Consider the following 119911-nt stretch of genomic DNA (forward strand, 5'->3'; position numbering starts at 1 on the left):
ATTTGAGTGCAGGATGGAAATTAGTGGTGAAGTTGATGAAGTCAGTGAGTTCTGCACAGATGCTTGAGGTAGCACCGATGCAGTCGTCAATGTAGCGGAGGTAGAGTTCGGGGATAGGGCCAGTGTACACCTGGAACAGGCATTGTTCAACGTAACCTACTAAGAGGCAGGCAATAGCTATGGCCCATGCGAGTGCCCATAGCTACGCCTTGGATTTGGAGAAAGTGGGAGGAGTCGAAGGAGAAGTTGTTGAGGGTAAGGACCAGCCCTGCTAGGCGGAGGAGAATTGTCGGGCTGGGAATCAGCTTGCACCCAATGGGCAAAATAGCCTTCTTTTCTGTGCCATAACCATGTACCTCTCTGACCAGTGTATTATCTGCACAACCCATTCCAATTATCCCCTGCCTTCAGAACTTTCTACGTGAAGGTGGAGATTGTCCTTGAATCATTCTATGTGGAATACAATCAGAAGTGGACCAGTATTCTCTGATATTGAGGAGGGTTAGATCGATTGTATTTCTGTGTGTAGTTGATAGTGCTGAAAAAAGGCAAATTCATATAAGATCATGTTTTCACGAGAGAAATTTAGCTCTTAGGGCTAAGGGAATCAAGGGATATAAAAGCCAGAACGGTGTACTGATTTTGGATGATCAGCCATGATCATATTGAAAGGCGGTGCTGGCTCGGGGCTGAATGGCCTACTCCTGCACCTATTTTCTATGTTTCTATCATAAGATCATGTGATAGGAGCAGAATTGGGCCATTCGGCCCATCGTCCACTCCGCCATTCACTCATAGCTGATCTATCTCTCCCTCCTAACCTCATTCTCCTGCCTTCTCCCCATAAGCTCTGACATCCATACTAATCAAGAATCTATCTATCTCTGCCTTAAATATATCCACTGACTTGGCCTCCACAGCCGTCTGTGGCAAAGTATCCTCCGCATCTCCTTCCTAAAAGTATGTCCTTTAATTCTGAAGCTATGACCTCTAATCTTAGACTCGCCCACTAGTGAAAAAATCCTCTCCACATCCATGCTATCCAAGCATTTCACTATTCTGTACGTTTCTTCGGATCGGGGGAGGAGAGAGTTAGCAGATTCAAATTCCTGTGCATTAACACCGCATATGCCCTGTCCTGGGCCCAGCATATAGATATAAACATGAAGAAGGTGAACCAGTGCCTCTGCTTTCTTAGAATATTAAACAGATTGGTATGTCTTTGAATAACAAACATACAGATGTATTGTAGAAAGTATCATGGCTTGGTTGCATCATAGAAACATAAAAAATAGGTGCAGGAGGTGGCCATTCGGCCCTTCGAGCCAGCATCGCCATTCATTGTGATCATGGCTGATCGTCCCCTATCAATAACCCGTGCCTGCGTTCTCCCCATATCCCTTGACTCCATTAGCCCCTAGAGCTCTATCTAGCTGTCTCTTAAATCCATCCAGTGACTTGGCCTCCACTGCCGTCTGTGGCAGGGAATTCCATAAATTCACAACTCTCTGGGTGAAAATGTTTTTTCTCACCTCAGTCTTAAATGACCTCCCCATTATTCTAACACTGTGGCCCCTGGTTCTGGACTCACCCAACATTGGGAACATTTTTCCTGCATCTAGCTTGTCCAGTCCTTTTATAAGTTTATATGTTTCTATAAGATCCCCCCTGATCCTTCTAAACGCCGGTGAATACAAGCCTGGTCTCTTCAATCTTTCCTCATATGACAGTCCCGCCATCCCAGGGATCAATCTCGTGAACCTACGCTGCACTGCCTCAATCACTAGGATGTCCTTCCTCAAATTAGGAGACCAAAACTGTACACAATACTCCAGATGTGGTCTCACCAGAGCCCTATACAACTGCAGAAGAACCTCTTTACTCCTATACTGAAATCCTCTTGTTATGGAGGCCAACATTCCATTAGCTTTCTTCACTGCCTGCTGTACCTGTAAGCCAACTTTCAGTGACCGGTGTACGCCCAGGTCTCGCTGCACCCCCCCCTTACCTAACCTAACCCCATTGAGATAATAATGGGCTGATATAGCCCATCTATCATGGGCTGGTATAGCAATTCCACTGCACTGGAAAGCAAGAGGCTGCAGTGACTGGTGGCATCAGCCTCCCTTGGCATCAAAATCATCTACATGAGGAACCACCTCAAGAAGGCAACATCTATCATCATGTATCTTCACTATCCAGGCCATGTTTTCTTCTCGCTGAGACCATGTGTCAGAAGGTACAGAAGTCCCTTACCACCAGGTTCAGGAACAGTTACTTTCCTATAACTATCAGGTTCTTGAGAACATGGACAGACAACATTTCTATTTGGGACTCTTTTTCCGACTGATTGTGGTAGTGTGGATAAAGATAGAAGTGAGGTGGGGGTAGGACAAAGCCAGGCAAATGATAGGTGAGGGGAGCTGTTTGGCAGTAGGGTGGATAAAGACCAGAGATGAAACGAGGACAAAAGGGTGTGAAATAATGATGGGAGGAGTGAGAAGTGAGGCCAGAGAGAGGGATGGGGGTTGAATAGGAGTGGGGAAGGTAATAGGGAGCGGTCTAGTGGAAGAAATGAGTGTGCATCCAAATGGGGCACAGGGAGGAGAGGGGTGGGGGAGAGAAAAAATGTGCAGGGGGATTGTTAGCTAGTTTGTCAGAAAATGGAAATTTCAATGTTCAGACTGTTGGGTTGTAAGCTACCCAAGCGGAATATGAGACGCTGATCCAGTTACTCAGCGAGACAGGCAGCATCTCTCGATAGAAGGAATGGGTGATGTTTTGGGTCAAGACTCTTCTTCAGACTTAACCCGAAACGTCACCCATTCCTTCTCTCCAGAGATGCTGCCTGTCCCGCTGAGTTATTCCAGCATTTTGTGTCTATCTTCCGTGTAAACCAGCATCTGCAGTTCCTTCCTACACATTTTGTCTGTCAATCCAAATTACTTGTGTCTATCAGGTTCTTGAACCAACCTGCACCACTTACTCCAACAACATGGTCCACCTCTTGTGCTACCATGGACTTTTTTTCTAATTATGTTTTTGCAGCAATGCCTCTTTTGTTTGCACAGTCTTCTTTCTTTTAGAAATTGTATGTGTAATGTATGTATTAATTGTGTGTGTGTGTGTGTTTTGTGAGAGTCCAGGTGCCTGTGATGCTACTGCAAGCAAGAATTTAATTGTACCTGTACCTCGTTGTATCTGTTCATAGACAATAAACTTGACTTGTGACCAGAAAGGAGTAAGGAGTCTGACTCACAGCACATGATGTGATACCCGCTTTAAATGTGCTGGAAAGATTCGGTGGAACAAAGGTAGGGACTGTACCTGTCCGTCCTATCCACAGATGCAGACTGATCTAGCAAGTCAAGTGTTTCCTCTCCCAGAACTTTGTTTCCTGATTTTTCCGGTACTTCAGTTAAAGCGACTGCATTAATGTACATCTGTCCCATTGGATCCACTGGGCGTGTGTTGAGCGTTCTTCAAAGGCTGTAATTATCGGGTGGTCAGTCTGTCACAGAGTGTGCACGTCCTAATTTTGTAACGCTGCGTCGGGTCACGGAGAGACAGGGTTCGTCAAATGACCTTGGTAGCATTTCACTTGCTATTTGCAGCGCACCCTGTGACATGTTGATCGTGGCTGTGATTCCGGGCTTGGAAGAGCCAATATCTAGTTTCAGCAGCCTGGCGTCACCAAGGCGCTAGTCTCTTTTAACACTGGGGGAGTTTTTAATTTATTCATTTAACAGTACACATACTCTGATAATATGTTTTATTTTATTAGCTGCCCTTCTTCTGTGGTTTAATTTATTTTTTGAATTGTATGAGTGCTTTCTAAAATAGGGCATTTTACTCTATTTAATGATGCATAAATAGAAATCACAAAATGAAAACATTTCCATAATCAGTTTCCCGAGAGCTACACTAGACCTACACCAGATACAATACACATAATTATGTATGTATTTATTTGTTTAAGTTTAACGCCCTACGTGATGTGATTTCAGCGTGTGTGTGTGTGTATCAGTGCAGGTATAGATGCGAGTCTGCAGCGTTGCAATGCCAGCCAGAAACTCGCACGAAATAGCTTCTTTTTATTCAATCGCCAACATTTGAGCTGGCAGCCCAGCATCCCACGCAGGCCCCAGAGTGAATGCAACGTGAACGAGTTGTGATCACAACAGTTGCCAGGGGTTATGTGAGCGGCTGCAGCAGAGTGGGGAATATGATGATGTCACCGGGCGACAACTTTCTCGTTGAGTTATGGCGGAGGTTAACTTTTAGAAAGTTTCTCGGTCTGTTGCGGGATCTGTTGGTGGTCGGGCACTGACAACACTGTCCGGCTCTGTCCTCGTCTGAAGGATCAGCGGACGCAGCGCAGTGACCCAGCTCTAGGGTGAGTGCCATTAGTGGATTGGCAAAGGGTTAAAGAGTCCCAGCTTGTTGTGGTTCTGGGTCTGTGTGTGTGTGTGTCTCTCTCTTCCTTGGGGGTTTTGACTGCTGCAGGAGGGCCCGAAGCGCTCAGCTCTCAACCTCTCATGCTGCCTTTTCATACGCGTACACGTTTTGTTTGTCCTTTTGCTTCTTCTGCACACCCCGGACCCCCGAATCCCCGTAGAAAGGATTGTTGGCCTGAAGCCACGTCTCCCCTGGCGGAGCTCGCAGCGACCATTGCATTGTAAATGGAGCTGATGTAAAAATAGTGCGAGCATCAGAGAGGCTGTGGTGTTGGATGGCAGGGGGAGAGAGTTGCTTCTTTATGCTGCTTTCTTTCTCTCCTCAATTCTCACCCCTAACCCGTGTTCGAAACCCTCACCTCCCTTGAACAGACATTCTTTGGGGATGGAAAGAGACTGAAATTAAGATTTTTTTTTTCAAGTTGGAGTGAGTTGGTTCCAGTTAATCGCAGGAATACTGCCAACGAACACAAGTTTTTTTTTTCTCTCTCACCCGATCTTCGTCCGTCTAAAAATAAAACCGGCAGCGACTCTGCTCGATGGTCGACGCTGTGTGGGGAGCCGGTAACTCCGGCCACCATGCGAGGTTTGTTGTTTTAGTGGCTAATGCGTAGGGGAGCTGAGGATTTCTCTCCCAATGTTTAGGCAAGATCTTTCTAAAAGTAGGAGCTAAGCATTAAATTCCAGCAGTGCAGTATTATTCTTAATTGCTAATTTAAACTCGGGTTCTTCCAATGCAAACTTGAATGTGTAGAGGCAGGGGATGTGTAATATTAGATGCTGTCACTGTGGGATTCATATCTCCAAATAATAATTGTATGTCCAAGTTTAAAAAAAAAAAGTACAGCCTGGTAGCCTGGCCCAAACCCTAGTGCCATCACATTACCTTACTTTTCCATTTCCAAGTCCTGTAATTTTGAATAATTACTCTTTGAAGCTAGGGCCATTTTAGTAGATTTGCTTTTTTTAAGGAAGTTTTAAAATGGTGTGTTAATGGTACGTTATTAACAGTTCTTTGTGGCCGAGCAGCTGTTTGCAATCACTTGTATAAATACTTTTTTTACTGTACAATGTGAAGTGACTGCAGCTGTAAAGATAGCACAGCATTGTAAACCCTACAAGTTATCAAGAGTAAACAGAAATATAAGTGGTTTATCTGATGGCCTTGGATGGGGGGGGGCGGGGGAATTATACAAGTTTTAAATAGTGGGTGTGCTAAATATAGATCACACAGCATTGACCTTATAGTGCCCTTGGAATTATTCAGGCTATCCATACCGATATGTCTGTCTGTTTCATGGTTCATCCCTGGGGTATCAGTGGAAAACTATGGTGCCATGTGATTGCCACATCTGAAGATTCCCGAATTTGCCTGTAATGATCCCCTGAGGGAACATTTCTAAATGAGGTGGGAATATTGTGTGCAAATTAACCCTTTGCTCTTCCCTCTTCCAACACGCTTGTGTGTGGAGTTGCACAAAGGAGCATTTTGTAAGTGGGACACTGTGCATCTGATCAGCCATTCTGTACAAAGGCCAAGCTATACTTGAGCTTCACAAAGAACAGTTTATCTGGGCAAAGACGCTGTGATACATCTTCTATGCAACAGGCTAAAATACAAAACTAATCCAGATGCTGTGTATACTTAAGTATGTGCAAAATAAAACTACAGAAACTAGTATTTCTTTGTATAACCTTATGAATAGGAGTTACATAAATTTGTAACAACTACGTGTTTTGTGAAAAATGACAATACCAGTCACTGTTTGAGTTGGTGTAGCCTTATGTACATGAAAATGAAATCATATTGCATGGGACCGTTATCCAGAACTGATGCATAGGTCAACAATGCTGGATTTTTAGTACAAGTTTCTTAGATTGAAGACAATTTTTTTGGTTAATTTCAAAATCTGGTCTAATGCTCAAATTAAGTTTTCAGTCCGGTAACATTCACAGTTGAAGTTGCCCGACTTATTTGTCATCAAATTGTATTATACAAATAGATCGGCGTGGTAGTGTGGAGAAAGACTATGCAATGCACTATTCTGATAGCTCAGTTATTGATTGCATTCAAAACTGAGATCAACAGGTTTTTCTGCAAATTAAAGGAATCGAAGGATGTGGAGGTGGGGCAGTAAAAAATAAGTTTGCAGTTGAAGATAGGTCATGATCATGCTGAATGTCAGAACATACTGAGAGATGGAACTGCCTATTCCTGCTTGTTGTGTTGAAGGAATTAAGGATTTTGAGAGAGCAAAAAAAGGCAATGCATAGTGGTTGATGTTACTGAGGTCAACAATCTCGGTCATTGAGGGCCAGCATGCTGGTGTTGATGGAATATCTGTCTGTCTTTCACATAATTAAATATTGGTGATATATTTCCAGTGTCATTATGTGCCTGCTGTGGGTAGTCCAGGTTTCCAAAACCTAAAAGGGTGGAATAATCACTGCTCCTTGATGCATCATTATTTTTAGCCAGGTCAGAGTTCTTGATCTTCAGATACCCTTTTATTCAATTGACCAAAGGGTGTGCGGGCAACTGAAAACTTTAATGCCACAGAGCAGCAGGGGAGGGGGAGTTTGGTAGAGCATTGTGTCTTGTGGATGTTGAGTGTGATGGCCATCATCATCTGTGCGTCGGTGAATGAGTCAATGATGACCTGGAGTTAGGTTTGTGAGAGTTTGTGTCTTATCTTTGGTGTAAACCTGCATCTGCAGTTCCTTCCTACACATTTCGTCTGCATATTGCAGTTGGACTACTGAGGGTAGGGTAACTAATTCTGGAGTGTAGTCTCCATAGGATAAACCATTTCCCATTAATTCAGTCCTTGATCTGCATGTATGAAAAGGGAAATGGGGATAACATTTAAGGATAGAAGTCCATCAGCAGAATAAAGCCCCTCTGATGACATTTTATTAATTTTTAAGGTGTGTTTTTTGAATTCCCATAGAATTTCAATCTACTCTGACTTGCAATGTTACTGGATCTTCACCCTCCCTGAGATGTGTCCCCCAGTTTTGATCACTTGAGCATCTTATGATTTAATCATTGCAAAATTAGCTGCCATACCTTCATTGTGGAGGCAGTTCCTACCCTCAAGCTCTTCTTCCCCTTAAATAACTTTTTAAAGACATAAAAATCCACCTACTACAGCCAATTTTCTGGCCATTTATCCAAATATTCTCCATGTGGCTTTGTTTCCAATTCTGTGAAGTGCCACGCGATGCCTTACTGCATTAAAGCTACTCATAAATTGTATGTCATTGGCTGGTATCATGGTGGAGAATGTATGCAGGGAATGTGCCATCCACATGAGAGGCACAACTTGAGAAGGATGCAGCCACCAATGACACCAGTGGAATTTGGCAAGGATGATAAAAATCTTGTGGTTTAGTGCAGATTAGACCTCCTGGTTGTTGAATATTTGATTGTGAGTACATAACTTGTATGGATCTGCAATAAATAATTTAGTAAATAATGTGCCATTATTTCCAGACTTTGTTGACAACTAGTAATAACCTTTTGACATGTCATAAAATACGATTTCAGAGCTGACCATCATAATCTTTACAGGAGTACTTTGGAAAATATGGCAAGTCATTTTGATTGCCACCAAATTTCAGTAGACCAATAAAGCCTTTGTATGACCATTTAAACTGACTGTAATAGTAATGTTTTGGATTTTGCTTTGTTCTTTAAGACATGATATAGTATAGTTTTCATATTGTATAGTATATGATGTTGTTTGGTTGAAAGAATACTATATATTATACAGTAAAGGGCCTGTCCCACTGCGGGGACCTAATTTGCGAGTTTAGAAGAGTTTGCGCTCGACTCAAACTCGCAGCGTGGTCGACACGTGGTCCTCGGAGGTCACTGTAACTCTGCTTCATGCTTGGGGGAAGTTCCCGCACACTCGCGACCTCAGTTTGGTCGAGGACCATTTTTCAGCATGCTAAAATATTTTCCGCGACCGGGCATTTTAATTGGCTCATTGGAGTTTTCAGAACCAAGGAAAACCGACCGGTAATGTTAAATGACCGCTAAACTTTATTAAAAGTTGTCTGGCTTCTTAAAAGTTTCTCTCCCCCTTCAGTCAGCAATCCCCCGCTTTCCCTGGCCCCCGCCTTTGCTGTGTGTGCGTGCGCGTGCACGCTGATGGTTGATCCAGCTCGCGGTTTCATCGCTGACGGTCGATTCAGGCGAGTGCCCTCGAGCATGAAGGTCAAATACAGTTGCTGAAAAGTCGCGTTAGTGGGACAGGCCTTTAACACTCGACCACCACTGCCATAAAATTATATTTTTGGAAATAAGTTTATTTTTGGTATGTAATTATCAAGAGTGTTTTCAGGAGATTGCATTTGTCCTTCAGTATTGTGAGCAATTTTGTGCCCCATATCTGAGGAAGGATGTGCTGGCTCTGGAGAGGGTCCAGAGGAGGTTTACAAGAATGATCCCAGGAAGGAGTGGGTTAACATATAATGAGCTTTTGCCGGCACTCGGTCTGTACTTGTTGGAGTTTAGAAGAATGAGGGGGGACCTTATTGAAACGTACCAAATCATGAAAGGCTTAGATAGAGTGGATGTGGAGAGGATGTCACTGGTAGTGGGAGAGTCTAGGACTGGAGGTCATAGCCTCAGAATTAAAGGACGTTACTTTAGGAAGATGAGGAGGCATTTCTTTAGTCAGAGGGTGGTGAATCAGTGGAAGTCTTTGCCACAGAAGGCTGTGGAGGCCAAGTCAATGGTTATATTTAGGAGGGAGAGATAGATCAGCCATGGTTGAACGGCAGAGTAGAATTGATGGGCTGAATGAGCTAATTCCGCTCCTATCACTCATGACCTTAAATTTATCTAAAATGCTACTACAGGTGCACAACCTTTTATCCGAAAGCCTTGGGACCAGACACTTTTCGTAATTCAGAATTTGTCGGTCTTCGGAATGGAAATTTTTTAGCGTAGATTTTAATGGCTGGCTCAGTGGTAGAGTGCTCGGCTAATATCCGCAAGGTCGCGAGTTTGCGCCTTGATCCTGGCAGTTACTCGATCGCGAGTTTGAGTCTTCAATGTCGTTTTTTCTTGCAGAATAAATGTTTGTATGAAATGCAGTGTAGGAGAGGTGTACTGACTGTGTGGGCAGAACTTTGGAAGTGATTGCCCACCAGTCTAAAAAGCCGCTGTGTCTCCCTGTCCCTGGGATAGCAGGGGGCGATCAAACAGCACAATACCCCCCTCCCCCTCCAACTCCAGAGAAATCCGCTCCCCGATGGGCCGCTACGGCGACAAGTGGCAGTTTGCCCACAGCCCGAGCTGCGCCCCCTCATCCGCCACCCCAAGAACAAGACGTACCTTGCACACCATCAGCTTCTGCCCCTACGTGTTCCTCTGGAGTTGGAGCGGGGCTGGGCTGGAGTTGCTGCTGGCTGTGGGTCTCTGGGAACTCCGTGCTTGCAGTGGGCCTGGGGGTCGGTGGGAGCTGTGGACCTACGGACCTACCTCCGTGGAGCTAGCCAGCTTCGGAGCGTGGAGAGCTGCGGGGGCGAGCTGCTGCGACCCGACTCTGGTGGATGGTGACACCGGGAGCTCGCGGGTCCACGGTGGGAGACTGCTTTGCGGGGCACCGGCAGCGGCGACTTCTCCCGCCCGAATTACGGGGTTGAGAGTGACCTGGAGGGGGGCCTTACAACGCCCGGCGCGGCTGTAAATTGCCGCGGACTTGCTAGCGCCCGCTGGGGGCTTTGACCTCGACTTCGGGAGAGGAATGGAGAGCAGGGGAGAGACAAGTCTTTGCCTTCCATCACAGTGAGGAGGAGACTCACTGTGATGGATGTTTATGTGAATTGCCCCCTCCCTCTGCAACTGCAAACAACCCCACTCTCCTGCAAGGGCGGTACAGTTCCCGGAGGATGGCAGGTGGCCGGAGACGTCAGGACCAACAGGAACCCGTTCCCCGATGGGCCCCTACGACGCCCCGAGCTGCGCCCCGTCATCCGCAACCCAGGTTCCTCTGTAGTTGGAGTGGGGCTGGGCTGGGCTGCTGTTGGCTGTGGGTCTCTGGGTTCTCCGTGCTTGCGGTGGGCCTGGTGGTCGGTGTCCAATTGGTCCTGACGTCTCCGGTGACTGGCACGGTCCTGCTGCAATCTCCGACGTGAAGACAGTGCAAAGCCCCCGCGCCGGTGCAATGGGCGGGGAGCTGGAGAGGGGAGGGAAGGGGTCACACACATGGCCGGGAAGCAGAGGGGCGTAGGTGGGATGAAACTGAAGGGAACGACAATCTGCACTGTGTATCGTGAGTCTACCGTGGGAACTTTTAAACTCAGCGGGCAGGCAGCAGCATATTGTCAATTATTAACCCTCCCGCGCAATATACCCTCACCTTCTCTTTTATGAATGGGGATTTAGTTCCCCTTCCTTCGAGGACCGACCGGAGGTTCCGCTGTCACCTCTGCGGGCCGCCCTCAGTGAACGTTTTCAAGGACCTTTCTTCAAGGACCGAAAAAATGGCCGCTATTCGGAGGTTTTCGTTATTTGGATCTTCGGATAAAAGGTTGTGCACCTGTATCTATTAATTTGCACATAGTTATTTTCATTGAAAAACTGTATAGGCTGCCCAGCATCAAATATTTAGATCTTAAGAATTTATTTTTCATATTTAGGTTCTTTTTCTTCACTGCTCACTTTCTTTAACTTTCACAAATTTTCTGAAAACTCTGAATTTTTTTGCAGCTTTGGATTCCTCTTCATATCCACTTCCTTCATCTACCTCTGGCCATTTGTTCAGCTGCCTTGGCCTGAAGCTCCAGCATTCCTTCCCTCAGGCAATTTCTCCAAATCTATTTTTTTTAAGGCCCATCTGCCCTTTGGCCAAGCTTCTTTGTCTCGGCTTTAGCTCATGTCAATATTTGTCTGTTTACATTCCTTTGAAGTCCCTCGGAATGTTTTTACTGTCAAATGAAAGTTGTTGTTGATTTTATCCATGTATCTGGCCTTGGTTTAGAATTATAAAAAATCGCTGAACACTGACCTGTATTGTTTTATAAATACTTTATAAATGTCGGCACGTACATAGGCTAAGGACTGGAAAATAAGATATTTGTAACTAATGGAAACTTGAGTACAAGTTAAACTTTAAGTTTCCCCATTGCCAATGGTTTTAGGGTTTTTGTGTGTGTGTTTGTATCTGGCCACGTGACCATGAGTCAGACATGGTGCCACAGTTAACAAAGTTTGTTGGCCAGTCTGCACGAAAATAATCCAAATGCCCCCTTGTGAAAATTGTGACGATTCTGCAGTTTTTCAACAGTTGTAAACCTATGAAGTTACCATGGTGACGTGATTGCCTTTACTCGAACATTTTTTGAAGAGGCCTGATTTAAAATGTGGCTTCTGTGCAAGTTACTTTAGTTTCGACATTCTTTTAATTTCAATATCCTAACTTCTCCTTGATATTCTCCACTTCCACTTCCCTCTGGAAGGCGACTGCGGACTGTCAAAGCTGCCACAGCCCGACATAAAAACTGTTTTATCCACGAGTAGTTACTCTACTCAACAGCCAAAAATCTGTAGCCTCCCTTTGATCTGGTAATTTGTTGGTGTTTTGTCATTAGTGTTTTATTATTATTAATGTTTAGTGTTTTCTGAGTCATTCGTAAGTGTCACTGTATGTCATGTTGTTACTTGTGGGCGGAGCACCAAGGCAAATCCCTTGTATGTGAATACTTGGCCAATAAACTAACTTACTTACTTATTTATTGACCATGTACCGGCTGAATCTTAAGACAATTAGCACCGTGAGACTGAAATCACCGAGTAGATAATGCCAGTACTGTTAAAACTATGTGCCAGGAACAGAATACCAACAAGTCAATGCATCTTCTAATGAAGAACTGTCATTCTGCCTCATTTAATGTGTATTGTGTAGATCACGGGAATGTGGAATTGGTGATAATACAATTTGATGGAGAAACGGTTTCTCCTGGCAAGTGGATATGACTAGAAATCATAGATTTTATCGAAATAATTAGGATCGAATAGTTTTTGAAAAATTAGAAGTTTCTTCATACAGTCTTTGGTGTCTGGAATGCACAGTTCCCAAAAAATGATGAAAGATTCCATAGGAACTCTCAGAAATGAAGTATATACTTGAAGTGGGCTTGCTTGCAAAGTTGGGTCGGGGGGAGGATGCGTGACTACCATGGCCCCTTTTCCGAAGATCTAGCAGAGCTTTGCACCAGAAATCCTTGTAAGAAGGTTCCCTATTTTCAGTAGTGATGGGTAGATTCACAATCCAAGTCACTTCTGAGGGCCACTCACATGAAATATGTTTTATTTTACCTGCACTTCTTTAACATGAATTGAGTTTTGGAATCTGTGGTAATAAATCTGCTTTTCCAAGCAGTGGTCGAATTGGACCACCTCCACTCATCCTTGCAACCATATCATGAATTGTGGGGTGGGCCAGAATTAAATCGGCTAGTTGTCTATAATTTTCCCTTTGTGGCCATTTGGGATTTAATTTTAGTTTAGTTCAGAGATACAGAGCGGAAACAGGCCCTTCAGCCCACCAAGTCCGCACCAACGAGCGACCCCTGCACATTATCACTACCCTCCACGCACAAGGTCCAATTTTAAATTTATACCAAGACAATTAACCTACAAACCTGTACGTCATGGAGTGCGGGACAAAACCGAAGATCTCGGAGAAAACCCACTCAGGTCACAGGGAGATTGTACAAACTCTGTACAGACAAGCACCCGTGGTCAGGATTGAACCCGTGTCTCTGGCGCTGTACGGCAGTAGCCCTACTACCGTGAAAAAATACTTGACCAGTATATTTCATTAGCAGATTTCTTGCCCAATAAATTATAAAGCTGCCATGAACATTCCCATTTGATGTTCAGCATATTTTCTTTGGCTAACCTCGCTCTGAGATGCTTAAATACTTTCATCATCTCTGCACCCCTGATATTGACTAACTTGGTACGGATTGTGTTCTCAAATATAAAACATCCACACACCCTCCATGACAACCTTCATTAATATAATGTTTCTAATGTGATAAAATGTTGCAAAGTGCTTCATGGAATAAAAATTGATACCAAACAAAAATGAACTTCATTAGGGAAAATGAAAAATGATCACAATCGGGTTGACTTTAAGAATCTTTATTGGGAAACAAATGTAAGGATGTTTAGGAAGAGAATTCCAGCGTAAAATCTACATTGCTAAAGGAAGGACTTGGAGAAATATATGCTAACATATTGGTTTGCAAGGGGCCACATTTTAGCAATCTCTGTGAGAATATAAATGGAGACTAAAGGGCCTGTCCCACTAGGCGAATTTTAGGCGACTGCCGGCGACTGTCATAGTCGTAGCAGGTCACCGAAAAACCGGCGACTGGACTATTGGGCCTGTCCCACTTAGGCGATTTTTTTTTTTTAGGCGACTTACGGCGAATTTGACAATGGATTTCACCAAAGTCAGCACCGGCGACAACCTATGTCACCTGGCGACAACTACGACAGCACTTACGTCAAGCTACGCTCATTGGTGTCAAACCCACGGTCGCCACTGTCGCTGAAAAATGTCCCAACATGTTGAAAATCCAGCAGTGACCAGAAAGACACTATGACTCTTTGGGCGACTGGGGAGACTACTCACGACCATACAGGCGACACCCCAGCAACGACCATGTGGTGACAGCCTAGCCGCCTGCAGTCGACTAAATAATCTCCTAAGTAGGACTTGCCCATAACAGTGTTTATTGTGAAGTCTGCATTTTTTTTCTCCAAAGCCCTGATGAGCCATGTGGAAGTTGGCCTTCACTGTGCCTCTGGGTCCTGCATCATTGTTAGTTATCTGCTGGAAAGAGGTTTTAGGCAAGGCCCTTGTCAGTAAGTAACTGAACTAATTACCTGTTTCTTCCTCTAGTGAAGACACCTTTGCCAATCTTCCTCCCTTCTCCCACCAAACAAAAAAAAAAAGACCTTCACTCCTTTCTGTTCCCCCATCCCCCAATCACACTGAACCAGAGACGGCACCCTACTGTACTGAACAATGATATCTCTCCATCACAAACCCCAAATCGCTCTATGGATAGCTACTCCCCCTCTCCCTCTGAACCCCGCCAAACAACCAACTACATGCTCCACCGCTGCATAGCAGTCACCCCTCGAACCAGGCTTTTACTCAAAAGTCACCAACCCTTGGCTTTGGATTTTCTTTTCTCCAAACTCTATTCACCATTCTCCAGCATCTCCCCCCCCTCCCCCCCGTGAAATGCTAAATTTGTGGCCCACAGGCCCACATGTCTGTGCTTTCCTCATGGTATGTGCAGTCCTTTCATTGTATAATGTTAATTCAGTAGCACGAGGCACCTGTGGTCAAGTGAGCTACTGAGTTTCCCAGCAATGTGCCCACTGTGGACATAGCATGAACCAGCTGACTAATGTGCTTTTGCAACCTCTGTTGAGTTTCTAGATGGTAACATTTTCAAAGGATTTTAGTGTTGGAGGAGATTACAGAGATGAGGAGCAGCTGGGCTACAGAGGGATTTGAATACAGTAATGTTAATAACTTGTATATATATATATATAATATATATATATATATATTATATATATATGTATGTATGTTGTATATGTATGTGTGTATACATAGACATATACACATACATGTGTGCATATATGTGTGTGTTTATATATCTCCAATGATGGGAGCTTTTGGTGAACATCAAGCTATTGTAGGCCAGCAAGTGAAGGGGTAATGAATGAATAAGAATTTTATGCAATTTGGGGTAGAACAACAGTGTTCTGTGTGAGCTTAAGTTTTTAGCGAGTAGAATATGGAAGTTAGTAAGAAAAATACATTGGAATAAGTTAGTCATTGGACTGGGTGTCATTTTGAAAGTGTAGGTAGATGGTTCTATAGATGTTGGAATCACAGCCCATGGTCAAATATGACGTGGATATAAATAGTCTTATTTGGGCTGAATAAAATAGTTTGGGAGGAGTTAGGAGTTTGTGCTAGCAACCAAAGTCAAACCAAGGGGAAATTTTGGCTCATCTACAAAGGGATGTCAGCAAACATTCTGACAACATAATTAAAGGTAGAGTTGGGGAAGCTGATAGTGCACCAATCAGTTATTTATAATTGATGACGGAAATTGTGAATTAAGTGGTATTCTGCATCTTCAATCATTTACTCGCAAGTAAAGTTTGGAATCTTCTTTAGGGAATTGTTGTTTAGTTGAGAGATACAGCGTGGAAACAGGTCCTTCGGGCCCACCAAGTTTGCCACGGCCAGTGATGCCCGCATGTTAACACTATCCTACACACAAGGGACAATTTACATTTATACCAAAGCCAATTAACCTACAGACCTGTGCGTCTATGGAGTGTGGGAGGAAACAGATGATCCTGGAGAAAATCCATGCAAGTCACGGGGGGAATGTACAGACTCCATACAGACAGCACCCGCAGTCTGGATCGAACCTGGATCTTTGGTGCCGAAATGCAGCAACTCTACCTCTGCGCCACAAAAGTTCCCAAACTTCTTTGCTGTGACTCACTTTGGGGAGCTGGTTTTTTTGTTTTTTTTTGCACCCCTTTACCACCCACTCCCTAACATAGTATTCCCAACTGAATACTAAACATTACATAAAATAATCTTATTTTTTCTGGCTGCAGTCCGCTGCTAATGTTACCATGCACAACTTTGATTGAAAACCTAAGTTTTGGAAGAATACATTTCATGATCATAGAATATTCTGTGTTCTGAAACAAGTTTGAGGATGAGGGGTGTACTTATAGAGGTGTATAAAATCATGAGAGGAATAGATCGGGTAGATGCACAGAGTCTCTTGCCCAGAGTAGGGGAATCGAGGACATAGGACATAGTGGACATAGGTTCAAGGTGAAGGGGAAAAGATTTAATAGGAATCTGAGGGGTAACATTTTCACACAAAGGGTGGTGGGTGTATGGAACAAGCTGCCAGAGGAGGTAATTGAGGCAGGGACTATCCCAACATTTAAGAAACAGTTAGACAGGTACATGGATAGGACAGGTTTGGAGGGATGGGGATGAAAGGGGGGGCAGGTCGAGCTAGTGTAACTGGGACATGTTGGCCGGAGTGGGCAAGTTGGGCTGAAGGTCCTGTTTCCACACTGTATCAATCTATGACTCTGTTGATCAATGAATTAAAAAATAAATTAGTAATTGATTTGCAAATGAAGGTAAATAAGGTGTTTGTAAATTCAGAAAAGTAAGGCTGATTGTAGGATATTTGGCATAATTACTCATTAGTGGAAAACAGTTACATGAAGCAAATATTAATAGTTCATGGAACTAGACAGTCAACGAAGTTCAGATGTCTTCATATTAAACATGTTGATGCAGCTACACAGAGCTTTTATTCACGAGCTTTCTAGCTGTACAAAAATATATTTAGCCACATAAAGGCCAGCGTCAGCAATTTGCAAATTGGAGAATGGCCAGAACAATCCCTGCATTAGATTAACTGGCACTGAATACCGTGCAGAGCAATGCTGAGAATTGACTTGGCTAATGTTAAATTCTAATGACATCAACTCAAAATGGAAATGTTTCAAGATCGCAGTGGAGCCTGGAGGAGCTCTGTTGGGTAGATTGAAGAGCAAATTTTTTTTTTTTGCACAGTGACTTGGCCCTCCAGTTAATACAACTTCTTGTGGATTCTTTGACATTTCATTTGACTTTTAAATCCAGTTTATTTTAAAGAAAATGTCCTTTTGCGAACTCCAAATTTTGACCTTAATTAAAATGGCCTTAGCTTTACAAAATGTTAAAATGGCGATTCCATTGGCTGATCCCTGCACTGTCGTAGTGATGAAGCATGGGTCAGAGCTCTGAGAGAGAACTGCCTCTCTACAAGTAGTAGGAAGGGGACAAGTATCTTAAAGGGTGACCTTGCTGATACTGTTGCACCAGTTAACCTTCACAGTTTCCTATAGTTCGTTACATCTTTTGTCACCTTGAATTCCTAGGAAATTTGATAAGTGGTTCAGTCACTCACGGACTATAACAATGGAACGACTGGTATTTCAAGTTTGAAATAACTTGTTCCTTGTAGCCAACAATGCTCGTTAGATGGTCTTGTTGGGAAAGTTTCTTTCTTGGATTATATAAAGTTGATATGTTGGGTTGCCCTTGCATTAGGAATAGGGAGGTTTCACGGCAGTCGGGTCACGACCCATGACCCGTACTGTTGCTACGATATGCCAAGTGGAGTACACGCGATGAACTGCAGGTAGGCACTTACCATTGTTTCCAGCGTAGCAGGCCCGTTAAAACCCGCCGAAATTGTCAATTTTTGCGCTGTAAATAATTATGGAAATCGGGATAAGCGTGAGAGACATTTAGCCTACAGAATTCCAAAAGTGAGGGGAAATGACGGTAGATAGAAGCGAGAACTGAAGGGGACAACAACAGACAGAGTGCTTGGCGAACATTGGCCGTTTGCTCACTGCATATCATCAACTAAGGCATTATTTGTGTTTTTTTCTTGATTCCTTTGGCATTAAAAAGTTTCAGAAGTGATAAATCTGGCTGTAAAATTGTCCATGGTTCTCAAGTGGGTTTTTACATACAAAAAGAAAATGCCTCTGAAGCAATATTTACTGCTAGATTTATCACTTCTGAGACTTTTTAGATACCAAAGGAATCAAGAAAAACCACAAATAATGCCTTACTTGATGAAATGCAGTGAGCAAACGCGATAATTCCCAATATTTTCAATTCCGATATCTGCACAGCCAATGTTCGCCAAGCACTTTAGCTGTTGTTGTCCCTTCAGCTCTCGCTTCTCTTTACCTTCATTTCGCTTCACGTTTGGAATTCTGAAGTTGGTTACATGTCTCTCACGCTTACCCCGACTTACACAATTCTTTTACTGCGCAAGAATTCAACATTTTGGTGTTTTTTAGCAGGTAGGAAAGTACGCGTTTCTTGCATCAATAACATATACTGGAAGTTACGGATGTCCTCCAGATGGATTGAACGGCTCCGTGCGTCAAGCCCTATGACCCAGTGACCTTACGTGCACACCCCCTATTACCTCGTTAATGCAGTAAATCACTCTCAGTAAGAACTGTTAGATCCAGTTGAGAAGGTTTAGTACGGAACTGCAGATGCTGGTTTAAATCAAAGGTAGTCATAAAAACCTGGAGTAAAGGGCCTGTCCCACTTGGCCGTCATTTACGCGACAGGCCAGCAGTGACTGACGCGCGATAGTTGTGCGCGTCATCATGCGTCCGCACAGCCAGCTGGAGCGTGTGACGTCATTTGAAGATGGACACAAAATGCAGGAGTAACTCAGTGGGACCGGCAGCATCTCTGGAGAGAAGGAATGGATGATGTTTCGGGTCGAGACTCTTCTTCAGTTTTGAAGAAAGGTTTTGACCCGAAAGGTCACCCATTGCTTCTATCCAGAGATGCAGCCGGTCCCGCTGAGTTACTCCAGCATTTTGTGTCCATCTTCAAATCATCTTTGCCCGCTCTGGAAGTAGGAGTGGGGGAGGATCCGGATCCGCAACGGCCGTGAGCCCCAGGTCGAGCTCGGCGATCGTTTGCCTGCTTCTGCTGCTGTTGGAGGTGAGACGTTGCGCCGCGCCAGGGTCTTGGGCCTGTCCCACTTTGGCCGTCAGTTACACAATCTTCCACACCACTCCATGCGCCTGTCCCGCGCTACCCACGCGCTAGCAGGTCGCGTAAATGGTGCGCGAATGACGGCCAAGTGGGACAGGCCCTTAACTCAGCAGAATCTCCGGAGAGAAGGAATGGGTGACGTTTCGGATCGAGACCCTTCTTGAAAATAATGTTCATCCTTCATTCTTGACGTCTTTATTCTTTCAATTTAACATCTGAGGCCCAAAACCTCTTCAATGCAATTGCTGGGGTGGGAGATTGCAACCTTCAACGAATGCAATCAACCTGGCGTGTGCAATCAAATAGAACAAGTATCCTACAACTTTAGGCTGTGCACGCCATACGCAAGAAGAAGAAGAAGAGTGCAATTGCTGCTCTAGCGACTAACTAGGGCTTCTTTGATTCCATCTACTCCCTTGTTTTCTTGCACTTTACCAATCATTGTTTTCTCTTCCAGCATCTGCTCACGTTGCATGTCCAAAATAAATCAATATCTGCTGGGTATCGTTGCAGCAAAAGAACAATAAGTCTTATTTTACTTCTGAGCAGATGGTTGGTTCTCTCTCTTGTTCATGGTTTTGAGATCTTCCGCAGGATATTTCCAGTGAATCCATCCTACTCCTTCCATCTTTCACCTCAGCACTACAACACTGGGAAAACAAATATTCATTTCATGTATTCACTGTGATATTCTTTAATTGGATCGTTAATATTTCTGTCAAAGAGCCATGCAGCATAGAAATAGGCACATTATATCTATGCTGACCATCGACTATAATCCCCTACATCAGCACTCTGTTCATAGTCTACTATGTCTTGGCAATTCAGATGCACATCTGGATGCTTCTTTAAATGCTGTGAGAGTATCTGCCTTCACCAAACTCTCGGGCAGTGCACTGCAGATTCCAACTATCCTCTGGATAAAAGCATTTCTTTCTCAGATCCACATTAAACCTCTCATTCTTCACCATAACCTACATCCTCTTCTCTAACACCTGAACATCCTTCTGATTACTTCAGTGCATCTCTCATTTCTGTTTCTTCAGGTCTACCAGAAACCAAAGATTCTCATCATGCACAAATCAGACTAAGATTTCCATCTCTCCATCCCCCTCAATCCGAGTTCTCCGAGCGGTCTGACTGTCCTCCTGATTACATTTTATCTTTGTATGCTTCGTTGTCACCTTCCCCTAACTAACAATTATCTATTCTACATTTTCCTTAAACTTCATCCCCTTTGATGCCTCATTTTCACACCCTACCCTTCCATATCTCTGTGTATTCCACTCCCGTGACTTTCAGTCTGAAAAAGGGTCTCGACCGGAAACGTCACCCATTCCTTCTATCCAGAGATGCTGCCTGTCCCGCTGAGTTACACCAGTATGTTGTGTCGAAGATTATTCCTCATAGTTGCTTCTCTTTTACATAACTTTAAAAATATATATTTTCACTGATTTCCATGTTAATTCTCTAGTTCTGTCTTGAATTAAAATAGTTTTGCCATGTGGCACAAGTTCTGCAGCACGAATGCATCGAATTCCAACGTTTCACTGTAAATTAGTTTGATTTTTGGTTTTGAAGAACTGTAATCTGTAGACGTGCTCTTTTGTACAGACCCTGTCAGTATAGCTGACCAGAATTCCAACAGGGGAATGTTCTTGGCATGACTCGAGACCACATTCCCAAGAGCAGGCATGTAATACAGCCTGGTATTTGTTGCAGTCATCACTTTTAACATTGTTCTAAAAGTGTGTTGTAGTTTGCATGAAGTAGCATTCTGAGTCTGAAACTGTATGTAGCCAAACGTAATAACCATTTCAATATATCATTCTTTGTTGTGTGGGTATCTTGCCGTGAAATCTTGCAGATTTACCCCAGATATATTTGTTTGTGAATTTAGTGTTTTTATAATTGCTATTATTATTTGTAGGGGGGGGGGGGGATACTGATGGTAGGTAATATTATACAGAACTAGAGTCTGGTCAAGTTATGTTGCCTTTTTATCATTTTACATGTAACACAGTAATCTTGGGAGAAAATGAAACACTTATAATTTCACAATTAGTCAATGGATATTGAATAGTGGCCAGTAGAGTCTTGGTCCTAGAGTAACACACAGCAGAAACAAGCCTTTTGGCCCTTACTTGTCCATGCTGACCATGATGCCCCATCTACACTGCCTGCGTTTGGGCTATATCCCTCGAAACCTTTCCTATCCATGTACCTGTCCAAGTATCTTTTACACCTTGTTATAGTACCTGCCTCAACTATCTCCACTGATTGTTCCATGTACCCACCACCCTATGTGTGAAAATGTTGCCCCTCCGGTTCCTATTAAATCTTTCCCCATGACCTCAAACCTATAGCAGTTGGCATTTATCTATGTATTAAAATAAAGATGTAACTTTGCATCAAGAAAATAGTGTGGGGAAGGGGGGGGGGGGTTGTGGGGAAGGGGGGGTTTGGGGAGGGGAGGTGGGGGAAGGGGGGTGATCGCAGCACGCACTCTGCTCACCCCGCACCTTCTGCTCTCATTCTGCCCACCCCGCACCCTTTAGCTCCCGGTCCCAATCCGACTTCACTCAGAGCCCACACGCTGCTCACGGACTCAGCCCCGCCTTCGGGTCTTTATTCTCCGCGGGTGCCGGAAGGAGCATTACCTTCATGGTGACTGACAGGCGAGAAGACCATTCTGCTGATCTCACCATTTTTTAAACCTTCATAACGTTTCTAATATTTCACCCGATCGGAACAAAACCTGGTGCGCTTGGAGTAGAGGAGAACGTTGAGTAAATTGGCTAAAAAATCCAAGCGATATAGATTACCATTTTTGCGCAGATTAAAAAAACACACAAACCGGAAGTGGTCAAGATGAGAATTTTAGTAATAGTATAGCTAACCATATTCAACCCGATGATATGAGGCTGTTCTGTTACTCGGGTAATTACCAGAGGAATATATATAAGGGGTTCTTTAGAATAAAAATGAAACTTGGTTTTTAGATTGTTCTCATTTTTTGTTTTATGTGTTGGAATCATGTGCATTCTGTGAGATCTGTGGAATTGTTGTTTGAACAGAGTAGTGATAAGTGTGCTTAATAAGTGATAACCGTGATAATTTTCCCCACGCTATTTAAAGGAGAACGTACAATAAAGCCAGCAAAGATATCTGAATTTGTAATTGGATTCAGTTAACTTGGTAAATGTTCCCACTGCCTCTGAATAATCAGTTCTGAATACAGATATTGTTCATGGCCCATCATCTGTCTGACAGTCACTTTGTTAACAAATTGTTTATCTTGAACTTTATTTATTGGGGCTTGCAAGTTTTGAAGAGCAGGAATGAAATGAATTGCTATTTTCATTTTGCTACCTTATTAACTAAATATACATCAACTGTGAATCGTTTTTGTTGCTGCTCCTGTAAGTAAGTTAATTTTAAGAAGTGTTTGGAAATGCTGCATTGGAACTAGCATTTAGATAATTGATCTTGCAATGTTAAATCGGTAGGCTTTGGAAATGTATTTATTTAACGACTATGTAATGGAACCTAGTTTCTTCATGGTTCTTTTGGACTAGTTGAAGCAGTTCGTTCGTTCGATAACGCTAGTTATCTTTTTCTCTTGTATCAGTCAAATATTTCAATTTTGCTAATGAATTCTCCCTTTGATTTTACTGAATAGGATTGTCTGGCTGTCAGCTCTCCTATATTGGGTAAATATAATGCTGGTGCACTTGTTAAAACGATCCACCCCTCTGAAAAATCCTGCAATGCTTCTGATGTGAAATCAAATAATGCTCACTGGAATGTCCTTCATGGGAACTGTGAAAATGTAGACATGGTGCACAGAAAGGGGGGAAAAAGTCAGAGGAAACTAAAGAGGTCTCTGATATGGTAGAGGACAGGAGAGATTGAATAACAAATGTAGTGATGGAGTCCTTTAAAAGGGAAAGGGAGATAAATTATTTGAATTCAGGAGATAACAAGCTAAAATTGATCATAATCTGTGAATTCAAACTGAGTTGTCTGTCGCTTTGATTTTTCAATCCTATTTTTGGTCTTTGAGACTGTTCCAACAAAGTTCAGTGTAAACGTGAACAACATCCCCTCATCCTTTGACCAGCACAGCACGGTCTTTGTGTCTTGCTGTATTCAGCAACTTCAGACAATTAGATTGTATATTTTTTTATTTAAATATTTTTATTAGAAGCATCATAACCAAAACACGATTTGTTTACCAGTTACATATTATCACAACTTCTGTTTATTTTTTAAAATAGATTTTTTTGAAAGATAGAGCTATAGAGAGAAGCGAGGGAGAAAAAAAAAAAGAATAAAATAAAAGAGATTACCAATAACACAATTTTGGAGATGGGTCCGTACATTATAAAGTGTAATTATTCATCCAATCCTGGATTCAAGTTTCAATCAAGCTTCCGTGCTGGGCCAATTTACCCTTTCCGAAAATCAATAAATGGAGACCATATTCTAGCAAATAGTTCTGACTTGTCAATTAAGACGTCTAATTTTTTCCAAATGTTAAGTCTCAGACTTTTCCATAATCCACATTTTAATTGTGGGGGTTGTTGGGTTTTCAAAAATTTTAATATTAATTTTTTCCCAATTACTATAATCAAGGAAATTTCTATGGTTTATTGTAAGTTTTATGCTTTGTTCTGATATTCCTAATATTATTAGTTTTGGATCAGGATCCAATTGGATATTAACAACTACAATCAGCTTGTATCTTATCCAGCATTCAGTTTTTCTTCACCCCTCTGATTTTAGACTTCATTCGTTGTCTCTTCTTCATTCCAACCCTCATTACCCCACCTTTAACGACAGACCTATCATTACGGTGGCACAGCGGTAGAGTTGCTGTCTTGCTGCGCCAGAGACCCAGGTTCGATCCCGACTATGGGTGGTGTCGGTACAGAGTTTGTACGTTCGCCCTGTGACTGCGTGGGTTTTCTCCGAGATTTTCGGTTTCCCCTCCACACTCCACAGACATACAGGTTTGTAGGTTAATTGGCTTGGAATAAATGTAAAATTGTCCCTAGCATGTGTAGGATAGTGTTCATGTGTGGGGATGGCTGGTCGGTGCGGACTTGGTGGGACGAAGGGCCTGTTTCCGCGCTGTATCTCTAAACTAAATGAAAGAAAGCCTTCTCCAGCTGTTTTCATCATGACCATTATTCAATCCTGCCCCAAAAAGGTACATATTTGATGTAGAGGGAGTACAACAAAGATTCACCAAAGTGGCTCTCACAGTGCTGAGCTTATTGTATGAGAAAAGAGTGAGTTTTATCGGGCTCCATTCTCGACAGTCTAGAAGAATATAAGGTGATCTCATTGAAGCATATTTAAGGAGAGTTTGACGAGATAGGTAATGGGAGGAATTTCCTCTGGCCAAGGAATTGAAAACACATAATTACAGACTCAAATTAAAGATTAGGCCATTTACGATAGAAATGAGGAGAAGTTTCTTCAGTAGGTGTAAGTCTTTGGAATGACCTGCCCTGGAGTGCTTTGAAGGCCCAGTCATTGTGTTCAAAACAGAGATCAATGTTTTACTGGATGTTAAAGAGATATAGTGAGTAAATGATGCCTAATGTGGAAAATTATCCATCATCTTGTTGAAGGGTAGAGCAGGCGGGACACCCTAAACAGCCTACTCTTGCTTTTTGAGACCTTGCACCTCAACCTTCCAGTTTTAAGGCCTTTGGCCAACATAAAACTTTAACTTCGACCAACTTTAACTTTATCTTCTACCAGTTCTGATGCAAGATCCTCAACATGAAGCATTAACTATTTTTCTCATGTAAAAGCCTTCCATTAAACATCACTATCTTCACCACCACTCTTTTGCTTCCCAATTTATTTGTCAATAAACTTGTCCTTTGCATCTCCTTTAAACTTTGCCCCTTTCACCTAAAAGCTATGCCCTCTGGTCCTTGGCATTTCCATCCTGGGGGAAAAGGTTCTGTCTAGCCTCTCCTAATTTTCGATACTCCTACGAGGTCCCCCCTCAGCCTGCTATTCTCCAATCCAAGTTTGTCCAACCTCTCCTTAGAGCTGTCTGAAGAAGGGTCTCGACCCGAAACATCACCCATTCCTTCTCTCCAGAGATGCTGCCTGTCCCGCTGAGTTACTCCAGCATTTTGTGTTCACCTCTCCTTATAGCAAATACCCTCTAATCCAGACAGCATTCTGGTAAACCTTTTTTGCACCCTCTCCAAAGCCTCCACAACTTTCCTGCAATGGACTATACGCAACGCTCCTATAAAACTGCGTCCTGACTTCATGACCTATGCCGATCCATGAAGGCAAACACACCCTATGATCTCTAGCAATCAAACGACTTGAGTTGCCACTTTCAGGGAGTTATGGACTTGGACCCCAATGTCCTCTGTATATTAATGCTGTTAAGAGTCTTTCCATTAAATGCACATTTTCCCCTTGCATTTAACCTCCACAAAGTGCAGCATCTCACACTTGCTTGGACTAATCTCCATCCGCCATTTCTCCACCCATATCCACAGGTGATCTACTTCCCACTGTACACTTTGACAGCCCTCCTCACAGTCCGTAACTCCAGCATTCTCTGTGTCGGCTGCAGATTTACTAAGCAACACATCCACATTTATTCCAAGTCATTTAGTTTAGTTTAGTGATACAGTGCAGAAACGGGCCATTCGGCCCAGCGATCCTGCACCGACCAGCGATCCCCACATATTGACTTTGTCCTACACACTAGGGACAATTTATATTTATACCAAGCCAATTAACCTCCAAACCTGTACGTCTTTGGACTGTGGAGGAAACTGAAGTTCTCGGAGAAAACGCACGCAGGTCATGGGGAGAACGTACAGACAAGCACCCATCGTCAGGATGGAACCCGGGTCTCTGACGCTGTAAGGCAGCAACTCTACTGCTGCGCCATAATATATCACAAACAGCAGAGGTCCCAGCGCAGATCCTTGCGGAACTCCACTGGTCACAGATGCACAGCTAAATAATGCCCTCTACCATAACCCTTTGTCTTCTATTAGAAAGCCAGTTCTGCATCCATATGACCAAGTCACTGTGTACCTCATGCATTTTAATCTTCTGCATCAATCTACTGCGGGGGCATTACCAGATATTTTATTGAAATCCATAGAAGCACCGTCCACCTCACTACCCTCATCGATCACCTTCATCACTTCCTCAAAACCTCGATGCCATGTGCAAAGTCATGCTGACTTTTAATTTAAAACTAAACCAAGTGCAGACCCGTCGGGTCTGTTCCCCCAACGTGCGGTTGTGGGGGGGGGAGGCGGCATGCAGCGTCACACACACTAACTATCCCTCCCGCCCCCCCCTCCCCCCCTGCACTCACGCTAATTACCCCCCTTGATATTATATTAATATTATTAATTTGCTCCTTTTACCCCATAACCACCCTATCTACTGACGCATAGTGCCCAACTTGCAGTCACACCTAGAGCGTGGGGGGGGGGGGCGGCGGGGGTAGAGAGTGAGGGCAGAGACAGAGAGAGAGACAGAGACACAGAGAGAGGGGCAAGAGGGATAGGGGGGTGGAGAGGAGGAGAAGAGGGAGGGTGGGTGAGGGGGGAAAGGTGGGGGTGGAGGGGAGGAGAGAGAGAGGGTGAGAGTGAGGGGGAGAGAGAGAGGGGGTGCTGAGAGGGGGGAGAGGTGGGGAGCAGGGAGGGGGAAGGGTAGAGGGAAGAGGGTAGGGGGTGTGGAGGGGAGGAGGTTGAGGGTGGGAGGGGATGGAGGGGAGAGAGAGGAGGAAAGAGGGGGGAGGGGAGGAGAGAGGGGGAGAGAGGGTGTGCTGAGAGGGGGGTGAGATGAGGGGCGGGGAGAGGTGGGGAGCAGGGAGGGGGAGGGTGGGTGGAGGGAATGGGGTAGGGGTGTGAGGAGGGGAGGGGGGTTTAGGGGAGGGATGGTGGGGGAGGGGAGAAAAAGAGGGGAGAGGAGAGGGGGGGAAGAGAGAAGGGGGGGGGAGAGAGGAGAGGGGGGGGGGGAGAGGAGAGGGGGGGGAGAGAGGAGAGGGGGGGGAGAGAGGAGAGGGGGGGAGAGAGGAGTGGGGGGGGAGAGAGGAGGAGGGGGGGGAGAGAGGAGAGGGGGGGAGAGAGGAGAGGGGGGGGGAGAGAGGAGAGGGGGGGGAGAGAGGAGAGGGGGGGGAGAGAGGAGAGGGGGGGGAGAGAGGAGAGGGGGGGGGAGAGAGGAGAGGGGGGGGAGAGAGGAGAGGGGGAGGGGAGAGGAGGGGGGGGGGGAGAGGAGGGGGGGGGGGGAGAGAGGAGAGGGGGGGGGAGAGAGGAGGGGGGGGGAGAGAGGAGAGGGGGGGGAGAGAGGAGAGGGGGGGAGAGAGGAGGGGGGGGGAGAGAGGAGAGGGGGGGGGGAGAGGAGAGGGGGGGGAGAGAGGAGAGGGGGGGGAGAGAGGAGAGGGGGGGGGGAGAGAGGAGAGGGGGGAGGGGGAGAGGAGAGGGGGAGGGGGAGAGGAGAGGGGTGGGAGAGAGGAGAGGGGGAAGGGAGAGAGGAGAGGGGGGAGGGAGAGAGGAGAGGGGGGGGAGAGAGGAGAGGGGGGGGAGAGAGGAGAGGGGGGGAGAGAGGAGAGGGGGGGAGAGAGGAGAGGGGGGAGAGAGGAGAGGGGGGGGGGAGGAGAGGGGGGGGGGGAGAAAGAGAGAGGGATAGGGAGAGAGAAAGAGAGAGGGATAGGGAGAGAGAAAGAGAGAGGGATAGGGAGAGAGAGGAGGGGAGAGAGAGAGAGAGAGTGCCTTTTTACTTCAACCCAAACCCAAACCCAAACAACCATTTGCAGGCAGTGCTTTTTTACCTCTAACCATATTTTCATTTTCAAACCAAATTAAGGGTACTCGCAGTGCTGTAGACATTTGTTCAGTGTCATTCAGTGCTCAGAGTGACAGAGACTAATTGACAGAGCTCCATCTTGCAGAGATTAATTGAGGCACACCACTTCCTGGTTTTATAGTCCCTCCCTCCCCCCTGCCGCCAGCGGGGGCAGCAGAGAGAATGGGGAATTTTGTAAAAACATTAATATCTCTGTCATTATTCATCGACGGGAAAATTCCTCGGCACACATGCGGCGAAGGGGGGCTCTGAGCGAGGTGGCCAAAAATGACGGCCGTAGGTGGCGGCGTTCTCTCGGAAATCGCAGCACAGAAGGCCAAAAGCGGTCAAGAACAGAGATTTAGTAATATAGATGTTTCCAAAAGATCATCTAGAATGGAATTGGCACAAGTAAGAATTTCACTTGTATATTTCATTTCTGCTTTAGAAATGTACATATGTAATGACTTAATTAGCTTTTTATCATTTACTGCAATACGTGTTTGTATGTGGGATTAGAAAAGTAGCTGAGCGTGAAATTACAGGATTTTTGCTCATTCCTCTCCAGTCCTCATCTTTCTCCGTGTGTTTGCTAGTGGGTCAGTATATTGTTATCATTTGGTTGCGTCTTACATTCGTGGATGGGGTGAGGATAGTTTTGGTTTGGGTGCTGTGTGTTCCCAGCTTAAATAGCCAATACCTAGACTTGGATGAAAGGCATGGCCCTTGGGGAGGTGATCTTGGACTTTACTCTCTCGTAGATGGCGTAGATGATCAGAGTCTGGTTCCAAGGAAAGGGGAGTCTGAAACTAGAAGGCACAGCTTAACGTGGGAGATGAAAGATTTAAATGGGATTTGAGAGGCAAGACATTCACACAATGGGTGGTACGTATATTGAATGAGCTCCCACAGGAAGTGATAGAGGTAGGTACAATACAATATTAATAGTTATGAATAGTGACATCCATTGGGAAGGTTTATAGAGATAGCAATTAAACACAGGCGAATAGGACAAGCTTAGATCGGCATCTTGGTCGATATGGATAAGTTAGGCCGAAGGGCCTATTTTCATGCTATAGAAATCTGACTCAGAAAAATGCTGGAGAGAAGTTTGATTTTGTAACTTTGGTAGACGGCTGCATTTGGGGCATAATGTAAACTTAAAGCTGATATTAGGAAACTATTGTTGATGTGTTTTATTTATATTCTGTTTTTGAAAAGCAGCTAAAAATTATGGAAGTATTTTGTAAGGTCCCATAAGAGATGATTACAGATACAACATGCTGAATTGGAAGTAACAATCGGGTAGAAATTGGTAGATGGAGGAAGTTTAAATAAAATGTATTATTGATGGGATATGAGCTAATATTTCCTTGTTGAAATGTGTAGGAAGGAACTGCAGATGCTGGCTTACACCAGTTTTCGGTGTCTATCTTTGGTTTAACTCAGCAGGACGGACAACATCTCTAGAGGAAAGGAATAGGTGACGTTTCGGGTGGAGACCCTTCTTCAGACTGAATGTCGGGGAAAGGAAATGAGATATATACAGTGCCATCCATAATGTATAAGAAAGAACTGCAGATGCTGGTTTAAAACGAAGGCAGACACAAAATGCTCGAGCAACGTTCTTCAGAAGGGTCAGAAGAAGGTTTTCTCGACCCGAAACGTCGCCCATTCCTTCTCTCCAGAGATGCTGCCTCACCCTACTCCAGCAGTGTGTGCCCTCCATAATGTTTGGGACAAAGACCCATCATTTATTTATTTGCCTCTGTACTCCACAATTTGAGACTTGTCATAGAAAAAATCACGTGGTTAAAGTGCACATTGTCAGATTTTAATCAAGGCCATTTTTATACATTTTGGTTTCACCATGTAGAAATTACAGCAGTGTTTATACATAATCCCCCCATTTCAGGGCACCATAATGTTTGGGACACAGCAATGTCATGTAAATGAAAGTAGTCATGTTTAGTATTTTGTTGCATATCCTTTGCATGCAATGACTGCTTGAAGTCTGCGATTCATGGACATCACCAGTTTCTGGGTGTCTTCTCTGGTGATGCTCTGCCAGGCCTGTATTGCAGCCATCTTTAGCTTATGCTTGTTTTGGGGGCTAGGCCCTTCAGTTTTTTCTTCAGCATATAAAAGGCATGTGCAATTGGCCACTCAAGAATTGACCATTTTTTAGCTTTGAAAAACTTCTTTGTTGCTTCAGCAGTATGTTTGGGATCATTGTCTTGCTGTAGAATGAACCGCCGGCCAATGAGTTTTGAGGCATTTGTTTGAACTTGAGCAGATAGGATGTGTCTATACACTTCAGAATTCATTATGCTACTACCATCAGCAGTTGTATCATCAATGAAGATAAGTGGGCCAGTACCTTCAGTAGCCATACATGCCCAAGCCGTTCGGGTGCTCGGGTACAATGAGTGATTCAACTGGGTGTTGAAATTTTAGTCTTTCTGACTTGTGCATTGGAATTGAATGCTGGAGTAACTCAGCAGGTCAGACGGCATCTCTGAAGAAAAGGAGTAGGAGACGTTTTGGGTCGAGACCCTTCTTAGGTGATATTCTCTCAAGGTCGAGTCAGGGAAAAGGGAAACGAGATATCGACAGTGATGGAGAGATATAGAACTATTGAATGAAAGAAAAAAGTAATGATGATGAAGGAAACAGGCCATTGTTAGCTGTGAGATGGGTGAAAACGAGTTACACTAAGACAACAAGACGACTTTGAAGCTTGTATGACGGGAGGGGGAGGGATGGAGAGAGAGGAAAAGCAAGGGTTACTTGAAGTTAGAGAAATCAATATTCATGGGGTGTAAGCTACCCAAGCGAAATATGAGGTGCTGTTCCTCCAATTTACGTTGTGTCTCACTCTGACAATGGAGGTGGCCAAGGACAGAAAGGTCAGTGTGGGAATGGGCACAGACCTCATGGGAAAAATCCCCTGTTTTTACAGGGTTAAATCTTGAAGACATTGCATAAATTTAATTATTAGTTAATTGACCCCATGAATTTAGAAGTTTCGTGGTTACATAACAGCTGTGTTCAAAATGGTTTTGATATATAGTCTATTCCCTCTTCCAAGGGATCTCTCAAAATTGGGCTAGAATCCGCAAAAGCTGGGCTAATTAGAAGTGAAATCACATGTACTTTTAAATACAGAGGGATGTGGAAATCAGGAAAACTTCCCCAAAAGACAGTGGCTCGTTAGCCAACATAAACATTTCAAGAATTTGAACCATGGATTTTTTTAAATTAAAGATGACCACAGGACAAGGGGTAAAAAAGACCTTGAATCAAATCAGTGTTTCGGGTCGAGACCCTTCTTCAGATTCAGGGTCTCCACCCGAAACGTCGCCTATTCCTTTTCTCCATAGATGCTGCCTCACCCGCTGAGTTTCTCCAGCATTATTGTCTACCTTTGATTTTTCCAGCACCTGCAGTTCTTTCTTAAACATTAAATCAAATCAATATATTTGACCTCTACCTTCATCAATACTAATTGTCTTGATCAGCGAAGGTTCCCTTTGTGTGTACTGGGTTTAAACTACTTATGTTTCTGAAGTTCGACAGATAGACACAAAAAGCCTGAGTAACTCAGCGGGACAGGCAGGATCCCGCTCCGCTCTATGATCTTTGCTCTTGAGCTGGTCCCCTCACTGTTCAGATGGAGAGCACTGCCAGCAGAAGGCGCTGAGGTCCGGCGGCCGCTCGCAGCCACCCGAGCTGCTTCCCTCCCCGGCCACAATGCTGTGGCTCCGCGCCCGGAACGCCACGGCAGCGGTGAGTGAGTGAGTTGCTGGCATGATCCCCGACCCCTTCCTTCTCAACGCTCCTGCCCTCCCCGCAATTTTACCCCTGGCCAGACACACCACATGCTGTGAACGGAACTCTTCCCCCCCAATTGGTCCCTTGAACTAGTATTGTCATTCAATAAAATCACAACTGATTCAACTTGTCCCGGTGTGCTCCCGTTTTTCCCATCATCTCTCCACCTGCCGTCACCCTCCACCCCTCACCCATTCAGTAATTCAGAATGAAGGAGATTTGGAAGCCTTGGGCAAATTGAATAGTTACTTTCTTTATTTTTATTCTTTAGGAGAACAATCTGCGCATGCGTGGTTTAAGATTTTTTTAAAAGCCGACTGACTGCCTACCTACCCTGAGTAATTACTCATGGCACGTGCCTGGTGTGAACCCAGACGTCACCCATTCCTTCGCTCCAGAAATGCTGCCTGTCCTGCTGAGTTACTCCAGCTTTACGTGTCCATCTTTGGTTTAAACCACCATCTGCAGTTCCTTCCTACAAACATGTTTTTGAAGTGATCAGGCAAGAGTAGATAAATGTAAAAAAAAAATAAAACATTCTACATTGAATATGTGGGTCATTTTAGATTGATTACAAGTTATAGATCAGTGTAGAATGAAGTTGTGAATCAGATTGAAGCAGCTGTCACTTCCTCATTTTGCCTGCATAATTTTGAATTAGAAGTAAATACAACGACGATTAACTTTGCAATAAGACTTGATATTTGTGAGTAAGGTTAAAGAAATCCGTGTCAATGCCTGTTCCTGAGGTTATCCGATTGCCTTTGACATATTGTTGTAATCAGTGCAGTGAGTTAATGCTGCAGTGTTAATTACGTTCCCTAAAGGGCTGGTCCCATTTACGCAATTTTTTTCGCCAACTTGCCAGCACCCGTCATAGTCGCAGCAGGTCGCCGAAATTTTAAAAATGCTGAAAATCCAGCGGCGACCAGAATACGATACGACTCTTTGGGCGGACTACACACGACCATACAGGCGTCACCACGACCAAACAGGCGACATGTTGCACGGTGACGCCTGTTTGGTCATGAGTAGTCGCCCAAAGAGTCGTACCTTTATCTGTTCGCTGCTGGATTTTCAACATTTTGCACATTTTCGGCGACCTGCTGCGACTATGACGGATGCCGGCAAGTCGCCGAAAAAATCGTATAAGTGGGACAGGCCCTTTACTTTCATTTTCAGGATGAAGGCAACATTTATTGCCGATTCCTAAATGCTCTTAAGAAGGTGATAGTGAGCCATCACTTGGAATACATTCAATACATCTCGTGAAGCTACTCCTATAGAACCGTTGGTCGGAACATTCCAGCAGTAATATAGATTCAAGATTCAAGAGAGTTTATTGTCATGTGTCCCAGATAGGACAATGACATTCTTGCTTTGCTTCAGCACAACAGAATTATAGAAGGCATGAATACGGAAGCATGCGGGCAGCATGCTCTCTACTGTGCACCTGTAGAAGTTAGAGAGAGTCCTCCTTGACAAACCGACTCTCCGTAATCTTCTTAGGCAATAGAGGCCCTGATGTGCTTTCTTTATGATTGCATCAGTGTTCTCGGACCAGGAGAGATCGTCAGAGATGTGCACGCCCAGGAATTTGAAGCTCCTGACCCTTTCCGCCATCGACCCATTGATATAAACAGGACTTTTGGGTTCCCATCCTACCTCTTCGAAAGTCCACAATCAGTTCCTTGGTTTTGCTGGTGTTGAGGGCCAGGTTATTGTGTTGGCACCATTTGGTCAGTCGGTCGATCTCTCTTCTATACTCTGACTCATCCCCATCAGTGATACGTCCCACAACAGTGGTGTCGTCAGCAAACCTGATGATGGAGTTCGCACTATGACCAGCTACGCAATCATGAGTATCGAGTGAGTACAGCAGGGGGTTGAGCACGCAGCCTTGAGGTGCTCCCGTGCTGATTGTTATCAAGGCTGACACATTTCCACCAATTCGACCAGTCTGTGGTCTGTGAATGAGGAAGTCGAGGATCCAATTGCAGAGAGATGCGCAGGGACCCAGTTCTGCGAGTTTGGTGGGGATAATTGTATTAAATGCCGAGCTGTAATCAATGAATAACAGCCTGACATATGAGTTTTTGTTGTCCAAGTGGTCCAGGGCGGAGTGGAGAGCCAGCGAGATCGCATCCACTGTTGATCTGTAATCAACCTCTCAAAGCACTTCATCTGTGACTGTGACTGAAATACCATCACGCCGACTGGCGGCTCATCAGTCTTCCCCTATCAAAGCGTGCGTAAACGCACGTCGGGGAGTGATGCTACGCTGACATACGAGCTACCTCCTGATTTCACCTTGTAGGAGGTGATTGCATTCAGGCCCCGCCACAGCTGCCGAACATCTGTCTCACCCTCCAGCTTGGAGCAGAAGTCCCTTTTGGCCTTTTTGATGGCCTTACCAAGGTCGTATCTGGACTTCTTGTAGACCACTGTATCATCAGACATGAATGCCCGGTGTCTGGTCTTCAGGAGAGTGCGGATCTCAAAGTTCATCCAAGGCTTCTGATTGGGAAACACTTGGAAGGTTTTTGTCGGGATGCAGTCCTTCACACATTTCTTTATGAAGTCTATATAATATATTAACAAATCAGGACTGTATGACGGGAGAAGACCATGTAGTCAAAGATATAATTGTGTGTTTGGTGGCTTGGCCTCGTTGGATGAGTGCAGGAATGGAAGATGCTGTTGGAATAGTCATGCTGAGCAATTATTTGTGCACTTTCTAGATGGTAGTCACTGTGCATTGACAGTGGAAGGAATGAATACGAGGGTGCTGGATGGTGTGGTAATCATATTGATTGCTTTGGCCTGGGTGGCATCTTAAATGTCAGAACTACACTGGTTCAGGCAAATTAAGAATATTCCATTTGACTCCTTTGTATAGGTAGTGGAAATGCTGTAAGGTTTGCTGCAGGATCTATACTTGTTCCTGCATTAAAATAGCTGCTCTGGTTGAGCTTCTGGTCAATGGTGACCGACAGGATATTAATAGTGTAAGAAGGAACTGCAGATGCTGGTTTAAACCGAAGATAAACACAAACATGGAATGGACTCAACTGGCTAATGCAATGAATGCCAGGGGTGGATGGTTAAACACTCGAGGGAGATTGTTACTGCCTGACACTATCTTTGAATGTTACTTGTAACTTATCAACCCATGCTTGAATGTTACCCAAGACGTGTTGCATGCAGGCTTGGAATGCTTTATTTGCTGAGGAGTTGCAAATGGAATTGAACTTTTTGTAATCATCAGTAAATATTCCCAATTCTGATTTTGTACAGAAGGAAGACCATTGATGAAGCAGGTGGAAATGATTGGTTTTAGCAATCTGCATTCAATAACTCTGATGTTACAGGGTTGGGATGATTATCCTCCAACAACCATAATCATTTTCCTTCCTGCTAGTATGTCTCTAATCATTGGAGTGTGTTCCCTTTGATGCCCATTGACTTCAGTGTTGGCAGGATGCCTTGATGCCACTCTTGGTCAAATGTTACCATGATGTCAAGATTAATGATGTCAAGACAGAGCAGTAGAGCTACTGCTTTACAGCGCCAGACATGCGGGTTCGACCCTGACTACGGGTACCCTCTGTACAGAGTTTGTACGTTTATGACCTACATGGATTTTCTCCGAGATCTTCCGTTTCCTCCCACACTTCAAAGACGTACAGGTTTTAGGTTGTATTAATGTAAAATTTCCCCAGTGTGTATGTAGGATAATGTTGATGTGTGGAGATCGCTGGTTGGTGCAGACTCGGTGGGCCGAAGGGCCTGTTTCCACGGTTTATCTCTAAACCAAACTAAACTAAATTCATTATCCTTATCTCACCTCTGGAATTCACCTGTTCGCCCCAAGGTTATGATGGGGTAGAGAGCCAAGTGCTGGTGAAACCCAGTTTGGGCATCAGTGAGCAGTGTATTGGTGAGTAAGTGTCGTGACATGGCCTTGTTGATGACATCTTCCACCACTTTGATAAATAATAGCGGACGGATTGGTCAGTAATTAATCCAGATTGGAAATATCCTACTTTATAAGAACAGGATCTATCTGGGCACATTTCCATATTGTTGGGTAGATTTCAGTGTTGTAACCAAACTGGCTTGGGCCAGAGTGGATAGTTCCGCACTTAGATCACCGAATATTGTGTATATTATTATATCCCCATTTGAGGTTGAACGCATAGTTTGTTCACTGTTCATGGAGTTGCATTATTTCGTAAATATTATTACTCCAATTTTATTCCAGTGTTCCTCTTCCTAATATTCACGCTGGGAGGAATTTGCACAGCCATAACAATTTCCAATGCATTGCCCAGGTGTTCATTCTTGCACGATAATGATAATGGCAAGCGAGTGTAGAAAGTATCAAAACTCAACCCAACCCTCTCGCCACTAAATACTTACGTGCGCACATTCCCTCACATTTTTGATAGCAAGAATAAAGAAACAGGAGTAAATATTTGTTCTTGTCTCGGCACTGATCAGCTAAGTTAGCAATACTTTGCAGTACTGCATGCCAGCAATGGCTGCCCCCCCCTCTCCCCCTCTCCCCCTCTCCTGCCTTCACCACATAAACCCATGACACCCGTGCTAATCAAGAATCTATCTATCTCTGTGCAAGAAGGAACTGCAGGTGCTAGTTTAAACCAAAGATAGACACAAAAAGCTGGAGTAACTCAGCGAGACAGGCAGCATCTCTGGAGAGAAGGAATGGGTGACGGGAAGAAGGGTCTCAACCCGAAACATCACCCATACCTTGATCTCTGGTCCTAGACTCTCCCACTAGCGGAAACATCCTCTCCACATCCACATTCTCCAAGCCTTTCACTGTTTGTTAAGTTTCAATGAGGTCCTCCCTCATACTTCTAAACTCCAGCGAGTACAGGCCCAGTGCTGTCAAATGCTCATCATATGTTAGTTAACCCACTGATTCCAAGGATCTTTGTCTACGTGCCCATAGCAGCGACATAGACATTGCAGCTCTGTTTGTCTTATCCGGTATTCATGGTTCAGAGCACAACGAAGAGGAACCAAATGTGACATGAGGGAGGTGTTATTCAAATCATTTGCTATGTCGCTCTTCCAGGGAGATGCTAAATGCATTTTGTTGTCTCTGTATTGTACACTGACAATGACAATTAAAATTGAATCTGAATCTGAATCTGTTGAACACTCCAAGTGGTTAGAGCGTTGTGTGCACTGCCAGAGTGAGTGGTGGAGGCAGATTCATTTGACACTTTCAAAAGGGACTGGGTAAGTATCCGAAAGGAAAGAACTTGAAGGGCTTTGGGGAGAAAGTGGAAGATTGGGCAAGCCATATTTATCTTGACCCATCGGGCCAAAATAGCTTTGTTTCATAGTACCCATTCTGTGATTATGCATACCCCCAACAAAAGCATCAAAAAGATGAAACAAATGCAGCACATATTAGGATGTGTAGCTGCCATCCTATTCAGAGCAGTCTTACAGCATTGCCTTGTGACATTCCTGTGTAAGGTACTTCTATGGACATGCTGGCAGTTTGACAATAATTGCTTCTGCATTAAAGCAAAGTGATGTCGTTTCTGGCACTGAGATGGATAATTTCCTTCAATATAATGGCTGGCACTGATCCAGTGGATATTGATGTTAGTGACTAGTCTTCAGCTTGCATAGTTTGTGGCCACAGGTGGAGAAGGTCTTTTATGATGGGTATTTGGTACGGTTTTACTATTTGTAAGAATAACAGTTGTTAAGTAAATTCTGAACAATGCTTGGAATCTGTGCAACCTGCAAAAATAACTTAATAGTGAATCAAACATGACAAGGATTGGTGATAACTGCAGCAGTTGTGCTGTAGTTATAGATTTCTGGATTTTGAATTGTGAATTTTAATAAATCATATGAATCTTGAACTTGATTGCATTTTATTGTGTTAAAAAAAAACTTTAAGATTTTGATGGCCACTAAATCAAATGTGCTGAGGCACTGAGGAAGCAGAACTCAAACGGATTGTTACTGTGCAGTCTATGTCCAGCTGTGGAATTCTGAGGAGCATGTTTTACTTGAGCCTTCCGTTTGGAACCATTTTGCGACTCTAAGCCGGGGAGCCATTTTCAGAGCGTGGATTGGAAGATCAATCTCTGTGAGGAAGTGCATCTTTGAATCTGATGTTCTCACTCCGATTGAACCAAAAAAAAACTCATCAGCACTGGATTTTTTGTTGTTGTTATTACATCGCTACATAAAATATAATTGTTATTGATGCATTGCGGAGGTTGGTAAATATTGAATACTGGGGGGCTGTGTAAAATGATTGAATCATTCTGCGTTTGATTTGTGTCTACTTTATTCACAGACCTCCTGTGCGTCTCATCAGAATGGAGTATAATATGGGATTCTGGAAGTCCATCAGTAACGGCTTCAGTGCACAAGATGTTTTCCATGATGTTGCAGCATCGGTCTCCCCCACTTTCGCCCATCATTTTGCATATCGCCAAGAGGGCAAATTGGCAGATACTTACAAAGCTGGAGGCACGATACGGGTTTACTTACCGAACAAGCAGCGCACAGTGGTAAATGGACAATTTGTTAACGGGAAAGACAATGATATGAAATGTTTTATTACATTTGGAATTTTAGTGTCCGTATAAGAGGTATTTGGTTTAAGTATAATTTTTTTCTACATGGTGCAACATTGATTTTTGATTAAAGTATTTAGTGTTTATTTGTTAAGTGACAGATTTTGTAATTTAGTGTTAGAAGTGTTTATTAAGTATTATTAAACTGCAAACTAAGGTAATTTCAACAGGAATGTACAGGTGGAATATTATTAAATAAACGGTGGTGCTGGCTCGAAGGGCCGAATGGCCACCTCCTGTACCTATTTTCTATGTTTCTATTCAGTACTAGCATTGAGGAATTACAATGTTATTGTGCAGCTGAAGCTGCTAATTATTTGATTTTTGATGCAAGATTTGGCGTTATGTCAGAAATGTCTGGTAATACTCGGGCAGCACGTGTGGAAGGAGGAACAGAATCGACATTTGTGGTTGATAACCTTTCATCGGAACTGAGAAATGTTGGGGGAAAATCCCAAGGTTTAAGGTTGCAGACAACGTGGGGGAAGTAGGAAGAGAACTAAAGGGAAGGTCTTTGATAAAGTGAGATTAGAACAGATGGACTGACTGAAGTGGTGGTGGAGTTAGTTGAAGGAGGGTGGTAAAGGCAAGGGAATAAATAGCACAAACTGTGTGTTTGATGAAGTCAATGGGAGAAGGTGAATGAAATGTGGAATTAACAAGTATAACATATAACATATAACAATTACAGCATGGAAACAGGCCATCTCGGCCCTACAAGTCCGTGCCAAACAATTATTCTCCCCTAGTCCCATCTACCCGCACTCAGACCATAACCCTCCATTCCCTTCCCATCCATATACCTATCCAATTTATTTTTAAATGTGCCTCCACCACATCCACTGGAAGCTCATTCCACACAGCTACCACTCTCTGAGTAAAGAAGTTCCCCCTCATGTTACCCCTAAACTTCTGTCCCTTAATTCTGAAGTTATGTCCTCTTGTTTGAATCTTCCCTACTCTCAATGGGAAAAGCTTGTCAACGTCAACTCTGTCTATCCCTCTCATCATTTTAAAGACCTCTATCAAGTCCCCCCCTTAACATTCTGCGCTCCAGAGAATAAAGACCTAACTTATTCAACCTTTCTCTGTAACTTAGTTGCTGAAACCCAGGCAACATTCTAGTAAATCTCCTCTGCACTCTCTCTATTTTGTTGACATCCTTCCTATAATTGGGCGACCAAAATTGTACACCATACTCCAGAATTGGTCTCACCAATGCCTTGTACAATTTTAACATTACATCCCAACTTCTATACTCAATGCTCTGATTTATAAAGGCTAGCATACCAAAAGCTTTCTTTACCACCCTATCTACATGAGATTCCACCTTCAGGGAACTATGCAGTTATTCCTAGATCCCTCTGTTCAACTGCATTCCTCAATTCGCTACCATTTACCATGTACGTCCTATTTTGATTTGTCCTGCCAAGATGTAGCACCTCACACTTATCAGCATTAAAGCTGAGTCTCACGTTGCGAGTTGACACAAGAGGTACCCCGAGTGAAAGACTGTGTACGAGATTGCAAGTGTATGATCAAGAGTTTAACCGAGTTCCCACGGGTATGACAAGTTTGCCGTTTACTTGTCATTTCTGCGATGTTCCAAGTTCGTCTCCCGAGTTACTCTTGAGCCAATCCTGATTGAAGGTTTGTTTAATAAGCAACAGTGTTATGTTTTAATAAGCAACAGTGTTAAAGAAGACCTCTCCATCCTGTGGCTTTGTTTTAAAGATAGAATTCAGCGCGGCCGCATCTATTGATGTGACCTACAAAGGGAAAATGCGCACCATCCAGTGCCAGAGTAGTTATACTTATGATTTGTTTGAAACACACAGGTTTGATATGTTTTAATTGAATTTACTGCCATGTCTACACACTGCGGGGAGACGGGAGATTAAATCTTTGAATGTGGACGGATGTACACATCAGATTGTTGTGAGACGGAGCTCAGGGTTCGCCTCCTGAACTGCTTTGGTGCCCAGGCATGAGTTGAGGTGGAGAGAGGGTGGGGGGGGGGGGGGGGGTCATTAATCTGTCTGGGGTGACATGGCTCTTGGGTTAGGCTGGGATCATTCTCTGCGGGGTGATCTTAGTGCGGGAGACAAGTGTAGGAGAGGTGTACTGACTGTGTGGGCAGACACTTTGGAAGTGATTGCCCACCAGTCTCAAAAGCCGCTGTGTCTCCCTGTCCCTGGGATAGCAGGGGGCAATCAAACAGCACAATACCCCCCTCCCCCTCCACGCCAACACGAAGGGCAACGATCCCAAGGCTTTAGCGTCAGGAACAGCGGGCAAGCGACAATCACCTGCCATAACGCGAGAGAGATCATGTACTGTTCCAGGTCTCCTTTGCACGTCGGTGTTTCTGTCTTTCTCCACTCATTGTTGGCCCTATCTGTCACCACCCCCACCCCCACCCCTCTGCTTCCCGGACATGTGTGTGACCCCTTCCCTCCCCTCTCCAGCTCCCCGCCCATTGCACCGGCGCGGGGGCTTTGCACTGTCTTCACGTCGACGATGCCAGCAGGTCAGTGCCAGTCGCCCCGGGGCAGTCGCTCCCTTCAGTTTCCCAGGGGGTCGGGACGGGACTGGAGTTGGGAGGGAAAGGTGAGGGGGGGGGGGGGGTGGAGGATGCGTGGGTTAGGTGAGCAGGAGAGTGGGGTTGTTTGCAGTTGCAGAGGGAGGGGGCAAGGGCGGTACAGTTCCCAGTCTCAGCTCCTGTCCAGGGGGGTGGCCGGAGACGTCAGGACCAACGGGACACCGACCCCCAGGCCCACCAGTCCCACTGCAAGCACGGGGAACCCAGAGACCCACAGCCAGCAGCAACTCCAGCCCAGCCCCGCTCCAACTCCAGAGGAATCCGCTCCCCGATGGGCCGCTACGGCGACAAGTGGCAGTTCGCCCACAGCCCGAGCTGCGCCCCCTCATCCGCCATCCCAAGAACAAGACGTACCTTGCACACCATCAGCTTCTGCCCCTACGGGGAGCGTGTTCCTCTGGAGTTGGAGGGGCGCTGGTCTGGAGTTGCTGCTGGCTGTGGGTCTCTGGGTTCTCCGTGCTTGCAGTGGGCCTGGTGAGCCTGGGGGTCGGTGTCCCGTTGGTCCTGACGTCTCCGGCCATCCCCCTGGACAGGAGCTGAGACTGGGAACTGTACCGCCCTTGCCCTCTCCCTCTGCAACTGCAAACAACCCCACTCTCCTGCTCACCTAACCCCCCCCCCCCAAACCACCACCTTTCCCTCCCAACTCCAGTCCCGTCCTGACTCCCTGGGAAACTGAAGGGAGCGACTGCCCCGGGGCGACTGGCACTGACCTGCTGGCATCGCTGCCATGAAGACAGTGCAAAGCCCCCATGCCGGTGCAATGGACTGGAGAGGGGAGGGAAGGGGTCACACACATGGCCGGGAAGCAGAGGGGTGTAGGTGGGGGTGGTGCCAGATAGGGCCAACAATGAGTGGATAAAGACAGAAACACCGACGTGCAAAGGAGACCTACAACAGTGCATGATCGCACCATAAGGCAGGTGATTGTCGCTGGGAAACTGAAGGGAGCCACAATCTGCTGCTGCCTGCCCGCTGAGTTGAAGAGTTCCCACGGTAGACTCACGATACACTAAGGTAAACGCACAGGTCACTACGTTATTACAACTAGTTAAAATGTTTCAATTCTTAACCACAAGAGTAAAATTGACTCGTGGAAAATTTCAAACATGTTTGATTTTTTGCAAGAGTCGACAAGTTACACGAGTACCTGCCGTTAGCGCCACGAGTCTCTAAGTTGCGTCCATGAGTTCCGTACGTTAATCGTACGTTATTACCATGAGTTTTAACTCTGGTTACCTCCTTGTGTCAACTCTCAACGTGAGACTCAGCTATTAAACTCCATCTGCCATCTTTCAGCCCATTCTTCGAAATGGCCTAAATCTCTCTGTAGACTTTGGAAAACTACTTCATTATCCACAACACCACCTATTTTAGTATCATCTGCATACTTACTAATCCAATTTACCACACCTTCATCCAGATCATTGATGTACATGACAAACAACAGTGGACCCAACACAGATCCCTGAGGCACCCCACTAGTCACCTGCCTCCAAGCTGACAAACAGCCATCCACCATTACTCTCTGGCGTCTACCATTCAGCCACTGTTGAATCCATCTTGCTACTCCTGCATTTATACCCAACAATTGAACCTTCTTAACCAACCTTCCATGAGGAATCTTGTCAAAGGCCTTACTAAAGTCCATATAGACAACATCCACTGCTTTACCCTCATCAATTTCCCTAGTAACCTCTTTAAAAAATTCAAGAAGATTAGTCAAACATGACCTTCCAGGCACAAATCCATGTTGACTGTTCCTAATCAGACCCTGTTTATCCAGATGCTTATATATATAATCTCTAAGTATCTTTTCCATTAATTTGCCCACCACTGAAGTCAAACTAACAGGTCTATAATTGCTAGGTTTACTCTTAGAACCCTTTTTAAACAATGGAACAACATGCGCAGTATGCCAATCCTCGGGCACTATTCCCGTTTCTAATGACATTTGAAGTATTTCTGTCATAGCCCCTGCTATTTCTACACTAACTGCCCTCAATGTCCTAGGGAATATCCTGTCAGGACCTGGAGACTTATCCACTTTTATATTTTTCAAATGTGTCAGTACTTCTTTTTCTTTGAATCTCATAGTTTCCATAGCTATTCTACTTGTTTCCTATACCTCACATAATTCAATATCCTTCTCCTTGGTGAATACCGAAGAAAATAAATTGTTCAATATCTCCCCCATCTCTTTTGGTTCTGCAGATAGACCATAGAAACATAGAAACATAGAAATTAGGTGCAGGAATAGGCCATTCGGCCCTTCGAGCCTGCACCGCCATTCAATATGATCATGGCTGATCATCCAACTCAGTATCCTGTACCTGCCTTCTCTCCATACCCTCTGATCCCCTTAGCCACAAGGGCCACATCTAACTCCCTCTTAAATATAGTCAATGAACTGGCCTCAACTACCCTCTGTGGCAGAGAGTTCCAGAGATTCACCACTCTCTGTGAAAAAAGTTTTTCTCATCTCGGTTTTAAAGGATTTCCCCCTTATCCTTAAGCTGTGACCCCTTGTCCTGGACTTCCCCAACATCGGGAACAATCTTCCTGCATCTAGCCTGTCCAACCTCATAAGAATTTTGTACGTTTCTATAAGATCCCCTCTCAATCTCCTAAATTCTAGCGAGTATAAGCCAAGTCTATCCAGTCTTTCTTCATATGAAAGTCCTGACATCCCAGGAATCAGTCTGGCGAACCTTCTCTGCACTCCCTCTATGGCAATAATGTCCTTCCTCAGATTTGGAGACCAAAACTGTACGCAATACTCCAGGTGTGGTCTCACCAAGACCCTGTACAACTGCAGTAGAACCTCCCTGCTCCTATACTCAAATCCATTTGCTATGAAAGCTAACATACCATTCGCTTTCTTCACTGCCTGCTGCACATGCATGCCTACTTTCAATGACTGGTGTACCATGACACCCAGATCTCGCTGCATCTCCCCTTTTCCTAATCGGCCACCATTTAGATAATAGTCTGCTTTCCTGTTTTTGCCACCAAAATGGATAACCTCACATTTATCCACATTATACTGCATCTGCCAAACATTTGCCCACTCACCCAGCCTATCCAAGTCACCTTGCAGTCTCCTAGCATCCTCCTCACAGCTAACACTGCCCCCCAGCTTAGTGTCATCCGCAAACTTGGAGATATTGCCTTCAATTCCCTCATCCAGATCATTAATATATATTGTAAATAGCTGGGGTCCCAGCACTGAGCCTTGCGGTACCCCACTAGTCACTGCCCGCCATTGTGAAAAGGACCTGTTTACTCCTACTCTTTGCTTCCTGTTTGCCAGCCAGTTCTCTATCCACATCAATACTGAACCCCCAATGCCGTGTGCTTTAAGTTTGTATACTAATCTCTTATGTGGGACCTTGTCGAAAGCCTTCTGGAAGTCTAGATACACCACATCCACTGGTTCTCCCCTATCCACGCTACTAGTTACATCCTCGAAAATTTTTATAAGATTCGTCAGACATGATTTACCTTTCGTAAATCCATGCTGACTTTGTCCAATGATTTCACCACTTTCCAAATGTGCTGCTATCCCATCTTTAATAACTGACTCTAGCAGTTTCCCCACTACCGATGTTAGACTAACTGGTCTGTAATTCCCCGTTTTCTCTCTCCCTCCCTTCTTAAAAAGTGGGGTTACGTTTGCTACCCGCCAATCCTCAGGAACTACTCCAGAATCTAAAGAGTTTTGAAAGATTATCACCAATGCATCCACTATTTCTGGAGCTACTTCCTTAAGTACTCTGGGATGCAGCCTATCTGGCCCTGGGGATTTATCGGCCTTTAATCCATTCAATTTACCCAACACCACTTCCCGACTAACCTGGATTTCACTCAATTCTTCCAACTCCTTTGACCCGCGGTCCCCTGCTATTTCCGGCAGATTATTTATGTCTTCCTTAGTGAAGACGGAACCAAAGTAGTTATTCAATTGATCCGCCATATCCTTGTTCCCCATGATCAACTCACCTGTTTCTGACTGCAAGGGACCTACATTTGTTTTAACTAATCTCTTTCTTTTCACATATCTATAAAAACTTTTGCAGTCAGTTTTTATGTTCCCTGCCAGTTTTCTTTCATAATCTATTTTTCCTTTCCTAATTAAGCCCTTTGTCCTCCTCTGCTGGTCTCTGAATTTCTCCCAGTCCTCTGGTATGCTGCTTTTTCTGGCTAATTTGTACGCATCATCCTTCGCTTTGATACTATCCCTGATTTCCCTTGTTATCCACGGATGCACTACCTTCCCTGATTTATTCTTTTGCCAAACTGGGATGAACAATTTTTGTTGTTCATCCATGCAGTCTTTAAATGTCTTCCATTGCATATCCACCGTCAACCCTTTTAGAATTAATTGCCAGTCAATCTTGGCCAATTCACGTCTCATACCCTCAAAGTTACCTTTCTTTAAGTTCAGAACCATTGTTTCTGAATTAACAATGTCACTCTCCATCCTAATGAAGAACTCAACCATATTATGGTCACTCTTGCCCAAGGGGGCACGTACAACAAGACTGCTAACTAACCCTTCCTCATTACTCAATACCCAGTCTAAAATAGCCTGCTCTCTCGTTGGTTCCTCTACATGTTGATTTAGATAACTATCCCGCATACATTCCAAGAAATCCTCTTCCTCAGCACCCCTGCCAATTTGATTCACCCAATCTATATGTAGATTGAAGTCACCCATTATAACTGTTTTGCCTTTGTCGCACGCATTTCTAATTTCCTGTTTGATACCATCTCCAACTTCACTACTACTGTTAGGTTGCCTGTACACAACACCCACCAGCGTTTTCTGCCCCTTAGTGTTTCGCAGCTCTACCCATATCAATTCCACATCCTCCAAGCGAATGTCCTTCCTTTCCATTGCGTTAATCTCCTCTCTAACCAGCAACGCTACCCCACCTCCTTTTCCTTTCTCTCTATCCCTCCTGAATATTGAATATCCCTGGATGTTCAGCTCCCAGCCTTGGTCACCCTGGAGCCATGTCTCCGTGATCCCAACTATATCATAATCATTAATGGCTATCTGCACATTCAATTCATCCACCTTATTACGAATACTCCTTGCATTGAGACACAAAGCCTTCAGGCTTGTTTTTACAACGCTCTTACCCCTTATACAATTATGTTGAAAAGTGGCCCTATTTGATTTTTGCCCTGGTTTTGTCTGCCTGCCACTTTTACTTTTCACCTTGCTACCTATTGCTTCTACCCTCATTTTACACCCCCCTGCCTCTCTGCTCTTGTACCCATCCCCCTGCCACATTAGTTTAAATCCTCCCCGACAGCACTAGCAAACACTCCCCCAAGGACATTGGTTCCATTCCAGCCCAGGTGCAGACCGTCCTGTTTGTACTGGTCCCACCTCCCCCAGAACTGGTTCCAATGCCCTAAAAATTTGAATCCCTCCCCCTTGCACCATTTTTCAAGCCACGTATTCATCTGCAATATCCTCCTATTTCTACTCTGACTGGCCCGTGGTACTGGTAGTAATCCAGAGATTATTACCTTTGAGGTCCTACTTTTAAGTTTATCTCCTAGCTCCCTAAATTCACCTTGTAGGACCTCATCCCTTTTTTTACCTAAATCGTTGGTGCCAATATGCACCACGACAACTGGCTGTTCACCCTCCCCCTCCAGAATGTTCTGCAGCCATTCAGTGACATCCCTGACCCTTGCACCAGGGAGGCAACATACCATCCTGGAGCCTCGTATGTGGCCGCAGAAACGCCTATCTATTCCCCTGACAATTGAATCCCCTATTACTATTGCCCTTCCACTCTTTCCCCCCCCCCCCCCCTCATGTGCCGCAGAGCCACCCATGGTGCCATGACCAATTTTATCCCTCGTTATCCTTTTGCTATTAATGTAGCTGTAGAAACCCTTTGGATTTACTTTCACCTTACTTGCCAAAGTAACCTCATATCTTCTTTTAGCTTTTTTAATTTCTTACCAGAAGAGAGGGGGGGGGGAAAACTGCTCGTTTTGCATGACATCACACGCTATACCCGAAAGAGTAAAAACCAAAATGCTAAAGTTTTGAATGTAAATGTACCACTGATTATGTGATCATTGAAAGCTTTGAAGGTAGGTATAAGAAATAATTACACTGCTAAGCTATTTTTGTTCTCTGGCAAAGGAAGATTCACACTTTGAAAGAGAAAGTTGAGAAGTTTCAATTTGAATGAGAAGTAAACCAGCATTGTGATAATGTTGAATTTTCATTTAATGTCAGTAGTTGTGCCAACGATCAGATATTCATCATTGACTTACTTACTTTATTTTTTCAGTGAGGAATCCAAAAAGATTATAGGTGGCAGTCATGCCTTCTTAAAACAGCATAGCTGTTGCTTTCATTAATTCATCATGGCAAAGGTCCAATTAATCTAATTCGCCATTTAATTGTCTTCCTTTGATCATCAATGAGGAAAAAAACCCTTCCCGGTACAGAATAGTGGCACAGTGGTAGACAATAGACAATTGGTGCAGGATTCGGCCATTCGCCCTTCGAGCTAGCACCACCATTCACTGTGATCAAGGCTGATCATCCACAATCAGTACCCCATTCCTGCCTTCTCCCCATATTCCCTGACTCCGATATCTTTAAGAGCCCTGTCTAGCTCTCTCTTGAAAGTATCCAGAGAACCGGCCTCCACCACCCTCTGAGGCAGAGAATGCCACAGATTCACAACCCTCTGTGTGAAAATGTTTTTCCTCATCTCTGTTCTAAATGGCTTACCTCTTATTCTTAAACTGTGGCCCCTGCTTCTGGACTCCACCAACATCAGGAACATGTTTCCTAGCTCTAGCGTGTCCAAACCCTTAATAATCTTATATGTTTCAATAAGATACCCTCTCATCCTTCTAAATTCCAGAGTATACAAGCCCAGCCGCTCCATTCTATCAACATATGACAGTCCGGCCATCCTGGGAATAAACCTTATGAACCTACGCTGCACTCCCTCAATAGCAAGAATGTCCTTCCTCAAATTTGGAGACCAAAACTGCACACAATGCTCCAGGTGTGGTCTCACAAGGGCCCTGTACAACTGCAGAAGAACCTCTTTGCTCCTATACTCCTCCTCTTGTTATGGCCAACATGCCATTTGCTTTCTTCACCGCCTGCTGTACTTGCATGCTTACTTTCAGTGACTGATGAACAAGGGCCTCCAGATCTCGTAGTACTTCCCCTTTTCCCAACTTGTCACCATTCAGATAATAATCTGCCTTCCTGTTTTTGCCACCAAAGTGGTTAACCTCACATTTATCCACATTAAACTGCATCTGCCATGCATCTGCCCACTTACCCAATTTGTCCATGTCACCCTGCATCCTCATAGCATCCTCCTCACAGTTGACACTGCCACCCAACTTTGTGTCATCTGCAAATTTGCTAATGTTACTTTGAATCCCTTCATCTAAATCATTGATATATATTGTAAATAACTGCGGTCCTACTCAAAAATATGGTCTGAATTTGTGGTCAGCGATCATGTTCAACTTGAAGAAATTTGGTCTAAAAAAAAAGCTGTTTTTCCAAACTTGGTGTTTGCTAGGTTGTCACGAAGGAATCCTGGGTGCTAACATCAAGCCAAAGGTCTAACCAACCAGCAAATCGTATTAAAGATCTTCATGAAGTGGGGACCAGGGAAGACCAAGCACAATTTCTAGCTCATGTTTTTAACATTTAATAGAGTATTAAATAGGATTGTAAAACACTGCAGATGCTGGGTCTGAAATAAAAGCAGAAAGTGTTGTGAATACTCTGTTTCAGTTTAGTTTATTGTCACGTGTACAAGCTTTTGTTGCATGCTATCCAGTCACTCACCATCAATACTCAGCAGGTCAGGCAGCTTCTGTAGAGGGAGAAACCATGATGACCTATGTCCAATCACCCAGACTGCTGAAGATAGTTATTAAGTCAAGCAGCATCAGTGGATGGTTATTGATCAAAATATTAACTTTTTTCCATTCTCAGCGAATGGTGTATATCATTCGTATAGAATCAGTTTTTTTTTTTGGCCGGCCAGTTTGCCAAGCAGTGATGATAGCTGAGTAAGTCATTTGAAAACCTGGAGGGTGTAAAGTAGCAAAGCTATTTTGTAGTTACTTGAAAATGTCATCAATTCAATTAATTTATTTTGTTTGTGGTGGAGAAGACTGCAAGTCAGCACAGCTTGGGGAGGAAGGCAGCATCACTGACAGCAACTTGGGACTTCAGTGTCAGATTTAACTTGTCCCCTCTCCAACCGTTATAATCATCCTTTTACCTTTATACAGTGGAACGGACGTGACGACAAACAGGGACTTGTTGAAACTCTTTGCAACCCAGATTCTGTTTTCTTTTTTTTTCTAGTTTTGTGTTTTCCTTTTTTCTCTTTTTTTCTTTTTCTCTTTTTGTTTTTTTTATATATGTTTTCTTTTAAACACTTAACTATATTTACATAGAGACCGGGAGGTCTATATTCATTGTGTATTTTGACACTGGACTCATATTTAGGTTATACCTGTTATTAATGTAATCCTGATCCCTATGTATCAATATCATTGTTATGTTTATCATTATTCTTTTTTGTTGTTTTTGTTTTTGTTTTTGTGGGGAAAAAAACCTAATAAAGATTTTAAAAGAAAAAAGAAAAGAAAAATTTAACATGCGGAAATGCTGCATACTAACCTTGTCGTGATCGTATCGGGTTCTCCACCACCATCTGATTTAATATAAATGACTTAGCCAAGCTTTAAGTGGAAATTATACTTTAAAAGCACATAACAAAACTTGGTATTTGAGTGCAGAACTATGCGTATCTGACCGGTTACGTTTCCTATGTCTTGCTACAGGTGAACGTGCGATCAGGTATGACTGTACACGACAGTCTCAAGAAGGCTTTGAAAGTCCGAGGTCTTCAGCCAGATTGCTGTGTGGTCTTCAGGCTACCACGAGGATGGTAAGAACCTCTATGTAGGAAGAAAACCGAAGATAGACACAAAAAGACACAAAAAGCTGGAGTGACTCAGCGGGACAGACAGCATCTCTGGAGAAAAGGAATAGATAATGTTTCAGGTCGAGACCCTTCTTCTGATACAAATTTCGCCAAGGTGATTCACAGGAAAACCTTCACAGTAGAGTAGTATCTTCACAGCCACCTCCACAATCCTCAAATAGGATACCAAAGGTTTTGCCTCTGGTGAAATGTCGTCGGCCCATATGAAGATTAGTCTTCAGTGCACGGCAATGAAGCTCATGCCACATGGGATTAGCTGAACTGTGTGGAAATCAGACAGTTCAACCTGATGTTGTATACAGTGGTGACTGTACTGCTCAACAGAATCAATCTGCTCCATAAATACTGAACATCAGGCATTTCCCAGTGAAAGGAATGTATTGCTGGAAGGGAGACATGTGGTGTAGGAGGGAACTGCAGATGCTGGTTTACACCGAAGATGGACACAAAATGCAGGAGGAACTCAGCGAGTCAGGCAGCATCTCTGGATAGAAGGAATGGGTGACGTTTTGGGTCGAGACCCTTGTTCAGACTGAATCAGGGCAGAGGGAGTCTAGAGATATGGGAGGGTAGATGTGAAAAGAACAGATTAGAGCTGTCTCTGTCTCTCTCTGTCTCTCTATCTCTCTATCTCTCTGTCTCTGTCTCTCTCTCTGTCTCTCTCTCTGTCTGTCTGTCTCTCTCTGTCTCTCTCTGTCTCTCTCTGTCTCTCTCTGTCTCTCTCTGTCTCTCTCTGTCTCTCTCTGTCTCTCTCTGTCTCTCTCTCTGTCTCTCTCTCTGTCTCTCTCTCTGTCTCTCTCTCTCTGTCTCTCTCTCTCTGTCTCTCTCTCTCTGTCTCTCTCTCTCGGTCTCTCTCTCTCTGTCTCTCTCTCTCTGTCTCTCTCTCTCTGTCTCTCTCTCTCTGTCTCTCTCTCTCTGTGTCTCTCTCTCTCTCTCCTGTCTCTCTCTCCTGTCTCTCTCTCTCTGTCTCTCTCTCTCTGTCTCTCTCTCTCTGTCTCTCTCTCTCTGTCTCTCTCTCTCTGTCTCTCTCTCTCTGTCTCTCTCTCTCTGTCTCTCTCTCTCTGTCTCTCTCTCTCTGTCTCTCTCTCTCTGTCTCTCTCTCTCTGTCTCTCTCTCTCTGTCTCTCTCTCTGTCTCTCTCTCTGTCTCTCTCTCTGTCTCTCTCTCTGTCTCTCTCTCTGTCTCTCTCTCTGTCTCTCTCTCTGTCTCTCTCTCTGTCTCTCTCTCTGTCTCTCTCTCTGTCTCTCTCTCTGTCTCTGTATCTCTCTGTATCTCTCTCTCTCTCTCTGTCTCTCTGTCTCTCTGTCTCTCTGTCTCTCTGTCTCTCTCTGTCTCTGTCTGTCTCTGTCTGTCTGTCTCTGTCTGTCTCTGTCTCTGTCTGTCTCTCTCTCTCTCTCTCTTTCTCTTTCTCTCTTTCTTTCTTTTTCTCTCGCTTTCTCTCTCTCTCTTTCTCTTTCTCTTTCTCTCTCTCTTCCTCTCTCTCTCTTCCTCTCTCTCTCTTCCTCTGTGTTTCCTCCTGCTCTCCAGCTCTACAATCTTTCATTTCTTTGTTCTATATCCCCCGTTTCCCTTTCATTGATCTGTGTATGGCTGGAGATGGCATGTTTCCACTAAACATTATTGCAGTTTTGGCCTGTGGTCAACTATGTTGCTATTGCCGTTTTAGAAAAATAACTTTGAAGTTTTAAACGTTTGCACACTTGTGTTAATATCTCGTTCTATCTGTAGCCCAAAGTACCGTATTGATTGGACCACAGATGCGACCTCCTTGATTGGTGAAGAGTTGCTGGTCGAGGTCCTGGATCATCTCCCGTTGACCACTCATAACTTTGTAAGCAACTTGCCTTTCATCAGGAATGTAAATGGTACATTAACTCCGTGCATTTCCTGCTGTAAACCTTGATTGTGCTGTCTGTCTTATTCAAAGGTTCGGAAAACCTTTTTGAAGCTGGCATTCTGTGACATCTGCCAGAAGTTCCTGTTGAATGGGTTTCGGTGCCAGACCTGTGGTTACAAGTTCCATGAGCACTGTAGCACCAAGATCCCCACCATGTGCATCGACTGGAATAACGTCAGGTACGTCTGAAAACCTTTAGAATATGCCTTTAATCGATAACCCTTCTCAAGTGAACTAGATCACCAGGGTGTTTCTACATTATCGTCCTGATTACCAGGCTCGTGCCTCCGTTCTTCCAGGCCTAGTATAAAGTGCGAATATAGATTCTCATTTTGAACTCCTGCCTTCAAAGAGGTTCGCTGATTGGGTAGCAGTGCAAAGTAGACGGAAGGAACTGCAGATAGGAAACTTGAGCAAAAAAAATGCAAAGTACTATAGTAACTCAGTGGGTCAGGCAGTATCTCTGAAGGACATTGCCCGGGGACATTTCGGGTCTGGAGCCTTCTTCAGTCTGACTCTCCATGTCCTCCAGAGATGCTGAATGTCTGAAGAAGGGTCTCGACCTGAAACAACATCTATTCCTTTTCTCCAGAGATGCTGTCTGCCCCGCTGAGTTACTCCAGCTTTTTGTGTCTATCTTCATCCAGAGATGTTGCTTGACTTGTTGAGTTACTCTAGCTCTTTGTGCTCTTTATATAGCATTGAAAATGTACTCCATCATTTGGTATAGGAGCAGAATTAGGCCATTCGGCTCACCAACTCTGCCATTCAATCATGGCTGATCTATCTTTCCCTCTGTCTGAGGTCTGGGTTCTCAGGGACATTGCGCATCATCTGAGCTGATTTTATTCATGGCTTGAGGTACTTTGTTCAGCTGTTTAATGAAGGCTGTTAATCTTACAACAACTTCCCTGAATTGAAATATGTTGTAATTCATTTGGTGAAAACAGGTTGCATTCTCCAAAAAAGAATTGATTATTTGTAATGTTTGAGGATATTTTTAGTAGCATTATAACATTTCAATGAATTCCCAGAATATTCTGATTGCTGGCTCATTTCTTTTTTCTGTTTTGTGTTAGAGCCTATCAAGCTGGCACGCCGTACTCCAGGCTGTTCTCATCCTCGAATAGTGATGGCGTTGTGCCATCTATTACTCAGATGACTACACGCCGGGTTCGTGAGTCCCTTTCACGCCTTCCTGAAAGGTGAGTTGGAAGCATAGAACAACAAATAGTTTCCACAGCTGTCTCTCAACTGATTTGATGGTGATGTCTCGTTTTTTTCCCCTCTACTTTTCAGCTTGCAGTATCGGTATTCCAGTTCCCATGCCTTCAACTGCCCTCTGCCTTTCTCATCTACAGAAGGACTGCTCTGCCAGAGGCAAAGGTCCTCATCCACTCCCAATGTCCATATGTCCAGCACCAACATGCCGATAGATAACAGTATTATTGAGGTAAAATGCTGCTTGTGCTTGGAAACTTCAAGGCATCAATATCTGCCTAACCACATGATTGTGGCTAGGTATTGGGAAAGTGCAGCCTTTGTTTAGATAACATTCATATCCATTTTGCATAATGACCAATATTTTTAGTGATTGAATAGTGAAAACGAGGTCTGGTTGCACTTTGACGTTGGGCCCAAAATGCTGGAGTAACTCAGCGGACAGGCAGCGTCTGTGGATAGAAGGAATGGGTGACGTTTCACGTCGAGACCCTTCTTCTCCCGTTCCTTCCCTCCAGAGATGCTGCCTATTCAGTTGTGTTACTCCAGCATTTGAGTCTATCTTCGGTGTAAACCAGCATCTGTAGTTCCTTCCTACACACTCTGAACATCATTGAATATGTAGTTTTAACATGCTTCATAGTTTCACAATGCTAATGCATCAGTTCAGAACTTATTGGTGGTATTTTCATCTTGAGCGGCAATAACCACAATCAAGCATCAACTTGGAGGAGCGTAGGTTTGACAGGCATTGCTTTAAAATTCTTAAGATGACTGTGGCAGCCAGCTTTGATTTGGCGTATTTAAGCCAAGAATGTCAATTTACTAATTCAACATCTGCTAGGACTTGAAATAAATGCATCTGTGGCAATAGATATTCAGAAACAATATTTTCTTTTGCAGGATGCAATAAGAAGTCATACTCCAAGAAGTAAGTTGATTATTGTTTGCTATTCATGATGATGTGCATGCCGATTTCCTGCAAGGTTTCAGGGCCATTATGCAACTTGTTGTTGGGAGGCAAGACACACATATGTTTTCGTTTCCATGTACTGTTCCTGTGGGAAAGCATCACATAATATGGCAGCTTTTTTACATCATTGTGGTGTTTTTGGGCTGTTAATAGATATACCATTCTCGTTTAATATTAAATAATTCATAACACTTATTTAAGATGAATGAATGAATACTTTATTGATGCATGTGACAGGTCACAGCAAAGTGCTTTGTTTTGCTTACCCAAGGTATGCAAAGAGTTACCACATAAAGGACACCGATAAAGTTAAAGTATCCCGCGCCAGATCCTCCTTTGTTCTCCCACCCCCCCTCCTTCACTGTGGTCCCCCCTCCCCCCCCACGCCGGGTCCTCAGTTGTAACTGTTCACTGGTTACAATTTGATCTTCAGATAGAATGGAAGTTGTCGAGAGTTTCTATTTTCCTATTTTGTATCTGCACACAATAGCTGCAACTACGCTCCTGGCTTATCTGTAGAGTGTGGAGGCAGAATGCCAATGACCAAGGCTTAAGAACTTCCATAGCTCTGTTGCAGTGCAAGTCAATGTTAAACAGGCAGCTTGCCCGTGCAGAATGTCCGAGCTTCTTTGTGCTCCCCTGATAGACGCCACTCCACTGCATTAAGTCCAGGGTTATTTGGATTGGAGTAACGCAAGCTCTGCTGCACATTCACATGCCCATTGCCACTGGCAGACAAGTTTCAGTGTGATCCCTACATGGATTTTTCCAAGGCAATTGTAAATGCGCATTGAGGGGTGGGGGGGAAACCTCATTGAAATTTACCAAATAGCGAAAGGCCTGGATAGAGTGGATGTGGAGAGGATGTTTCCACTAAGACCAGAAGTCACAGCCTCAGAATTAAAGTTTGTTCTTTTTTGGAAGGAGATGAGGAGGAAATTCTTTTGTCAGAGGGTGGTGAATCTGTGGAATTCTTTGCCACAGAAGGGTGTGGAGGCCAAGTCAATGGATATTTTTTTAAGGCAGAGACAGATAGATTCTCGGTTAGTACAGGTGTCAAGTATTATGGGCAGAAGGCAAGAGAATGGGGTTAGGAGGGAGAGATAGATCAGCCACGATTGAATGGCAGTCGACTTGATGGGCCTTTTGCTTTTGACCTTGCGACCTATAAATTTTCAGTGCAAATACAAAATAATTTCAGTGCCAGTGAAAAATTGAAATAAAATATTAAGCCCAGCTATAACATTAAACCACATGTTTTTCTCCAGCTCCTTCATCAACAATGTCCAATAGTCCACCCAGCCTCAGCCCAACACGCGATTCTAAACAAAAGTCTCCCGTTCAGACGCACAGAGACAGAAGACCATCAGCAACATCTGAAGGAACAAAGAAAATAGTAAGTGCAAGAAAACGGATGTGGCCAAAATATTATTGTATATAGAACTATATGAAGAGTCTGCGTAGACACAAAGGAATGGGTCACATTTCGGGTTGAGACCCTTCTTCATACTGAGAGTCAGGGGAGAGGGAGGTACATAGATAAGGAAGTGTATATCCTGTTCCTTATCTATACTCTTCCTTATCTCTATACCTCCCTCTCCCCTGACATCAGTCTGAAGAAGTGTCTCGACCCGAAATGTGACCCATTCCTTCTCTCCAGAGATGCTGCCTGCCAGGCCGAGTTACTCCAGCATTTTGCGTCTATCTTCGATTTAAACCAGCATCTGCAGTTCTTTCCTGCGCATTAAGAGTCTGCATTCCACTTTCTTAAACCAGTTCAAGGTTGACAATGGCTCCGCTTGAATATTTGTAGCCAGACATATATGTAAATCAATTAGCAGCATCAAGCACAGCACAGAGCATTGATTCTGTGATTCTTAGTTTAGTTTAGAGATACAGACTCTTCGGCCCACTGGGTCTGCGCCGAACAGCGATCTCCGCACATTAACACTATCCTACACCCACTAGGGATAATTTTTACATTTACCAAGCCTGCCAGCGTTTAGCTGCCAGCGTTATTAGTCCTTTACAAAACGGGGAGAACGTACACATTTTGTATTGACAGCGCCCATAGTCGGCATCCAACCCAGGTCTCTGGTGCTGAAAGCGCTGTAAGGCAGCAACTCTACCACTGTGCCATCGTGCTGCCCTTAATAAAGTTGAATTAATAAAGTGATAAATGAAACATATTTATGAGGTAAATTTGAAGGTTAACTGATCAACATTTCACAGTGAATATTTGTTGCACCTTTTACCATAATTTACAGAGTTGATTTGAACACTACATTATATGTTACAGCGACCTCGAATTCAACGCGACTCCAATTACTACTGGGAAATAAAAGGGGAGGAAGTTGTATTATTGAAGAGAATTGGCACTGGATCTTTTGGAACAGTATTTAAAGGAAAATGGCATGGTAAGAATCCGATCATCTTTCCATGTGCAATTGTCAATTAATTGTAGTGCAATTATTTGATTAATTTGGTATCATTGGTAACAGATCAATTATTATCCCCAGTCAAACTGCTGGACAATCTTGCCTTGTGATTAAGTGTTGGAACTCTGGTTTTCAGAGATTTGTTTACGTGTCAAGAAATATACCTATTTGATCTATAGTTCTATAGCTTTTTCAAGGTAAAAGATTTATTTTGCACATAATGTAGCCTTTTTGTTTCACTTTCTGTTATGTTATGTTATGTTATGTTATGTTATGTGAATGATATTTTAGGGAACTAAATCATTCCCCAATGTTGTACATTGAGAACTCTTGGATCAGATGGGGCACAGTCACATGCTGAACACAGGCTGTTTTTGCCCAACAAAGTACCTCAGTCCCAACTTTGTAAACCTTTCACTGTACAGCAGCAGAGTTGCTCATGTTTTCTTCCATAGGCCAGCCTCTGAGTTAGGTAGATATATTTATGAGAGGCCTATGAAGGGTGAACAGGAAGGAAATATTTTCCTTGGCAGTGTGGTTGATAACTAGGGAATGTAGATTTAATTGGTGGTAGGATTAGAGGTTTCTTGAGGGAGAAAAAAGATCAAGGCTAAGCATGGTTTTGTAACTCACTGCCTAGAATTGTGGGGCAGTAGAAGAACCCTTTTGCTTTGTGTTTAAAGACAGTGCTTTTAAGGATGAATATCTGAAGAGTTGCGATCTAGAGGGCTGTGGACTGAGACCAGAGAAATAATGTAAGGAAGCCTAAATGGTTTCCTTCTGCGCAGAAAATGTATGTGATTGGCAAGGCTGGGTGCCATAAATTGTTGAATTGAATTGAATACATGTGACAAGTCACAGCAACATTATTTGCTTGCATACCTTGCCAGGGTATGCAAATAGTTGCCCACAAAGTTACAAATCCCCACTTTCAGCAGTTCCCCCCCCCCCCCCCCCCCCCCCCCCCCCCCCCACGTCGGGTCCTACTTTGTTCCTGCGCTCGGCTTCCACATGTTCCATTCTCATCTGTCGGTCCATGAGTTCGGACATATCCAACACATTATATTGTCCTATAATGTTGCTGCTGCCTCCGTGTCTTCGCCATTTCTCTCTGTAGGAAAGAAGGGAAAGTGGAAGGTGTGACCTATCGCGGTGCATATCCATAGCATCCCATTACCTGCAATGGCAGATCAGATCTGGGAATAAGAGTGACAAAAAAACACTTTTTAAAGCAACAGATTACCTAAACTCCAAAACTGAATCTTAAAATCGATTTAAATGAGAATTTTGAACTCTTAAGATACATTTAAACGAGACTTTTCCTCAGGGAAAGTTGGAACTATTTGGTGCAGTGCTTGGTTGCAATCTGTACGTTATGTGTATGAGATAGATCTATCAGCTATATGTTATGATCCTGGATGAAATATAATTGTTTGCATAACTCCACATGCACCCTGTCTTATGCCATTCACATTCCCCATTGGCTTGTACGATTTGAAATCTAAAGCTCCTACGTTCAAATGTAAATTAATATTTTGGCATTTTACAGAGGGGTTACAAAGCCAGTTTTTTAACATTCAGCTCAATTCCCTTCTGAAAGTTTAATAAATAAACAGCTACCCACAGTGGCCGTTCACACAGAGCCTTGCCTGTGGTTTACTGGAGAGAATATGGCTTGGAATGGCAGCACTGACCACATTGGGTGGGTGTTGAGATTGTGGGTGGATTGGCCTGCCTCCTGACTTGATGATAACGCATGGTTTGTTTAGTCTGATTAGCTGAGGAAGTTTGCAAAACTGCTGTAACAGAGTAGAGCAATTTTGAATTACGCACAGGCTTACTTCGAAGTGAAAATGAAAAATGGTTCCAGAGTTAGATTTGCGTTCATGTTCATTCCAGTATTGCAGCTTTACAGTCTAGTTTGGAGATACTGCGAGGGAACAGGCCCTTTGGCCCACCGAGTCTGCTCCGACCAGCGACCCCCACACATTAACGCTATCCTACACACACCAAGCTAATTAACCAACATACCTGGGCGTCTGGAATGTGAGAGGAGAAAGTACAAACTCCATACAGACAGCACCCGTAGTTGGGATCGAACTCTGGTGTCCGGCGCTGTAAGGCAGCAACTCGACCGCTGCGCCACCGTGCCGCTCTCTGGAGTTTGGAATGGCTTAAAAGTTTGTACCAACTCACAAGATATGCACTGGAACTTTCATGAAGCTACCCAGAATTAATCTGCCTAACTTTTGGCCATAGACTTGTATCTTAATTTGCTTTCCATACAGATTGCTTCTGTTACTTCCCATGATAAAGCATTGCTGGCTGCAACAATAGCGCACATTTCCTATGCAAAATTTCTGTTTAGATCTGCAGAATTTTAAAATGGCAACCCCTCATCACTGGCTCCACTCATACAGGGCAAAGTCATTCTATCAATCGTTGCATCATTTTAAATGCCAACTTTGTCTTCTCTGCTTCATTGTAAATCATTCTATTATACAATACAATACGGTTTTACTCGTCACATTGCACATAAAGTGCAAGTGAAATGAATATCACACATCTTTTAACCTCGTTGCATGTAGAACAAGTCCTTCATTTGCAGATTTTCTCTCTGGTACCAAACTTTCTCGGGTGTGTGTTTTCAATTTATGAAGCTATTTATTGCTATAATGAATGCTCTGCACATGGGAATACATTTACAAAAATGCCCAGAATTCGCTTAGCTAAGCATTTTTTTTCAATCACAAAATTTTGCTGCTCAACACATTTTCCAGAAATCCATCTCTATCTTAAATTGAGGATTGAGTGTTTCCCAAAAAGCAATGTTTGTTACTCACTTGCTGAGAGGTAGGCTGGCCCAGTGAAGCAAAGTAATTTGTGTTTGTGGCATTCAGTCGTGTACCCAGGGTGCTTTCACCCCTTTGCTTCTCTGGCGCAGCAAATGCAGAGCAAATGTGGCGAGTCTGAGAGTGTGTCTGGATGACGGGTGGTGAATGGCAGCAAGACCTGGAGTTGTGGGGAGGAGGGAGAGCTGGCACGCTGACACAGCGGTACAGTTGTGTCCTTCGGCAAGACACTTCACCCACCTTTGCCTGTGTGTGAATGTGTGTGAGTGATTGGTGGTGGTCGGAGGGGCCGTAGGCGCAGATTGGCAACCACGCTTCCGTCAGTCTGCCCCAGGGCAGCTGTGGCTACAGAAGTAGCTTACCACCACCGAGTGTGACTGAGGAGTGAATGAATAATGCGATGTAAAGCGCCTTGAGTATTAGAAAGGCACTATATAAATCCCATCCATTATTATTATTACAGTTGCTGCCTTACAGCACCAGAGATCCAGGTTCGATTGTGACGACGGGTGCTGTTTGTACAGAGTCAGCACGTTCTCCCCGTGACCTGCGTGGGTTTTCTCCGACACTCCAAAGGCGCAAGGTTTTTGGGTTAATTGGATTGGATTGGTGTAATTGCAAATTGTCCCCAGAGTGTGTAGGATAGTGTTAGCGTGCGGGGATCGCTTGTCGGAACGGACTAGATGGACTGAAGGACCTGTGTCTGCACTGTACCTCTATTGGAGGTGCTGAGGTTGAGGTAATTGTGGAGGAGTCTGGCAAGGATGAGCTGCTGAGAGTCATGGAGATCGGGAGGTGAGGTTGCCAGTCGGAGGGTTAGGCTTGCCAGTAAGTAGTTTGCAGTTGTCAGGAGCTGGTTGTTGTCTGTGGGATTGGTGGCTGAGAGTGTGTCTGTGGGCGGGTGGTGCTGGGTCTGGTTGCCGAGTGGGTGGGGAATATCTGGTCATAGTCGCATCGCTGGGGTTGTGGGGGCTTGGCAACGATGGAGACGACCCAATTATATACAATAAGAATGGATAATACTGGAAGTAACCAGCAGTATGGTGGAGAGAGAAACAAAGTCAATGTTTGAGATTGATTAGCTATGACTGAGTGATCTTTCTAACGTAAAGCCATTGATCTGAAAAGCTAAGCTTTTCTATATTCGGAGATGCTGGCTGGTAAACTGAGCTTTTCCAGCATATTTTTCATCTGTTTCAGCCAGGCAGTTCCTGCAGAGCCCTGTTTTAGGATGAAGGGGTTACCCACTTAGGTAATGTTGCCCACATCAGCCAGAGTCCTCTCCAAGCATTTGTGTCATTTTCAGCTGCATGCGTTCTGTTTGCAGACACAGTGGGAAATTATGGAAGTGACATCAGTGGTGTCCTGCAATATTCCATGATCCTTGGTGCTCCAAAGTGGGATTGTTGTAGAACTTGCAGGAAGCCCCTAATTTGTAATTTGTATCGGGAAATCCAAAGCTTCACCCACGTTTAGACACAGTGCTGGAGTAACTCAGCGGGTCAGGCAGCATCTCTAGAAAACATGGATTGGTGACGTTTCAGCTTGGGATCCTTCTTTAGACTGATTGTTTCAACACTTCAAGCAACAGTCTTTGACCGATGCATTGCCTTGTGTTGATTTTTATTTTGCCTCTCTTCTCTGTGCCTCCATTTCTAAAACTCTGTAGGCGACATGGCATTCAATGTCGTTGTGTATCTACTTCACAACAACAGAGCAACAGCATGGCCACTTGACCTCCAATGGGGAAAAGAATGCACGCTTGGGGGATGTTTCTACATCATGTCTTCCAATATCATAGTGTCAAGCAGGTGTCAAATAAATATCATGCGGGGCTGATAAGAAAAACCCTATTGACATAAGGAAATAAAATAACAAGATAAGTCTCAAGTTCACAATGATTTGGAAGTCTTTCAACTTTTTTAAAAGTACAAGTTCACCCTATCCAAAAAAAACCAGGGAAACAAAGGTTTTGAAAAAAAAACTATATTAGCAAACCATTTAAAAGGTCTTGCTTGGATGACAAGTGGATGTAATTTAAAATATTTCAAAGTTCTCTCTTAGGATCTAGGCATCACAGGCGAGACCAGCACAGAGAAGGTGGCGGTGAGCTACTTATCTAGTCTGGACCTTCTTTGGCAGGGAGTCCAAGATTTGGTCACTGATGAAGGGCTGGCGTTATACTTCCGCAAGTCAGGATGGTGTGTGACCTGGAGGGGACTTTCGGGTGTGGTGCTTCTGTGCACCTATGGCCTTTGTTCTTCCTGGCGATGGAGGTCTTGAGTTCGGGAGGTGATATTGGAGTAACCTGGATGAGTAATCCAGGTGCATTTTGTTACACACTGCAGCCACAGTGAGGCAGTAATGAAGGAAATGAACATTCAGGGCAGTTACTTCACCATAATCAAGGGTCGCAGGCATTTGCTTAAGAATATAAAAAAATATAACCAGTTATAGGACATTTGGCCCCTCACCTCCACTTTCCCATTAAATAACTTCATGGGATTTTTTAAATCTTAGCATTACATTCCTATATTAAGATGTGAATAACTTAATATCTAAAATTACTGATCTGTTGAACATGTATGACTGAGCTTCCACAGCCTCCTTGGGTAGGGAATTCCAAAGGTTTATGACATCCAGATGAAGAAATTGCTGTTCATCTCAGTCTTAAATGAGCTTATTTTCTGACTCTGATCAATGATTCTAGACGACCCATCCATGGGAAACATTTATTGAATGTACTCTGTTGAGCTCTACAAGGATGTTGTATGTTTCAGTGAGATCACCCGTCATTCTTTTAAACTCTAGAGAATAAAGGCCTGGTCTGTTCAATCTCCTCTGCAGCTCAGGAAACAATTTGTTGAAACGTTTTTGCAACTCATCCTGTTGCACGAAGGAGCTCTCGGTGGAGAAAACCAGAACTGTACACCAGATTCCAGTTGTGGTCTCGCCCCCTGTCCCTGTAGAGAAAGGCAAGGAACATATTCAATATGGAGGAAAACATTCTGCTGCCTCCTCAGACGTGGCACAGAAACTTCACACAAGTTCCCCCCCCCCACAACCACTGGGCAGTTAGCCCAAGTCTGCACTCCTTTACTGAACTCCATGTTCACTTGCATGGTTATGTCAAACCACTGACAGAAACCTACTAGTGCAGTGTCCAAATATACAAGAACAGCAATCCTGTAGCTGTTGTTATTTTCACAGACTAATGACTGTAAACCCTGGTAGTTTTACCATTTTACATTGCCTGGTCAATACAGCTCTTCCTTTCAGTCATCAGCATGTTTTGCTGAGGCCATTTTTAATTATTATTATTATAATTAAAGAAAAATATATTTGTATTTGACCAAAGTCTGTTTTCTGTGCGTACGAAGTGAAAAGCAAACTCGATTGTTCATAATGTATCCCAGGGGAAATGGGCAACTCTGTCCTTGAAACCTTTAGTTATTGTCGATCTGGCACAGTCTATACTGCGGCAGTCCAAAGGCTAAAGAGCTCGAGGTTGGTCTGACTTTGATGATCTGCTCATGTAACTCAAGGGAGATAAAACAGAGGAGCATCTGGAAAGCACTAAGAAGATCTATTTTTAAAAAGTTTTCCTATCCTTTAAGATTCAAATGATAGGATAGTTGGAACAAAATGATTAAAGATTATATTTCACATTCTTTCCTTATGTTGCATAAAGCTTAACACACCCGTGCCCATATTTCTGATTTGTATTTTTCTTTAGCTTAGCTTAGAGATGCTGCACAGAAACAGGTTATTCGGCCCACCGTGTCCGCGCTGACCAGCGATCCCCTCACACTGACTCTATCCTACACACACTAGGGACAATTTTTCATTCATACCCAAGCCAATTACGCCAAAACCTGTACGTCTTTGGAGTGTGGGAGGAAACCGGAACTCCTGCGGAAAACCCGTGCAGGTCATAGGGAGACTGTACAAACTACGTGCAGACAGCATCCATAGTCAGGATCAAACCCAGGTCTCTGGCGCTGCAAGGCAGCAACTGTACCGCTGAGCCATCGTGCCATCCCAGTCCTTGTTAACCTGTGTTTGGGTTGAGAAGAAAATCTAAAGTCCAAAGATTTAAAAATCAACAACCATTTCTCCAGTTAAAAATTCTAAAAACATTTTTCATCATAGAAGTTAAAGAATTTAAAGGAGATTTTAATAACAAGTTAATTGTCTGAAGTGACTTGTGGTGAGGTTAGTTCATATCGTCATTCCTGCATTGGTTTTGCACTGTGATTCCAGTTAATGATTTCATTGCTTAGGAAAGTAGTATTCTTTCTGATCATTTTATAATGTGTGTGGCTGGACTAGGTAGAATATTAATAACCTGAGACCAAACAACTTGGTTATCCCCAGTAATAGTTTTATACCAACAGTCAAAGCAGTAGCTGCCTGGTCAGAGTATTAAACATCATGAGCACATGATGCGAAACAGGTCAGAAGCGTTAGGAGGAACGTACAGATGTGATATGTTGATGGAGAATATTTCATGGGCTACTGCACGCTAGGGTTGGGAATGAAATTAAAATCATAAGTCACGGGTTATGGCAGGCTGATCAATTGTTCATTCATTTAACTGATTAGATATCTTCTCATCTTGGGCATTACAGGTGATGTAGCTGTGAAGATTCTAAGGGTGACTGATCCAACACCAGAACAACTCCAGGCTTTTCGCAATGAAGTCCAGGTCCTAAGGTAGGAAAAAGTAGATGTTTCGTGCTTGGGTCTTGGCCAATATTACATTGAAGTAATACTCCAGAAATGAAGACTACTTTGTTATTTTATATTTGGGAGATATTGTCCTTGAGTGGTTTCCCTTTCACTAGTACAAGAAGTCACTCAGTTCCACTCATGGTTAATTGTTCAAATCTTGAATGATAGGTAAGGAATAGTTGGAAAATTGCATGGGGTATATTGATTCATATATCTTGGCAAGATGATTCTGAAACGGGTTAGACCAGTGGTGGGGAACCTTTTCATGTTGGAATGCCGCATCAAGTTAGCTGTAATCTAACAAGGCCGCATCCAAGAAATTTCAATTAGATATACTTCAAAATGTACATTATTTTGTTAAAATAGCCCTCATGACTTACTAATGTTTTAATTGTGGCCGTCAGTCGGGGAGGATTATTTTGTTGAATCTTCTTTTACTCTTTGGTATTTTAAATACGTTCATTTTAAGATTAAAATAAAATAATAAAAGACGAACAATAACATATTAATAAAAATAAAAGGATTTGATCTACAAAATTTGGATTTATCCAAAAGGCCGCACTTAATAGCCTAGGCCGCAGGTTCCCCACCCCTGGGTTAGATTCTTGCCTTTAGTAGTGGGGCAACGGCAGTGAGGAGGAGTCAACCAGATTGCCTCAAACCACAATCACAATGAAAAGTAGCATTTACATCAAGCCTTGAACATAGTAAAACAATCCCAAACACTTCAAAGACGTGATTAATTTGACAGTAAGGCATATAAGGCTGTGGTAAACAGCTAACCAAAAGCTTGGTCAAAGAGATTGGGTTTTAATTAACATCCAGAAAGAGACAAAAGGATTTCTTCCAAGTTTAATGTCTAGACATCTGACGGTATGGAGTGAGGAAATATGCATAAACGGTCAGAATTGGAGGAACATTTTAAGCTGTGGTAAAGTGCAAGGCTAAAGAACCAACTGTGAGAGTTTTTCCATGTTATATGTTCTCCCATCACCATTTCACAACTGTGGTGCTCAGATATCACACATCATATAATACTGGAGGATCGAGAGACTGCAGATGCTATTTGTTGGAGTCCAGAAATGTTTTCGTTCCACCCGCAGATGCAGCCTGACCAGCTGTTTTAATTGTGGCCGTCAGTCGGGGAGGATTATTTTGTTGAATCTTCTTTTACTCTTTGGTATTTTAAATACGTTCATTTTAAGATTAAAATAAAATAATAAAAGACGAACAGATTGGATGCTGACTAATTGTGGCCTGACTTGTACAGTATAGGACCAGGACCTGAGAAGCACTGATGTACTGAGAGACCTTGGGATGCGTGGTCATAGATTCCTGAAAATGGTGACACAGGTGGTTAGGGTAGTGAAGGTGGTATCTAGCTTGGTTGTCTTCATTGATAGAGGTGTTGACTATAAATCTTGGGACATCATGTTGCAGTTGTACAAGACGTTGGTCGGCCACACTTGGAATATTGTGTGCAGTTTTGGCCATGACACCACTGGAAAGGATAAACTCGCACTAGAAAGAGTGCAGAAGAGTTTCACTAGAATGTGGCCCAGAATGGAGGACTTTAGAAGCAAGGCGGGATTGGATCAGCTGGGATTGTTCTCAATGGAACGCAGGAGGCAGAGGGGTGCACTAACAAAACATTATAAGATTACGAGGACCTCCAAAAGGAGCGAGTCAGTTATTTTCACAAGGTTGGGGAGTTGAAAACTTGAGGGGGTTTTATGGTGAGACGGAAATATTTAAAGATCTGTGGGATAGATCTTTTACACAGAATGTAGTGGGTACATGAAACAAACTGCCAGAGAGGGTGTAGAGACAAGCTCAATCACAGCATTTAAACACGTTTTTTGGATAGGTTTGGGGATAGGAATTAATACAATACGATTTATTTGTTATCATTTGAACCTCATTGAGGTTCAACCTCATTGAGGTTCAAACAAAATTTGGTTTCTGCAGATACACACAAGAAAAAGAACCAAGACACAACACAATTTACACAAACATCCATCACAGTGAATCTCCTCCTCACTGTGAAGGAAGGCAAAGTCTTCTCTCTCCCCTGCACTCCTCGTTCTCCTCCCGATGTCAGAGTCAAAGCCCCCGGCGGGCGATGGTAAGTGTCCCGCGGCCATTAAAGTCGCGCCGGGCGATGCAAGGCCGTGCTCCGGGTCTTCGTGTTGGAGCCCCCCGGCGGGCGCTGGCAAGTCCCACGGCCGTTAAAGCCGCGCCGGGCGATATAAGGTCCTGCTCCAGGTCATCCTCAACCCCGCAACTCGGGCGGGAGAAGTCGCTGTTGCGGAAGCCCCGAAAAGCGGTCTCCCACCAGGGACCCGCGGGCTCCCGGTGTCACTGTCCACCAGACCTGCAGTTGGAGCCTCCGAATCTCCGGGGTCGGGCCACAGCAGCTTGCCACCACAGCTCCTCCCGCTCCGAACTCGGCCGAACTAAGTCTGCAGGCTCCACGACTGGAGTCCCAGGTCGTTCCGGTTGGAGGCCGCTCCATGGTGCTAGGCCCCAACGACAACGGAGACCCGACAAAGAAAAGGTCGGGTTCTCCGTACAGGGAAAAGATTTAAAAGTTTCCTCCACCCCCGCCCCCCACACACATACTCAGTTAAAAAAAAACACTAGAACTACATTCAAACGAGACAAAAAATAAATAAATAAAAGACAGACGGACTGCAGAGGCCGCTGTGACGTGAGTCGTGCTGCCCACCCGAAATGGAGGAATATAGGCCAGTTATAATTAAAATGAGGTTGCCGGTGAGAAAGGGCAGAAGAAAGATTGGCCAGGGTGCGACTCGCATGAGATTATGCTGCTGGCCTTGCCGAGACATGGTGCGGTATAAATTGAGTCAATGGAAGGGAGGTTGGTTTGTGTGATGGTCTGGGCTGTGTCCACAATTCGCTGCAATTTTTTGTGGTCTTGGATGGAGCTGTTCCCAAACTAAGCTGTGATGCATCCTGATAAAATGCTTCCTACGGCGCATTTGTGGAAGTTGGAGAGAGTTGTAAGGTGACATGCCGATCTTCCTAATCCTTCTAAGGAAGTAGAGGTGTTGGTGTGCTTTCATGGTCGTTGCTTCAATATGGGTGGTCCAGGAGAAGTTGTTGGTTATATTGACTCCTAGGAATTTGAAGTTTTCAACCATCTCTACTTCGGCACCGTCAATACAAACTGGGGAATGTGTACCGCTCCGCTTTCTGAAGTCGATCACCATCTCCTTTGTCTTGCAGGAAAACACGGCACGTAAATATTTTGCTATTTATGGGCTACATGACGAAGTTTAACCTGGCCATTGTCACCCAGTGGTGTGAAGGCAGCAGCCTCTACCAACACTTGCATGTCCAGGAAGTCAAGCTGGAGATGTTTCAACTGATCGACATTGCTCGACAGGGAGCCCAAGGAATGGAGTGAGTGTTGCGTCGTAAACTCACTACTGCATTTCAGTGACGACTTTGGATCTGAGTAGAGTTTGTTGTGGTGGAAGAAAATATAGTGCTAGAAACTCTTAAAAGTTCAGACAGCAACTATGGAAAGAGAAACAGTTCATATTGAAAACCCATTGTCAGACATGATAGGGAAGAGAAAACAATTTGCAGAAGGGATAGACAGGATGAAGGGAATGTCTCCAAGATGAGGCCAGGGTTGGTACGATATAAACCATTATCTGGTTGATCGGTTAATGTGGGAAGTTGTGGTGAGAAGCTGGTTAAAGGAAGGTAAAATGACATGAGGTGGACAAGAATGCTGGAGAAACTCAGCGGGTGAGGCAGCATCTATGGAGCAAGGAAATATGCATCGTTTCAGGTCCAGACCCTTCTTCAGATATGAGATGAGCACAGTTAGAGAGAGACAAAACAAACATTGCACAATGCAGAGATGTACATTCACAGCTGGTCAGGCTATGCTAATGAGAAGTAAAAGTGAGCCCAAATCATGGATGTACTGGCTGGTTGTGAAACAGATTGTGGTAAATATGTTAGTTGAAGCTTGTAAAATTCAACATTAATCATAAAAAGTTTTTTCATTTTTATTTTTGCTAGCAGATTGAAGACTATACTTTATAATGTGACTTGCATTATGGTGCCTGCTGCACAGATCCCAGTCTAGAGGAACCTAGAAATGTCATACAGTGTGTGCCTGTGAATTCCTTGATCAGCTCCGTTGCATATTTTTTAGAGTCCAATTTATGTAACATGGAAGCAATCTGCTGGCTGAAGTGGAAAGTAGAGGGTTATTCTTGTCTTAGACTGAAGCGAGGAGTAGCTGGATAATATGTGGTGGTGTCAGGTTAACATACTGGATCCATATATGTCTCAGGATTATATTTTGTGGCTTTTATGAGAATCTCTCATGCAGAAGAAACTCCTAGAGGCAGTGAGTGAATATAGGAGGTGATGAGGCAGGGGATGAGAAGGTGATGCCACAATTCCAGAAGTCCAGGGCAGCACGGTGGCGCAGCGGTAGAGTTGCTGCCTCATAGCGCTTGCAGCGCCGGAGACCCTGGTTCAGTCCTGACTACGGGTGCTGTCTGTGCAGAGTTTGTACGTTCCGGTGACCTACATGGGTTTTCTCAGAGATCTTCGGTTTCCTCCCACACTCCAAAGATGTTCACGTTTGTAGATTAATTGGCTTGGTATAAATGTAAAGTTGGCCCCAGTGTGTGTCGGATAGTGTTAGTGTGCGGGATCACTGACCAGGGAGATTACTTGTGTTGCATAGAATGATGGTGGCCACAGATTCTTGATCGCTATTGAATAAAGTTCAGTGAGCTGGCCAGAGCATATGAGAAAATATCTGGCCTGCTCTCTTTGGACTGGCATAGTCTGCACTGCTGTAACTATAACATGAAAGACAAATATGGGTTTGGCTTAATTTGGAAAGAAAACAAAAGGGAGATAGGTACACAAAAATGCTGGAGAAACTCAGCGGGTGCAGCAGCATCTATGGAGCGAAGGAAATAGGCAACGTTGCCTATCTCCTTCGCTCCACAGATGCTGCTGCACCCGCTGAGTTTCTCCAGCATTTTTGTGTACCTTCTATTTTCCAGCATCTGCAGTTCCTTCTTAAACAAAAGGGAGATAGATTACTGTTTAGTTAGTTTAGAGATACAGCACAGAAGCAGGCCCATTGGCCCACCGAGTCCACGCCGACCAGCGATCCCCATTCATTAACGCTATCCTACACACACTAGGGACAATTTACATTTATACCAGGCCAATTAACCTACAAACCTGTATGTCTTTGGAGTGTGGGAGGAAACCGAAGATCTCGGAGAAAACCCATGTGGTCACGGGGAGAACGTACAAACTCTGTACAGACAGCACCCGTAGTTGGGATCAAACCTGGGTCTCTGGTGCTGTAAGCATTGTAAGGCAACAACTCTACCGCTGTGCCACCGTGCCACCCACCCTGGCCCATACTGGTCAGAAGTATCATCAGAATTGAACAGAATAACCTGATTCTCGTTTGCATTTTGTTTCTTCCCCCCCCCCCCCCACAGTTACTTACATGCAAAGAACATCATCCACAGAGACATGAAGTCAAACAGTATCCTTTTTATTTGATCATTAACCTTTGACACATCCTATCTGCTCAAGTTCAAACAAATGCCTCAAAACTCATTGGCCGGCGGTTCATTCTACAGCAAGACAATGATCCCAAACATACTGCTGAAGCAACAAAGAAGTTTTCAAAGCTAAAAAATGGTCAATTCTTGAGTGGCCAAGTCAATCACCTGATCTGAACCCATTTGAGCATGCCTTTCATATGCTGAAGAGAAAACTGAAGGGGACTAGCCCCTAAAACAAGCATAAGCTAAAGATGGCTGCAATACAGTCCTGGCAGAGCATCACCAGAGAAGACACCTGGAGTATTGTGTACAGTTTTGGTCTCTTAATCTGAGGAAAGAGATTCTTGCCATAGAGGGAGTACAGAGAAGGTTCACCAGACTGATTCCTGGGATGTCAGGACTTTCATATGAAGAAAGACTGGATAGACTCGGCTTGTACTCGCTAGAATTTAGAAGATTGAGGGGGGATCTTATCGAAACTTACAAAATTCTTAAGGGGTTGGACAGGCTAGATGCAGGAAGATTGTTCCTGATGTTGGGGAAGTCCAGAACAAGGGGTCACAGTTTAAGGATAAGGGGGAAGACTTTTAGGAACGAGATGAGAAAAACCTTTTTCACACAGAGAGTGGTGAATCTGTGGAATTCTCTGCCACAGAAGGTAGTTGAGGCCAGTTCATTGGCTATATTTAAGAGGGAGTTAGATGTGGCCCTTGTGGCTAAAGGGATCAGGGGGTATGGAGAGAAGGCAGGTACAGGATACTAAGTTGGATGATCAGCCATGATCATATTGAATGGCGGTGCTGGCTCAAAGGGCCGAATGGCCTACTCCTGCACCTATTTTCTATGTTTTATATATATGTTTCTACACCCAGCAACTGGTGATGTCCATGAATCGCAGACTTCAAGCAGTCATTGCATGCAAAGGATATGAAACAAAATACTAAACATGACTACTTTCATTTACATGACATTGCTGTGTCCCAAAGATTATGGTGCCCTGAAATGGGGGGACTATGTATAAACACCGCTGTAATTTCTATATGGTGAAGCCAAAATGTATAAAAATGGCCTTTATTAAAATCTGACATTGTGCACTTTAACCACATGTGATTTTTTTCTATTACAAATCTCAAATTGTGGATTACAGAGGCAAATAAATAAATGATGGGTCTTTGTCCCAAACATTATGGAGGGCACTGTCAGTACATAACCAAACTAATGGCAGTTGTATATTGCCCCCTAATGCTTGGACCTTTCTTGACATTGCGTTGATCATCAATTCAAGAATGGAAAATTACTGTGGAGCACAAAGCTTTATATTAATTGTGGTTTTCATCAGTGGTCAATTCTCTCTGATCGCAGACCATTTGATGTAGCATAGATTTCGGAATGGCATTTAGCAAGTTCCATGTGCCATATTGATCAAGAAAGTTAAAACCCATGGGATCCAAGGATAACTGGCAAATTGAATATGTTAGTTTGATGGCAGAAAGCACCAGTGTATTAGTCAATGGGAATATTAGTGAGTGGGGAGCTGCATGCATGAAGGTTCTGCAGGACTCGGTTACAGACTCCTTATCATGATATGTATAAATAATGTGACCTAAGTACTGATGGAAGCCAGAAATAAGCAGTTTAGTAGTTGTAGCTGAATTAGCATGGCGGTCGGTTTTGAGTGGGGGAGAGGTCAATGTTGAAGAGATTTTAAGGAGGCGAACAAAACTGAGGCCCAGAAAAAAGTAAATACAAAGGCCTTATGATTACAGAAGTCAATAACTAGACAGCAGAGCTCAGGTTAATTGGTAGAATGGTCAAAGACCATTTGAGAAAAGGAGAGCATGAATTTGGAGTATGATGGAGGCAGATTTTGAAACTGCCTGAGAGTGCCACATAGAATAGATGGTTAATTGGTTGCTATCAATTACCCTTGGAGTAAAATTGATACAGGGAAATAAGCAGGGAAACAGGATTGATGGGAATTCTATTCTATTCAGGCCCTCTTCTATTGTGAGAAAATATCAACTAACATAAAAATACTAAGGTCCAACTGCTCGATATTGGGATTAAACTAAATGCCATTATTTTGGGTAAGAATAGTCTTGATGGCTTCCATCAGGGCTGTATCGTGGGGTTGGAACGACCCGGAGCGGGGCCTTACATCGCCCGGCGTGGCTTTAACGGCCGCGGGACATGCCAACGCCCGCCTAGGGCTCCCACATTGAGACATTAAGACCTGGAGTGGGGCCGTACATTGCCTGGCGCGGCCTTAACGGCCTTGGGACTTACCATCCCCCGCCTGGGGCTTTAACATCGGGAGAAGAACGGAACACAGGGGAGAGAAAAGACTTTGCCTTCCATCACAGTGAGGAGGAGATTCACTGTGATGGATGTTTGTGTGAATTAAATTGTGTGTCTTGTAGAAATTGTTTCTTTTTGTATGGCTGTAGTAACAGAGTTTCGTTTGAGCCTCATTTGAGGTTCAAATGACAATGAATAAAAGTATTGTAAATATTGTATATATTGTATATATCCATGATTTCTTACACTGTGCTGAACCTGAACTCCCTGTCACGTATATTCAATCTTAGATGCCCAGGCAGAATATTTAATTTATTTTGTGTAACTTCAGTCAATTGTAATGAAGGACAAGATGGTAATATTTCCAAAGAAAATATATATTATAAGAAAAGATAACTTAATAGTTTCTTCGTATTTATATTTGTGCTAATGGGACTTTATTTTCTGGCAACACTCTGCCACTGTTGAAAGATGCTATCCTTAATAAATGCTCAGATATATTCCTTCACGAAGGCCTCACTGTGAAGATTGGAGATTTTGGTTTAGCCACTGTGAAATCTCGATGGAGTGGGTCTCAACAAGTAGGGCAGCCAACGGGATCCATTCTGTGGATGGTGAGGAATTAAGAGCTTTTTTTTTATCACCGATTCAATAGTTAGTTCATGTGACTTTACATTTCTTAGTAGCATGAATCTTATCCAGAGAACATGTTAAACAAATTAATTTGATGCGATCTTTTAATGTGGCCCCTTTAATCAAAGTGCAAGATTTTTCTGCTTCAAATATTTGTACATTAAGCAAGAGAATAGTAAGATTTTTGTGTATTGTTAATAATACACAATAAACTAACTAACTAGTGCATTATAAAACATTCCACTCATGATCTGAGCAATTCTTAATTAACCAATCACCCTTCTACTAAACCAGTCTCCAAACTTAGCATTAAACTTCCGTTGTTAAAATCGTGTCAAAATATGGAAAGATTGTTGGCGGTGGATGTGACTGCGTAGAAATGTACTATACTATGCTCAGGGTTGTCTGAAGAAGAAGTTCTATATCTACATCACCGTCTATATCTCTCGTTTCCCTTTCCCCCGACTCAGTCTGAAGAAGGGTCTCAACCCGAAAACGTCACCCATTCCTTCTTTCCAATATTTTGTCTATATTATGTTCAGGGATAATTGTTTCTGAATGATCATGATAGGAAATATAATATTTTGTATTGCTGGGCATAAGCAACTTTGTTACTTTATTTAAAGATGCCATGCAAGCAGTGTTCTGGAGAGCTGATTACTGTTACAAATATAGAAAATCTATTAAAGTGTGCAATTTCTTCTAAAATGTGACAATGGAAGCAGATTAAAGTGTAATCATCGAGCTTTCACTTAGATCTTTCTCGATTCCCTTAATGGGATAATGTAGACATCTTGACGAATACCCTGTAAATAGCCTTGCATTGTTCTTAAAAGTATGAAATGTTTCATTTTCATCGGAGGCAAAAGGAGCCCATTTATTTCTCAGAAGGTAAGTAACTAAATGGGTATTGGAGCTGTGAAATTTGACATACTTTGCTTGGAGTAATGCAAATTGATGCGGAAATATACAGAAGCTTGGATATTTTGAGATTCATTCTGAGGTATAGAAATAGGTATAGAAATTTGTTGATGGTTATTTATGTTAACACCCAAAATGGAACCATATTTTGGAAGTGGATAACAGGATCCTGTCACTTCTACATTGGGCATTTACTATCAACAACTGAAAATTAATTTCTAAGACCGCAAACTATTCTCCTGAATGGAGGAGCAGATCAAATAAAGAATTTAGTAATGTGCAATTCTCTGCCACTTTGCGCTGCTAAATCATGTATTCATTTCCATAGTACTTCAAATTCTTTGCAATTCCTCACTAGTACGTGTAACTCCTTGCCTACTGCTTAAATTAGTGAGCAGCCTGGATTCATTTGGAATATGCCCCTCTTCCCCACTTTTAAAGGGAATGTCCTGTAGTATTGTTGTGGTTCGGAATCTATCTATAATAGAACAATTTTATAATTTTTATTAAAATACTAGGAATAATTTTGGAATTTGTATATTTTCTAAAACATGTGAAACCTTGAATAATGAAACAGTTTGGTCCATCCTTTTTTTGGAATTGTTTCCAGGCACCAGAGGTCATCCGAATGGAGGAAATTAATCCGTATAGTTTTCAGTCTGATGTCTATTCGTACGGTATTGTGCTGTTTGAGCTGATGACAGGAGAGCTGCCGTACTCTCACGTAAACAACCGAGATCAGGTAACTCAACAATTTGTTCAATGTTTTTAAAGTAGAAATTGATGTACAGTGCCCCCCATAATGTTTGGGCCAAAGACCCATCATTTATTTATTTGCCTCTGTACTCCACAATTTCAGATTTGTAATAGAAAAAAAATCATGTGTTTAAAGTGCACATTGTCAGATTTTATTAAAGGCCATTTTTATACATTTTGGTTTCACCATGTAGAAATTACAGCTGTATTTATACATAGACCCCCCCATTTCAGGGCACCATAATGTTTGGGACGCATGGCTTCACAGGTGTTTGTAATTGCTAAGGTGTGTTAAATTGCCTCCTTCATGCAGGTGTAAGAGAGCTCTCAGCACCTAGTCGTTCCATCACCTTTGGAAACTTTTCACCCCACCTCGGGCTCTTTAGCCTTCGGACTGCCACAGTATAGACTGTGCCAGATCGACTATAAAGGTTTCAAGAACAGAGTTGCCCATTTTCCCTGGGATACATTATGAACAATCGAGTCTGCATTTTACTTCGTACGCACAGAAGACAGACTTTGGCAGAACACAAATATATATTTCTTTAATAATTATTAAAGATGGGAGATGGGGCTTGTCAGCCTGGGAAGGCAGTCCAACTAGGAGAGGGAAAACTCTGAATTAAAACCTCCACTGCTTTGTGGCCATATCCAGTCATGGAAAAGGCTCCAGAAGTACACCTCAAGAAAATCCGGAGTCGGAGCCCCTAATGCCCGTCTCACTTAGGAAACCTGAACGGAAACATCTGATGACCTTGCCCACGAACCAAGGTTTCCATGAGGACACCGGAGGTTTTGGTCACTCTCCCTAATGGTCGAAAGTGGTTTCCGCATGGTCGGGGCTTCTTCTAGGTTGCTTCGATTATTTCAACATAATCAAAACTGGCCTCGACTAAGAATAGGTTGCCGTTTGGTCGAAGCCAGTGGAGTGGGGTCGCTATTTACTTACAGGCAGTGTAGGGGTTTCGGTTCCCTTTGCTCCACTTCGGGCCCAACTGCCCGAGTTATTCTCTCCCTTGTCGGAGGGTCAAACGGCCACCACTCCACTCGAGCGGTTCCCAAGAGAGAGAATACAAAAAAAAAGGGATTCCCCTGGGTTCTAGACCTCAGAATTTTGGTGGGATATGATAAACGGTTGACTTGACCAGAGTGTGCTGATGAGAGAAAACAGAAACCAAGACGGACTCAAAGCAAGTCTAAAATTTACAGGCTTTATTGAACAAATGAGAAATCGAATCTCTCCAACACTACATAATACGTGACTAAAGTTATGCTTTAAACTAAGACTATGGAAAGAAAACTACCGGGCATGTCGTAAAAACTTACTTTACACAGTTTTAATTACAAATGCACCCCCTTTCTCCTTCTCCTTCTCTCAACCTCTATCCTATTTCGGGAACTTCACCAGGTCGTCTGGGGTACTTACAGCTAGATTAATGCAGGGTCAGGAGCCATCCAACAGAGCAGAAAAGAGCAAGTTCTTGCTTGTTTGTCCCTTTTATACCCGAGTTTCTCCCTTGAAACCTCCCAGGTGGTCCTCTGGACACAAGGGTCTTTCGATGATTCCCAATTTCGATCTGGCATGAACAATAGGCTTCCGATGATAATGGGTTTGCTGATGTCACGACGCCTCAGCATGATCGTTATCCCATCACCTGGATGGGCTCTCATTGTCCCGATGGATGGGCCATTTACGATGGTGATTGTCTTGCTGCTGGGCTATTTACCCCCGTCTGCTGAGGCTCCGTTCCTTCCTTTGTCTTTCCAAGATAATCTTGTTATGTCCGTCCTGGCCTTTCCTGTTCTCACCATTCTATTAGTCATGTGGCTGCACAGGCCCACAGACAGGTTTTAAACTTGTTCTTCTGTGACCCCTTGGGGGTTTTCCTTTTGCAGCCAGCATGTCTGTTTTTAAATGTCCAGGTCTTTATCCCCGAGTTCTTCCATAATTTTGGAGGATTTGCCCCAATAACTTACAGCAGTCGAAGGCCATCTCCTTCGCTGACCGGCCATTTTGATTGTCTCATTGGAGTTTCATGACTTAGAAGACCCACCGATAGGTAAAATGCCCGCTAACTTTATTAAACTTATTAAAACTGTCTCCACTCCTCCCCCCCACTTCTCTCCCCATCTCGCTCTCTCCCCTTCTCTTCCCCTTTCCTTCCTCTTCTCTCCCCCCCCCCCCCCCCCCACCTCCGCGCACTCTAAAGGACTTACCGTGCTCTGTGGCAGTCGTTTACCTTCCTCTTCATCGCGCAGACAGCGCTCCACTGCTCTCCATGGCCCCCACCTTCGCTGTGTGTGTGTGTGTGTGTTGTCGGTAGCAAAGAAGTAGATCAGTAGATGGTTTTGGTCAGTAGATGCAGCTCACGCTTCGGTCGATCCAGCTTGAGGCTTTCCAGGCGAGTGACCAAAACCTCCGGCGACTCATGGAAACCTTGGGTCGCAGGCAAGGTCACCAGAGGTTTACGTTCAGGTTTCTTAAGTGGGACAGGGGCTTAAGGCAGTTTGTCGTTGTCTACAACCTCGCTCTGACAGCTCCTGCGATGGCACTGGTGCCAAACTGTAACGGCCCTGTTGTTCCTTTGGATCGATCTGCGACGTGGAGAGGGGGGGACGTGCTGCATGGGCAACAGCCTGTCCTCCATATGACATCGCCCAGGCTTGCATCCAACCAGGATGCATCACCCATGGTCTGTCATGACCGAGGGGGGCCTACTAATAATTATAATAATAAATCGTCTCAGCAAAACCTGCTGCTGACTGAAAGGAAGAGCTGTATTAACCAGGCACTGTAAAACTGCTGTAATTTCTACATGGTGAAACCAAAATGTATAAAAATAGCCTTTATTAAAATCTGACAATGTGCACTTTAACCACATGTGATTCTTTCGATTACAAATCTCAAATTGTGGAGTACAGAGATAAATAAATAAAGGACGGGTCTTTGTCCCAAACATTATGGAGGGCACTGTAAATCTGTGCAGGCTGAGAAGTGATGCTGGAACAGTCAACCCATGGTTTCGGACTACATCTGGTATATTATCCAGCAGCAACCTATCCTTTTCACCTTTTGCTTGTCTGAAACTTTGATTTCTTTGCAAATTTCAAATCAGTTTTGTTACTATGTGAATCAGTATTACTATGTAGATGTCAGTATTGCAGCAGAGTTAATCCTGCAATTGCACTCCTCCACATGGTATTTCAGATGCAACAAGTTGGAACTTCATACATTGGGCATTTTATGATGCTCAACTATGAATCATTGAAACACGCTATCATTTCTATATCATCCCTGCTTTAATCAAACACTGATTATTGTATCGAACCATATCTGACACCACTAAAAATATTGTTATATCTGAAATATTGAATTATTGGTATGATCTTTCAGAAAGATCATTTTTCCCAGTGTCACTTCTGTCGGTGAACCGCAAATTAGCTTTCGATCAGTTTATTTACAGTCTATATCAAAAACCAGCATTCTTACATTTTTCATTGTTCTACATTTGTTCATCCTTTGGTGTAATCTATCACAGTAAAATTTGCGTTTGTTTTTGTGATTAGATTATTTTCATGGTGGGCCGAGGTTTTTTAACGCCTGACCTCGGTAAACTCTACAAAAATTGCCCAAAAGCAATGAAAAGACTTGTAGCAAACTGCTTGAACAGGAACAAGGATGAGCGGCCTCTCTTTCCCCAGGTAAGAGCAAGGAAATCAACTGATTTTATTAGCTGTAAACCAAGTCGTGCATTTTATTGTGTATGAAGGAACTGCAGATGCTGGTTTAAATCCTAGACACAAAATGTTGGAGTAACTCAGCGGGACAGGCAACATCTCTGGAGAGAAGGAATGCGTGACGTCTTCGGGTGGAGCCCACTCCCAACTCTCAGTCTGAGGAAGGGTCTCGACCCGAAACATCACCCATTCCTTCTCTCCAGAGCAGCTGCCTGTCCCGCTGAGTTACTCCAGCATTTTGTGTCTATCTTTTTATATTATATTACTTGTTATTGATTCCAAAGTCACAGTTGATAAATCTGTGGCCTATTGGAATGACAAAAATCGAATAACCTATTTTGATCAACTGAGCAAATGTTCAAAATAAGCACTAATGAAGCTCATTTCCAGGTGAGGCTTCTAATGAATTAGAAAGACATAAGGTTTTAAAATCTTAACGTTGAACTCCTATTATATTTCTGATTCACTCTTACGGTCATTAGCGCAGAAGACCATTCAGTCCCTTTTGTCTGTTGTAAACCTGTTATAAATATTATGTGTAAACAACATTTTGGCTTTGATTTGTAAGTTACAAGAGTTTTAAAAATTCAGCATTATTAGTTTGCCTTTTACCACAAGATTCCTATTTCTACAAGTTCATTACATCATGCAGATGTGTTAAATTTATCGTTTTAATAATCCAAAGGACTAGAAGTGCATTTATGTAATATAGAATTCAAATGCAGAATAAGGTAAAAAACAGTGATTAACAGCAACCTGACATAATGCATATTCAAGATTTCAGGGTTTGTTGTAAGTAGATTTCTATTGAATAGTCAAATGGATAACTCCTGCACTATTTTAACATAAAAGGTTTCTTAAGCTATTACGAATATTCATAATCATACTTTACTAGCCAAGTATGTTTTGCAAGATACAAGGAATTTGAGTTGCCATAGTCATACCAATAAAAAGCAACAAGACACAAAATACATTTTAACATGAACATCCACCACAGTGACTCCTCCACATTCCTCACTGTGATGGAAGGCGAAAATAAAGTTCAATCTCTTCCCTTCTTTGTTCTCCCGCGGTCGGGGGCCTCGAGCTTCCGTTGACAGGACGATCTTGGCTCCCGTAACCGGCGGTCGGTCCCTCCGCATCAGTGATCAAGCTCCTGCATCAGGGGGAACTCAGCTGCCCGTGCTGGGCGATCGTACCCTGGGTCGGGGCTAGTCGAACCTTCTGTGACTTTGGAGCTTCCCGACCTCGGTCTCTCCCCGAGACTGCGAGCTCAACGGTGGAATCCGCTGGAGCATCGATCCCAAGCAAGGGATTGCAGGCTCTGATAGTAAGTCCACAGCCCTGCGATAGGGTTCAAAGTCAGTCTCGAGCAAGGCCGCCAGCTTCAGGATGTTAGGCCGCAGAGCGACTGGAGATACGATCCGGAAAACAATCGCATCTCCGGCAAGATAAGAGATTGGAATTTTTTTTTCTCCAATTCCCGCCCCGCCCCACATAAAACAGACCAGAGAACATTAACACAAACTTTTAAAACACACTAAAAATAACAAAAAAGACAAAAAGACAGACAGCCTGTTGGCGAGGCTGCCATCACTGACAGCGCCACCCGGTGGAGATCAGGTCTTGTTCCGTGGAATTGATATAACAGATCATGATTTCTGGCTATAATTTAACTTGTCATCGTTGTAATTAACGTATTTGCAAGCATTTTACAATGTTTAACAAATGAATGTTATCTTTTTTTAACCTTTTCTTAAATTGTTCCAGATTTTATCTTCCGTTGAATTATTACAACATTCATTGCCCAAAATCCATCGTAGTGCTTCGGAACCTTCTCTACATCGAGCGTCACACACAGAGGACTTGAATCCTTTAGCCCTAACATCAACAAGATTGTTTGCTTGCTAACAATCTTCAAGTGAGAATGCTACAGAAAGCTGTGCGATTATGTTTCTTTTGGGTGGTGTCGGCAACTGGATAATTTGCAGCATCTGATCATACGCAATCAATCTTGAAAGCTGCTGTGGTTCAGATTTAATATTATAATAACTGGTAATCCATTTCATGAAATGCGTGGAATCCTGCCTGCAAGACCCTTTTCAGAAATTGTCAAACACTTGACTCAACATAGACTTGCTGTGGCCGTATTCTCAGACCAACAGCCTGCTTTCCCTGCTTATCTCAGGCTTCAGACAGTGGCACAAAATGACTGAAAATAAGATGGGTATATTTTGACAAGAATAATATAGCCTGCTACACGATGAGCCAAGCAACAAAGGTGACATTTCTGAAGAAAAGAAAAAAAGATTTTAATTGATTTAGTAAATGCAAAGAATAATGGTGGACTTTTCTGATAAACTGATTAAATATGTTGATGTGATTATAAACAATTAGGCATATTTGGGCTTTATTTTTTTGCTGATGAGTGGGGATAACATGTTTGGATACCTGAACATTTGGTGCCAGTCCCATGTATTTTACTCGTTAAGGTTTGCATATAATTCTGTACAAATTGCAATGTTCTTGGATTTTCCAATTCGGAACCTTTGAAAACCTGCTGCGTTCTGTAATTATTTTCTTACACATCAAAATCCCAACCAGTTATAGATGTACTGTTATGGTACTATTAAACAAAAAACCCAATTTTAAACAGAAGGGCACAACATGGATTTATTTGTTTGTTTTTTTCAATAATTCAACCAGGGAGCAGAGCAAGGAGCTTTAAAACTCTTATTCCTGCATCTAAAAAAAGCATCTATTTTTGAAACGCATTTCTTCAAATTTGTTAGCCATTTTTCAGTCAGCTGTATCCTTCTCTTCCCAACCCCCCCCCCCCCCCCCCCCCCCCCTGCTCCTTCCGCTGGTCTTAACTCCTTGAAAGGGCACAGGTAATGGCCATGACCATTACTTACTGTATGTCCATTCTAAGGCTGAGTAACAAAGGAGGCAGTAGCGGAGAGCCAAGCATCAAATGACCAGCTTCAAGGTTTTGTTTTGAGAATGTGCGAGAGCAGTTTGTTTAACAACAATTTGGTCTTAAACAGTACGGAATAAAATATCAAAGCAGGAAGATTCCTGCCACATAAACATTTGTGTAAGATGACAAAGAACAAAAATATTAAAGTGAAATAGAGGCTCAAATACAATATAATGTGGCTGTTACTGTAAGATAAAGTGTCTCAAACTGACTGTGAATTTAAATTCTCTTTAGGAGTATAAAAATTGGAAAGAGAAAATAGACCCAAAAATACTCTTGCCAGGCTGGTAAAAGGTGTAAGGAGGGAGAAACAATCCCATGGGCATTTGGGCTTCGGGTATAACTTTTGTTATAAATATGGTACAGGTCCACCACTGATTTTCTGGCAGCTGCTGGTCCGGTACCTCCTTTAATCATGAGAAAATTACGAAAGTGCATAATATTACAAAATATTACAAAATCCTTGAAGTCTCCCCGAAAATGTGGCACCTAGGCTGAGTGAAGTGGCCGATCTCTACTTCATCAGGACTTCGTTGGCCGATCGGTGGGTGGAATTTGACCCCTGTGGCCGGGGCTCGGGAATTCCGGCCGAGCTGGAACCAGCAGATCCATTCCCACATCCAACTTCACAGGCAGATTTTGCAGGCCAGTATCTCAGCTCCCCGGTGGCCTAGACGGACCGTTCTGGCAGCGTTCAACCGCACCTGGTGGCCATGACTTCGGTTGGGCCGTCAAAACGGAGAATCCAGCATGCTCTGGAACCAAGGGTGCCAGAAAATCGGAGGTGAACTTGTATAAGAGAGAATTCGAAAACCCAACTGATCTCTTGAAAGCGCAATGAAGTTGCAGAATGGTCCTGATCTTAAAAAGGCATGTGCCAAAGCAGAGTATTTAGTTGGAGACTCCAGTCATTCATTTATTTTGGACAGGGCAACAAAGCTAAATGTGCAGCCTTTCAAGTTTGAGCTTGCTTTTTTCAAAATATTCATTTGGGATAATATCCCATTTAGGATCCAACAAGACAGCAGCAATTTTTGATTTGGAAATGTGCCAACTTAGGTAGCCTATTCATAGTGGAAATATTTAAAAAAATGAATTCGGTATGATCAAATTTAGGGTTATAAAGGAAGAATTTTGTGGTTAAAATCAGCGATGTCTTGAAATTGCAAAACGTACCACAAAAAAGCACCAACTTCTATCTTGATCCAAAGAGCAACTAGACCTCTCTTCAGGAAACTTTTATTCAAAGTAGCACGACTACACAAAAGGAGAATACAGAACCTTACCCGATATCTGGCAAGTACAATAAAACTTCATTGGAAAATAATTTTGTAATCATTTTCAGTTTTATAGATATTGAAATATCATTTGAGGAAAGATAAGAACAAGTGTTGGGAGAAAATGACATTCTAATACTGATATTTCACCATTTAAATTTGCACGTTGTCAAATATATTAAAAAAAGGACTTGTGGCTTGACATTAAAGCTGTGTGGCTAATGACTAATCCTCACATTCACGATTGCTTGTCCCTATGTGATGATGTGGCTGCAGTTCATGTATATAACACTTGAGCTTTAGGTTGCACTTTAATGGAAAATACATTTCATCCTCATCAAAACGTAGGCTTGATTTGCAGAGTAAATTTAGTAGATGTGGATAGGGGAAGAACAAGAGACTAAGTTACATACATGTAGATACTTTCTGCCTATATTGTAAAGTGGAATTGGGGATTGTCATTTCTATTATCGGCTGGCTTTCACATCAAAATAGCCTACTTGCCAGTAGGAAAAGAGAGGTTTAAAGGAATTGTGAATTCATTTCTAGTTGCATTCCTGTGATATACTTTTTTACTAATTTCATAATCATAATAGTTTCAAACCACATCTTTCCAGATTCAACATGATTATACTTTTTTAGCCAATGGCTGACTTGGCTATCTGATTTATATTTTCCAAGACCAAGTTTTTTGTCCATTGGTTTCCTGTATTAGCTAGTAATTTTAATGCATAAGTATTAATCTCTCAATTTCAATCTTGCAAAGGTATATTTGTTTCAGCCAACCACAGCTGAAATGCTATTGTTCTAAATTGTAATAACTAAAAAATGGTGACTAATGAGAAAGTGCTTCCAACTTTAAGATCTGTAGTACTGTGTTTTCTTCCATCCTTCATTGAATCATTTAAAATATTATTTAGCATTTCAATTAATATTTGCAGTCGCACTAAACCAGGTACTTTGGCTGCACAGCAATTTGGTTTGAAACGAGATGGATTCTCAACCATTGATTATTTCAGGGCAACCGAGACAGGGTTACGTCACTTCAAGCTTCCCTTGTGCAGTTTATGATAACTGATGCAAGAATCAATTTAAAAAATGGTCTTAGCCTGACAACAGTAAACCTACCTACTTAAAGCATTGAGTAACTCGGTGAGTCACACAGCATCTCTGGAGGACATGGTAGGGCAACGTTTCAGACAGGTCCTTTTGACAGACTGAATAAAAGATCCCGAGAGATGTCCAACCCACTGACTCACTCCAGTACTTTTGTTTTTTTGCAAATCATCATTCCTTGCATCTTGACACCCATCTAATCCCTTGGAAATAAATGTTTTGGTAGTGGGAAATGCGTTTGCCGCACTGCCACTAGATATCATTCTGAATCCAGTTCAGTTAATTCAGCAGGAAGGAGGAGACAACGTGGATCATTCTAAAGATTACTCTGGTGGTCTCCTGCTGCCAGATGAGAGATTCACTAATGGATACTCCCAATGCAGGAGATGGAGGAAATGGATCATTCTACAGCTTCTATAATTGAAGAGATACAAAAGAGGCTTTCCTTTGTACAATGCATAAAGTACTAAGGTAATTCACTATGAGTAATATTGCAACAATTTCCTTTTAAAATTACAGCTAAAGTTTCTACCACCAGACAAAGGGTTGTGGCCTGTCTACTGGGTAGTGTGCTCTACAGTGGAAAAACCTCAATTCATAAATAAGTTTACAATCAAATACCGTGAACCTTGCAAAATACAGTCCTGATTCAACCAGTTACTATTTGTCCCATTATATTACAATTTTAGTTCAAACATAATTTTGAACCAAACCTCCATTGCTAGGTGAATCAGTGGTGTTTCAGCAGAAGCAGCTGTAACTTAGTTTATATCATCTCACAATACTACAGAAACGGGCTGATCAGGCTGGTTCTCGCTGGATGCAGTGTGTTGATCTGCCCCAGAAAGATGCATGAAGAGATCACCAAGCTCCGCCACTTCATCGTCACCCACTTGCTGGGAAACATCCCTGTGCTCCCTCTCTTCAATGAAATCCCAGAGTCGCACTGAATGAAGGAACTGCAGGGTAGATAATAAACATACAGTGTTACTTTATATTGGCTGAAAATTGTTTTGATATAATTTGAGACAAGTTATGAAATAACTGGTTGCAAAAATATTCTGCCTAATTTTCTTCATGCCCAAGGAATTGGTTTACAAGGTACTCTTTATTCTAGTTTACTAAATCTCAGGAATATAATCTTAATGCAGGTCAATGCGAAGTGAACTTTATGCTGATATACTGTTTGTTCGCGACTAACCCGAAATGTGTGGCCATTCTAATATATCTGACTTTCAATATGTTCAGCCACTTAGGGTGGGTGGCGGCTTCCCGACTCCAGACAGCGGCTTTCTCGACTCCACACAGCCGGCTTTCCCGACCCCACACAGCGGCTTTCCCGACCACACAGCAGGCTTTCCCGACCACACAGCCGGCTTTCCCAACCACACAGCCGGCTTTCCCGACTCCACACAGCCGGCTTTCCCGACTCCCCTCTTGCGGACTCAATCAGTACTACTTGCGGACTCAGTACGCCTCCGGGGCTTTATTCTCCAGCGGGTGCAGGAAGGGGTGTTACCTTCATGGTGATTGACAGGCAAGAAGACCAATCTGCTGATCTCACGATTTTTGAAACCTTCATAACTTTTGTATAATTCCACCGATCGGAATAAAACTTGGTGGGTTGGAGTAGAGGAGAACGGTGAGTAAGGTGGTGAAAATATTCTATCGATAAAGGGTACCGTTTTTGCGCAAATTAAAAAAATAAAAAAAAGCAAACCGGAGGTGGTCAAAATGAGAGTTTTAGTAATAGTATAGATAGATAAGGAACAACATATCTGGTATCTAGATTATTTACCCTGACATTGCCTTCAGAACTGAGCTGTTTCCTTGGCAGCTCGGGCTTTGCCATTGTTCCGTCAGGGTAAGCATGAAGGTAAAGGCACTTGCCACCAAATGGACAGGATCCTTTCCCCTTGTCAAAGTATTTACATGCCTTCTTGCTGTCAATTGACAATAGAAAAAAAAATTAGAAAGTAGCAAACACTTAATTAACAATTATTCATACATTGATATTCCTCCAATTTTGGGCAGAACTGAAGAACATTCTTACAACAGAACTTTACAATTGAGCTGGTGTTCACAACTCCAGATGTCATTTGCAATGCTTACTTATTTTATCATTGTAAACCATTGGATATATCTGAATGCCTTCTGTACTATTTAATGCAAATGTTTAATCACATTCATACTTGAGTACTGAATTATAGTGATATTTCCAGACAAACTGGAAGTAGGGTGGGAAGAAGTGTAGTCCAGATAGCCATGGGAGTCAGTGGGTTTATAGTAGATGTCGGTCAGTAGTCTTGTCACCCGCGATGGAGATAGTGAGGTCTAGCGTATCTGGACTACACTTCTTCCCATCCTGCTTCCTGTAAGGACTCCATCCCCTACTCCCAATTCCTCCGTCTACGCCGCATCTGCACCCAGGATGAGGTGTTCCAAACCAGGACATCTGGAGATGTCCTAATTCTTTAGGGAACGGGGGTTCCCCTCTTCTACTATAGATGAGGCTCTCACCAGGGTCTCTTCTATACCCCGTAACTCTGCTCTCACTTCCCATCACCCCACAAGTAACAAGGGCAGAGTCCCCCTTGTTCTCACCTTCCACCCTACTAGCCGTCACATACAACAAATAATCCTCCAACATTTTCACCACCTCCAACGGGATCCCACCACTGGCCACATTTTACCATCTCCTCCCCTTTCAGCTTTCCTCAGAGACAGCTCCCTCCGTAACTCCCTGGTCAATTCGTCCCTTCCCACCCAAACCACCCCCTCTCCTGGCACTTTCACTTGCAACCGCTACACTTGTCACTTTACCTCCCCCCCCCCCTTGACTCCATCCAAGGACCTAAGCAGTCTTTCCAGGTGTGGCAGAGGTTCACCTGCACCTCCTCGAACCTCATCTATTGCATCCGCTGCTCTAGGTTTCTGTCAGCTGCTCTACATCGGTGAGACCAAGCGTAGGCTTGGCGATCGCTTTGCCCAACACCTCCGTTCTGTTCGCAATAACCAATCTGATCTCCCAGTGGCTCAGCACTTCAACTCCCCCTCCCATTCCGATTCCGACCCCGACCTTTCTGTCCTGGGCCTCCTCCATGGCCAGAGTGAGGCCCACCGTAAATTGGAGGAGCAGCACCTCATATTTTGCTTGGGTAGTCTGCACCCCAGTGGTATGAACATTGGCCTCCAATTTCAGGTAGTCCCTGCTTTCCCCTTCTTTCTCCTCCCCTTCCCAGATCTCCCACAGCCCACTGTCTCCGCCTCTTCCTTTCTTCTTCCCGCCCCCCACCCCCACATCAGACTGAAGAAGGGTTTCGACCCGACACGTGGCCCATTTCCTTTGCTCCATAGATGCTGCCTCACCCGCTGAGTTCCTACAGCATTTTTGTCTACTTTCGATTTTCCAGCATCTGCAGTTCCTTCTTAAAGAGTGACACTTTTTAGATCTGTTTATAATCAGTCAGAGTTATTATTGAGACACCCTACATATTCTCTTGGCTGTTCTGATAATAGCTCTACAAATTACATTTGATACGGTTATTGGTTAAAACAGCTGTGGCTTTCAGGAGGATATGGCAGATTTAATCCTGGATTTTGGATTACACTGAAAGACCTATTAACATAAACAAATGGTTCCATACGTTTCCTGTACTTTTCAATTTAAACTTATTTCTGAGAGCATAGAGGAATGGGACTACTTTTGATTTTTTACATTCTTGGATTCCAAGAAGAATTATCCTTACTTGTTGCATTAAAAAGCTAAACTCTGTGCCTTCAAAATAGTTGTTTGCTAGTGCAATCTTATTTATACCAGATTCTATTGGTTATCAAATTGGCTGAAAATCTGACATAACCCACAAGTCAATTATAATATTTGATTATGATACTCTTTGCTTTGATCAGTGTCCCATTATTAGTTTTAAGAATATCAGTGAGATTATTTCTATGAAGTTTTTTTGCAGGGGAGGAACACAAGAAGCTAACACTTCAATCACTAATGGATTCAGCAGGAAAAGGACATTTAATACATTGAACATGTATTGCAAAATCTCCTTTAAACTGTTTCACATTTACAGTATGTCAGTCCCACAGCACGGAAACAGGCCCTTCATCCCAACTCGCCCATGCCAACCAAGACGCCACATTTCAGCTAGTCCCCATTTGGCAAATTCCCTCTATACCTTTGCTGTCAACATACCTATTCATGTCTTTTAAATGTTGTTATTGTACCTGTCTCACCCACTTCCTCTGCCAGATCGTTCCATATACTTACCACCCTTAGTGGTACAAAAACAACTTGCCCCTCTGCTTCTTATTAAACCTTTCCCCTCTAACTTAATCCTATGCCCTCTACTACTTGATTCTCCTATCCTGGGAAAAAGACTGCATTCACCCTATCTATTCCTCTCGTGATTGTACACATGTCTACAAAAGACTATGCTGGGCTTGTATACTATGGAATTTAGAAGGATGAGAGGGCATCTTATTGAAACATATAAGATTATTAAGGGTTTGGACAAGCTAGAGGCAGGAAACATGTTTCTGATGTTGGGGGAGTCCAGAAACGGGGGTCATAGTTTAAGAATAAGGGGTAAGCCATTTGGAATGGAGATGAGGAAACGCTTCTTCACACAGAGTGTTGTGAGTCTGTGGAATTTTCTGCCTCAAAGGGCAGTGGAGGCCAATTCTCTGGATACTTTCAAGAGAGAGCTAGATAGGGCTCTTAAAGATAGCAGAGTCAAGGGAAATGGGGAGAAGGCAGGAGCTGGGTACTGATTTTGGATGATCAGCCATGATCACATTGAATGGCAGTGCTGGCTCGAAGAGCCAAATGGCCTACTCCTGCACCTATTGTCTATTATCTAAAATCACTCCTTAGCCTCCAAAGAGTGCTCTAAGGAATAAAATCCTAGCTTGTCCAAGGCACTGTGGCTCAGGGTCTTGAGTCCTGGCATGCTGGTATGTGTAAAAGCACTTCAATATTAGAAATCAAGCTTTCAATAAATGCACTAAATCTACCAAGGAAACTTTAAGCAACACCCAGTCAATTCAAGCCACCATACAGTTTCTATCCATGGAAAGACTGGCACGATGCCTCTGTTCCCATCGGCTGTTGCTGGTGTCAGAACTCATCCCTGACACTGAGGATTCTGTTGGGCACACTTTTCCATCATACTCTTGGAGAAATAAGAGCTTTGTTGAAATGAACACAGGGTTACCATTTGCTGTATCGATGCTGGAATTGTTACCCAACTTTGCTCGGTGCGGAAGCATAAGACATTGACAAGGTAGGAAAACAGTGTATTTCAATACAGAAGCTCAATATTGCAAGACTGCAGACTCAGTTGGGTATTTAAAATAATACCAACCAATAATCTCATACTAACCTAATTTTCTTTTGTTAAACTGGAACTAGTTCAATGGAAAGGCCCACTCACATTGTCCTAGTTATAGGAATGTGAATCTCCACAAAATATACCAATGGACAGAAACATTTAACTTAAACCGACCGTAAATTAATTTAATGCTTTAACTTTTCTAAATTATTCAATTTTTATTTTAATATATATGTACAAGACAATCTATTTCAACAATAGTTCTGTAATCAGTTACATAAAACAATGACTCCTTACCTCATTCCCTGCTTAAATGCTTCAATAAGCTGCTCCTTTTCCTCCTTCTCCTCTACCCAGTAAGAACTCGGGATGACAAATTCAGACACCACTCTACACTCTGGACAGGACCTATGATGAGTGAAGGAGAACATTGGAATGTACCATTAATAAATAGTTATCAGAAACAGAGTTATATGACTTGGGGAACTTGTATATTCAATTCAAAAAAAGATTCTCTACAACCATGATACAACATTTGAATTGGGGAGTGATTGCAAGGAGGCCATAAGCATCTTTATTCGATTCATTGATTATAGACAGAGCCTGTACTTTCTGAGACTGCACTAAAAATAATTATGTAGTGTCTCTTAATTTTGCTCCAATTATGAATCCAAGACGTTCTTGACAGCTATCAATATATATTTCATTAGAAGGGAGAGGGAAAGGAATAAATTGTGAATTTCCAAGGATAGAGTAAAGTTTGGAACCTTTACAGCATAATATATACATCCGCAATTTCTTGTCAAAAAATAACACAAAAGCTTTAAGATTCCTAGAATCAGACATTCAAGATGTGTTACCATTTGAATTGTTTTTGTTCTAAAGCTTAGAAAAACAAATCACCAAAGAGCATATGAACAATAGGCCCGACCATGGGTGGACAAGAGGATGGGGACTGGACTTTGTGCCTTACCCCACAGTGGGAACCATTGTGGGGGGATGTTTTTTATGTTTTAGTGTTAAACTTCTTCTTTAATGCTATGTTGTATTTTTATTAGTGTGCTGCAAGGACATCTGAATTTCCCCTGAAAAGGGGATTAATAAAGTATTTATTATTATTATTATTAACAGTTAATTTCAGAATCATGGTTACGTACCTATTGCTTTAGTTTAAACCTAACATTTCAATGTTTGTAAAACCAATTACTTGGAAACCATGGCTACTCTGTTTTCCTTTAAGCCTGAGGTACTGCAGATAGCATAATGATACTGAACCACAATAAATACAAGCATTTATACTGGACACTGGTCTGTGCATTCAGAATGAAACTTAGATCATACAGACATCCATTAGGCCACCATAATAGAAGACGTGAAGACAGAATGAAAAAGTCATCCACATATTCCAACCCTTTGTTGGTTCCTGGCAACCAACACAGAATTTTGCCAATAGCCTCAATAAAGTTGTCCACTTTGTCCAATGACTATAAATGTCTTCATGTACTTGTAAAGACCAGCAGACTGGGAACTGATTAGTTAGTATTGAGCAAATGTCAACCTGATTATGCTTTCCCAGCAATACAATTGGAATTTTTAAAAAACTGCTTCAAATAAGTGCACTTGTGTCACCATAAATTTGTGTTCCTTTACACCATTGAAACTAAAAATGTTGACCATGGATTGAAACAATAGTTTTATTTAGAAATTGCATTAATGACAACAAACATCCTATTCAACGTATAGAGTTGTTCATGTATGTGTGCAGTGTCAGTCACTAAAGACCGATTTCACCTATAACTAAACTGGCCAAGATTAAAGCAAGGATGATTCTTTTGTTTCTTGTAGGATATCTCTCTCTCCTAAACACATACACAAATGCTAAAAATATTATACTTTGGTTTATTCCAGGTAAGCTCCACTTTACCAGCCAACTAATCAGCTTACCAATGCCTTATATCCATGCTTTTGCCCTGGAAATCATGACATTGATTGGACACAAAATACTGGAGGTAACTCGGCAGGACAGGCAGCATCATTGGAAAGAACGAATTGGTGATGTCTCTGGTCAAGATCCTTCATCAGACTGAGTCAGGGGAGAGGGTTAAAATGTGGCCGTGGAGCTGAAGAGCAGGAGGAATCAGAGGGGGAGCAGCGAGAGAAGATGTTGCAAAATTCACTTCGGAGAAGAGGGAGGACTTCATAGGCATAATTTGAGGAGATTTGGCAGTGGAGCAGGCAAAATGCATATGCAGTTCCTTCCTAGACATAAACTTGATTGGGAGCTATTGGGGTATCAATTTCTAAAGGTTGAAATTTAGAAATTAATTAATTAATCCATAAAAGCCAGTTATACTTACTTGATTATTTTATTCTCAAACTGTTTTGCACATCTCCACTGTCTAATGCAGGACAGACAATATGGATGAATGCAGTCAGAAAGAATTCCAAATCTTCTCTCAGACGGTATTATTTTATCATAGACTACCTCCATACAAATATTACAGACTTTATCTTGACTCTTTTGTACAGCGAAGGCTTTCTCCATGTCATGCTCAAATGCAATGAGACACATCTGATTAAAACAGAAAAGCAACAAGTCAACAATAAGTCACATTCAACAAACTGGGTAAATGGACAATGCCATCTCTATCATTCAGTGAGGTTACTCCATTTCAGAAAAGATCATTTGGAAAATGTCTCCAAGAGTTCATGGTTACTCGAGATGCAATGTTAGTTTAAGAGTAGTAATATTTTGAGAAGACAGCAACAAGCAGAGAACAATCAGAGTAACTGAAGGAAATGGACTTAGCATCAATTCATTAGTCTTTCAGCCACAAATTAGAGCATTGGGCTGTGTGTTGCTTGATTATTAAACAGTGTTAGATTACCGTCTTTAAAAAACCGAATTAAACTAGCATAAAATAAATATATACACAATATTATAAATCTCAGGCTTGACATGGTGATGTACTACTCTAAAGATCATAGGCTATATTTTACAAATTGGAGGTTATAATCTAGGTTCACAAGGAACAGCATTATTGAATGTTAAGCCTGGACTGCATTTCATTTCCCTTGTGGGTGTAAAGGAGTACATTACACTATTTATCGAGTCAGTGTGGAAACAGGCCCTTCGGCCCAACTTGCTTACACCGACCAAGATATTCCATCTATACTAGTCCCACCTGCCTGCGTCCAGCCTATGTCCCTCTAAACCTCTCCTATCCATGTATTTGTCTAAATGTTTCTTAACTGCCTGCCTCAACTACTTCCTCCGGCAGTTCGTTCCATGCACCTACTACCCTCTATGTAAAAATGTTTCCCCTCAGGTTCCTATTAAATCTTTCCCCCCTCACCTTAACCTATGTCCTTTGGTTCTCAACTACTCTGGGCAAGAGGCTTCATGCATTTACCTTATGATTTTGTACACCACTATAAGATCACCACTCATCCTCCTGGGCTCCAAGGAATAGAGTCCTAGCCTACTCAACCTCTCCCTGTAGCGTAGGCCCTCAAGTCCCGGCAACATCCTTATAAATCTCTGCACCCATTCTGGCTTGCCAACATCTTTCCTATAACATGGTGCCCAAAACTGAACACAATACTTTAAATGTGGCCTGACCAACGCCTTATATAACGACAACATGACTTCCCAACATCTACACTCAATACTCTGACTGATGACGAACAAAGAAGTTCAGATAGCTTATGCAATGTTATCTTTCAACCAACATCCCTTAAAAAATGATATTGCCGACTCATTACACTTTGTGGTACTCGTGATGCACTTAAAAAGCGTTGGAATATTCTGAGGCCTGCCCATGATCTCTACGTTGCTCAAGTTCAGTGGATTCAGTACTTGCAATCCCCACAAACAATACAATAAAAATGCACCATCTTTCTTTTCAATTTACAATAAAATAGCAGATCTCTCCTGGTTTTACACAGTGTTCTGGTAAACTGCACGGAACATTTGGACATTGCATTTTTTTTACTTTAACTGCTATCAGAAATAATGTAAAAATCTAAATAACTGCAAAAACAATGATTTGAGATCAGTTCTTAACAAGAAAGGCGCTACATCAAATATTCAGCATTTTACATTAAATTTTATTAAAACCATACTTTTGAAATGAGATTTCAATAGTTTTATGGCATGGAGCTTAAAAGTATATTGAATTTCACATGATTTAAGTTGATTAAAGAAGGTGGCAAGAACTAGAATGAGCTGCTAAATCTATATGGTTAAGCAATACAGGGGTAAATGCTGATGACGGAAAGACATTGGTTTCGCAATACTTGCCTGCTCATGTGCTCTGCGTTGCTCAAAGTCAGTTGGATGCAGCACTTGCAATCCACACACTTCACACACATCTCCATGAAGGTACAAACAGCTGTCGCCATAATGACATTCACCGGCAACTGCAAAAGGGCACAGCTGCTGTGTCGAATTATTGCTGTCAACTGATGCCGAAACAGTCAGTCCCCTGCAAACTGCGTCCAAGTATGACGGTGGCTTCACTTGAACATCTTCATAAGCAAACTTTGCCGAGTCTGGTGCCGGTGCAGTCTTTGTGGTGTCGCAGTAAGACGGTGGGAAAGGAAACAATTTAGATTGTTCTGCTGTTCGGTTGCAAAGGTCTAAAAAGAAGAAGTCCCCCAAAAAAGTGAAATGCATTTACAAGTTACAGCAATTATGCTTAACAGACATTGTAGAACAGAAACAATCTCTGTCCTTAATATTTCCTCTCCAATTCCTCTAATCAAGCTTTCAAATAAAGGATAAAGTGTAAATATAAGTCATTCCAAACACACATCTCAGGATTTGGCTGAGGTTATCTACGGAAATTTGGTACTAATAAAACTCAGTTTAAATGCCGATCTCTGAACAAGAAAATCCATCATACAGGGAACATGATAGAATAAGTACAAGAACCAAATCCATTGTTGACCATTAACATGCTACCCCAAGCTTCCCAAAGCGTACATCGCAGGGTGATCAATTGTAAACAAAACAAAAATCTTTAGAGAAGGCGCAATTGATTTCACTACATCAATTATATGAATACAATGGAAAGGAAATTTGCACTGTGCACACTTTCTGCTTTCATAAGTTAGAGAATGAAAAAGTAATTTAAGCTACGCAACAAAATAAATGATCAATAGGCCTCCGGATCCATGTTTTTAACAAAAATGCTCATTTACAATTAATTGCCAATGACAAACAAAGGCAATTTTAGAGGTACAGAATTGAATGGATAGAATGCATATGAATTCCTGCTTACATGTTCACTTATAAGCACCGCCTGCAAAAATGAAGGCTAAACTCTCAACTAAGAATGGAAATAATTGACTGGGTAAAAAAAACCCAGAATGAATACTGACCCTGCAGTGGGATGGAATATGGTTCTCACATTGAACAAAAATAAATCTTCACTTATAACTTACCCAGAGTCACACGGACCCATTTGAATTATTGGAAATGATTGCAAATAAGCAAGATAATTCATGGTGCTGTTACAGTTGGAATGTAGTCAGTTTTATAACTAGTAATTATTTAATTTGATTTTTGCTGGTATAGTGGAATATTGCAATGGCATATCAGGGATTAGGCGCTCAGCATCCATACTTTTAGTTGCACATAAAAAACAAATGTGATGACAACACATGCTATGGCTCACTCTAGTGGATACAATTAAATCTTGCAACAAACCAAGTACAGGTGCACAACCTTTTATCCAAAATTCCAAATAACGAAAAGCTCCGAATAGCGGACATTTTTTCGGTCCTTGAAGAAAGGTCCTTGAAGACGTTCACCGAGGGCAGCCCGCAGAGGTGACAGCGGGACCTCCGGTCGGTCCTCGAAGAAAGGGGAACTAAATCCCCATTCATAAAAGAGAAGGTGAGGGTATATTGCGTGGGAGGGTTAATAATTGACAATCTGCTGCTGCCTGCCCGCTGAGTTAAAAAGTTCCCACGGTAGACTCACGATACACAGTGTATCGTGAGTCTTGCGTGGGAACTTTTTAACTCAGCGGGCAGGCAGCAGCAGGTTGTCGCTCCCTTCAGTTTCACCCTACCTACACCCCTCTGCTTCCCGGCCATGTGTGTGACCCCTTCCCTCCCCTCTCCAGCTCCCCGCCCATTGCACCGGCGCGGGGCCTTTGCACTGTCTTCACGTCGGCGATGCCAGCAGGTCAATGCCAGTCACCGGAGACGTCAGGACCAACGGGACACCGACCCCCAGGTCCACTGCAAGCACGGAGATCCCAGAGACCCACAGCCAGCAGCAGCCCAGCCCCGTTCCAACTCCAGAGGAACACGCTCCCCGTAGGGACAGAAGCTGATGGTGTGCAAGGTACGTCTTGTTCTTGGGGTTGCGGATGACGGGGCCCAGCTCGGGCTGTGACGTCTCCGGCCACCCCCCTGTACAGGAACTGAGACTGGGAACTGTACCGCCCTTGCAGGTGAGCAGGAGAGTGGGGTTGTTTGCAGTTGCAGAGGGAGGGGGCAAGGGCGGTACAGTTCCCAGTCTCAGCTCCTGTCCAGGCGGATGGCCGGAGACGTCAGGACCAACGGGACACCGACTGCAAGCACGGAGATCCCAGAGACTCACAGCCAGCAGCAACTCTAGCCCAGCCCCGCTCCAACTCCAGAGGAACCCGGGTTGCAGATGAGGGGGCGCAGCTCGGGCTGTGGGCGAACTGCCACTTGTCGCTGTAGCGGCCCATCGGGGAGCGGGTTCCCGTTGGTCCTGACGTCTCCGGCCACCCCCCTGGACAGGAGCTGAGAGACGTCAGGACCACCAGAAGCCGCTCCCCGATGGGCCGCTACGGCGACAAGTGGCAGTTCGCCCACAGCCCGAGCTGCGCCCCCTCATCGGGACACCGACCCCCAGGCCCATTGCAAGCACGGAGATCCCAGATCAGCAACTCCAGCCCAGCCCCGCTCCAACTCCAGAGGAACACGTCTTGTTCTTGGGGTGGCGCAGCTCGGGCTGTGGGCGAACTGCCACTTGTCGCCGTAGCGGCCCATCGGGGAGCGGATTCCTCTGGAGTTGGAGGGACAGGGAGACACAGCGGCTTTTGAGAATGGTGGGCAATCACTTCCAAAGTTCTGCCCACACAGTCAGTACACCTCTCCTACACTTGTCTCCCGCACTAAGATCATCTCGCAGAGAATGATCCCAGCCTAACCCTCCCTATTCTCTCCTATTCTGCAAGAAAAAACTACATTGAAGACTCAAACTCGCGATCGAGTAACTGCCGGGATCGAGGCGCAAACACGCGACCTTGCGGATATGAGCCGAGCACTCTACCACTGAGCCAGCCGTTAAAATCTATGCTAAAAATCTTCCATTCCGAAAGCCGAAAAATTCCGAATTACGAAAAGTGTCTGGTCCCAAGGCTTTCGGATAAAAGGTTGTGCACCTGTATATCTTATTCCAAGATTTTGGAATGAAACCAGAGATGTGTGTGTCTTACGTCATACAGTCAAATAGACTTTGCTGTATTCATGGAACCTAAAAAGCACTTAGAAACATTTCCATCTCACATTAAATTGTCCTATTACTGGAATAATCATCTTATAACCCTGCTTCTGTTGCCTAATTTGCAATAACGAATTGGGGCAGTACGGTGGCGCCGTGATAGAGTTGCTACCTTACAGCACCAGAGACCCGGTTTCCATCATGACTATCGGTGCTGTCTCCACAGAGTTTGTACATTCTCCCTGTGACCGCGTGGGTTTTCTCCGGGTGCACCGGTTTCCTCCCACAATCCAAAGATGTACAGGTTTGTAGGTTCATTGGCTTCTGTAAATTGTAAATTATTCCTAGTTGTAGGATAGTGGATCGGCCATTCAGGACTGAGATGAGGAAAAACATCCTCACCCAGAGTGTTGTGAATCAATTGAATTCTCTGCCACAAAAGGCAGTGGAGGCCAATTCACTGGATGTTTTCAAGAGAAGGTTAGATTTAGCTCTTAGTGCTAAAGGAATCAAGGGATATGGGGAAAATATAGATGATCAGCCATGATCATATTGAATGCTCGAAGGGGCGAATGGCCTACTCCTGCTATTTTTCTATGTTCTATGCTAGTGTAGGGGGTGGTCACTAGATGGCACGGACTCAGTTTGTCGAAGGGCCTGTTACCACGCTGTATCTCTAAAGATTATTAATACACTGAAAGCACATCCAAATTTCCTTGGTGCAATACTGTGCAAATTAACTTTTTTTTTAACCAGGAAATGGCCAAACACTATTCTGTGCTATTCAGATAAAGTTATCAAGACAACCTAAATTATATTTTTTCCCTTTTTATAAATTTGGCTATTATACAGTGCATTTTAAAGTAGCAGGAAATCACAAGTGCTTCACAGACATCAAGCCTAGTAGCTGACGAGCAAAGCGATAAACGTTTAAAGAAGGTAGAGGGATGGAAGTTTAGAAAGGTGATTGTGGAGCTTAGATCCTAAAGGCTTTTGACTTTCAATGTTAGGATAATGTTACAAATAATCTATAATAGCCCAAACTGTACACACCAGGGTTACAGAACTGAAATTGCTAATGTGGGCAAGGAAGGATGAGGCTCCTGGAGAAATTAAAATATTAAAATCAAGGTATTTGGTGATCAACGTATTTATGTGTAAACAAAGGTAATGGGTAACTCGAATCATGCTGTCTAGATTGTGGGCAGCAATTTTTGAAAAGCTCAGGTTTATGCAATTAAAAAAACAGGGTGGCAGCTTAGCTGTGAGTATGGGACAGTCAAACCTAGAGACTACAAAGGAAAGAATGTGAATTTCAAATGCACTGAGGTAAGGACAAAGGCAAGTAGTTTTGTCAAAGTGAAAGTAGGCTGCAGAAGGAGGATAAAATGTTGCAAATTCAGCTTGCGATCAAAATGACAGCAAACGACACAAATACTCCCAATGGTGCTCTGAAGGGGAGTGGGATTAGTTGTGAGGGAGCAAAATGTGTGGCAAAATTTCATATTTCTCTGTGATTAAATGAAGAAAGCTCCTGTGCATCCAATTTCAGATGTCAGACAAGTATTTTCCAATGTGTAAGAAGGAATTGCAAATGCTGGTTTAAACCGAAGATAGACACAAAAAGCCGGAGTAACTCAGCGGGACAGGCAGCATCTCTGGAATGGGGGAAGCTTCGGGTTGAGACTTGTCTGAGGAAGGGTCTCGTCACGAAACGTCACCCAAGTATTTTCCAATGGGGAAAGGAGTGAGACATGGGGTAAGGTGCAATGGGTGGATATCTCACTTATGGGCGATTGTACAATTAATTATGGGAGAAGCAGGGTGGGGCTGAAAAACGAATCTAAGGGAGTATGGAGGAGAGTTTTACAATTTTGGAGTGAGATAGAGGAGAGAATTTTGCCACGGTGAAATGGACAAGTGTCCCTGTCTCCCTGCAGATATCACAAAGCTCAGCACTTGCACATTAAGGGAAAATAACAATCACTTCATTTAAGACACATTTCTTATTTTGGGAAAAACTTTTAAGCACATTTTCTAAAATTCAGTAAATTAAAAAAGTTTGAGTTTAAACAGCTACAAGGCCAGTTTCAACACACCTCGATCTTTCAACTCGAGTGTTTTCTTTTTACATCTTCCGGATTCAGTGACTTTGATGGGCGCAGTCTGTTCTGCAGCAGCAGTTTCAGCAATTGCATCATGAAGGACATGTGTACAGTTGACTCGCGAGATCACTGGCCCCACCACTCTAGATCCAGGAGCCTTCACATGGTCATATCTTATGAATGAAGTACAAGTACAGTTAGGCACCATCACCAATGGGGTCAACACACCACGATTCCTGCTCGAGAGCAGCTCACCTGGTTAACTTACGCCCATATGTTCACTGCGACATAAGGCAGAACTTTTAAACTGCAGGCACAAAACCCAGCAGGGACCCACAGGCTCTTCACTCTGGAGCTGCAGTGGGAAACAGTCCATTTCAATGGCCAAACTTCCATTAATCTCTGCAACCCAGCTGCCCCTTCAAATAGGTGTCCAGAGCAGCCCTATAACTTTACGCCTCCAAGGTCACCAGTCGGGAAAGCCACGAAGCGAGGAACCCGTTGGGGGAGTTTTGCAGGGGAGAAGGGCAGGAAAGTCTCAGGCAACGTTGACCCAAACTCACTCTGTTGATCCCGAGAAACAATCTGCTCTGAATGCAGTCACAAAGTGTACCACGGTCTAAGTGATAAGGTTGCACGCCAATTTTCATTAATGTGTGAGGTTCTTCTTGTCAGTCTGGCATGAAAAAAGTAAAAGCTACTCTGACATGGATGCAGGTAGGAAAATAAATGCAATCCGCTGCTTGGGTTGTAATTCACATTTACTGCATGGGGCAATTCGGCAGCACACTCAGCCACTCACTACATGATTCTGCAAAGCTATACCACAAGTACTTTACAGGACGCCTTCTGTTCTTGCTACCAGGATATATTCACAACAGCCTGTGAATATGGCTGGTGTTAATACAAGAAAAAGTTTCTACTTAAATTATCCAGCAGGTATAAGCAAAGAAGCAAACATGAGATCTTATGGACAAGATACATGTTTTCAAATTTGTTTATCCCTGCTCAAAGTTGTATAAATCAACAATTTACTTACTAAAATAAAATTTTCAAAATGTAAAAAACCATACCGGCAGTGGTCTCCATAAGCACATTGGCCCTTTTGATAGAATTTACAGATTGTAGATGGCTTGCTTGTAGACAAATCATGGGAAAACATACAACGGCTTCCTTCACGGCATACACCATGCATGAAATATCTAAACACAATTATTTAAAAGGACTTAGAAGATCTTTCATATTATAAATATGTAAATTTTTAAATAGTCATGGGGTGACTTTAAATAGTCCGCACCGACCAGCGATCCCCGCACATTAACACTATCCTACACACACGAAGGACATTGAACATTTATACCAAGCTTACAAATCGTTACATCTTTAGCGTGTGGGAGGAAACCAGAACACCGGGAGAAAACCCATGCAGGCGGGGAGAATGTACAAACTCCATACAGACAGCACCCGTAGTCAGGATCGAACCTGGGACCCGGGTGTGTAGCATTGTAAGGCAACAACTCTACCGCTGTGCCACCGTGCCACCTGGTTTAATGCAATTTTATACAGTTATGCAATTTATGCTTTAATGCAATTTTATATTTTACAAAAGTACACAAATACATGTAATGAAGAAAATATATAATTTCCAATTCAGGGCAATTCACATCTTGCAATTACTGTTTCAAACTTGTCACTCATTGTCCTCCAATTTATTTATAGGTTTATAAAAGGATAATTTACAATCTCAGAACAGTTTTGTAGCCTAACTTAAATGGAATGACAAACTGTTATGGAGATTAAGATATCTCCAAGAATTCATAATTACAAGTTAATAGATTGAAATCAACACCTTTTTATTTCAGGGAAACTGCACTCAGCCAGTCTGGCTGGTGAACAATTGTTACTAAAACAGCAAGCTGTACAATTAACTTTGGCCCTCACTCGTATTTAGACTGCAAAATCTACACAATATAGAAGCCTCTCAAATACAATAATAAATACCATCGCAAACATTCATCACTACTAGTTCCCATACCAAATAAAGAATACAGAACAAAACTGGTCTGCAGTCATTTGTACTACGACACTGCAGAACTCAGGGAGCTACTGGGATGTCATCTAGTCGGCCAAAAGACAATCAAATTGAAGGATTCTCACACCCCAGAACACAAAATCACATAGGATGTACGATACAAGATTAAAACCATAAAAACAGGCTATTTGGCACAATCAGTGCATGTTGGCATTTATACTCCTTTGAATCTTCTCCCTTTGTTCCTCATTCAAGTCTATTAGCATGACCCTTCTCCCTCAAATACTCATCCAGCCTTTCCTCAGATGCATCTGCACCATTCACTTCAACCGTTCCCTTTGGTAGCGACTTTCACACCCTTAGCACTCTTTGGGTCGAGAAACATTTTCAAATTCTCTATTGTATTTAGTGGTGTCATCATTGTCAGCCTTTTATGCATCTTATCCAATACTCTATTATCCTTTTTATCTTTAAAAATGTGCCGAAAATGCACAAAAATAGTTTAACCTAGGTTCAATTACAATTTACCATGAATCCCCTGCATTTTGGCTCTGCCCCTTGAGAAGAAAGCCCAAGTGCTTAATGTGTACTTTTTGGTAAGCTTTAGTTACTGGTGGAAAAAGACACAACGTGTTGAGGAGTTACTCAGCCGGTCTGGCAGCATCCCTGTAGAACATGGATAGGTGACGTTTTGGGTTGGAACCCTTAATGTTGGTTAATGGTGTATATGCCAAGATCCCTTTGATTGGTGACTCAACCTGATCTCATATCTTCCAAGGAGTGTTAGAGATAGTTTAGTTTAGTTTTGAGAAATAGGCTCTTTGGCCTACCAAGTCCGTGTCGACCAGGGATTCTGCACATTAACACTATCCTGCACATACTAGGAACAATTTTACACCAAGCTAATTAACTTACAAACATGTACGTCTTTGGAGTGTGGGAGGAAACCGGACATACCCTGAGAAAACCCACACAGGTCATGGGGAGAACATACAAACTCTGTACAGGCAGCGACCTTAGTCAGGATCGAACCCGGGTCTCCGGCGCTGTAAGGCAGCAACTCTACCGCTGCGCCTCTGTGTCACCCTAAAGTAACCAAGCAAAATGTACTATTTCGCGTTTTTACACGTTAACCTTGCAAACTTTAAAACAAATTGTTTTAAATTCCATTATATTTTACAATATCTAACGAATTGCAATCCATAAATTTAAAATTATTTTTTACGAAGAGTGTTTATGTTTTTAAAAAATTCAAGCATTCATGCACACAGGATACACATATCCAAATTTGTTGTCACCTATGGAGAACATTCCAATGCACCCCAACACAACCAAAAGATGGATAAACGGGGTGAACACACTGCTGGACAGAGGTGGAGAAGAGCAAGAAGGGGGTCCGAGGCAGAAGGAAGAGGGGTAGAAGGTAGCCCTTTTATTGCTGGGGAAGGCTAATGGCATAGGAAGTTGCAAGGACGTAGAATATTTTAAATCTGAAGCTAACGGAGACAGAAAACACGGACTACTAAAGACAATCTGAGGAAGGGTCTCGACCCGAAGCGTCGCCCATTTCTTCTCTCCAGAGATAGTGCCTGATCCCGCTGAGTTACTCCAGCATTTTGTGTCTATTACGAAAGACAACCAAGGCTACTGTTTAGAATGTGGTTTGGGCATCAAAATTTTGGAAAAGTTCACAAATAATACCTGATCCGTCCAGAGAACTTTTGGTAGTGTTCAATCTGAGTACTGAAAGGCTTTAATAAAGTTCTCGGGACAGATGGACTGAAAATATGACAGGTGTAGCTGGTATCAGAGAAGTGAATGAAATGGGAAGCCTAGCTTGGCACTGAAGCTGCAAAAAATATTGATGAGGCCACAACTGATGTCCCGGCCCAATGATGGTCACCTAAGTTTATGACAGATAAGTTGGCCCTTGGAAAAAAAAATACAAGATTCATTTTCAGGATGAGCTGTAAGGTATGACTGGAGAAGAAGGTACACAAAAATGCTGGAGAAACTCAGCGGGTGCAGCAGCATCTATGGAGCGAAGGAAATAAGCGACGTTTCGGGCCGAAACCCTTCTTCAGACTGATGGGGGGTGGGGGGGAGAAGGAAGGAAAAAGGGAGGAGGAGGAGCCCGAGAGCGGGGGGATGGGAGGAGACAGCTCGAGGGTTAAGGAAGGGGAGGAGACAGCAAGGACTAGCAAAATTGGGAGAATTCAATGTTCATGCCCTCGGACGCAAGGTCCCCAGACGGAATATGAGGTGCTGTTCCTCCAATTTCCGCTGTTGCTCACTCTGGCAATGGAGGAGATCCAGGACAGAGAGGTCGGATTGGGAATGGGAGGGGGAGTTGAAGTGCTGAGCCACCGGGAGTTCAGGTAGGTTATTGCGGACTGAGCGGAGGTGTTCGGCGAAACGATCGCCCAACCTCCGCTTAGTCTCCCCGATGTAAATCAGCTGACATCTAGAGCAGCGGATGCAGTCGATGAGGTTGGAGGAGATACAGGTGAACCTTTGTCGCACCTGGAACGACTGCTTGGGTCCTTGAATGGAGTCGAGGGGGGAGGTGAAGGGACAGGTGTTGCATTTCTTGCGGTTGCAACGGAAAGTGCCCGGGGAGGGGGTGATATGGGAGGGAAGGGAAGAATTGACAAGGGAGTTGCGGAGGGAGCGGTCTTTGCGGAAGGCATAGGGGGAGATGGGAAGATGTGGCGAGTGGTGGGGTCACGTTGGAGGTGGCGGAAATGGCGGAGGATTATTTGTTGTATTTGCCGGCTGGTGGGGTGAAAGGTGAGGACTAGGGGGACTCTGCCCTTGTTGCGAGTGCGGGGATGGGGAGAGAGAGCAGTGTTGCGGGGTATGGATGAGACCCTGGTGCGAGCCTCATCTATGGTGGCGGAGGGGAATCCCCGTTCCCTGAAGAATGAGGACATTTCCGATGCCCTGGTGTGGAACGTCTCATCCTGGGAACAGATGCGGCGTAGGCGGAGGAATTGGGAGTAGGGATGGAGTCTTTACAGGGGGCAGGGTGGGAAGACGTGTAGTCCAGATAGCCATGTGAGTCAGTTGGTTTGTAGTGTATGTCGGTCAGATGTCTGTCCCCTGCGATGGAGATGGTGAGGTCAAGGAATGGTAGGGAAGTGTCGGAAATGGTCCAGGTGTATTGGAGTGCCGGATGGAAGTTGGTGGTGAAGTGGATGAAGTCAGTCAGTTGTGTGTGGGTGCAGGAGGTGACCCCAAAGCAGTCGTCAATGTAATGGAGGTAGAGGTAGAGTTCAACGTACCCGACAAAGAGGCAGGCTAGCTGGGGCCCATGCGTGTGCCCATAGCTACGCCTTGTGTTTGGAGGAAATGGGAGGAGTCAAACGTAAAGTTGTTGAGGTTGAGGACCAACTCCGCTAGGCGGAGGAGAGTGTCAGTGGCTGGGTATAGGTTGTTCCTCTGGTCGAGGAAGAACCGGAGGGCTTTGAGGCCATCCTAGTGGGGGATGGAGGTGTAGAGTGACTGGACATCCATGGTGAAGATGAGGGGGTGAGGGCCTAGAGACTGGAGAAGATGTTATTTGTCTCCTTGGTGAAAGGACGATGAAGTGGAGATTGAGGGAGTGAAGTCATGACAGTGGAGAAAATGAGAGCTGTTGCTTCGAGACACAAAAAGCTGGCGTAACTCAGCGGGACAGGCAGCATCTCTGGAGAGAAGGAATGGATGGGTGAGGTTTTGGGTCGAGACCCTTCTTCAGACTCTGATCTTGTTGCCCATCCCCGAAGCTGCTTCAGCAAATACACTGGAAACAAATAGTCTGCTGGCGCAGAGAAACTGATGATTTGGAACTGGTATCAAATTTGAAAACACTCAATAACCGCGATGGACAGGACATCAACAAACAGAATGGGAAGCAGGAGGCCGCTGACTGAGAGGGAGGGTTCAGCCCGGAGATGGAGGCGCCGCGGGGGGCCGGGTGAGAGTGTCAGCCCGGAGCCGGCACACACACACACACACTGGCTGGGGATGGAGGGAGGGAGGGATGGAGGGGGGGGGCCGCGCTCCGGGCCTTTGTGCTGGGATCGTGACTGGTGTGGACCCGGCCCGGCCCGGCCCCGGCATTGTGTTCAGTACCTGCACGTCACCTGCTTGGTGTTCATCATGCCGCCGCCGCCACCCCTACATCCCCTCCATTCACCCCGATCACCGCTCGCTCCGTCTCCGTCTCCGTCTCCGTCTCCCCCTGGCCTCGGGTCGCAGTCGCACGGACTCGGCAGCAGCGCGGCGCCGGGCGCCGGGTCCCGCGGCTCAGCAGCGCCCCCTGTGTGCGGGCGGACAGACAGACAGGCGGGCAGGCGGGCGGGCAGCGGTTTGTTCCGTAACCGGGGAGTGAAGGGCGGCCCACGTCAGGCCGCAGGCCGCAGGCTGTAGCTGTAGCAGCAGCAGCAGCAGCAGCAGCGCCGCCACCACAACCAGCACCTGTAACCCCCCCGGGGCGCCTCCTGAAGCGGGGAGCAGACGCCGGCAGCTTCTCCAGAGGTGTGGGTAACGAGTGAGCGGTGTGGGCTGATTCACCTGCAGCTCACCACCGACAAGACTAAGGAGTTAGCCCCCCCCCCCCCCGATCAAAGGTCATAGATAGAGCTGGCAATAGTTAGCAAGTCAAGCGGGACCCCAGGAGGGAGAAATAGAGTCACCGAGACAGTGGTGACCTTGCATCTGAAGTGGGGGGACGGACAGCCAGCCAGCCAGGCCGGATCCGGGCGTGCCGTGCCTCGCCTCAGGTAGTCAACCTGCCTTTTATGGCACAAAGAAAAGAAGCACCAAAGGAGAGGCGTCAAGGAAAGAAAAGTTAAAGATGTAAACGGTTATCTGAGGGTAGTAGCGACCAGCGAAGACGCTCTCTATTCCGAGCCTCTTGGTTTTCTTTTATTCCCCCCCCCCCACCGCACTTTCCCTTTCCGTCCCTCCTGTCCCCTTCCACCTTTATCCCTCCCCCTCCCATCCATACCCCTCTCCCCCTCCTGCCAAGTCCCCCCTCCCTGTCCCCTTCCACCTTTATCCCTCCCCCTCCCATCCATACCCCCCCCCCCCCCCTCCCCTCCCCCCTGTCCCCTTCCACCGATATCCCTCTCTCTGGGGTTAGATTTCACTCCTCTCCTTAGCAGATTTCCTTTATTTGTCATCTGATTTCCTTTATTTCCTTATTTGTCTCCTTTACATTTCTTGACTGTCACTCATTCCACCCATCGGCCAACCAAACCCCCCTCACCTGTACCCACCCGTCACTTGCTAGGCTTTGCCCCATTCGTACCATGCTATCTTCAGCTTTATTCCCTGACTCCGTCAATTTAAAGAGGAGTTCCAACCAGAAATTGCGTCTATCTATTTCCCTCTACAAATGCGAACTTGCATCAACAGTATTTTGAGTGTGAAGAAGGGTCTCGACCCAAAACACCATCCATTCCCTCTCTCCAGAGATGCTGCCTGTCCTGCTGAGTTATTCCAGCATTTTGTGTCTACCTTTGATTTAAACCAATATCTGCTGTTATTTCCTACACATCTACAGTATTTTGACTGGGTCTGATAAGTTTCCATTTTGGTTTAACTTAAGTTCTTCTTTATTTGATTTTTGTTTGCTATTGATGCTAATATATCCTCGTCCACTAAATTATATAAGGAACAACAGCTCCTAACTGCTAGTATCCATGAGGTAATGGAGACCACAATCAATGGAATGTTCAAATAATAGCGAGGTGATATTGGGGTTTATAACTTTTGGAAACGTAGAATACTTTATAGACACAGGGGAATGCAGATGCTGAAATCCGGAGTAGCTAACAATCTGATCGAGGAATCCAGCATCTGTGGAGGCAAAGGAATGGTTAGCGTTTTGGATCAAAATTGAGCATTATTTCCTGAAACTAGCATTATTTCCTGAAACTAGCATTTCCCCATTTATTTTTAGTTCGCATGAGGTTGAGTTGGAAAATCTTATCACTTAAATTCATTTTAACTAAACCTAAGTTTTGTTAAACTGGAATAATGATCAGATGAAGCTGATTTGGCAAATAAAATAACATTTCTTTCTCTGTTAAAGGTGCTACATTAACAAGGATTGAAATATAACTGGATTACTCGAGTGTTCCACGGGTAGGTGCCAGTTTCTTTTCATGTAGGTAGTTGAAGCAGGTACAATAATAATATTTAATGGACACCTGGACAGGTACATTGATAGGGAAGGTTTAGAGAGATATGGCTAAATGCAGCCAAATGGGACTAGCTTAGATGGGGCATCTTGGTCGCCATGGATGAATTGGGCTGAAGGGCCTGTTTCTGTGCTGTATCTTGATAATCATGTCTTATGATAAACTCCTGTGTGAGTTTAAAGGCGTACGTGGCCAAGAATTTCAGGAAAGATGTGTGTAGGAAGAAACTGCAGATGCTGGTTTAAACCGAAAATAAACATAAGTTACTGGAGTAACTGTGTAGGAAGGAACTGCAAATACTGGTTGAAACCAAAGATAGACACAAAATGCTGTAGTAACTCAGCGGGACAGGTAGCATCTCTGGAGAGAAGGAATAGGTGATGTTTCGGGTTGAGAAACGTCTGAAGAAAGGTCACGACCCAAAATGTCACCCATGCCTTCTCTCCAGAGATGCTGCTTGTCTCGCTGAGTTACTCCAGCATTTTGTGTCCATGCTGGAGTAACTCACTGCTGAGTTACTCCAGCATTTTGTTTCAGGAAAGATGTTGGATTTTCCAAATGTGGGTAGGATTTGGTAGTAAGATGCCAGAAGGTGATTCCCATTTTAGTTATTAGAAAAATATCTGGAGCTCCTGCAACACCAGATGTTTACAGCTGTCTACAGGGTCAATTGTATGAAGCAAATAATTTTACATCCTAAATTTAGAAGAGTATCATTGTGTTACCTCACCAGTTAGAGATCATACCGTTAAGATATGTCCGATCAACTAAATCAAAATTTACAAGGTATTAATAATCAATCAAAAAATAAATTTATAGGCATTGTTTTTTATTAACATCTGCAGGAGTAAATAATTAACAACTGTTTCTCCAAAGGCTAGATATACTGGTAAACGGTAGTGTGTGTCTGATTATTCTTGTTGGCAAGGCGGTTCTCACAAAGTGAAATGGTGTATTTAGTTTACATATATAGCATGGAACCGGGTCCCTTGATTATTGGTTAGCTGCACTACTGCCTACACAAGGTATAATTTACAGAGGCTAATCAACCTACAAATCCGCCTTTCTTTGGGATGTGGGAGGAAACCGGAGCACCCGGAGCACAGGTGGTCACTGGGAAAACGTGCAAACTCCACACAGACTGTACCCCAGGTTAACATGGAACCCGGGTCTCTAGCACTGTGAGACAGCAGCTGTGCCACTGACTTCAGAGATAGAGCTCGGAAACAGGCCCTTTGGCCCACCGAGTCCGCACCGACCCGCGATCACCTTGGGGAGAACAAGCAAACTCGTTGGGTCAGACAGAACCCTTGGCCAGGATCGAACCTGAACCTAAGGCAGCAACTAAATCGCTGCGCCACCGTGCCGCTCAAATTATATTGTTCTTTATCTGCAACAGCAACAATTGTGTTTTCAGGGAAGCAAGTAAACATTCAGCAGCTGGTTGGCTCGGACAACGTTTTCCTTCTCGCAGGTGTGGACGGAAGGTTTAACATAATGTTCATTAATTACTTACTAACCCTCAAAGTTAAACATTTACACACACTCCAGTGTTCAGTCCCATGAATTGAACCATTCAAACCTTAAATAATCAGGTGAATATGTTAAAAAATAAGCAAAACAAATAAGCATGGCAGATAGGACCCGTGCTGTGTGAGGTCTGTATGCAGAAATATCCCTTGCTTGTGGACTGAATGGGTATTCACTGAACATAAACGCTTTGGTTTATTTGTCTGCCATTCCTTTTACTACATTGGGATCAAGGCAAGCATCTGGCACTAAGGATCTATGGGAGCCCGTTTTACTGGCTGTGTCCTGCCTTCCACACACTCCGAGCATGAGTCTTCCATCTCTGCAATATTGACCACTTCCGCCTTTGTAACATCTTGAGGTCTGCCCTATCTAATGTTGTTCTTGGCAACTTATGTCCCTTAATCAAACTGCCACCAGCCCTGTAGCTCAGCAAATTAATCTCACAATTATCAGCCTTCGCATTCAAATTCGTCTGCGGCTTTTATTAAAATCCCTGAACGACCACAGTACACTGAGTGATTTGAGGGGTCTACCTCCCTCAGCCTTCTTTATGTAAGGGCACGTTGGTCAACGGCATAGGAAGCAAAAATCATCCGGGATTGCTCGAACTGTGTGTGGGTGGTGGGTGTATGGAACAAGCTGCCAACAGGAGGTAGTTGTGGCAAGGACTATCCCAACGTTTAAGAAACAGACAGGTACATGGATAGTACACAAAAATGCTGGAGAAACTCAGCGGGTGCAGCAGCATCTAGGGAGCGAAGGAAATAGGCAACGTTTCGGGCCGAAACCCTTCTTCAGGTACATGGGTAGGACTGGTTTGGAGAGATATGGACCGAATGCGGGCAGATGGGGCATGTTGACCGGGGTGAGCAAGTTGGGCCGTAGGGCCTGTTTCTACGCTGTATCACTCTATGAACTATACATCAGCTCCAACGTCGGGCGATATTTCAATGGTTCTATCTCAGCAAGTTTGTTTGTATCTCTACAGATCGCTTGGCATTGAGTGGGGACGGGAGCTGCTCGATGTCACATCTCGGTTGGAGCAGCGGACAAATATCTTCCTGACATGGGACAATTGCTGCCTCACGTTCAGGTTCTGGTTGGTTCTTGATGCTGTCAATCCTGTCGGCACCGCTGCGGAACATGAATGGAATTGGTATTTAAAGAAGTCGCTGTGGTGCAGCGAATTACTCGCCTGGTTTGGATGACTTTTACGTATCTCACTGGGGAAGGACATGGAGAACCGCGTTATTACGTTTCGCCATTGTGAGAAAGATATTTATTGCTTTAATGTCCCAGAGGAATGTCCGATCTGCGGCCAGAGCCTCGCAGGACGCGGACTGGACGAGGCCCCTGTCTGTATTCCCAACTGCTTTGTAGATGGACATCATGAGAAGTGTTCATTCCTGATCAAACCGACTCACGGATCGTTCCTCAGGTAAATAAAAACGACGCAGGGGAAATATTAAACACCAGCATGGAAGTTCAACTGAAAGTTGTTACCCACAAAACATCTTTCAGATTAAAAGGGTCTCGACCCGAAAAGTCACCCATTCTTACTCTCCAGAGATGCTGCCTGTCCCGCTAAGTTACTCCAGCATTTTGCGTCTATCTTCGGTTTAAATCAGCATCTGCAGTTCTTTCCTGCACATTTAGATTCGGTTCTACGTTTTGAAACAAAATGCACGTGAATCATTTTTATGAAGAAAAATCAGAATTAAGAGATGTGTGATGAATAATTGGTTTGAAGGGATTTGTGATGGTGTCCGGCCCCATTCAGTTTAGTCGGTTGATCCGCTATGCTCCATACATACGAGAAACGCTGTTACTTTAACATGAAGGAACTGCGTTCTGAAACCTTGAACTATTTCCCCCAGAAAACCAAAACAAATGGGAGAAATGTGATACATTTTGACAGTAGTTTAATGCTTTAGAGAAAACAAATCCTCTAAATTTGTGGGTTTATTTGCCAATATTTTCTGCCAGTGATTTGCATGGATATGTGTTCGCGTTGAACGATTGATAGTAGATGCAAGAGACATATCAGACCTGATAATTGCTGACAGTACTTAGATCTTGATTTCGAAATGCCAAATCAGATTTCTCAAAGCCTCCAACCACTATTTACGACGGGGTAATACTCTCCCGAGAGTCTCTGATTGAAATGCTGTTTTAGTGGAATCACTGGGCTGTTGAAAAATACCAATGATTTCATGAAAATAGCTAACCTTATTGTGTAGGAAGGAACTGCTGATGCTGGGTTAAACCGAAAATAGTCACAAAATGCTGGAGTACCTCAGCGGGACAGGTAGCATCTCCAGACAGAAGGAATGGGTGACTTTTCAGACTGGAGTCAAAGGAGTTGGAGGAATTGAGTGAAATCCAGGTTAGTCGGGAAGTGATGTTGGGTAAATTGAATGGATTAAAGGCCGATAAATCCCCAGGGCCTGATAGGCTGCATCCCAGAGTACTTAAGGAAGTAGCTCCAGAAATAGTGGATGCATTAGTAATAATCTTTCAAAACTCTTTAGATTCTGGAGTAGTTGCTGAGGATTGGCGGGTAGCAAACGTAACCCCACTTTTTAAGAAGGGAGGGAGAGAGAAAACGGGGAATTACAGACCAGTTAGTCTAACATCGGTAGTGGGGAAACTGCTAGAGTCAGTTATTAAAGATGGGATAGCAGCACATTTGGAAAGTGGTGAAATCATTGGACAAAGTCAGCATGGATTTACAAAAGGTAAATCATGTCTGATGAATCTTATAGAATTTTTCGAGGATGTAACTAGTAGCGTGGATAGGGGAGAACCAGTGGATGTGGTGTATCTGGACTTCCAGAAGGCTTTCGACAAGGTCCCACATAAGAGATTAGTATACAAACTTAAAGCACACGGCATTGGGGGTTCAGTATTGATGTGGATAGAGAACTGGCTGGCAAACAGGAAGCAAAGAGTAGGAGTAAACGGGTCCTTTTCACAATGGCGGGCAGTGACTAGTGGGGTACCGCAAGGCTCAGTGCTGGGACCCCAGCTATTTACAATATATATTAATGATCTGGATGAGGGAATTGAAGGCAATATCTCCAAGTTTGTGGATGACACTAAGCTGGGGGGCAGTGTTAGCTGTGAGGAGGATGCTAGGAGACTGCAAGGTGACTTGGATAGGCTGGGTGAGTGGGCAAATGTTTGGCAGATGCAGTATAATGTGAATAAATGTGAGGTTATCCATTTTGGTGGCAAAAACAGGAAAGCAGACTATTATCTAAATGGTGGCCGATTAGGAAAAGGGGAGATGCAGCGAGACCTGGGTGTCATGGTACACCAGTCATTGAAAGTAGGCATGCAGGTGCAGCAGGCAGTGAAGAAAGCGAATAGTATGTTAGCTTTCATAGCAAAAGGATTTGAGTATAGGAGCAGGGAGGTTCTACTGCAGTTGTACAGGGTCTTGGTGAGACCACACCTGGAGTATTGCGTACAGTTTTGGTCTCCAAATCTGAGGAAGGACATTATTGCCATAGATGGAGTGCAGAGAACGTTCACCAGACTGATTCCTGTGATGTCAGGACTGTCTTATGAAGAAAGACTGGATAGACTTGGTTTATACTCTCTAAGAATTTAGGAGATTGAGAGGGGATCTTATAGAAACTTACAAAATTCTTAAGCGGTTGGACAGGCTAGATGCAGGAAGATTGTTCCCGATGTTGGGGAAGTCCAGGACAAGGGGTCACAGCTTAAGGATAAGGGGGAAATCCTTTAAAACCGAGATGAGAAAATTTTTTGTTCACACAGAGAGTGGTGAATCTCTGGAACTCTCTGCCACAGAGGGTAGTTGAGGCCAGTTCATTGGCTATATTTAAGAGGGAGTTAGATGTGGCCCTTGTGGCTAAGGGGATCAGAGGGTATGGAGAGAAGGCAGGTACGGGATACTGAGTTGGATGATCAGCCATGATCATATTGAATGGCGGTGCAGGCTCGAAGGGCCGAATGGCCTACTCCTGCACCTAATTTCTATGTTTCTATGAAGGGTCTCTACCCGAAACGTCACCCACTCCTATCCAGAGATGCCGCCTGTCCTGCTGAGCTATCCCTATTGTGTTCTTGCAGGTTATTTGGTTAAACGCCAGAACGCCAAATTATTCATTGTACTTTATTGCTTTGAAATGAACCTGTGAGCCAGAGTGTTGAATACTCGGTCCCAATGTAAATCACACTTAACAGTTAGTTCAGAGCTCGACAGAATAGGATGCGATAGAATATTGCAACGCTCAGGGGCGGGCTCATGGTTAATATGTATCCGGCAATCAGCACTAAATGAGTAATTAGATCAATATGTTTACTTAAAAAACTGCCATTGCTGTAAATTTGCCCTGTTGAATGGTTCTTAAAATAAAATCCTTAAAGGATTGGACAGGCTAGATGCAGGAAAAATGTTCCCGGTTGGGGGAGTCCAGAACCAGGGGGTCACAGTGTAAGAATAAGGGGTAGGCCATTTAGGACTGAGATGAGGAAAAACGTCTTCACCCAGAGAGTTATGAATCTGTGGAATTCCCTGCCATAGAAGGCAATGGAGGCCAATTCACTGGATATTTTCAAGAGTTAGCTTTTAGGGATAAAGGAATCAAGAGATATGGGGGAAAAAGCAGGAACGGAGTACTGTTTTTATATAATCAGCCATGATCATATTGAATGGCGGTGCTGGCCTACTCCACCTATTTTTCTATGTTTCTATGTTCACGGATTTCCCATTTTTGTTTAATTTAATTGCCGTGTATGACCTTTGTTCGTATGCAAAATATCTCACTTCCTGCATGATACATGACATGTGAACTATTATTATATCAATTGTAAAATGTTTTGAGATGTCCTGAGATCCTGAAAGGCACTATATAAATAGAAGTTAATCCCCCCCCCCTCCCCTTGTGCGACGTTTATAGGACATGACTTTGGATTATCTACAACGTTGGCCCCACAATAATCAAACAATTCAAAAATATCTCTTACAAGTACAACAGTTTACAAGGACTATCTTTCAAAACTTTTTCTCAGAGACACACTCTTGTCCATTTGCTGTGGAAATGTTGCTCATGTCTAGTAATAGTAGTAACTAGACTAAGTGGGACCCGTTGCACGGGAGGGCTGGTCCCCCAACGCAATATTCCACCTCTCCACCAATTCCAATATTGGTGGCCAGTGGGGGGGGCTTTCTGGAGCACTAGTATGGGTGTTGTGGGCTGAAAGGACTGGTTTCCAGAGGGCTAGTATGGACATTGTGGGCCGAATGCATTCATGGGCTGGCGGCTCAGTCACTCAAGCTTGTTGTGCTGGCAGCTCATTCACTCACGGCTGGTGGGTTGGTAGTTGACTCAGCTATTTGAAATTCGATTTCAAGCATGGTGCAAGGCCACCAAATTCAAGTGCAGTTTAATATTTCAAGCAGGGTTCAAGGCCACTAAAGACAGTGAGTCGTGACCTCTCCCTCGTCCATCTTGCAGAGACTGAGCCACGCCCACACTTCTGGGTTTTGTAGTCCCTCCCTCCCCTCCCACCAGAAGGGGTGTGGCCTTCATGGTGTGATTGACAGGAGAGAGAATCTCAACATTTTTTAAACACTAATAACTCTTTTATTTTTCATCGATGGGAACAATCCTCGGCACCTGATGAGCGGAGGGGGACTCTGAGTAAGATGTACGTGGTAGCGTTTTTTCTAAAATCAATATAAAGCGCAAACAGGAAGTGGTCAAGATTAGACGTTTAATTATATAGAAGGCAAGACAACTTTAATTAGGCAAGGCAACTTTAATTAGGCAACACTGCTTTAGCATTTCCAAACCAAAGGCAACACAGCTTTACCATTTCCAAACCAAAGGCAACACAGCTTTACCATTTCCAAACCAAAGGCAACACAGCTTTAGCATTTCCACACTATATTTTGAAACCACATTAAGGGCACTGACAGGTCAGTAAAACCACTCACAGTTTAGTAGACATGTGTTCAGTGTTATACACAGCTCAGACGGAGAGACGTGACCCTCTCGCTCCCCCATCTTGCAGAGACTGACTGAGGCGCTCAACACTTCCGGGTTTTATAGTCTCTCCGGAAGGGACGTGGCCTTCAGGAGACAGAATCTCAACAATTTTTAAACACTAATAACTCTTTTATTTTTCATCGATGGGAAAAATCCTCTTGTCCTGCGCAGCGGTGGGGGACTCTGAGTAAGATGGCCAAAAATCACAGCCATAAGTGGCAGCGATTTTTATAAAATCAATATACAGAACAACAGGAAGTGATCAAGATCAGACTTTTAGTAATATAGTTATAGGATTGGCAATAAAATTGCAACAGGGGGGTTAGTTTCAAATACTTATTCTCTTGTTTTCCTTGTTACATTCAAATAGTGTCTGTTGGTAATTTACTAACAATCAGATGTTTCTTTCCAACTTTCCAGATTTAGTGCCAACTTTTCCTTTCTCTGTGCACCTTTTCATATTTTATTATTCCAAATTTGTCTCAACTTTAATTATATTTCTCATTTATGACTTTCTGAGCCTTTTTTAAAAAAGATTTACATCCATTTCATTATTCCCACTGGTTCACTTGTTACCCTGTTAACGTGTGGTGTGCTTGCTCGAAAATAACAGCAATTGACTGAATAATACTTTTTTCCTCAGAGAATATGATGGAAAAGGTGACCTTCATGTTGCCATCTCAAATACTCATGGTGAGTTCAAAACAAGCAAGCAGATTGATTTAAGCACAAAGCAAGTGGCATCTCAGCAGTCTTACATAATGTACTGAAACACCAATTGTAAAAGTAATTAAGCAAAAATTCATTGGTAATATTTTGAACTTGTTTATTTAATTTGAAGAATATATTGGAGTTTGGTGTGCAACTAAATAATAATTATGAAATTAATAAGCGGTTGGCTTATTTTCATAACTATCTCAGACTATGTAGCAAACACTATAGCATTGGCACTGCACTAATAATGACTGGATAATGTGGAATGTACTAAGGAGCTCTTCCATGCAAATACTGAAAAAAAAAATTATTTGTGACAAATCTGTTTCACTCAGTGTTCCAACAAAAATTCAAATTTGAATGTCCAAGATTTAAATTATACCTTTTATCCCAGCTTCATGTGGTTCACACTCTTCCTTTATTGCAGGAGTTGTGTACAACTACATTGAAACTGGTGTTCAAAGAGATGATTGCGGTTGGGAGGAATGTATCTCTGTTCCACTGGTACAACCGGACATGTATAATTTAATTAACCAGTGGGATATTTACCTGGAGCAATTCTCCACTGCAGATGTATGGCTACCAAACAGGTATGAATCACGGAATGTCACACTTCACGTCTGTTAGCCCACCAACTTTATGTGGATATTTTCAGCATGTAGACATTGGTTTAATCGCAAATAGACACAAACGGCTGGAGTAACTCAGCGGGTCAGGCAGCATCTCTGGAGAGAAGGAATGGGTGACGTTTCACGTTGAGACCTGTCTTCAGACTGGTTAGGGATAAGGGAAACGAGGGAAAAATACGTTGATGTTGAGATATAAAGAACAATGAATGAAAGATATGCAAAATAGTAACTGATAAAGGAAACAGGCCATTGTTAGCTGTTTGTAGGGTGAAGACAAGAAGCTAGTGCGACTTGGGTGGGGCGATGGATAGAGGAGGAGGGATAGAGAGAGATGGAATGCCGGGGCTACCTGAAGTGAGAGAAATCAATACTCATACCACTGGGCTGTAAGCTGCCCAAGCGAAATATGAGATGCTGTTCCTCCAATTTGCATTTAGCCTCACTCTGACAATGGAGGAGACAGAGGACAGAACTGTCTGTGTGGGACTGGGAAGGAGAATTAAAGTGTTTAGTAAACTGGGCGATCAGGTAGGTTCTGGCGGGCTGAGTGAAGGTGTTTAATTGCAGTCTCTATCCTATTAATCATGCTTTAATCTGGATAATTTACAATACATGAATTACTAACGGAGTAAAATGGTTTTGTATAATCCTTGTTCCCTTTAAAAGCCCCATCAACAACTGCTCTTCATTCCTGGCTGTAAGTTTGCACTGAATAATGTGTGGTGAATCAATCAACTGAAATGTTGGAGAGAGCATGGAACCAATGGAACCATGTGTTTGCTGGGTGAACATAATGGGGCTGGCAGTTATGGCTTTTATCATTGTCGACATGGATAATCAGAACTGTCTGAAAGGCTCGCCCTCGGAGATAAATATTAATGCAAAAATATGCCAAGGAAACAAAATATTGTTCATGTGACACAGATGACCTGAACCAAGAAAGAAAATACTGAAGGTAGACAAAAATGCTGGAGAAACTCAGCGGGAGAGACAGCATCTATGGGAGCGAAGGAAATAGACAACGTTTTGTGTCAAATTTTTATTCTAAGCTCTTTCCAACGTGGATAGATATATATATGTGATATATATATATATAAACGACATGGGTGAAAAGTAGATGGTTTGGTTTGTAAGTTTGCTGACAACGTCAAAATCGGTGGAATTATTTTCCCTTTAACATCGGAGGCTGAGGGGATATCTGATAGAAGTGCATAACATTATGTGAAGCATAGAAAGGGTATACAGTCACAACCTTTTTCCCAGGGTGGTAATGTCAAAGACCAGAGGGTATAGCCTGAAGGTGAGTGTAGCAAAGTTTAAAGACGATGTGCAGGGCAAATGTTTATTCCAACACAGAGAGTGGCAGGTGCCTGAAACACACTACCATTGGGTGGTGGTGGATACAGATAAAATGGGGGCATTTAAACACATGGATATTCAGAGAATGGAGGGATTTGGATAACTTGGCATCATGTTCGGCATAGATATCGTGGGCCAAGGGGCCTGTTCCCTTGTTGTCCTTCGTTCTATGACGTTAACCACCATTAACCCACAGGTCTCAGTTGATACTAAATGGGTGCATAATGTTTCATTCTATCAGTTCCTTAACTGTACATTTATGCTAGCTGTTTAAAGCAACTTTGAACAACGATCACAATTGCAACAGAGTCATCCATTTTCTAAATATCAATATGGTTTTTATTGATAGGTACAATGAATATGAGCACAACTGCTACTCCTACGCCTTGACCTTCATCAACCGTGTCCTGGTGGCACAAAGCAAACGACAGCTGAGTAGGACAGAATTTACCGAGAGGTTTGTGGTTCCACGGACAAAGCGAGCCTCCAAATACATCACACTTTATCGAGAGTTATGCAGGAGCTACTTTTATATTACAGATGACTTCCAGACTGAAGAAGTTAGCAGCCAGTTTTAAAGAACTGCAGCAGTGACTGCTCTTTCCCACATTTTTGACAAAAATATTATTGAGTCAGCGAAACATGAAAAATAAATAAAGGCATCTGATTTGGAAAATTACTTTTCTTACATCCATTAGTCACAATGTAATCTTATTGTAAATTAACCTAATTATTTTTCTAAATAATACAAATTATTAAATGATTAATATATAAATGATTGATGTATTTTTTTTGCAATGCGTGTCAACAATCCAGAATTCTTTATTGTCCTCAAGATCACAAGAACTTGTACTTCATAAACATTGGTCAGAACAACAAGGTCATACAGCTGGAAACAAGTCCTCTAGCCAAATTCATCTATGCTGACCAATTATTATAACTGATAGACAAAATGCTGGAATAACTAAGCGAGACAGGCAGCATCTCTGGAGGGAAGGAATTGGTGACATGTCGGGTCAAGACCCTTCTCCAAATGTCTTTTAAACGTCACCTCTACAGGTTTATCTGGCAGCACATTTCATATACACATCACCCTCTGCGTGAAGAAATTGCCCCTCAGGTCTCTTAACTCTTACCCCTCTCACTTTACAGTAAGTCTATGCCCTCAAGTTCCAGGATTTTCTACGCTAAGAAAATGTGACCATTTATCTTATCCATGTCTCCCATGATTTTGTATACTTCTCAGCCTCCTATCCTCCAGGGAAAAATGCCCTCGCCTATGCAGCCTTTCCTTATAACTCAACCCCTTGAGTACAAGGAACACCTTAGTAAATCTTTGCTGCACCCTTTCCAGCTTAAAGACATCCATAGGAGGGTGACCAGAACTGCATGTGGTCTCACCAACATCTTGGACAACTGTAGCATAACATCCCAACTCCTGTAATCAATCTCCGTTACGAATGAAGGCAAGCATGCCAGATATCACCCTGTCTAACTCTGGTGCCATTTTCACAGTATACTTGCATCCGCAGATTACTCTGTTCTACCACACCCCAGAACCCTACAATTAACTGTATGGCCTTGACTTACGAAAATACATTCGTCAGTGTTAAATTCCATCTGCTGTTCTTTGGCCCATTTCCCTAGTTGATCCAGATTGCCCTCTTCAGAGTCCACTACACCAACAATTCTGATGTCATCCACAAATTTACTTACCATTTTAACTGCATTGTCAGCCAAATTGTTAATATGCTGTAGAAGTCAAACAACAGTGGACCCACCACAGATCCCAGAGACACACCACTGGTCACAGCCCTCCATTCTGAAAAACAACCTTCCATTACCACCCTCTGGCTCCTTCCACCAAGCCAATTTTGAATCAATTTGTTACTCGCCTTGGGTTCCATGTGATCTGACCTTCCAGACTAGCCAACCATGCAGGACTTTATCGGAGGCCTTGCTAAAGCCCGTATAGACAACGTCCACCAACCGGCTCTCATCATTCCACTGCGACATTTTAAAAAACTCATCAAATTTGTGAGTCACAATTACTTATGCACATCCTTTCTAAACTCTGGTAAATCCTGTCTTTGAGAATCCCTGACAATAATTTACCGCTACTGAACTACCAGTCTGTAGTTCCCTCCAGTCCTCTATAATTCCAACTATAGCTAAAGATAAAGCAAATATCTCTGTCAGGCTCATAGCAATTTCTTCCCAGTTTACCACAAAGCCCAAGACGAGTGTGTTTAGGGTGTGGTGTTGTGTTGATTCAAGCGATCTTTGCAACCCTGCCTATGTAGTACAATAAAGCAGCTGGGGTTCCTTACAATGAGACTCAACAAGTCACCTTGTTGAGTCTCATTGTAACTAGTTTTCACCCAGCCCACAGCTAACAATGGCCTGTTTCCTTTATCATCGTTTTGTTTTTGCATATCTTTCATTCGTTCGTTCTATTTCTCTCTACATCACCGTCTATATTTCTCATTTCCCTTTCTCCTGACTCTCAGTCTGAAGAAGGGTCTCAACCCAAAAGGTCACCCATTCCTTCCCTCCAGAGATGCTGTCTGACCCGCTGTTACTCCAGCTTTTTATGTCTATCTTCTGAGCACAGACTTGGTTCTACAGGTTTCACCTCAGGAGCAGGGATTTTGAAGCAGCTATCAGGGGTAATGCTGCCCCTTCCCAGAGGTCACTGCTTAATGCTCGCAGATGAAAATCTTTTTTGCAATCATAACATTTATCAGGTCAGCTATTTTCTTTGGATGTGCAATATTCTCACTTAAAAATCCATGAAAAACCTAAACTCTGTTGAACGAAGTGTAATTAAGTTTTTAAAACAGCATTCTAAGCTGTAATTACTATTCAACTGAATTTAAAGCCTAATTTTGTGGAAGCAATTTCTGCTGAAATTAGCTAAAACATTTCAAAGCATTCATAGAGTCAGTCTTACAGCGTGGGAAC

At 43.5% G+C, this 119911-nt stretch overlaps 3 protein-coding genes across 7 annotated transcripts; 2 read left to right on the top strand and 1 right to left on the bottom strand.

Moving 5' to 3' along the window:
• The first annotated feature begins 4163 nt into the window (after nucleotides 1-4163).
• On the top strand, nucleotides 4164-80820 carry raf1 (Raf-1 proto-oncogene, serine/threonine kinase). Of its 2 annotated transcripts, none has more exons than XM_033037228.1 (17): nucleotides 4164-4396; nucleotides 38187-38403; nucleotides 49946-50052; nucleotides 51837-51939; nucleotides 52036-52184; nucleotides 53085-53210; nucleotides 53305-53458; nucleotides 54130-54157; nucleotides 55468-55595; nucleotides 56499-56616; nucleotides 64121-64205; nucleotides 67473-67649; nucleotides 69743-69789; nucleotides 72605-72723; nucleotides 74274-74405; nucleotides 77987-78121; nucleotides 79928-80820. In XM_033037228.1, exons 2-17 carry the CDS (start codon nucleotides 38209-38211, stop codon nucleotides 80066-80068), a joined length of 1944 nt encoding a protein of 647 aa, XP_032893119.1. In that variant the 5' UTR covers nucleotides 4164-4396; nucleotides 38187-38208; the 3' UTR covers nucleotides 80069-80820. The 2 variants fall into 2 exon arrangements, with proteins under 2 accessions (XP_032893119.1, XP_032893118.1); XM_033037227.1 differs by lacking the exon at nucleotides 4164-4396 and adding an exon at nucleotides 4499-5043.
• Nucleotides 80821-82339: 1519 nt separating this feature from the next.
• On the bottom strand, nucleotides 82340-104827 carry mkrn2 (makorin ring finger protein 2). Of its 2 annotated transcripts, none has more exons than XM_033037229.1 (8): nucleotides 104615-104827; nucleotides 99540-99668; nucleotides 98461-98639; nucleotides 93176-93513; nucleotides 91230-91444; nucleotides 89170-89280; nucleotides 85329-85473; nucleotides 82340-84489 (listed from the first exon to the last, which is right to left on the bottom strand). In XM_033037229.1, the coding sequence occupies exons 1-8, from the start codon at nucleotides 104641-104643 to the stop codon at nucleotides 84307-84309; spliced, it is 1329 nt and encodes a 442-aa protein (XP_032893120.1). In that variant the 5' UTR covers nucleotides 104644-104827; the 3' UTR covers nucleotides 82340-84306. The 2 variants fall into 2 exon arrangements, with proteins under 2 accessions (XP_032893120.1, XP_032893121.1); XM_033037230.1 differs by having other exon boundaries at nucleotides 82363-84489; nucleotides 104626-104785.
• A 36-nt stretch (nucleotides 104828-104863) lies between these two features.
• On the top strand, nucleotides 104864-117720 carry mkrn2os (MKRN2 opposite strand). 3 transcript variants are annotated; one of them, XM_033037231.1, is made up of 6 exons: nucleotides 104864-105021; nucleotides 106581-106633; nucleotides 109211-109660; nucleotides 114889-114938; nucleotides 115387-115549; nucleotides 117297-117720. In XM_033037231.1, the coding sequence occupies exons 3-6, from the start codon at nucleotides 109458-109460 to the stop codon at nucleotides 117523-117525; spliced, it is 645 nt and encodes a 214-aa protein (XP_032893122.1). In that variant the 5' UTR covers nucleotides 104864-105021; nucleotides 106581-106633; nucleotides 109211-109457; the 3' UTR covers nucleotides 117526-117720. The 3 variants fall into 3 exon arrangements, with proteins under 3 accessions (XP_032893122.1, XP_032893123.1, XP_032893124.1); XM_033037232.1 differs by lacking the exon at nucleotides 106581-106633 and having other exon boundaries at nucleotides 104864-105019; XM_033037233.1 differs by lacking the exons at nucleotides 104864-105021; nucleotides 106581-106633 and adding an exon at nucleotides 108008-108176.
• The last annotated feature ends 2191 nt before the right edge of the window (nucleotides 117721-119911 follow it).

This window comes from Amblyraja radiata, chromosome 18, assembly GCF_010909765.2.
Source record: "Amblyraja radiata isolate CabotCenter1 chromosome 18, sAmbRad1.1.pri, whole genome shotgun sequence".
Taxonomy (NCBI): domain Eukaryota; kingdom Metazoa; phylum Chordata; class Chondrichthyes; order Rajiformes; family Rajidae; genus Amblyraja; species Amblyraja radiata.

Excerpts from the sequence above, each read along its gene's own strand:
- mkrn2 (XM_033037229.1), bottom strand. The coding sequence starts at position 104,643 with ATGATGAACACCAAGCAGGTGACGTGCAG. Across the intron at positions 93,514-98,460 it reads ACTCGAGTTGAAAGATCGAG|ACCTTTGCAACCGAACAGCA; the intron begins GTGTGTTGAAAC and ends TCTTCTTTTTAG. Across the intron at positions 85,474-89,169 it reads GCATTTAAGCAGGGAATGAG|CAAGAAGGCATGTAAATACT; the intron begins GTAAGGAGTCAT and ends GTCAATTGACAG.
- mkrn2os (XM_033037231.1), top strand. The coding sequence starts at position 109,458 with ATGGAGAACCGCGTTATTACGTTTCGCCATTGTGAGAAAGATATTTAT. Across the intron at positions 114,939-115,386 it reads TGCCATCTCAAATACTCATG|GAGTTGTGTACAACTACATT; the intron begins GTGAGTTCAAAA and ends CCTTTATTGCAG. Across the intron at positions 115,550-117,296 it reads GATGTATGGCTACCAAACAG|GTACAATGAATATGAGCACA; the intron begins GTATGAATCACG and ends TTTTATTGATAG.
- raf1 (XM_033037227.1), top strand. The coding sequence starts at position 4,997 with ATGGTCGACGCTGTGTGGGGAGCCGGTAACTCCGGCCACCATGCGAG. Across the intron at positions 72,724-74,273 it reads CGGGATCCATTCTGTGGATG|GCACCAGAGGTCATCCGAAT; the intron begins GTGAGGAATTAA and ends AATTGTTTCCAG. Across the intron at positions 78,122-79,927 it reads AGCGGCCTCTCTTTCCCCAG|ATTTTATCTTCCGTTGAATT; the intron begins GTAAGAGCAAGG and ends AAATTGTTCCAG.